Raw genomic sequence first — 144179 nt, forward strand, 5'->3', positions numbered from 1 at the left:
GGTAGGAGCTGAAACAGATCTTCATTTCACAGCTGAAGTATGCTGGAGAGATACTAAAGGCATTTGACATGCCTGAGTGCAAGATAGTTGGTACCCCTATGGAGGTTGATGTGAAGCTCTCAAACAAGGATTCATCACCAGTGGTGGACGAAGCAAAGTACAAAAGACTTGTAGGCAGCTTGATTTACTTATGCAACATGAGGCCGGACATCAGCTTTGCAACTAGTGTAGTAAGCAGGTTTTCCAATAAGCCCCGGGAGAACCATTGGAGGGTAGGAATGCGGGTGTTGAAATACATCAAAGGCACACTTGATTATGGCATCACCTATACCAAGGGCAACATCATCTTGATCAGATTCTGTGACTCGGATTGGGCAAGAGACGTGGACAGCAGGAGGTCAGTGACAGGTTACTATTTCTCACTTGGATCTGGAGCTGTGCCATGGGTCAGCAAGAAGCAACCCACAGTTGCTCTTTCTTCTACCGAGGCCGAGTACAAATCAGCATGCTTTGCTTCTTGCGAGGCAGTGTGGTTGAGGAGGACTTTAGGGGACATGGGTACAGTAGTGCAGAACAAGCCTACATAGTTATCATGTGACAATCAGACTTGCATGGCAATTGCAAAGAACCCTGTGTTCCATGCTTGCACAAAACACACTGAGATTCAATATCACTTTGGATGGAGAGGTCAACTTGGTGTACTGTCTGACTACAGAGAATGCTACGGACATCTTCACGAAGGCTCTTGGAAGAGACTTGCTAGAGAGGCATCTTCATCGACTTGGCATTGGACCGAAAAAGTAAGTTCACTTGTGGGTGGACATTGAGGGGGGGTGTTAGATATCAATGCCGCACTCTCGTGTAACTATGCGAGAACCACCTAACTCTACTTGTAAGCCCCCCATATGAGGAGAAGGCATTTGAGTAGCTCGGTTATCTAGTAGGTCCTGGTTTACACCAAATGGGGGCCATGTGTGGCCTGATGGCTAGACAGCTTCAGATAGAGTTGGCACACCGCCAACTAGGCTACATGCAAGTGCAGGAAGGCATCCCTTGACTGACCACACTGAGGGTAGATGGAGCATTTCCTAGGGCAACCCACTCTCGGGTTGCGGGGCCTATTTGGGGTCCCAGATGGTCCCAGTTGCTCTATTTTGTGCACCGGTTCTATCGTGTGGTCGGTGGCCTATTTCGAGACCGACCCCCAGTCGACCGTTTTGGGCAGACTGGGTCGGTCAATTGGGTCCAATCGACTATGACTGGTGGCAATATAAGAGCAAGCCCGTGAAGCCCATTTTATCACTGGCTACAGCAACCCTAATTCCTTAGCATCTAGCCTCCATCTTCTACTGTTTCCAGCTTGCCATTGAAGCTTCTTTCACAGGAGCGCACGGTTGGGAGGCAGCGCCATCTATTGTATCAGTTCTATAGTAATCAAATTTTTGATTCTCCATACTATTTGGTTTTCTCTCTTGTGTACGAGATCCTGTTATCTGTTGAGCATAGACGTATTATTTTCTTACAGAAGAGACCCTGAACTACCCAATAGAGATCCTCAACCTTCCCCCACTCCCCCTTTCTTCCCTAGAATGAGTCTATGTGTGAGAAGTATATTGTTGTTTTAACTATCGAGCTACGTTAGGACAGTCACAATAACTCTAAGCTAGTTGATTGAAAGTAGCCCAGTGGGAAATTAGGAAATAAAATTATAAGAATTATAAGAACATTGTTTAAACTATATTAGGAAATCAACTTTTGGGCATACTAAGGCCATTAATTGAACTATAACAACACACAATACTTGTAAAACATATTGATGTTCCACCCACCAAGCTAGTTTGATACAGTCACATGAACTTCAAAAAGCCAGTCGAGTGGTTTACTAAAATTACAAAAGTAAACTTTTGGGAACACTAAGAATATTAATTAAACTATAAAAATCAAACTATATGCAAAATATATTATTGCTTTAACCACTGGGATTAGTTAGGATATTGACAACCTTAAGCTAGCTCAACCTAGCGGTTGACTTGAACCATCCTACAATAGCACTATAATAAAATGCCATACATGTACAATATATTATTATTCTAACCACCTAATTGGTTTGTCCTTACAAGCCTAAACCAACTTGGATTGGTCGTTGACTTGAACTAGCTTGCAATAACATTAATTAACACTGTAGTAAAACTTAGTACATACAAATATATTGATATTCCGACTATCGAGATGGTTTATGACAATTACAAGTCTAAACCAACCCATAGATTGGTGGTTGACTGTAATTAAAAAAGCCTATGAGATAGTTTAGGACCATCACAAGATGAAACCAATCCATCTTCTTGGTTGAAATAAACCAACTTTTGCTTCAATAGGCAAAAGGTACGATCAACTCATTGAAGGACATTAAGGATCGCAGCTTGGTAAAGAGATGGATCGAGAACGTCATGCAAAATGGTCAATCAATCCAAGGAGAGAGCTACCAAAATTATAAAGGATTTGAGAGCGGAAAGTTTACTAGAAAAAAAAATCAGTATGGCTTTATTCACAAAGTTCGATGCAATAATGGGTTCCCTTTAGTCTCAGTTCGACGCAATAATGGGTTCCCTTCAATCTTAATACTTGATCTTCTCAAGCTTCCCCTTACAACTAGATGCACTCTCAGCTATTCAAAATGTCTTGACTATTTGATTTATCTCATGTGGATTTGTCTCAAATGGTCGATTGTGTGGAATTGGTTAAAATTTTAAAGTTTGATGATGTGTATTGGATGCATCTCTCCCACTAATCCAAGGTAGTTCTATGAATGTAATCCCATGGACCTGTTGCTTGTAGTCAGTCGTGGTTGAATTTTGAGGTATTATAGTGAATATAAGACTTGTGAATGTAAAATCATAAACATTTTGTAAACATTTTGAATATAAAATTATATAGTTGAAGAGTTTAAAATAGTACATGCAAAATCTATTGCTCTTCCAACTCCACCGGGGGCTTGTTTAGGACAATCACAAGCCTAAACCAACCCAACTCGATGTTGACTTGAACTAGCCTATAATAACACTAATTAACACTATAATAAAGCATAGTACATGCAAAATATATTGATGTTCTAACGACTAGGCTAGTTTAGGATCCTGGATAATCACAAGCCTAAACCAGCCTAGTCTGGTGCTTGACCTCAACTAGCTTGTAATAACACTAATAAACACTAAAATAAAACATACTATATGTGAAATATATTACTAATTTACTATTAACACTGTATTAGTAATTTTGGAAAAATCCCAATGTTTGGAAAACTGAAACGGGGAGAGAGAAACCTTGTAATCTCCCATTTTAGGATCCCTTTCTCATGTTCTTCTCATCTTTCTGGCCCATCTATCTTCACTCAACCATAAGGAATCTCTTGTTTCATTAATAGTGGATCTTTGTCTTTAATATTCTAGAGAATGTGTCCATTGTTTCATTAATTTTGGGAATCTCTTGTTTCATTAACAGTGGCTCCAAAACTAAGAGTTTGAAATTAAATTACTTTAAATTTGGTTTTTTTGTTGTAGAGAATGTATCCAATGTTTCATTAATTTTAGGAATTATGCATACATAAATTTTATTTTATTCAGAAAATATGTGAGTTGTTTCAATAATTTTGGGAATGAACTATTTGTTGTGTAAACTCTAAAATCTAAATTTGTTCCATTGCAACACTATGCAAGCCATCTATAGTATACCTTTATAAAACATATTGCATCTAAGTATGGTGATTAGAGATTTTGTTGAATTCTCAACGTATTATAGATGGTATAAAAATACACTATTTATTTGGAACAGTACCCTTAGTCTAAGCTTGTCATTCATCAAAATAGTGTTGGACTCAAGTGTTATACATTCAACCACATTACTCCATTGCAAATCATGTAAGATGACAATCTTGCACACGTTACCTACTTTGAATCTGCTTAATAGCCAAATATTAAAGACAACAACTGTTATAATTTAATGAACATTGAACTTTAGCTCAATCTAGACTCTTATCGATTAGTTCATTGACCCCTACTATAGGCTTGCTTCTACTTTCTGACATATAGTAGGCGGAATTTTGGTCTTCTTAGGTGTCTTCTCTCCTTTCGATGTCCAACTCCATACTATTGAGTCTGCTTGCTCCCAATGACTAGGATCCTTGTCGTTGCACATCCAAAACTTCTCCCAACGATTTGTATACACTTCTTCCTCGATTGCATTTTTCTTATGTGAACATTTTGCTTTTCACATTTTGCTGGTATCTTAGTTGCACCCAATTTGAACTTTATCGCACTATAAAGGCTACACTTTGAAAATGTGCTTGTACGAGAACTAAGACATGCCTAAAATTCATGTTTCAAATTCTATCATTTGGCACCTCCTTGTGTTTTCATGGTCAGATTGATCTCATGCAATATGTCCACTTATTTGTACATATTTGGAATGATGAGTTGGGTTTCTCTTTTCCCATCCATTATTGTTTGAGATTTATCAAGCATCCTTTCATCATTGTTATTCACAAAGTCATGTAATATAGCTCTTGCCATCTCCACATGATCCCATCCTTTTCTAATGATTCCTTTGTTTCCATGCATGGCCTTTGTGCATCCAGCATTATGTTGTTCCTTATACCTATAGTATGAAGTTTTAGAAATTTCGTGCAACTCATACCATGCCCTACAACACATTTCCCTCGCATCAAAGCTAAACAAGTGTCACACAACATCATTTGAATCAATCCGTACAGCATTAGTGAAGGTATTGAAGATATGGATTATTCAATTCTCCAAGTTCATGTTCCAAAGCTCCAATGTCATTTACAAAACCAAACCTTGATATACAATCTGGCAATACTTCAACTTGTAACCATCTATAAGTGCCACTTGTTGAAACATCTTCGTATGTGCACTTCTTCTTCAAAGTGCATTCAATTTCCTCCCTAGCTTGCGATTGACCATATGATATTTTCTTTTTGTGTAAAATAGTTCAACATTCAACCAACTTACCAATACTCCCATCTTGTGCTTTGGAATTACTAACAATCCATCCATGCATTCTTCATAGACCAAGGATTGTAACATTGAGCCATCCTTAAATGTGATCTAATCTATAGGCCATTCCTCTAGAGTTAGAATAGAAATTTTAACCATGTTATTGTTCAAATTCTCCAAGTGAGGTATATTATCTTTGACTATCACTCCTATATCATTTTCACCTAACTCTTGAAAGTTTACAACCTCATAAGGTTGTTCTAGAAACAATACCCTTGTTTTAGGTGTTTGTATCTTATCTTTTGCCCATAGCAAAACTTTTCTCTCTCTCCATCCCTCCCGTATGTATGTCCATCTAATCTACTAAATTGTATACTAATATTTACAATGCTACCTATATCATAAACCTTTAAATCTTTCATTTCCCACCTAATAGTGCACTGCATCACCAAGTTTGTATGTATTTATTGTCAAAAATGGAAGTTCAATGTCTGCATTAAAATAAACATCAACTGACACGGATGCACATGAAGACGCAATTTGCACACCCTGACATAGATTGCCTGTGTCATGGTTGAATATCGTACCACATGCAATAACATTGTCATCAATACTAAGTTCTACCATGTTATCATTGTTGAGCATATAGCCTATAAAATATTCATGTTTTCAAAATCATTCTCTTATATAATTCAACACTCTCTCTCTCTCTCTCTCTCTCTCTCTCTCTCTCTCTCTCTCTCTCTCTCTCTCAAGTGAGCTATTTGTCATGGATTTCCACCTTCTTGGAGTACAACCACTATTGTACCAACACACAAAGCCAGGGACCCTATGGAGGTGGGGAACTATCAAACCCTTATGATTGGCCACACTCTAGATAAGATATATGGATCGGCGGCTCTAGAGAGGGACCTCAGCAGTCATACAGAGGCTCGGGGGAAGCAGCGGGTACTAGGACAGGCAAGATTCCAGAGACAACACTCTACCCTAGATCACATCTTCACTTTGAGGGCTATCATTAAGGAGGCGAGGTCTACACACTAGAAAGTATACACATGTTTTGTAGACTTTTGACACTATCCCATGATCCCGCATGATCAGGAGGTTATAGGAGTTATAGATTCCAGAGACACTGATATGGCGGGTGATGAGCCCACATGAGTTAGTTAGAGGCCGAGTTCATGCCCCAGGTGGCCCTTTTCATCATCCACCAAGCTTAGTTTTAAAACCTAGCTTGACTCGAGCTTGGAAGACAAGCTCGGTGGTTTTAAAACCGAGCTTCATGGATGAAGAAAAGACAAGCTCGATTTTAAAATCAAGCTTATCTTCTGAAGTTCCGTTCTAAAACCGAGCTTGGCTTCTTATGAAAAAAGTTGAGCTTATCTTCTGAAGTTCCGTTCTAAAACCAAGCTTGGCTTCTTATGAAAAAGTTGAGCTTGTCTTCTCATCCTCCACGAAGCTCCATTCTAAAATTGATCTTGGCTGCTCATGAAAAAGTTGAGCTTGTCTTTTCCTCATTCATGAAGCTCAATTTTAAAATCAAGCTCCGTGGAGGATGCAAAGACATGAGCTTGTCTTCATATGCTCAGTTTTTTCATGTGAAGCCAAGCTTGATTTTAAAATTGATCTTTGTTGGGGTAAAGGGCAGTGTGCCCACCCACTTGTATAGTGCCCATGTATACTCATATATATATGAAAGAGGAATAAGCTGGAGTAGCTTTTGCTCCACCACTTTTGGTGTCTCCTATCCCTTTGTGTGTGCTCTCCTCTCCCACAACTGGTATCAGAGCCCATGGCGTTCGATCTACGAGGAGCTCGGTGAGAGGAGAACGGGCACTGCTTCGAGAGATCTACCGGGAGCTTTGGAGAGCTTGATTCTCTCATTCATGGAGAGATTTTGGGTAGACATCATCCAAATCTGTTTGCTCTACAATGCAGCTGCAAGAATCACTTTGGGTTATCTTCCAGCGCTCCAGTGCTCTAGCAACCTAGCGTTGGAAGGAGACCGCTGTCCGTTGGTCTTGACGTTGTCTCGTGGGAGCCTATCGTTGGCTGTTGATGCATCCTTTGCAGCAAGTGGCTGGCCGTTGTGTGCTTGTTGGAGGCATTGGTTATCATGGGCAGCTAGTAGATAGGCGTCAAGAGCAATTGTTGCTGCTATTCTGTGAGCCAAGAGTCGGTTGGTGAGCAACTTCTTTGGCGTAAGAGACCGTGAAGGAGCCCTGGAGAGCTGCATATGCAACTTGTGGTGGAGTTCGCACAGTCCTCCAATTGCGATTCCGTCGACACCAGTCTTCCTAAAAATTTGCAATTGTGCTACCTATAACCTCACATTGAGGTTTCCTCCCTGCAAATTTGGGTCTTATTTTGGCGCCATAGCCATTCTTGGCACTTGCAGGTTCCAGTCTTGGCATAGTTCTTTGCCATTGTCTCTAGCTCATCTGGGAGCTGTTGGGGATTGCATGTTTGATGCAGTTGTATGCCTGGGAGATAGCCGGTGTTGCATTTGAGGTCTTGGAGCTGAGCATTGGCTGATTTTGGTCTCTTTGCGGGACATTTTGCAGAAGTACGCCTTGTGGACATTGTGTGGGATATGTGCTTGTGCACTATGCAGCTTCTTTTGGTTGCAGTTGAGCTTTGTTAGCTCGTGTTTTCCCGTGCATTTGGGTCCTTGTACGGACATTCTCTGGTGCATCTTAGTCCTTGTGAACATTCCGTTACATTTAGTCAGTGGGTTGCATATCTTTTTTGCAGATACATCACTTTGGCAGTGGCAGTGACACATGCTTTGACAGTGGTACATGCCTGGTTGAGATGCCTTGACAGTTTGTTGGATGCATGGTTATTTGCCTATGTTGGATACATACGGTGGTATGGTGATGTATAGAGATCCTATCAAATGAGCATTGTTTCGAGCTGTTTTCAGGGCTGATTTGATACCGTATTCGGGACTGATTATATGGCATTGTGTTTGCCATTGGTCAGGACATTACAATTGCTGCTGTTGCTGTTTTTATGACAAAACAGTCATTTTCAGGACTGAATATCTCTTTTCTGGTGCGGAATTGCACTTTGTGCCGAACTGGAAAGTTGTAGCTCGCAGAACATACTACAACTTTGCTTTTGGAAGCAAATTGATCCGGTATAAGCTGCAGGAGTTACAGCCTCTGCAAAACCACAAAAAGTTGCAGTCTACTGTCTATTTGTGACCAATGTGCAGGAAGCTATTTTTCAGGTGAGAATATCTGAGAATCCACAAGGATTTGGCTCCTGAGATCAACTGACAAGTTGTAGATCTTTCTACCAGCTACAACTTTGCTGTTTACAGCTTTGGCATCCGGTCTTTCAATGAAAAGATATCGCTGTTCAAAAACAGGGACAGCATGTTATTTTGCCCAAAGTGGCTGTGAGGTATTGTTGTAGGAATTTCTCTTGCACAACAGTGAATTGGGAACTCACAGTAAAATACAGAAAGTGATTGGGATCTCACTTCAGTCCAAGGGCATTATTGGCATTTAGGCAAGTCACTTTGGCACATTTGGCAAGTGGTGAATGCTTGATTTTGTTGCCAAAGGATTGCACACTCGAGGTGATGCATCAGTAAATGCCATTTCGATGCATTATGGATTTGCATTGGTGGATGCCGCACTAATGTTTATGGATAGTTGAGCTGGGCTTCTATTGCCATTGGTTGAGCAGGCATTGCTCATTTGGTTCAGTGCATTTCTGACTTCAATTGCCAAGCATTGGCAGGTTACTGGGCTACATATATTCTTGTTTATGCCTCTTTATGGCTGAGTGCTTTTGAGCATTGGATCAGCCAGTTTATTTGGAGACCTGATTGGTCTGGACAACACTATATTTTTGGTCATTTGGGTTGCCTATTGCACTATACTGCTCTTTGGTTGTGAGCTATTGTGCCATAGATATGGCATCTACAGCTGGTAGTGCCCTCTTTGATATTGAGAGGTTGGATGGATCAAACTTTCAGTATTGGAAAGAGCAGATTTTTGATGTGTTAGTGCAGAAGAGGCAACATAAGCCCATTCAATGCAAAGGTGTCAAGCCTAATAGCATTAAACAGAGTGATTGGGATGACATGGATGAGCAAGCATGCTCTATCATTCAGGCATCACTCTCGAAGTCAGTCTACTTGCAGATACAGGATGGTGTACAGGGTGTAGACTACCATGCATATGAGTTTTATACTCGTATATGCCGGATGTATGACCATGATAGTGTTATGTTACAGCATGATGGGCTGAAATGTCCTGATGGGCTGAAATACAGCCTTGATATGCACTCCAAAGGTCAATCAATTGGTAGAAACAAATCATGTTCAAGGGGGAATTCCAAGAGCAAGTCTAGCTCTCGGACTTGTGTTAAATGTTTCTATTGTGGAAAGTATGGCCACATGAAAAAGTATTGCTGGAAATGGCTGAGAAAATACAAGAAGAAGAGCAAGGTTAAGAATGACAGGAAGAAGGAGAAGAAGCATGTTGAGCTTCAAGGCGTGAATGCCAGGGTTTCCACTGATAGTAGCAGTGATAAAGGCATTCTTTTGTCTATGTCTGACACCTCCTTCTTGGCCACTGATGTACCCATTCTCAGTGATTGGATGTTAGATCCATGTGCTTCATGTCATATGACCCCTCATAGGTCATGGTTCAGTGCATATCAGGAATGCATTGTGGAGAGTGGTTTGATGGGCATTGATCATTCTATGGATGTCTATGGTTATGGGGATATCCACCTTGTTATGCCCAGTGGCTCTATCCTTGTTCTACAAAGGGTTAGACATATACCAGGACTTGCTACGAGCAAGATCAGTACTGGACAGTTGGTTGAGGCAGGTTATCATGTCTCTTTGGGTGATCATGCATGGAAGATTGCTAAAGGCAATCTGGTTATGGCTAGGGGATCACGGGTTGGATTCTCTTATGCATTGCATGTATCAAGTGTCCAAGATAAGATGCTTATGATTAGTAAGCAGCCATCAGCTAGTTTATGGTATGCCAGACTTGGACATATGTCTACTGCAGGTATGGAAGCCCTTACAACATTGAGATACATTCCTGTCATGGATGTCTCTCAAATTTTATGTCATGATTGTGATGATGGTCAGCAGTCAGGATCCTCCTTTGTGAGGAAGACAGTCAGTGAGAGGTATGTTGAGCCATTACAGTTGGTTCATGTTGGTTCATAGTGCAGTTTGTGGGCCTATGCCTACCATTTCACTGGGTGGCGCCTCTTACTTTGTGACATTTATTGATGCTGCTACAAAGTACATATGGGTATATCCGATTCGGCAGAAGCATGATGTATATGATACATTTCAGCGCTTCTTGGGTAATGCTGAAAATCAGTCAGGAAAGAAGCTATTGAGCTTGATGGTTGATGGTGATGCAGAGTTTACCTCTTCTAGATTTCAGCATCTATGTGATACACTTGGTATCAGGAGGGTGTTGACCACTCCTCATCTTTCTACTCACGATGCCTTAGCAGAAGGCATAAATCGGATTCTATTGGACAGGATTGGTAGCATGCTACGGTATGCAGGTCTTACCGAATGCTATTGGGCTAAGGCATGTAAGACAGCTGCATACTTGCTTAACAGGTCACCCAGGAGATCTCTGAATGGTAGAGTGCCATTTGACTTCTTGACAGGCAGGGCACCATGTTATGAGCATTTACGTGTGTTTCTCTGTGAGGCTTATGCTCATGGTTCCCGATCGAGGAGGTGTATCTTCCTTGAATACAGTGAGTCCAGTAGGGACTACAACTTATGGGATTCTTCAACTAGAGAGTTGATACACAGCCATAATGTCTATTTCAGAGAGGATGCTATGTTTAGACAGCCCAGGACTGTGGATAGCAGGAAAGTGGTGTTCCAGGAGGGTGTAAGTGCACTGATACCTCCGAATTCTTTGCACGGGCAGCCCATATCCCTTGGAGTGGGAGGCTTTTCCCATGGTGAGCAGATTATAAAGTTGGGACAGCCACGATTACTTCCTGATTTTGGTCAGAGTCTCGAGTATTCCACAGGTTTATACTCCTATGGAGATTGTTGATGCATCTTCTATGGACAGTTACAATTTACTCCTAGGATGCGGAGTGCCTCTTGCAGATGAGGATGAGGCTATGCATGGTGAGGAGGATACCTTGGCTAATGATGCCCGGTATGATCCATTGGCTAGTTATGCCAGGACAGATGTGATTTATGCAGTTATTGACTCGGGTCATATTGCACACGGGCAAGAATCATTGATATGTTTGCTTCGTAAGTGCCTTCATGGCCAAAAGCAATCCCCTCCAGCTTGGCTTCATAGGTTTGATACCGTTATGAGAGCTCAGGATGTGATGCGCAGTGAGACAGGTTATGGTCTCAGTATTCAGGAGATTGCTATCCTTCTGAGGTTACTTGCCATATGGTTCCTTATGGACAGGGATGCTTTCCAGTGGGAGCTACATGATCTTGATGATGTTTGTCAGATACTTGGTTATTTCAGTATGGACAGGGGGAAGTTACTGAGTACTCCATTGCCTGTATTGGCTCCATACTTGAAACACAGCAGGTTTGATGATCATAGATCAGTTGAGCAGCAAGTTATGGTTGATATGGTAGCCATAGTACTTCATGCATCCATGACTGTGTTGAGACTTGGTTCTCACATGTTTGCCATTGGGGCTACACTTCCGGTTCTTGCTTCCGTTGCAGTGGGAGTTAGTAGCATGATTATGGTAGATTTTGGCAGTAGGGAAGCGGTTGTGGACATCAGGTCCTTATGCTTCCAGGAGCAACATGCAGGTGATGCAGGTTGGGTAGACCAGCAGAGGTCTATTGTAGGGCATGTGCTTATATGGTCACAGGTGGTACAGAGACATTTTCTTTACACAGTGACAGTTCAGGTGCTATGGACTTAGCACAGGAGCACGTGGTGGTGAGAGTTAGTGAGATCTGGCATGAGATCTTGGTTGACAGGCATCTATAGCTCGTCATTTTCTATCCTGCAAACCTGACGTCTGCTAGCAGCTTATCCTCTATGCACTTTCCACATTGTAAAGTACCGATGGGCATAGGAGAGAGAGTGGTGCAAAGGGAGATTGAGAGGGACACGAGGAGTAAGCAAGGAGGGCTAGCTCTAATATGCATCATTGTGAGAGGAAAGATAAAGGAGGAAATGAGAACTAAACAAGAGAGGAAAAGTGATTGCGACCGCATGAGGGAGGGAAGGGAAGAGGGGAGAGGAGGGGAGAGAAGGGAAGGGAGGGGAGAAGAAGAGAAGGGGGGATGGAAATGCCGGAGGTAATAGAAAAGGGGGGGAAGAGGAGAGGGACAATAGAGGAAAGGGAAGGGAGGGGAGGGGAATGGAAGGAGGGAGAGAAGGAAAGTGAGGGAAGGGGAGGGAAGAGGAGAGGGGAGGAAAGGGGAGGGGAGTGGAGGAAAGGAAAAGTAAAGGGGTAAGGGAAGGCAGAAGTAATTCTCTTTTTCTTCTCCTAAATCTCCATCACTCGTCCTATTTTCTCTCTTCTCGCGGTTTTAGATAGGTTTCAACCAATAAACCTATATATTCACTCACCCCTCCCATAACTCAATCATTCCATCACTATTTCGATACACTACAAAAGAAATAAGCTCAACAAGAGAGGGGTGTGAAGAAATATTGAGAGGATCGCAAAGAGGATAAGGATTCGCGGTTGCACGATTCTCTTTATTAAAAAAAACAAATCTACGCGACTACACCTGCAAGAAGTAAGGAAAGGGAGGAAAGGAGGGTTTTCTTTTGTTTTTAAAAGAAATATAAATGGGCTTCCATTATAAGCCACGTTTTTTATTTAGTAAATAAATAAAATATAAATTAAATTAAATTTAAAAATCGTGTGACCAGTGGCACAAATTATGTATAAAAATTTGCAAGTTTCCTTCATAGCCTAGTTTTCCCTTATTAATTAAAATCGTAGTGTCTCAAAATTACGCTTTCATTTGAGAAGGATTTTGAAGTTCTGCCTAAAAACAAAGAAAAGTCTAAAAGTAATGAAATAGGTGTTGTCTATAACATCTCATTGAGGATCAGTCTCCAAAGCATTATCTTAAGATTACAGAATCAACAAATATGTCGATAGTCGTCTCTGCCCCACCCCCCCCCCCACCAAAAAAAAAAGCTAGGGGTAGCCTCCATCCTTAGTGTGTGCTATTTCCACCAAAAATACTATTGATACAATCAATATATTTACATAGATTTAATGAAGCCAATAAAATGTTGGAATTGTAAACAAGCTTGAGTACAAGATGCCAAGAGGTGGGTGGGGCTAGAGGTGAGTTGGGCTATGCCATCTAAACGCTTCTACCACATTAGTGGCTGCTTCATTCCCTTGGGGGGCAATCTTCAAGTATCATCAAGCCTCTCCACCTCTACCACCACCTCTACCACTTTCCACATCACCAACTGGTCCATTCTCTTGGGGGTCAGCACTTGGATGTCGACGAGGAAAACAAGGGAACCCAACCAGCTTGAAATTGGTCCCAATTTGAAGATAGTTGTATGGTGCCATACCTTCAGTACATGCAGTGATATTAACAAGATAATCTGCTTTTTGAATTAAAAATGCAATCTACATGGAATAATCTGATCCTCATTTGCAAATAAAACGCAAATCAATTGCCAATAAAATGTGGATCAGAATAAAAGATAGGTAGCCATGCTTTGGAAAAGATGGATAACATTCAACTCACTGGTGTCAAGAAATAGTGAGGGGAAAAATTGATGATAGCACAAAACTGCCATTGTTAGACCTGCAAATGACATCTACAAAAGTCAGCCCTATCAAGAATGTGGCCCATTCATGGTAACCATAAAACTGCCATTTGTGAAACCTGCACTTGGCATGTAGTACAGTTTATCCATCAAGATTCTAGCTGTAACTTGTGTCTACATTTGTAACCTAAAAATCTTCATCAAACAGGCACATAGTCCACATTCTAATGAGATGAAATCACAAGTTACAACTATATTTATAAACGGACAAACCGAATATATAAAAGCAAGCTACAAAATGAGAGGACAGTGCCTCAGGTGAAGTACAGCCACTATGGCAAGCAAATAAATCTTAGTACAGAAAAAAGTAAGTGTTAATAAACAACAGTAAGTATCATAAGCTCAATTCCCCATGGACTAAAAAATAGCAGATGCTGTTGCATGAAAACTAAATAATGAACTGCAGGGAGGAAAATTCATTCATTTCTTGATGGATAATGTACCACTAGTATCTCCTCAAACATGACACCCAGTAAATGTTAGAATCTTGGCCCCTGGTGCTTGAGCTCATATATCCATGCAGCATCCCTATGCGGTACAGCGTGCAACTATCCCTACATGAAAGAACAAATGCCCTCAGACATCACACAATGATGGTGGCTACTTAGAATTCAGACCTGTCATCCAAAACTACAGTGCCAGCTTTGAGATACACCCGTTGCATATCAGTCATACCAGAACAGCTGTAAAATATTCTCAAATGCCATGTTGCCTCATCCTCTAGTAATCTTCATCATTTGATAAAATAACCGATACAGATCAATCTATGCATTACTGATTGTGTCCATCCCAGGAAAAGCTATGTGTCCCATACCACGCAGCCCCATCTGCACACAGACGTCGTTAGGGAGACACAAGCCTGAACAACCTCTCAACCTAGCTGGGTTTTCTCGAGAGCCCCCACTCAGGAGAATGACCCAGTGAGCAATTGCTCTCACTTATATAGATATAGGGTGTCCAGGTGTCTGAAGCCTAAGAGTCCTTTATTGTACCAAAGGTACCACATGTCCTAACTATCCCATGGTTAGGACACATGACCATAGGCTAACCTGGCCTCCATAACACTAGCCACGTTATGCCCATGCGTGGACATATGATTACCACCCTTTCAATATAGCATTGAGGCCCCTTCTGTTCTGCTCACTTACCATGAGGTTAACCAGATTATCCAAGAGGAGCTCAACTTCTACAGGGATCCCTGCTTATGGTTATCAGAGGAGGGCTTCATCAACCCGCCACGCTATACATAGATCCACTCCCCCATTCTTTAATCATATCAATCGGATAGTTTTGTGTCTCATCACACTGACTATACATTGAAAGTGGGCAGATTGAGGGCATACCTAGGTCACATCTGCACTCTTTGTGATCCGCAGGAGATTGAATTGGGGGATCACTTTGCTTTCAGATGCCCTGTGTACTACAAGATTCGAGGCCGTTACCATTGTCTCTTCAAGGATGGGTTCAGACCCCTCTCCGGTCTTCTATCTTACCCGGACTAGAGATGCTTAGCAACTTTAATTCATGAGGCCGTCTGACACAGAGACCATATGTGCAAGGCACATAGACGAGATCAAGGTGCACAGCTAGATTCCACTCAGAGCATGATCACTGAGTTTTTCCAGCCAGATAGCATGGACGAGCATGCCTCTGGCAGACGGTGGAGCCGGAGCGAGAGAGACGATAGACTAGCCAATGGGCCGATGCACAAATCAGGCTCAGGAATCTTCCCTCCATGTTCACCAAACCAGAGACACAGCTGACGTGTGTGACAGTGGCACTTGTCCAACGTAGGCAACAGCTAGGAGTCCACAATGGACCACACACAGATCGTCACTAGCACTCTATCATAGAGGACCATCATAGTGATGCCACATCGGAGCTTCCATCCTCTCCATGGGATGAGACAATTTACTAGTGCTTCTATGTTTATGTTGCAAACATTTTACTCTAAACCAGAGAGGCTGCTAGCTCATGGGACAAGCAGCCCGCATAGACTGCATCGAGGGCATGGTCAAAGTATATGTGAACATGAATGCGAGGAGGAGGATTGGGGCCTATGTCTGGTGTAGCCGCCGAGATGACAAATGCTAGGTAGAAATGGTCAACACACCAGTGGGGAGGGGAGGGACTGCAAAATCATGTATTACTGCACTTTGCTTGCAAGTGCTCTCGCTTCACACAGGTCTTTTCTAATGAGTAGATCATTCTGTTGCACGTGCTTCAATTCTAAGCTATGGCTCAATAATAGCTTCAATCTGCCAGCAAGTTTTTGTTGCAGGTATTCTCTACAATTGGTTGCAGAGGATTCTCTCGTTCACTGAGGCAGACAAAGTTTCCTCTCAAGGGGTTTCAATACCTATGCTCAGCAGTGTCTTCTCTTCTGCTAGAAGACTGCCCAAAGGTGGGATTCACAGGCCTAGCAGGATGGCTCTGATACCATGAAAGAAAACAAGAAACGGAAGGCCTGTGAGTCTGTAGTCCCCTCCACACACAGGTAGGAATAGATGCACACATAAATTGCTGCAAACTGAAATGCTAACACTACCTAGAATGAAAGTTTACAACTAAAAATGCAGCAACTAAACTGCAAATGCGCAATGATCCCAAGAAGGTGTGAAGAGGGTGAAGCTTCCCACTGGCTTCTCACAGAAGCCAGACCTTCATCCCCATCCTATGTGGCACACTGACAAAATGTACCCAATCAAAATGCACCAAACACATGCACTAAAAGCAATACTTGCATCTGATTGGCTGCCCTAGAGTGAGTGAGATGGTGAGTGCATTTAGCATGGAGTTTGAGGAAGGAAACACCCATCAGGCTGAGGTAATCAGGTAGAGGTAAGCACAGAGGTAATCAGGCCCCCTACAGCATAGTTTGCCGGTGAGATTTGTGTGGCACGTGGCAAGGCCACACTAGACATACCAATAGAATGGTGCCGTGTGCCAACCATCCCCTTCATCCACAATGGATGCATGTGGGGCCTGGTCACATCATGTGCCCCTTAAAAATCTCTAACCCCTGTCCATGACCTAACATCATGGATGTTCTATTCTAGGCTACCACTCTTTTTTACCTTTTATTAATCCTAACCTAAAATTACACCAAGGGTACTTTAGCAACTAAGTCCACAGCTCGTCACTTTTTCCAACACCTGAGAGATAAAACCTATGATGGAGCGTTGCTAGTAGCCAACTTGAGTTGCCCACCTCGTGGCAGCTCACCGCTAGACAAGTGCCACTATCGCCCTTGTTTGTTCCCCATGCAAGTGAACATCTCCAAGCGGATTTGTTGTGTTGGAGCTTGATATAGCTGCTCCAAGTAGAGGTCTCCTCATAGCAAGTGGAGATAGCTCCAGAGGACCTTTGGTTGCAAGTCCCTACGGTGGTTTCTTGAAAGAGAATGGATGATTGGAGGCAAGATTCACCAATGCAAATATACATGAGGCCTTATAGATCTTGACAGGACAAAGAATCCCTAGAGAGGATGGACTCCCCCTTACTTCAAGAAATTCAAGGATCTAGTCTCCACCTCTCCTATCCTGCACCATTTGCAACTGTAATGGTACCTTATGGTCGGAACCAGGGAATTTCTTGAAATCTTATACAGGTCGTGACATAGTCTTCTAAACAGAGACACATCAAAGTCCAGAACATCCTCTACCAGTAGTCAACAGTTCTATACTTGGGAGGCGGCTTACAAAGATGAGATGAGGGACACTGGAGGAATAGAAGGGTCCGGTGGAGTAGCAGTTCTCTATAGGTCTTCTCTTTGGGGGCCATCTCAATAGAGAAGAGAGACTCAGACTCACACTATAGATTTCTCAGGATCTGGATTCAACACACGGATTTGTTCATAGCAGTATGCTACTTTCCCCACGAGACCTCAGACTTTGCCTGAGATGTCCAAGAGGAGACTGAGACATCACCATATACAGCTCTTTATTAGGACATCGTTGATTTCTCGAGTCGTGGGGAAGTTCTCTTGGTTGGGGACTTTAACGCGAGGATAGGGGCATGTTTGGTATCACTCCTCGTTTGAGATGATTCTATTATGTTACCAGATATTGCCCTAGAGGATGTGGGTTTGTTGCGCATCTTAGCTGATAGGCAAGCCCATATCACATCTTATGGGCAGGCATTGTTAGATCTTGACAGGATGCATGATCTCATTTATTTATAAGGGTCTTAACAGATGGTCATCCTTGGGTGATTTTACTTGCTTCCCTCATGAAGGGGGCTTCGGCGTCGTCGATTACATCATGGGATCCCCTGCCTTTGCCTCCCGTATCACTGACTTTTCTGTCGCACCACTACCTCCTAAGGTTGACCACACTTATCTCTTCTTCCGTATCTCCATATCTCGCCTCACAGTACCCTTCACTCCCCTGATCATCATAGCACTTATCAATACATTTCGACCGTAGTCTCTCACCTAGGTACTCAGCACACCTTTATACGCTCCTCATATATTGACTTCATACCCCTACTAGAGGATCGTGCTGCCCTGATCACCCGCTCACTCCATGAGGTTGCACTTCATGGCTTTCCTCACACTACACGCTCTACTCACCCACCACCACTTGGGACCGTCCCTTGCAACAATTGGTACGATGATGAGTTTAAGGCTTTGCGCCGCCAACTCACTCCCGACCAAACCTGACACGATATACAAGTATCATCGATTGGTTCGCAAGAAGAATTTATCCACTGAAACGAGGAGGAGTTGTTGAACACTTTGTTTAATAACAAGTCCAAAGACTTTTAGCAGAGATTTCTAGAGAGATGGTCCCCTTCACCTCTCATATACTAAGGTTTTGTATTATTATGCATGCACATTATATGACATCCCAAATCAGCCCACTCCTGACCTTTCACACATACCTCGTCCTACTTCCTGTACACTCTTCACTAAGGGGGGTGTTAATGGACAATGTGATGAAGCTTCAGAACAGCCGAACGAAAGATCATGAGGGTCTATGCACTGAATTAATTGCATATGGGATTAACATCCTTGCCTTGATCTTAGCAAAGCTCTTTAATGAAGCTGTTTGCCTTGGCTTCCCACACACTTGGACTCTTAATACTATCTCACCTATCCACAAGGCAGGGGATCCCATGAACCCGAGGAACTACGGGACCATTATGATTGGGCATGTCATGTCCAAGATTTATGCATCAGTGCTTGATTCTAAGGTCAATCGATTTGCGGACATGCACGGGCTAAGAGCATATGGACAAGCCGGGTTCCGACATGATCATGGGACCATGGATCACATTCTCACGCTCAGATGTATTATTGAGGAGGTGAGGGCACGAAGATAGAGGGTTTATTGCCTTGCAGGGCAATTCTCTCAGAGCTGAAAGCATGCATTTGTTCAAAGTCTTTGCCCTCCCCTTGGCTTTGCAAGAGCCTCGTCGATCTTTTTTTCGGAGTTTGAAGGGCATTCATTCGGTTGCTGATGTTATTTAGGATGATGGATCTCCTCTCTCTTTTTCTTTAGCTGCTGCAAAATTTGGACTTGGGATGCATCATCGTCCTCTATGGCATACTATTACTTCTATGCTTTAGCCTCTTCATCCGATTCCTCCGTTGTGTTTACAGGATCGTCTTAAGGACTGGATAATTTCTTCGGCACAGTCTTCATGCCGTCCTCTGAAGTTCTCGCACATTACTGTCTCTTCGCTTTATAAAAGATTGCTTCCTCCACCATATGTCTCTCACCGGGCCAATCATCTTTGGCATCTTGATCGTTTTGCACAGTGGTGGCGGAAGAGACTAAGACAGATTTGACATTCCAAAATTCCTCTCCGACAACAGATTTTCTTGTGGAGAACTTTAATGGGTGTTCTTCCTCATGGATATTTATTCCTAGAGCCCGCCTCATCAGGCATTTGCAGGACTTGGGTTATGGTCAGGAGATTAGCTGGCCTGCTATGGCATTTACGGGAGTCTTAGGCAGAGTTCGGACACGAGATGGATGGTGAGAATCTGAGTCAAACAAGGATGTCCTTTGTCACCCACCTTGTTTGGCCTCTACATCGATAAGCTTGAGGTAGTCATATAGACACTATAAGGAGCTGGATGCTCTCTCACTAGCACTCTGATTCAGATATTGCTTTATGCATATGATGTGGTACTCCTATCATCCTCAAAAGAGGGGCTCCAGAGGCACTTAGATCCACTACAGTCTTTCTGTGCGTCGCATGATCTGAAGATCAACCTTGGTAAAACCAAGGTCATGTTCTTCAATACATCTCAGGTCACAATGCATCGAGAGCGGCTTACTTTTGATGGGTCACTGGTCGAGATTGTTTCATCATATACCTACCTGGGTGTATCTTTTGCGGACCTATTTTCACCATGAGACCGGCGATGCAGGCTCGGTTGAGCAAAGGATATGCCTCAATGGCCAGATTGGAGAGGCAATGCTTCCATTCACATTTTCAAGACCCTCGGACCAAATGTCTACTCTTTGACTCCTTCGTTTGACCAGCAAGGATGTATGGCAGCCTTTGTTGGGGGCTGAACCTGTCAGATACTAAATGGGCTCGTATGGAGCGACTACACGTTCTTATGCTATCACAGATGATTCGCAGTAGGCCATCAGTTCCTTACCAGATCATTCAGACTGAGTTTGGATCTTCGCCATTGCAACTCGATGCAACATTTCAAGTCATTACCTACTTATATCAAGTTAGGGCATACGAAGATCACATCTCTAGACGCGGCAGATTACCGTGGCTAGCATTGTCCTCCTCCATGGCGCTATAAGAGGTAGGTGACCAAAGATGCTGGTTTGCGCACACAGTGAGATGGTTTGAGCGATTGGGGTTACATAAGGTCATACGTGAGGATCTTCTACAGCTACACACATCTGGACTGAATGAGCTTCCAGTGAAGCTCAGCTTCTACAGAGATCATTGCCTACATATCTCGGATAGGGGTTTATTAACCAACCAGGGTATACACGGATTCATTTACCCCATTCATTGAGATCTCCATTGGGCAGTTTCGGGTCTCCTCACATAGACTCCACATTGAGAGTGGTCTGGCAAAGGGTCTGCCCAGGGAGAGAGGCATATGCACTTTGTGCGGCCTACAAAAGGTTAAGATGGAGGAACATTTCATCTTTAGATGCCCAGTTTACTATGAGATCAAAGGACGATTTTATTGTCTATTCAGAGATAGCTCCAGGTTGTTATCTCGATTTCTCTCTTTCCCAGATCTAAGGAGCTTGGCCGCGTTCATTCATGAGGCAGTTAGGCATCGTGAGCGCCTACTTGAATCTCGGGGACAAGAGGAATGTACCCTGGTGGACTCTTTTCAGAGCATGATCACGGAGTTCTTCCAGCCGAACCACATAGACTCACCCCCTATAGGTCCTAGGCATGATCGGAACTCAGAGCCAGTGACACGGCAGCACACGGAAAGGGTTGAGAATCACATATTACACTTGAGGACATTCCCTCCATGTTCAGAGTGGGAGCGTGACCAATAGGGGTGATTGTCGCCCTTGTTAGACGTAGAGCCGTGACTAGGAGACAGTGTAGGATTGCATCCATAGGGAGCCAGCAGCACTCTATATCTAATTTCATGCTATCGCTCCCTCACTCTTGACGAGGGAGGGACGAGCACATTTCACTTTGTATTATGATGACAATCGCTATGATGATGATGTTGATGCTGTAGATGACTACTATTTTGATATGACTATGTAGGATATAGTTTTTTGCTTTTGTATGGGTGTCGATGCTTGATTAGTAGCTCCACCATTCTAGCTGGCTTGTATCATGTTTCTCATAGTCTCATAGACTCATCGGTCTTCCGAAGACTTTAATAAACTTTCTTTCTCTGCACAAGGCTTTTCAGGAGGTTTTTTATTCCAGTCTGTGCCTCATCTTTTTTGGCATTGCTCCCACACCCGTGATTTCTTGGGTCTCCTGACATGATGTCACAGCCTCTCATTATCCCCTTCTTGGATTTCAGGGAGTATGATAGAGTGGACTGGGCGTTCTTGGAGAGCACTAGCAGACTTGTCTTCTCAGCATGTTATCTGAGGCATCATGCAGGCATCTCGAGCCAACTCTCAGATCACATTGTGACAGAGGAGTAGAGTTTCTCACCTAGGGAAAGGCCCTTGATTTTAGGTGGATTCCCTGGGGCCAGAAAGCAGGTGGGGATTGATATTTCAATTTCAGCCAAGCAACAACTGGCGCCAGACCTGGAGAGTGTCTAGTATAAGCTTTTTTATTGAAGCTCAACCAAGCTCTTGCATGCAAGTAGAGCTTTGACACTAATCCAAGTCTTGTTGGCAACCATCCAGTAAGTTGTATCTTACTATATTTTCACTAGTATGTAACTGCTTATAGGAAGCCATGGCACGGACTTGAGTAGCTTAGTAAATTCTCATCTTTCCCCATGCTGAGGGGGACCAAGCATCATTAATTTACAATGTAGCACATAGCCGCACTGGAAAGTTTATTATTCGGGGCCTCATTTTAGGCTTTAAGCTCTAGAAACTTCTGCTACAATATGAACTCCTTGGGAAGACTTGGCAAACCTCCCATCCATGGGTCTTTCCTTACTGAGGAGAGTTTGCCAATGAACCAAGGACTTGATGAGGAGCTAGATACACCTTCAAACAAATCAGTCCCAGTCCGGCCCACAATGCAGAGGAAAAATAGTAGCAGCTGTTGATTTGGCATACCAGGGTCCAGGAATTGGAGGGAGATAAGTTGGCTGCCAGCAAATACATTCAGCTACGTCCTCCATGTCCTGGCACATGACCCCATAGTTGCCTGCTTTTGAGCAGGGGACACTCAGCCTCAGCAAAACAGGCTGTCACATCAGTTATGGGACATATCAGCAGCTTCTGTAGCACTCCACATCAGCATATAGGTGGCAAGGACACTATATATATACAGCTGGAGCTGCCTCAAGAGTCAAGACCACATTGCAGCTTGCTAATTCTCTCAAAATACCAGCAATTATGCCATAGCCACCCCACCAGAATTAGCCCCACCATTTATGGCATTGAACCATGACATACACAGGTTCTCAAAGCAAGGAGCTATTCTGCTACTGGGTGACATTAATGCCAGGATGATGGGCATAAAAGCAGAGATACTCGTCTTTCAGGAGGGTTCCATCATGCTACCGCAAATAGACATTGGGATCACAGAGTTTAGTGTCACATTCAGTCGACAAAAACGGGCGGCAACCAGATGCCCACGAGCTTGCCATAGACAGAGGGTCACAAACTCCCAGCAAGAAATCACAGACATCCGCCAACGACAGAGAGGTGCCACTCAGTCTGGCCACTCTATATTCCATGACCTTGATTTACATAGGGAGATGCATCCACAGGCCAATCATATATATACATGTCTCATGAGGGAAAAAGCTCAGCCCACACAAGTTACACTACGCCACACATCAGCATTACACAATGTTGTTTTTCCTGTAGTGAGCTGGAGAAACACTTCGGCTCTCCCTCTGGTATTTCATGCATCACACTTGATTTTGTCTCACAGGCCATTTTGGTCTTCTAAATACATTAATAGGTATACTTTTCTTCTTTGTTGCTCTCCTCTTCTATTGCCTTACTCTCTTCTCCAAATCTGCCCATTCACTCTTGTTCACATATCACTTCTAAAGGTATGTGGAGCTTCATAAAAACATGGAGACATGCACACATGCACACATGGATATACAAATGAATAGTAAGGCAAACAGTAAGAATGCAAATGGCAAGATGATGAGCTTATCACCCAGTCCCAAATTTCCAAGGAGACCTATTGCAATCAAACCCATAGATATCTTGGGAAAATAACCCTCACAAATGATGCCTTTTTAGGGTTGTTGTGAAGCTACATATTATGCTGTTTGTGATATCTAACTGTAAGGCACCCCCCTTGTAAAATCTGAATCAGCCTGTTCTTTCGCACTGGAAGTGAGGCATGCAGTAATATCACAGTGGAGGGTTTCATTGATCCACCAGGGTACACTCAAATCTTTTTACCCCGCTCACTGAGAATCTCTCTTGGGCAATTTCGCGTCTCCTCACATAGACTTCGTATCGAGAGCGGCAGAATAGAGCGACTATCCAAGGAGAGGTCCATATGCACTTTGTGTGACATGCAGGAGGTTGAGACAGAGGAGCAATTCATCTTCAGATGTCCTCTTTACTATGAGATCCATGGGCGTTTCTACGGCCTCTTCAGAGATAGCTATGGGGTTTTGGCTCGACTCATCTCCTACATATACCAGCAATGTTTGGCAGGTTTTGTTCATGAGGCACTCAGACTCCGCAAGAGGATACTCCGAGCACAGCGACGGGAGGAGACTTCTTCCTTGGCTGATCCCTCTCAGAGTTCTATCACGGAGTTTTTCCAGCCAGATCACATGGACACCCACGGGACGAGGCCTCAACATGATCGTGACCTGGAGCCTGTGACCCAACAGCTCAGACAGAGGGTTGATACACAGATCACACTTGGGGACATCCCCAACATGTTTAGAGTCGGGTCTCGCCCGATGGGGGTCATAGTAGCCCTGGTTAGACGTAGAGCTATGACCAGGAGACATGCCAGGGCTGCACCTTTAAGTGGACGACAACATTCTATTACCGATTTCATGCCCCCATTGCCACATCCACCCTCCTTGATGTCTTGATGGTGATGATGAGATAGTTGACTACCGACATGACATGACTATGTTGTATCTAGGATTTCGTACTGACATTCTGCATATTTTGCATTTGCATCAGTGTGGATGCTCGTTTAGTAGCTCCACAACCACAGCTCGTTTGTACCAGGTTTTTCACAGTCTCATAGACCCATCGGTCTTCCGAAGACTTTAATAAACTTTCTTTCTTTCTTTCTACAATGAAGCAACATTGAACTCTAGAAGAAATACAAAAATGATGTGAATACCAGTAGAATGGGATATCATATTATAACCTCAAGAGATCCGCACCTAACAAAGCACCTGCAAATACATCTTGCCAATGATGCCAGTAGTCATCAACTCGTGAAAGGCCTACTAATAAGGCCCCTAAAAGTGGAGTAAACATGATGACGAGCTTTGCAGTATGGCCTCGTCCGTCAAAAAGTTGCATTTTTCCTGCTAAATACAGGGATAAAAAGCCCAAACCAGCAAATGACCCTGCAATGAAACCACAGAATTAAATATCATCCACCACGAACCCAAAAGATGGTAATATAAGATCCATCCACTGCACAGATCCCAATGATGTGACATGTTGAGCGAAGCCTGACCTAAATGTCAACAAAATAATGAGGAAATTACATAGAACACAAGATACATGATGCGTCAAACATACAACCATTAGCAGCATGGGCTCAACCTGGAAATTTTTAAAAAGAGGCAGAAAAGACAATAGAAAGTACATGAAGTGTGCCCACTCGGGAAACTTTTGTGACCTTCTTTTATCACTTTTGAATCACCATGACAGATAACTTTGAAAGTTGTATTATTATACACCTGCAATGCAACTACAAAAGTCATAAACACATACAAGCAATTATATACCAACGTTTCAAAAATATACATGCATTCAACTTGATTTTGAAAATCCTCAAAATGAAAAACAGTAGTATTTTAAAAGTTGGGCATCCAATCAATGTAAATCAGTGTATGTATGAAGGAAAAATGTGCCTACTTACAGCAATGCCATCCGGAAAGCAGCGCCAGAAAAAGTCTGGTCTTGGACGACCAACTGCATCTTTAATAGCATCTGTAAGGACTGCTGTGCTTAAGACTGCAAAAAATAGTCCTGGAAAACAATATTTGGGCAACATGAATGATGCATACATGTGTACAAGACCCCTCTCCCCTCCCCCCCACCATCCCGCCCCCCAGGGCAAGAGAGGAAGGAAGGAAGGAAGGGGACATGTAATATCTATGTACATGCATGTGCATGAGTGCAAGTGTGTGTTACACACGCACATGTGGTGAGATACTTTTACCCCCTTTTATCAAAGATGATCTATACATGCGTGTCTGTGTGTGGATGTGCGCATACTTGTGTGATGCATGGGTGTGCATGGTGAGAAATTTTTACCAAGGATTGCATGGTGTAGATCTGTGATGTCCTTTTTATAGAGAAAATACCCAACTATAAATACAAGTGGGATGATTAGGGCAATGACCTGCAAACGGTAGTAAACACAAAGAGATTATAGAACAGTAATACACTCTCTTATAATCAGCAGGCTAAGAGCATGAAATTAAGTCCTTGATACATGCTAAGGCTTATTTCTGTAGCAACTCAGAAGCAGCTACAGAGTGAAACAAAGTTACCACAGGAGTCAAAAGAAGTGGGATGAAATGGCATAAGAAGAAGAGACTATAACAGCATCCTTCCCAGATGAAGGGAAAAGCTTTTAGGCATGTTGATGCTGATAAAGGCAGTGACTCACACAGACATACCATACTAATGAAAGGATGCCTCATCAACTTTCTTAAAAGAAAAATCGGACGGCCCCCTTTAAAAAGGAGATTCGACTTAGATTAACACATAGTGGTACCATGAAGCTGCTACTTTGGTGACTCCTGTCTTCATAAAGAATTATAATCGCAAGGATTACTCTACAATGCAATTATACTTTTGATATATTGCATGGCAAGGTTTTCTTGAGTCTATTGATTCTTTTCTACTTAAAATTTGACCATGTATGACACCTAAAATAAAACAGCATCTCCATTAAGACACGTGATCCGGAACAGGCACACTGACCAAACAGCAATTTATTCAGAACATTCACATGAATTTCCATCCTTTTACCCCTGCATATCAAATTTGTGGGAAAGATTGCCTGCGAGTTAGATTTGGAAGTACTGAGCTTCCTCATGCCTTGAAAAACTAGTCCTCAGACTAAGCCAAACAAGCAGAAAATCATTATAAGAAGGCAATACATTGCAAGGATGCCTCTGCATATCAGGAGAAGCAGCGATTAATTGTTGATATGTGAAGGTTTTTGCCAATAATACATTTGTGCCTTTGTGTGCCTAGCTCTATGTTAGTTTGGTATCTGTGGTAATCTCCGAAATTGGTCCCCCTGGAAGGTGAGAAAGGCACATTTCACATCGCCTTAAGAAATATGGCTGCAGCTTCCATTTGGAATCATGTTATGTCTTTTGTGCCTCTTAGCAGATAGATGATTCACTTGCAATGAGGTAACCTTGGCCTTTGCACAAGCCATAACTGCCCTCTTATAGTATAAGTTGGCATACTTGAAGACACTCCTTTGGGTTATTGCTGGTTCATAACAAACGTCCAAAACAAGCCCCATCTTCTTCAAAACAGGCTCCTACTTTGAAATGGATACTTTCATCTATTAGTCCTCTCCTGCTGCAAACTTGCAACTGTGTTGTTTGGATTAATTATCTGTTTTTTATATTGACAAAATTAGAAGCATGCATCTCTAGAATCAATACCCGCCCTTGTCTCATAAGATGCCCTGTCCCACCTAGCTCAAATAAATGGCTGTAATATTTCACTGCTTGTTTCATTTTTGCTAGAGCTAACAGCTGCTTTCGGCATGTCAGAACTAGAACATGAATTGCTAACAGCAGAACACCAGAATTGTTTGTCCCTTAAAAGTTCCTCAACATCGCTCCACCCTGTCAGCTGCTCTTTTTGCTCATTGTACACTTGGCACTATGCAGCTCACCACTTTCTTGCAGCTGTAGGTCAGTCAGTTCATTTTGTGTGAACGTCTCACAGTAAGATGCTATTTCAGTCTTCAGGTAATGAGCCCTTTTGATTAATGTTGTCCTTACGATGGAATTTATAGAAGGGGAAGGTGCCAACAAATATGTTTAGCCTATAGGAAGTTATCCTGATTACCTGTCTTAATTGTTTCAAGCATTTCTGCCCATACCAGATGTGTTTTCACATGTTTCGACAGGTTGAATCCTCTTCTTGCTGTCCATAAGCATGACTCTTTGTTCGAGTGCACCAAAACTTAAACCAAACTCTTCTATAGTGAAGCTGAGGCTATACATGTCCAAGATGCCGATCATAGTGGTTATATAGACATCTACACCAACACGATGTCCATCCCAAGATGAAACATATCTGTGACTACTATAGAAAGTTTTCTTTGTGTGGACAATAAAGAATAATATGAAAAATTTCAACAATTGTGTGTAGGATCTTTCCAAGGGACAAAGTAGAATGTCACTGGAAGTCACTGCTGGTATCTACTCCGATGTGTCAGTGCCACAGGGAGGTTTGACCATGACCCTTTTGAGAGGTCAAAGTAGAAAGTCACTGGAAGTCACTGCTGGTATCTACTCCGATGTGTCAGTGCCACAGGGAGGTTTGACCATGACCCTTTTGAGAGGTCAAAGGTGGCTTCTCTCCTCAGCTTGCGCTATGTATGTGGATTCATTGTTGTACAGTTAAAGAAAGCTATAAGCAAAGGATATGATTCGAGGTATTGGCTAAGCTTCACAATGGGACTCTTTTCTATCACTGATCTAGTAGACAGAAAGAGAGATGAACTCATTGTTACTGAAGAACCTTCATCTAATGTTAGTGAAGAAGAACCTGAGTCCAATAATTTGCCTAAATGGTTGTATGAAAATTGGACAAATCATGGATGAACCCTCCACTAGCAAGGATGGACTAGAAGTATAAAGCGGCAAAAAATAATCCAAGAAACCATGAAAGAGGAGTATGACATATACTTACGTAGACTTACCACTTGCAAGATTTCCATTGGCAATAAATAGGTTTACCAAATTGAAGCCAAGAGTGATGGTAGTACTAAAAAACACAAAACTAGATTTGTAGCAAAGGATTATGCCTAGAAAGAAGGCAAGGACTATGACATGACCTTTGCACCTATAGCCAAACATAGTACAATCAGATGATTGGGGCTCTCGCTATTCATTATGGCTCACCTCTTTTATTAGATAAATGTTATGACCGCATTTTTGAACAGTGAACTGAAAGAGGAAAGTTTATATGGTCTTGCCATGTGGATTTGAGATGAAAGGTAAAGGGAAGGAAGTCTGTGAGTTACAGAAGGCTTTCTATGGATTAAACTAAACACGATCATGCTTGCTGCTCAAAGATAGATGAACACTTCCACCCAAAAAAAGAAGATAAAAGTCCATCTAATATTTTTTTTTCGGGCAGAAAGGTGAAGTTCTATAAGTATAGCCAAAATACATAGAATCATGATAACATCCTGTGAAAACCTCATACAAAGTCATGCAGAAAAGAAATGAGGTTGTCACAACCAATCTGGAGAATCAAAGTGCCATGAAGGCCTTGTGGATGTATATGTGTTGGAAAGGTCACCTCCCCATTTATAAGCCCCCATGAGGAGAAAGAAAGAAAGAAAGAAAGTTTATTAAAGTCTTTGGAAGACCGATGGGTCTATGAGACTGTGAAAAACCTGATACAACCCAGCTGCAAGGCTGGAGCTACTAATTGAGCATCCACACCGGGGAGGAGGACCTGGGAGTGTTGGTTGGCATGTGGCCACTGATTGAGTATGCCACATGGTCCAAACCGACAGAGAAATCAGGCTGCCACATGGGCAGCACATTGGCTGTTATTTGGGCAACCAACACACAAAGAAAGTACAGTAAAGGGGCTTCCACATGAGCAGCACATGGGCTGCCATGTGGGCAGCAAATCTAGGAGATTACCTTGCAAGGTGGATCCTCCCAGGTGGACTTAACCTGTATGGAACTGCCACGTATCATCAGAGATCTGTACAGCACAATGTGGAGCAGGTGGGACAGCCTGGATCAAGCCGTCTGGATCACAGAACCCTGCAGAAAGTGTACGGAACAGAGGCACCCTTTGTACGAACTGTTTACAGGTGTTGTACGGGACTAGGACAGAGGTTGGAAAACGTCCAGGAAGAGGCGGAATGCCAGGAGCAGCATGGTGACTGGTTTGGCAGAGGTTTTGGCTAGGTTTGGGCCAGGAAAACATCCTGACTGGAGCTAAGAAGGGCCTGGGCCAGTGGCTGGTCAAAGCCAGCCAACCTCAGTCGGTTGAAGCAGACCAGGGTCTGCCCACTGGACTGAGGGGTAGACTGTTTGGGTTGGCTATGGGCCCTGGGGGCCTATAAAGGGAGCCACTTCAAGGCTCATTACTTATCCAGTTTTTGCAGCAGAAAGAAAGAAAGTCTATTAAAAGTCTTTGGAAGACCAAAAAGGGTCTTAAGACTAAAAGAAGCTGATACAATGAGCTAATGGGTGGAGCCACTAAACTGGCATCAACACTTGAGACAAATACAAAATCTACAATTCATAATCCTGCCCATAACGGCGTCAGTACACAAAAGAGAAAAAAACTCTCTAAGTAGAAGCCAGTGAGAGCATCAAGACCCCTTGGTGTGTGGGGTTGCGATGGTGGTAGAAACTCTATGATAGGGCGCTGATGACTGTCGACATCATGTACAGCCCACTGAAGTCACCTAGCTGTAGCCCTGTGGTGAACATGTGCCACCGTCACTCCTATGGGTCATGCATCTGGTCTAGTGAGCATGGAAGTGATGTTCCCTAGCGAGATCTGTGCCTCAGTGCGCTGCCGAGTTTGGCATGTCTCTGACTCTAGCTCAGGTCCCCGCAGCTGCCATCTCTGTGAGCCTGCTCCTCAGTACTGTCTAGCTGGAAAAACTCAGCAATCATGCTCTAAGTGGAGTTTTGGATGTCAGTCGAAATCTCCCCTGTGTGCGCTAAGCAACTGCCCCGTGTCGTACGGCCTCATGAATGAAGGTTGCCAAGCATCCCTGCTCTGGGAAGGATAGGAGACTGGGTAGAGAGTTGAAGCCACCTCTGAAATGGCGGTGGTATCGGCCCCTAATCTCGTAGTATACCGGGCACCTGAAAGCGAAATGCTCCTCTGACTCGATCTCCCAGGTGTCGCACAAGGTACATATGCGGCCCTCTCTGGGCATTCCCTCCGATCAACCACTCTCTATACAGAGGCGGTGTGATTGTAGAATCGCTTAGGCGAGAGAGTCCACGTAGCAAAAGAGTCGATGATAAACGCCTTAGCCATCACGTCAAAGTTGGATAATCAAAAACAAAGGAGTACAAGGTACAAGTACCTAGACCTAGGACTAAGTGTCCTAGGTGTCACATAGGACTAAGTGTCCTATGTGGCCTAAAAGACACTAACACTATAAGTGTCTTTATTTATGCCTACAAGGCTCATACCATGGCCTATAGGGCATCACTAGAACCACCAGAGGATGGCCTACAGTGATGAGACCCGGAACTACCCAATCAAAATCCTCATGGAGTGGGGGAGGTAGATCGGGTCGATAAAGCCCTCCTCTGAAATCCCTAAGCAATGGTCTCTATAGAGGTTGAGCTTCACAGGGAGCTCCGGGGTGCCAACCAAGTCCCGCATGTGTGTAACTGTAGGAGATCCTCTCGGATGGCCTAGTTCACCTCGTGGTATATGAGCGGGATAGAGGGGGCCTCAACGTTGTACTGGAAGGGGGGTAGCCTGTCTATATTGAGCCCAAGGCTCTCAAACCATCTGCAAGTATGTGCATACCAACACCTCTGGTCCCCCTCTACTAACAGTGTCATGGAGGAGCATAAAGCCAACCAAGGAAGCCTATGTCGCACTGCGGTGCAAGATCCATACTGTCAAATGCAGGAAGAGATACGTGATGACTTGGAATGCTGCATGGAGCTGTAGTGGGGATAGCCTGAACCCAGCCAGAAGTATCTGACGTGGAACAAAAGGCTTACTGCGGATCATCCATGAAAGCTCAAGGGTCTTTACCAATTGGCTGCCCTTACAGCAGCAAGAAAGATAGGATCAAAGGGGTAGCTTGTGCCTCACCATTGGCTGCATTTCGGAGCAGCAAGGACGTCAAAGTTCGCAAATAGTGCCTTACATGTGGCTGAGTGTCTTCCGGGGTCCATATCTAGCCAACACGGTAGAGGGTGGCACACTGAATATATCTCTTTTGTGTTGTGTCCACATTGGACGGAAATATATATTTGCTGGTTCTACATCTCTATTGTGCATTGTCCATTTACTCGCTGCACACATATCTAAGTACACATTAACGAAAGAAGTTTGAGATTAAAAGACGAGTTCCTGGGTCTCTGACTCTATCAAGCGTTAGTCTTCCACAACGTACACCTTCTGTTGCCTTTTCTAACAATATGTGAAGAAAAAAACTTGATCTCACTCTCTCCTGGCCACTATGACACATCAAGGGCTATGAATCCTGCCTTGAATGGCCATGAGGGTGTTTAAACTATCCTACCCAATCAATGAAGTAACTGAATTGCAAGTAACTGAATTGCAAAGGTGTGAGTCCCATCTGAGGCCTTTGTACTTTTGGATCTCCTAATCTACCATGCAGTAAGTAGCAATGATCTCCCAAGCTTGAGTTCATAGGAGACTGAGATCCATGCGAAGAAATAAGTATTGTGTATAGGGTGAAGAGTTGAGGGACTCCTCTAAAGAATGAGAATGGCCCTCTCCCAAGCCACAGATCCCCAAAGTGATGTAATAGGTACCTCTCCTTATCCTGCCAAGCAAGCGTGCAATGCCCTAACAGACCTCTTCTCACCTCCAAATGCAACCTAAGTCTAAAAAGGGATGGGTGCCACATGCTGTCATATCATTTGCTCTCACTCATGTGCTTTGTTATGTGTCACATAAGCATGCACTCACCACTACGCATTCTAGGGCGGTCAACAAGATTTGAAACTTGCATCCAGGAGTGCATGTTAATGCAATCTAATTAGACACACTGTGACAATGGCGCATGGGAGGTTTGGCCTAACCCTTCTCAAGTTCAAAGGGCATCTTCTCTCTCAGACCTCCTCGAGTAGCATGTGCTTTACATGTATGAGTCTTATTTCATCTGGAAAGCTAGTTAAAAGGCTGGTTATGCCTCTAACTTATGGAAAGGCAATCAAAGCCTTGGTGATGACAAACTGATGCCCTTGTTGTTGCTCTAGGATCGATAGGCAAAGAGAGAGTGCAGATTGCAAAAGGAGTCAATAGAGTCTACCGCCACATCAACTAGGATAATGAAAAAAAGGAGTACAAGCTACAAGTACCTAGACCTAGGACTAAGTATCCTAGGTGTCACATAGGACTAAGTGTCCTATGTGGCCTAAAAGGCACTAACACTACAAGTGCCTATATTTATGCCTACAAGGCACATACCATGGCCTATAGGGCATCACCAGACCACTAGGAGATGGCCTACAAAACCCCCTCCATGGGATGGGCTGAAGTATTCTGGAAACGTCTCAGAATACCTATTATTTTCTGGTCATGGTGGCACATGTTCATCCAAAAGGATATAGCCACCTATGAATCTACAAGGGATGTCAGATCGTGTAACAAAGGGAACCAAGTGTAAACCCTGTCGGAAGACTTCGAACTTGGGACGAGGAAGTGCCTTTGTAAACATATATGCTATGTTGTCCTCTGTGGGAAGATAGGACAACTCTATGCCTCTTGCTGACAAACGCTCCCGAACATAATGATAGTGAACTTCAATATGCTTGGTACGTGCATGAAACACTGGGTTACGTGCAATGGCCAAAGCACTCTAGTTGTCAGTGTAGACAATACTGGAGGATGTCTGGCGAATACCAAGATCTGTACGTACCTGTCGAAGCCAAACACACTCTACTATAGCGGTGAAAACTACCCTGTACTCAGCCTCACAGCTAGATGTGGCAATTATTGGTTGCTTCTTGTTGAGCCGAGAGATACATGAATTGCCAAGCAAAAAACAATTGCCAGTATGTGACACTCTGGTGTCGGAACATCCTGCCCAGTCACTATCCGTGTAAGCATGCATGGTAAGTGAACCCTGATCTCCATAGAAGAGGGCTAAATCCTGAGTGCCTCTGAGATATTTGAAGACTCTCTTCACTGCCTGCCAATGTTGTCAACTGGGCATGGGCATGAATCTACTGAGCTGAGATACTGCATACTATAAGTTACGTCTGGTGTGACATAAATAAATAAGGCATCCAACAGCCTGCTGATAAAGAGTGATATCACATGGTGGGCTCCCATCATGAGCTGAGAATTTAAAGCCAGGGTCCACTGGAGTAGAGATTGGCTTGCAATCCTCAAACTGAAAACGATCAAGGAGCTGTCCAATATACTTGGACTGAAACATCATGATACCCCCCTTAACATGAGCAAACTGAATGCCCAAATAATAATGGAGCTGTCCCATGTTTGACATGCCAAAAATCTGCTGCAAATAAGCCTTGAAAGCTGCAATTTGTGGAGTATCTGGGCCCGTGATCAGCATATCATCCACATATAAAATCAGCACTAAAAAATCAGATCCTCTCCCATGGACATAAAGAGTGGGTTCTGTGGGACTATTCTGAAAACCAAGGACAGTAAGTGTGCATGAATTTTGGCATACCATGCCCTAGGTGCCTGCTTCAAACCATAAAGGGCTTTTCTAAGCTGGCATACCTTATTTTCAGAATTAACAACCTCAAAGCCAGGAGGTTGTGTGACATATACTTCTTCCTGCAGATCCCCATGAAGAAAAGCAGTCTTGATGTCAAGTTGGTGCACTTGCCAATGATGATGGGCTGCAATGGCAATGACACATCTAATGGTAGTAATCCTAGATGTGGAAGCAAATGTCTCCTCAAAGTCAATGCCTTGTTGTTGGGCATACCCTTTTGCAACAAGACGGGCTTTGTATCGATGCATGCTACCATCAGATTTCCTTTTTAATTTGTAGACCCACCGGGTACCAATGGCATGCTTGCCGGGAGGGAGATCTACTAATTCCCATGTGTCATTTTTAGCAATGGAATGTAACTCAGCTCTCATTGCATCCATCCACTCTTTGCTATCAAAAGCATCTTTATGGCACAGAGGCTCTTCATTGCAAGCTGTAGCAAGGAGTGCAAATTCAAGAAAGTGACCGATCTTGTCCGGGCAGCAAAAGGCTGATCTTGTTTGCTATCCCTCAATGTATCAAGAAGCCATCTGGGAACTTGCCTTTGCTGTCTCTTGACAGCTCTTTCTTCAATGACTGCATCATGAATAGTGGGATCATTTTGTGCTGGAAGAGAAACCTGCAAATCAGCATGAGGTAGTGGCTGATTATTGCTTGGTGGAGAGCCTGCATGAGGCTTATTGCTGGTCAAAGTCCACTTCTGAGCATGGCAGAGGTAACCAAGATTCAAAGGCATCAAACATGTCAACATCTGGCTTAGCTTTGCAGTCCACAAGAGGAGAAGCTGAATGTTCAGCAAAGATTACATCTCTACTGACAATAATCTTCCCAATATTTGGATGGTATAACCCATACCCTCTGCTCTCCTGGCTGTAACCAATAAATATGCATTTGATTGCCTTGTCATCAAGCTTATGTCTCAGCTGAGATGGTTCATGAACATATGCAAGAGACCCAAAATCTCTCATGTGTGAACGTGAAGGCTTCCTGCCTTTCCATGCTTCCATAAGGTGTAACAGTCTACAATGCCCGTGTAGGTGATCTATTCAGCGCATAGTTGGCACATATCACTACATCAAGCCAAAATTTATTGGGCAAAGACTTGGCCTTAAGCATGCATCTGGCCATCTCCATTGTGGGCCTGTTTTTCCTTTCAGAAACAGCATTCTGCTGAGGAGTGTAAGGAGTAGTACATGAGTGAATAATGACGCGTGAACACAGAAATGCATCAAACTCCTTTGATATATACTCTCCCCCCCTATCTGTGTTGAGGGTGATAAGCTTGCATCCTGATTCATTCTCAACCACATTCAGCCATCTATGAAAGCATAAGAAAACTTCAGATTTGGCTTTTAAAGGATATATCCAGCAATATCTTGTGAAATCATCAATGAGAGTCATAAAATACTTGTACCCCCCAATGGCATTTGTCCTCATTGGGCCATAGACATCATTGTGCACTAGCTGCAATTTCCTTTGTGAGAGTTTTGGACAATTCTTTTGAAAAGGAAATCGATGCATCTTACCCAAAAGACAACCCTCACACACATGTTTGGAAACTATGTAAGTTTGAGGTACATCATTTGCCATGTGCTGTGCATGTAGCTTTGCAAGGGCTCTATAGACCAAATCCCAAAAGACAGCCTCAAGGCTTGCAACTGCAAAATTAGGACTTGCTGTTCACAAATTGACCGCAAAGTGCAATTGTCCCGAAGTATAGACTTCAAGGGGTAGGCTTTCCAAACTGTTGAAATGGCTTGAGAAGATTTCAAATAGTAAAAGGAAGGTAGGGACAGCAAAAGCCCTCAAAAGCCCCAAATTTTGAGAATGTTCTGAATATTACTTCGCACATGCAAAACCTGTACGGAGATCCCGAAACAAGTACAACTATATGGATGCAAGTACAATGTACGGATGTACAGAGCAGATCCAATGTACTATGTACGTACACTCGTATGAAGCAAGTACGAAAGTGGTACAATGAACAGATGCAGGGTGTACGACTGTACGGAAGCAGGTACTAAGTTGTACGGTGTACAGAGCAGGTACTAAGAGCAGTATGGAGCGCAGTACGGAACGGGTACGGAGCCTTTCGTATTGTTGTATGACAGCGCAAGTACGAAGGCTCAGGTACGAAACGCTGCGGCGACTGTATAGAACGCATGCAGGATGTACGACGTAGGTACGTATGGACGTCCGTACAGTCATATGGATTGTACGGAAAGAAGGGGCAGAAAGCAATGAAGGTCTAGGGTCACGGAGCAAGTCCTAGCTCTGATACCACTGCAGGATCGATAGGCAAAGAGAGAGTGCAGATTGCAAAAGGAGTTAATAGAGTCTGCCGTCACGTCAACTAGAATAATGAAAAAAAGGAGTACAAGGTACAAGTACCTAGACCTAGGACTAAGTGTCCTAGGTGTCACATAGAACTAAGTGTCCTATGTGAACTAAAAGGCTCTAACACTACAAGCGCCTATATTTATGCCTACAAGGCACATACCATGGCCTATAGGGATCACTAGAGCCACGAGGAGATGGCCTACAGTTGCATTTTAGCAAGTGTTGGCATTCTATTGGAAAAATTCATTGTACTTGCATTTTAGATTCTACTTGTACATATTTGAATAGCGGGCACTGGAATCTAGCAAACCTCCCAGTTTTCTTTCACTACAACCTCCACTCAAGCTAGGCCCCTCTCCTATAAAGAAGATAAACTATTGTCAAATCAAGTCTATCACGTCTACCCTTTTGAGTGACATGTCTATGGGCTTTGACTTTTGGGTAACACATTGGGTGTTCCAAATGATTTTTGGCAATCGAGTAATGGTTGATCTTGAATCAAGCAAGCCTTTAATCAGCCTCCAAATCTAAGATTTTCTCCAAATTCTTTTTCTACCTCAAGGAACTCGAAGGTAGGATCAATAGTGGTATAGCATTAGCATAAATCAATTTAACATTGTTAGGCATAATGATGGGGTGGACAGAATGTACACCTCTTTTTCTTTGCACGATCAAGATGTTCTTTTAACCTTGGAGTCATGTTTACTACCTCATCTATTTGCACACTTGAGCCACCAAATGGTTCCACTTGCATAGCATGTCAATTAATCATCTACCTCTGTATCAATACTCACTGGACGTCCCCTTGTTGTGTCTAACCACAACAAGAGGTCCACCAAGTTATGGTTATCCAAGACGACCAAAGGCAGGTTTACATTAATAGGACTTGGGTCTTTTCCCACCCGCTGTCACATGTGACCAAAATGGCCTTCTATAGGGACTATTTCCTCCACCTAAGTGAGGATAGCCTCATCCAAGCATGGGGGACCTACAGATCCACCTCTCCCACATGGTATGGATCGCTCAAGACTCCGTTCCATAGGTTTGAAATCGAGGCAACACAAGATCACAACCACCTACACCTTAGGGACATGAGACTCTACTCTCTTTGTGACGCACAAGAGGTAATGACAAAGACACATGTTATTTAGCAATGCCCAAAATACTATGAGATCCAAGGAGATTTAATGTCTCTTTACTGACGCTTGCACAAAGATGAGTAGGACCATTGACTATATGACTCATACCCAAATTCATAAAGCACACTCCAAGAGATCATTGACTTCTATACAAGGAAGAAGGATTGTGACCCTCAATTCCAGACCAATAGAAGAATGGATATAGGAACTACGAGCACTTGCCCATTAGTGACATCATCATTGTTGGAGATATCATAGCCAAAGAGTGTGGTGATGTGATGTGTTGGTGTGTAGTACTAGGAGTTCTAGTACTAGTTTATGTGTGTGAGTCATGTGTGAGTGCCCCGTGTCACATGGTACTTATCCCATATGCACTTGGTGCAAGTGTGTGGTGTGTAGCCTATAAGGCTTGTACTTCTCATGATTATGAATAAGATAGCCTTTCATTATGTCTTCATTTATGTATCATTTCCTCACACCCTAACATTCTCTCTCCCTCTCTCTCCACCATGTTTCTAACATGGTATCAGAGCAGGTTCACCCTACCATAGTTGCCACGTCATCTCAGACCTAACCCTAACCCAAAATCCTAATTCTGCTCAAGCCCTTATTCCTGCAGCCACCTCTCCTTACTCATTTCCGCCTCAAATTCTGCCCCATTTTCGTCTCCTTTCAGCTCCTTTCTACCCTTTTAGAGTTTTTGCACAGCCACCGTCCTTGTTGTCCTCATTTCATCTATGTTTTGTAGCCTTGGTTATGCTCCTTTTTGCCCACTTGGCCTCCCCATAACCTCGCCACATAGCCGCCTCTATTCAAAGCTCATGGAGCAGCATCTAGGCCTCTTGGAGCTGAAGTCGGTGCAATGTATCCTTCTCTATCGACTAGCTAGCACGTTTCCAAGACTGCTCTAGCAGAGTGTGAAGCAGACACATGGTATGCACAATCCATCCACTTCCACGACCATGTCTGCATTGACCCATATCTACTTGAGATACGCAGACACAGGGAGACCCTACTACGACAGATTAGAGAGCAACAAGAGGCGATCAGACCACATGATAGAGAGGCTGATAGAGCACAATGACACATCACAAATTTCTATGCATTTGAGTTAGCTCCATGACACAATGGATGGAGGTGGAGGAGATAGCTGACATGCGGGCAGCTTGGATTACTGAGAGAGGGACACAAAGACCACCTGCAAGACGGAGAGTGACCCAAGCACACTCTATTGAGGCCCGGTCCTATCACAACTTTCCTCAAGGGAGACCGCCCGAGTCACGATAAAACTGGGTCTTGGTGGGGAGCTCCTGGTCCTCCCCCCAAGTCCGAGATGGTTGATCTCATCTCGTGGAATCAATTGAAGAGGTGCATCCATGCTGTACTGAAAGGGGGAAAGCCTATCCATCTGGATACCGTGCCTAGCAAGCCATGTGGATATGCATGCATACCATGTGCTTGCCCACTCTCTGCGAGTTGTCTGGATGACTCTAGGGCCAAACTTGGAAGTCTCCAGTGGGATAAGTCCCACACTCTGTGGGATGATAGTCACTGTCTAAAAGATGGCATCAACCTGGAGAGGTATCATGGCGAACTCTGCCTGTACTATCTCATGTGGATCTGAGGGCTTACATCGGATCATCTTGGATCCCATTGTCACATGTAGCCGCACCAATGGTGCTCTCAACCCAGTCCGATAGATTGCCTGGAGCACGGACCCTACCTCTGAATGACTCATATAAGCTCATCACACCCCAAATCAGCATCTCTGGGATCTGCATCTCCTGTAGTCTCATGATCATGCGGGATCATGGAACAGTGTCGAAGGCCTTTTAAAAGTCTACGAAGCATGTGTAGACTCTCTGACGCCTAAACCTCGCCTTCTCAATAATAGCCCTCAGAGTGAAAATGTGGTCTAGAGTAGAGTGCTGCCTCCTGAATCTTGCTTGCCCTAGTGCTCACTACCCCGTGCCTCTGTATGACTACTGATCTCTCTCTAGTACTGATCCATAGATCTTGGCCAAAGTGTGGCCAATCACGAGGGTGCGATAGTTCCTGATGTCCATGAGGTCTCCTGCTTTGTGTACCGGTATGATAGTGATGGTGCTCCATGCTGGTGGGAAGCCATGACAAACTGAAAGGTTAAACATATGTGCAAGGATCGGTGCTAGCACCTCCTGCCCATGTGCGAAGTGCTCTATCCGAAGGCCCTCATGATCCTGTGCTTTTCGGTTGTGGAGCCGGCGAAGTGTAACCCGCACATTCTGCGTAGTGAATAGATGACAAATAGTGGGCCTGGGCATAAAGGGCATGTCTAGCGATATATGCCTCGGGACATTATATAGGGACCATCCATAAGTGTGCCACACGCCCGGATCAGGGGGATGGGTGGCTTCCCCTCCGAAAGGAATCCGCATCCAACGGTCGGGTCTCCCCTGCGAAATGATCCGATGATCTCATCCATCCTGTGTCTAAGGAAGGCTCGTCTCTTGCGGCGCATCAACCGTTGAAAGATCCTATGTGCCTCATGTGATGTCAATTGACCCAAGGCTTGCTCTCGTGTGAGGTGGGCTCGCATCTCTCTGCATTCATCATCAAGCCAGGGGTTTTGAGGCATCTTCCCATCTTGTACCCGTGAAGATCGGGTCGTAGGAAAGGATCTGGTGGCAACATCCTGTATCACTGTGACAAGGGTGGCTAAGGCGTGGGCGAGGTCTCCAATAAGGCTGGAAGCTCTCTGGCTAAGTGACACACATACACTCGATCAAGGGCACGGTCAAAGTGGATCTGGGTATGGGTAGTGGTAGGAACTCTCCCTGTGACTGGTGTAGTAGCAAGAACATCGAAGGCCAGATATGAGTGGTCGACTCCAAGTGGGGAGGGGGGGTATAGTGAGGTCATGTATCTGTGAGACAAAAGCCAATGGACCCAATAGGTAGTCCACTGTGCTAGTCACGCCTCCATCTGGGAAGCATGTAAATCCCTCAGATGATGGCCATCTCTGAAGGCCATTATAGATGATGAGGTCGTGGACAACTCCCAACTCAAGCAGGTGTCGCATGTATGCTGTCACATGTGAAGTATCTGCAAAAAGTCTCCAAATCCCAAGTTTTGTTGCATCTAACTCTCACATCATGTGGGAGTCTCTCTCATATGTGAAGTCAAGTAAGCCCACTTGCCTATCCCTCGTCCTTGCATTGAAATCCCCTACGAGGGTGTCTCCCTGTCTGGAGAACTCTATGATATCATCATGTATCGTCTCATAAGGACTGTGCCCCTCTGTAGTGACATCATGGGCATATGATGACGTTTGTGGAGGAAAATATCATACTGCAATGAAGTTCGGTCGGCGGGCATCTAGTAGATGTACTTGTAACCACATGTTCCTCTCCAGCTCTGATGCCATTTTTTAGACAGTGACTTTCCTCCACAGAGTTTGGGACCTACCTCGCGAGAGACTTCCGAGGCTAGCACTAGAATCCTCCATACGACTAGCAGAGAGTGGGGTAGGTACAGCATGGTTGCACGCATCACCGCATGGTTTGCTAGTCACGGCATTTAGATGGATCGGCTTCCCCGTTTCAGTATAGCATGGATGCACCACCCGAGTTGATCCCACGGGATGAGATTAACTGCATCATACGGTTAGATCTCCTCCAGTTCCACACATCTCGCACTTGGGGGGGGAGAGGAGTTCCCCACCAAGACCCAACTCTACTATGATCACTTTCTGAGAGTATCGGAGGATGGGCTCATCATCAGACCTAAGTATCTTGAGAATAGAGGAGTCTCACACGCACTGAGGATTGCCATTGGAAGGTCTCGTCCCATTAGCTAAGGATGGAGACAGAGAGACCTGCACGCATACCCAGAGAGCAGCAGACTTGTAGGTTGTGCACGATGGGGGCGGTCGAGACAAAGGAGCACTTTCTATGTGTCTACCTAGCCTACCATGAGATCCGAGGGTGCCACCACTGCCTTTTTCAGGAGGGATACGGCTTTGTCCCACTCTCACGACTGATCCACTTCCAAAACCAGGTTTGTATTGGGCTCTACCTGATGGAGATGCGACGACATAGAGAGACACTACTACGACATATCAGAGAGCAACAGGATGGGACCACCGCACCACGGGGTATTGAGGTAGACTGAGCGCAAAGACAGGCCACGGATTTCTATGCATTTGACTCAGCCCCAGGGCACTCTAGGATAGAGGAGGAGAAGCTAGCTGATATGAGAAATATATGGATCGGTGGAGAGAGCCGACACAGCACTGCTAGACGAGGGACACAGAGACCGTACACAGCACGACGGGCGACCAGAGCACACAATCGAGGTTCGACCTATTTCAGCTCTCCTTAGGGGAGATCGACCGAGGTGAGGCATCACCCTTGACATAGCCCATCAGATCCAAAGATCGAGGAGACCATGCCCTCCACCACCACGGGAGACATCTCGACAGATGAAGATATGTGAGCTCTTTGCATCTCATCAGAGAGCCACCATGGAGCCTGGATACGTGGAGCCGGTTCATGCACTTGGGACTCTAGCTTTGAGCACTTGATATTTTCATGCCACCCTCATGCTATTTTGCTACTTTTTTGCTATTTTGTACTAGTAAAGCATTTTAGTACTCAACAAGGGCCTTAGTGAGCCCTTTGCCCTGGCCCACAATGGTCTGTATGAGTTACTTGATTCCGTACTTTGTCCCATAGGCCCACGAGGCCTCCTGCGGACGTTAATATATCTTTCTTTCTTCAGTTTGCCATCCCTGTAGGCCAGCCCGTTTCCCTGCTTCCCTTGCTGCCATGACCTGTGTCATGCCTCTCCCCTTCTATGTTCCTGCTGTAGAAGGGTGAGGTCATCATCCAAGTAGATCTTGGTCCCCTTCAAGGATGCTCGCATGCTCATAAGGTTGGACCTATCAGTTGCAGTCCGGAGTTTCAGCACTAACGGTCTTGTTTGTATCTCCGTCTTCCCGACCCTCCAAGCTGCCTCACATGTGAGGTTGACTCCCATCTTAGCAAATAGGGCTTGAGCATCTGCCATTGGGGTGTCTCCCACTGTGAAACCTCTAACTAGAACATCCATTGCTTTACTGGCCCGTCTCTTCTCTTCCTCAAGTGTCTCACAAATAAGTTCTTTTTTGGGAGCTGCTGATCCCTTTTTAACAACTTCAGTCCATTCAAGCATCACTTCTTTCCCCTTAATGAGCTGTTGTGCAACCTCAGCATGCTTACCATTCATGGTAGTCTGCATGGCCTCCATCTCTTTCTTGAGAGCTGCATTTTCTGCTTTGAGCTCATCCATAACTTTGTAGCCACCATCTGATGTTATTTGTTTGCCCTTCATTTGTTGTAACTCAGTCCCCAATGTGTGTACTTGGTCTTCTCATTTTCCCATTCTGCTCTCTCCTTCTCCCATTCTTCTTTCTTGGCCTTCTCCTTCCTCCACTCCTCTTGTACCTTCCCACCTTGTTTCCGAATCTCAGCCAGTGACACGAGGCAGATTTTGTTGAGGCATGTGAGTACCTCTGTAGTGCCTTTGTGAGCTGTCCCTGTAGAGAGGGCTGCCATGGCTGTCTCCAAAGCTAGTTTGCCCCATGTGTCTTCTACTCGCACTCTTGTAGGCATAGTGCTTCAGCCAATTAGAAAATAGTGCTAATCTGTGTGTGGTTGATCTCCAAGCATGTTGGTAGTAGTCTTCTGCCCTTCACAAAACTCAGATATATTCTTCCACAATTGTGGGCTGACAAAAGCTCAGAGATGAGCTAAGAAGACAGCAAGGCTGCTGTCAACAAAAGCTGAGTGTCCTCCTCCCCTAGCACGCTAGCCGGTGCAAGGCTTGTCAGTGCAGGTGATGAGGAATGAGGGGGGAGTGGGGGAACTTTTTATAGGAGAGCCTGGAGCCCTCAAACTGGCCGACTAAGGAGTCGGCTCCCTGTCAAGAAAACCGACCAGGTCAGGGGCCCTTTTGGGGCTGAATATGGCCAACCAGACCAGGCTGGTCTGGCCTATAAATAGGCCCCCTCTGTGGGCCTTTTGGGCTGCTGATGCCAGGCCCCAAGTGTACTCCATATGCTGCTCCAGCCCCTCCCGTGCCTGCTGGCACAATCCCACGCAGGGTGCTGCCTCCATAAAGCCAGGTACTCTCAGCCCAATCCCCTATAGTCTCCTGCCCCCTTGTCCCCTCAAATCGGGGGCTCACAGGTGGGGCAGTGACATTTCTAACACCTCCTTCCATTCATCATCAAACCCTTGCGACAGCAAAGCCAGCCCAGAAGAGGGCAGTCTGCCACCTGGCCACAAAATAGGCCACTTGCATGAAGGGCTGACAGCCCTGTACAGACAAGGAGCAGAAGCATGCAGCAGTCCAAAAGGCCTTCATGAGTATGATATATGGTAGTGTGGTGAGCCATCATGCCAGCCACATAAGCAAAGCATGTTTTAGCAGTTGTATGAACTTGGTTCAAACCCAAGTCAATAAATTCAGGATTCAAAGCAATCACGATATGTACTCTATGGAGCAGGGTGGATGCAACCCAATCATGTGTTCTCCTATTCATGTTGATGCAATCTCTTTCAGTTATGCTACCATATGTGCTTCTTCCACTGCCACTAAAAGTAGATAAGACCTGGGCATTTGCCAGCCACATTGTCAATAAGCCTAATTCAGTTACATGTCAGCCACCAAGCCTGTAATCGTTTGATATTACAAATAAATTTTTCTTTTAGATGAAATTACGAAACACCATAGTGATAAAAAGAGACTGTTTCCTGGAGAGATGGCCAAACAGACTCAAGGAGGAAAGGGAGTACCGGTACAGCCTGAAAAGGAATCGTATTATTTTTGAACGGGTACATGTAATCCCCTATCATGGACTTCCCAACGAACTGATAAAAAGGCTGAATAAAGTTTAGGACTGCATCAAGGATGGCAAGGCCAAATAAAGCAACCCAGTCATGGACATGAAATGTCAGCAGCTTCCATACTGCTCCTCGTAAAGTGTTGATGACTTCAGTGCCGACAGCAGTTTCTGGCATCGCTACAGGGAAGGCACTGTCTGAACCACGCGTACCTGCAAATCAAAACCAGAAAATGTCATTTATATGAAAAAATGGACATAAATTGTGTTCATATATTCCATGAATTTGTTAAGGACAACTAGAGTAGGTCAGCCTTACGAGACCAGCCAGCGATCTCCATGGATGAGGACCTCACTCCACTACGAGTTGAGCAGAGGCGCTTCCTGTTGTAGCAGCGGGATCAGGCCCGCAAGGAGGGAAAGTGGGTGGGCAGTAGTACGAGATGGACGACTCCTTACAAGCCCCCATTGGACACCCACCTCCCCTCCCACATAGGGAGGCGGGGTCTATGAGACTCAGATATCCGAGACCCTATCCTGCGCCATCTGGAACTGTAATGGTACCTTATGGTTAGAACCAGGGAACTTTTTGGAATCCTATACAGGTCACGACATAGTCTTTTATACAAAGACACATCAGATTCCAGAGCACCCACTACCAGTAGTCAACGGGTATACATGGGAGTCTACCTACAGAGATGAGACGAGGGATACAGGAGGGATTCGAGGGTCAAGAGGAGATGCAGTTCTTTACAGATCACACTTTTGGGAGCCATCTCAGTGGAGCAAAGAGATGCACATTCTAGGCTTTTCTTTGGATCCACATTCGACACATGGACAGCTGGATCTGTTTATTGCAGTTTGCTACTTCCCCCCTGAGACCTCTCACTTTGCCAAAGATATTTTGTAGGGCATCTCCTGGTGGTTCTAGTGATGCCCTATAGGCCATGGTATGTGCCTTGTAGGCATAAATATAGGCACTTGTAGTGTTAGTGCCTTTTAGGCCACATAGGACACTTAGTCCTATGTGACACCTAGGACACTTAGTCCTAGGTCTAGGTACAAGTACCTTGTACTCTCTATTTTCATTATCTTGGTTGACGTGATGGCAGACTCTATCAACTCTTTTGCGATCTGCACTCTCTCCTTGCCAATCAATCCTACAGTGGTATCAGAGCCCGAATCTGCTTCCTGTCCCTGTACAGTCCGTACCAACTGCCCGTACATCTGTTGTACTTGCAATCCGTACACTCGCCGTACATTGCTGTACATGCAATGTCGTACAACGTACATGTGTCGTACGTCCGTACCTGCATACAGTACTGTGTTATACTGTGCTCCATTGCGCTGCACTTTCTGTACGGAAGTACGCTACGTTTCGTACATGTCGCCGCACAATGTACATGTTCCGTACAAGTATCTGCAAAGTATATGTCACGTACGTTGTACCCATGACGTACCTTGTACCTGATCCATACTCCATACTTGTGTCGTACATGTTTCGTACTTTCTTCACCGTACAACCCGTACCTGCATCCCCGTACATCGTACATTGGATACCATACTGTCGTGAAACCGTACACCGTATAATCCAACTGTACTTTGGATATGTTCCGTCCATCCGTACAATGTACATGCTTCCGTATAGCTGTACTTGTTTCGAGATTTCCGAACAGGTTTGGCATGTGTGAAATTTGCAGGACACTCTCAAAATTTGGGGCTTTTGAGGGCTTTTGCTATCATTATCTCCCTTCTACTGTTTGAAATTTTCTCAAGCCATTTCAACAGTCTGGAAAGCCTATCTATACTTTGGGACAAGTGCATTTTTGCAGTCAATTTATGGACAGCAAGTCCTAATTTTTGGAAGTTGCAAAACTTGAGGCTATTTTTCGGGATTTGGTCTACAATTTCTATTTTGATTGCACTACATTGAGTCACTTTTGCAGGACATTGAGTCAGATTCTCATACATTGGGTCACATTTGCAAAGATCTCAGCAAAATTTGGGGCTTTTCTGCATTTGACCTCTTTTTGGCCTATTTGCCCTCATTAAATTTGCGGCTTTAGCCAGATTTGCTGTTTTTGCAGTGAACATTGCCTGCCACAGTCACATTTGGGTCAGATCTGCATTTGCCCTTTGATTTGGGTCAGAAATTTGCAGATATTTGCTCTCATTTTTTGGACAGCCAGCTTTTGTAGTGATAGCATTGAGGCTTTTTTGTTTTCAGGTCTCTTTCAAGGTATCAGATTTGCTATGGCTGGAAACAATCAGGATCTATTTGGTGTTCTTCGTGAAGATGATAAGTTGGATGGCACCAACTATCCGATGTGGTCTTATCTCACGAAACATATTCTTGTTGCAAAGCATTTGTGGAATATTGTTTCTGGGGTTGATCTGAGGCCAGCCAATGCTACAGTGGTTGCCTCTACTGCTGGTCCCTCTGCAGGGGGTACTCCTCCTGATGCCTCATCCTCTAGCACTCCTGTTGCTACTCTTCCAACTCAGGAACAGTCAAGATGGGATGCAAGAGATGCAAATGCACATTCATGTATTGCTTTATAATGCAAGAGAATCATTATTCCACACATCCGGTCTTGCAGGACAGCAAAGGATGCTTGGGATAAATTGGGTTCTCTCTATCAGATTCGCAATGAGGAACGTGTTGCATATTTGAGAAGGGAATTACAGGAAGTCAGTATGAATGAAGGTGACTCTATGGATGCATACCTGACAAAGGTCAAGGACCTCATGGAACAACCTGCCAACATTGATGAGGTGGTGCCACATTCACAGCTTGTCAGTACCACATTGAATGGACTGCCAAATACATATCAAGGGTTTGCTACAACCCTTCGATTAGTGGCCATGGGTATACCTAGATGAATCCAGGAACATTCCCAAACTCATCCTCTAAAAACACAACATAGTGCAGTTTCAATCTCATGATAGTCACTCACAAGGTTGAAAACCATAAACTCCATCATGCATAGTAAGGAATAGCTACTATGACATCCCCACTGACGTCATCAGCACCCAACAGTGGGTGTAGACCATAGTATAAAAATATGCTCTCACACATACAAATCCACACACCCACACATACTTGAGCATCCATTTATACAAAGTCTTCGTACTGAGTTTCTATCGGCACTCCGGAGGTGAAGGGTACACTCAGCCATGATGAACGCTAGCACTAAAGGAGAAGGCTAATCAAAAGGTAGTCCAAAATCTCTTCATTCAAGCTACAACTGCTTGTGAAGTCAAAACATTTTCATTTTAGTCTCTCCCCAACGAGCATCTAAATCTAAATCTAGTTGATAGGGCAACGCACCATTTACGATAGAAAGAATTATCACAATACCAACAGGCCGCAACTTGGATGAAAACTTCACAAGGTGAAATTTGCATGTCCGCTAATACGGCAGAAGCATATACCTAGATGAATCCAGAAACATTCCCAAACTCATCCTCTAAAAACACAACATAGTGCAGTTTCAATCTCATGATAGTCACTCACAAGGTTGAAAACCATAAACTCCATCATGCATAGTAGGGACTAGCTACTATGACATCCCCACTGACGTCATCAACGCCCAACAGTGGGTGTAGACCATAGTATAAAAATATGCTCTCACACATACAAATCCACACACCCACACATACTTGAGCATCCATTTATACAAAGTCTTCGTACTGAGTTTCTGTCGGCACTCCGGAGGTAAAGGCCATGGGTAATCTAGACCACTATTCTTTTGATCAGCTAGTTACTTTGCTTTTGCAAAAAGAGCAAAGCAGAGCTAATAGACAAGCCATTATTCCTGATCATGCATTTGCTTACAACAGACAGGAAGAGGCAAGGCTTCCAAGCCTATGGGCAAGCCAAAATCTGCGCATAGCAGCTGCAATTCCTCCCATGCATCCAAAAATACAGCAGATAAGTCAAAGAAGAAAAGATGCAACTATTGTCGCAAGCCAAGACATGACATTTTAGAATGCAGGAAGTGCATTGCTTCAGAGAAAAAGAAAGCAGGATTAACAGTTAATGCCTCTCATGCTATTGAATCCAATGAGCCAGAAGATGCTTCACATGCACATGCTCTTTAGGATGATTGGGCATGGGCTGTCCATTGCTCATTTGATCATTTGGAGATGTGCAGCTCACATCCATTTCAAGCCATCCTGTCACTCTGACAAATGTTCTTTTTGTGCCTGGAATTAATGTCAACTTGATTTCAATTTCAGCCATTGCCACTTCAAGTTTCAAAGTTATTTTTGATGGCTACAGATGCCTAGTTTATGATCTTCATGATGACAATGCCATAGTTCTCACTGGCACTTTGCAAAAAGGGCCTTATCACCTTGATCATCACTCAGCTGGACTTTCTATTGAAGCACTGGCTATTTCAGATTCACACCTTGCTGAAACTCATCTTTGGCATGACAGAATGGACCATCTCAATTATAGAGCTCTTGCAAAGCTACATTCACAGCAGATGGCAAATGATGTACCTCAAACTCACACAGTTTCCAAACATTTCTCTCTTCACGCGGCATTATTCACTCATGTACTACTCCTTACACTCCTCAGCAGAACCCTGTTTCTGAAAGGAAAAACAGGTCCACAATGGAGATGGCCAGATGCATGCTTAAGGCCAAGTCTTTGCCCAATAAATTTTGGCTTGATGCAGTGATGTGTGCCAACTATGTGCTGAAAAGATCACCTACACGGGCATTGAAGACTATTACACCTTATGAAGCATGGAAAGGCAGGAAGCCTTCACTTTCACACATGAGAGTTTTTGGGTCTCTTGCATATGTTCATGTACCATCTCAGTTGACACGTAAGCTTGATGACAAGGCAATCAAATGCATATTTATTGGTTATAGCCAGGAGAGGAGAGGGTATCGGTTATATCAACCAAATAGTGGGACGATTATTGTCAGTAGAGATGTAATCTTTGCTGAACATTCAGCTTCTCCTCTTGTGGACTGCAAAGCTAAGCCAGATTTTGACATGTTGCATGCCTTTGAATCTTGGTTACCTCTGCCATCCTCAGAAGAGGACTTTGACCAGCAACATGAGCCTCTTGCAGGCCCTCCACCAAGCAATAATCAGCCACTACCTCATGCTGATTTGCAGGTTTCTCTTCTGGCACAAAATGATCCCACTATTCATGATGCAGTCATTGAAGAAAGAGCTGTCAATAGACAGCAAAGGCAAGTTCCCAGATGGCTTCTTGATACATTGAGGGACAGCAAACAAGATCAGCCTTTTGCTGCCCGGACAAGATCAGGGAATAGACAGCATGGTCACTTTCTTGAGTTTGCACTCCTTGCTACAGCTTGCAATGAAGAGCCTCTGTGCCATAAAGATGCTTTTGACAGCAAAGAGTGGATGGATGCAATGAGGGCTGAGTTACATTCCATTGCTAAAAATGACACATGGGAATTAGTAGATCTCCCTCCCGGCAAGCATGCCATTGGAACCCGCTGGGTCTACAAATTAAAAAGGAAATCTGATGGCAGCATAGATCGATACAAAGCCCGTCTTGTTGCAAAAGGGTATGCCCAACAACAAGGCATTGACTTTGAGGAGACATTTGCTCCCACATCCAGGATTACTACCATTAGATGTGTCATAGCCATTGCCGCCCATCATCATTGGCAAGTGCACCAACTTGACATCAAGACTGCTTTTCTTCGTGGGGATCTGCAAGAAGTATATGTCACACAACCTCCTGGCTTTGAGGTTGTTAATTCTGAAAATAAGGTATGCCGGCTTATAAAAGCCCTTTATGGTTTGAAGCACGCACCCAAGGCATGGTATGCCAAAATTCATGCACACTTACTATCCCTTGGTTTTCAGAATAGCCCCACAAAACCCACTCTTTATGTCCGCAGGAGTGGACCTGATTTTTTAGTGCTGATTTTATATGTGGATGATATGCTCATCACGGGCCCAGATACTCAACAAATTGCAACTTTCAAGGCTGATTTGCAGCAGATTTTTGACATGTCACACATGGGACAGCTCCATTTTTATTTGGGCATGCAGTTTGCTCATGTTGAGGGGGGTATCATGATGTCTCAGTCCAAGTATATTGGACAGCTCCTTGATCGTTTTCAGTTTGAGGATTGCAAGCCAATCTTTACACCAATGGACCCTCCCTTCAAATTCTCAGCTCATGATGGGAGCCCACCATGTGATATCACTCTTTATCAGCAGGCTGTTGGATGCCTTATTTATTTATGTCACACCAAACATGACTTACAATATGCAGCATCTCAGCTCAGCACATTCATGCACATGCCCAATTCACAGCATTGGCAGGCAGTGAAGAGAGTCTTCAGATATCTCAAAGGCACTCAGGATTTAGCCCTCTTCTATGGTGATCACGGTTCACTTACCATGCATGCTTACACGAATAGTGACTGGGCAGGATGTTCCGACACCAGAGTGTCACATACTGGCAATTGTTTTTTGCTTGGCAATTCATGTATCTCTTGGCTCAGCAAGAAGCAACCAACAGTTGCCACATCTAGCTGTGAGGCTGAGTACAGGGCAGCTTTCACCGCTACAATAGAGTGTATTTGGCTTCGACGGTTACTTACAGATCTTGGTATTTGCCAGACATCCTCCACTATTGTCTACACTGACAGCCAGAGTGCTTTGGCCATTGCGCGTAACCTAGTGTTTCATGCGCGTACCAAGCATATTGAAGTTCACTATCATTATGTTCGGGAGCGGTTGTCAGCAGGAGACATAGAGTTGTCCTATGTTCCCACAGAGGACAACATAGCAGATATGCTTACAAAGGCACTTCCTCGTCCCAAGTTCAAAGTCTTCCGACAGGCTTTACACTTGGTTCCCTTTGTTACATGCTCTGACATCCCTTGTACATTCATAGGTGGCTATATCCTTTTGGATGAACATGTGCCGCCATGACCAGAAAATACCAGGTATTTTGAGACGTTTCTAGAGTACTTCAGCCCATCCCATGGAGAGGGGTTTGTAGGCCATCTCCTCGTGGGTCTAGTGATGCCCTATAGGCCATGGTATGTGCCTTGTAGGCATAAATATAGGCACTTGTAGTGTTAGTGCCTTTTAGGCCACATAGGATACTTAGTCCTATGTGACACCTAGGACACTTAGTCCAAGTACCTTGTACTCTCTATTTTCATTATCTTAGTTGACGTGACGGCAGACTCTATCGACTCTTTTGCAATCTGCACTCTCTCTTTTTGCCTATCGATCCTACATATTCGAGATGAGGATGAGACATCTCCATTTGCTACTCTTTATCAGTCCATTGTTGACTTCTCTAGCCGCAAAGAAGTCCTCCTAGTTAGGGACTTCAACGCGAGGACAAGTGCTCATCAGGCACCACTCCTCGACTTTAGGGATGATTCCACTCTACTGCGGAAAGAAACTAGACTTTGTCCACTGGAACGAGGAGGAGCTACTGAACATTCTAATCAGTAACAACTCTAAGGTCTTTTGGCGGAGATTTCTAGAGGGACGGTCCCCCTCACCACTCACTGAGACTCAAGCGTGGTTTGATTATGCACGCACTCTATGATATCCCAAATCAGCCAATCCCTAACCTCTCACATATGCCACGCCCCACATCTTGCACCCTCTTCACTAGGGGGGAGTAAAGGATGCCGTAATGAAACTTCATAATGGCCGAGCGAAGAATCACGAGGGACTATGCACTGAGTTCATTGCATATGAGATTAACCTCCTAGCCCCGATCTTAGTAAAGCTATTTAATGAAGTTGTTTGTTTGGGGTTTCCATGCACCTGGACAATTAACACTATCTCACCCATTCACAAGGCAGGGGATCCCATGAGCCTAGAGAACTACACGACCATTATGATTGGACATGTCATGTACAAGATTTATGCATCAGTACTTGATTCCTAGGTCAGTAGATTTGCGGAGTGTCGAGGACTTAGAGCAACAGGACCGGCCAGATTCCGGCGTGATTATGGGACCATGGACCACATTCTCATGCTCAGATGTATCATCGAGGAGGCAAGGACACGGAAGCAGAGGATTTACTGTTGCTTTGTGGATTTTCGCAAGGGATTTGACACGGTTCTAAGAGCCCGCCTCATACGGCGCCTACAGGATTTGGGTTACGACCAAGAGATCATTTGGGCTGTCATGGCACTTTATGAGAGAGTTTCAGATAGAATCAGGGCAAGATCTAGGTGGACAGACGAGATCATGAGCACTATGGGGGTCAAACAAGGGTGTCCATTATCACCTACCTTGTTTGGCCTCTACATTGACGAACTTGAGACAGTGATGCAGACATACAGGGGGAAGGTTGCTCTCTTGCGGGCACGCTGATCCGGATATTGCTTTATGCAGATGACGTGGCTCTCTTGTCTTCCTCAACAAAGGGGCTCCAGATACACCTTGACGCACTATAATCCTTTTGTGAATCTCATGATTTGAAGGTCAACCTGGGTAAAACCAAGGTTGTGATCTTCAATACATCTCGAGCCGTCATGCGCCAAGAGCAATTCGCATTTGATGGGTCACCTATTGAGGTAGTTTCATCATACACTTATCTTGGGGTCGTCTTTTCCGGACCCATCTTCACTATGAGATCCGCGATGCAAGCACGCTTGAGCAGAGGATATGCTTCATTGGCTAGACTAGAGAGACAGTGCTTCTGCTCTCACTTTCAAGATCCACGGACCAAAGGGTTGCTTTTAGACTCCTTGGTTCGTCCAGCGGGGATGTATGGCAGTCCATGCTGGGGGCCAGAGTTGTCGGATACAAAGTGGGCCAAGGTGGAGCGGCTACCAGTTCTCATGTTATCACGGATGATCTGAGGTAAGCCATCTGTTCCTCACCACATCATTCAAGCGGAGTTTGGGTCACCCCCATTACAGCTAGATGTTGCATTTCAGGTCATCACGTATCTGTACCGAGTCAGGGAGTATGGGGATTACAACTCTGGGCGTAGCAGGCTACCATGGCTAGCACTGTCCTCTTCTATGGCACTTGCAGTAGCACGACACCAGAGGCGTTGGTATGCATGCACAGAGAGATCCACATGGACAGACTACCTCCATTTCAGTATAGCATGGATGCTCCGTTTTCTCCCCTCCTATCGCACGAGGTCAACCAGGTTATCCGTGAGGATCTATTACAGCTACTCACATTCCGGACCTAGTTGGGCCCGAGTGATCTTCTAGTGAAGCTGGGCTTCTACAGAGATCACTTCTCATATATCACAGTGGAGGGTTTCATTGATCCACCAAGGTACACTCAGATTTACTTCCCCTCTCATTGAGGATCTCTCTTGGGCAGTTCCGGGTCTTTTCACATAGACTTCGTATCGAGAGCGGCAGAGCAGAGCGACTACGCAGGGAGAGGCGCATATGCACTTTGTGTGACATGCAGAAGGTTGAGACAAAGGAACACTTCATCTTCACTTGTCCTGTTTACTATGAGATCCAAGGACATTTCGACTACCTCTTCAGAGATAGCTATGGGGTTTTGGCCCGATTCATCTCCTACTCAAACCAGCGATGTTTGGCAGGTTTCGTTCATGAGGCACTCAGACTCCGCGAGAGGATACTCCGAGCATGGCGACTGGAGCAGACTTCTTCTTTGGCTGATCCCTCTCAAAGTTCTATCACGGAGTTTTTCCATCCAGATCACATGGTCACCCACGGGACGAGGCCTCGACATGATCGTGACCCGGAGCCTGTGACCCGATAGCTCAGACAGAGGGTTGATACACAGATCACACTTGGGGACATCCCCTCCATGTTTAGAGTCGGGTCTCGCCCGACGGGGGTCACAGTAGCCCTGGTTAGATGCAGAGCTATAACCAGGAGACATGCCAGGGCTGCACCTCTGAGTAGCCGACACCACTCTATCGCCAATTTCATGCCCCCATTGCCTCATCCACCTTGATGTCTTGATGGTGATGATGATGATGATGATGAGATAGTCGACTACCGACATGACATGACTATGTTGTACTTAGGATTTAGTACTGACATTTTGCATTTTTTGCATTTGCATTGGTGTGGATGCTTGTTTAGTAGCTCCACCACCATAGTTCATTTGTACCAGGCTTTTCACAATCTCATAGACCCATCGATCTTCCAAAAACTTTAATAATCTCTCTCTCTCTCTCTCTCTCCAACCCGCCGTACAGTCCCGTAGCCCGTCATACATTCTCCATACAATCTCGTACAGTGTCACGTAGCTTCTCCGTACAGTCCCGCAACCTCCCTGTACAGCCCGTCGTTCAGCTCTTACAGTCCATTGTACCCTTTCTGTACATCCCATACCAGTCTGTCGTACCAGCCCCGTACTTTCTCCGTACATCTTTCGTACTCCCCGTACTTTCTCATAGCAAGCTCCTACGGTCTCTAGCCCCGAGTTGGGCTAAACCCCCAGCCCAACTTTTGGGAGTTAGGTTCAGCTGGGGAGTTCTAAAGAAATAGCAATTATGGAATGGCCTACCCTCTCCTCCAAATCCCCCTCAACTCCATCAACCTCAACTATCAGGACTCGGTACTCTACAGTTGCAGCAATGACACCCTCTCCGTATGCACGCAATGACCAGCAAGAAGGGTCCAAACTGTTAGAAAATGACCCAACAGAGGTATGCACAGCAGAAGACCGATAGAATTGCCCAAGAACTCACACAGTGTGGTGTGGGTTGTGGAATCGCAAACTTCTTAACTTATTGTACATAGAATAGATGTGCAAACTCATTAATAGACAGTGAACCAACCAGATAGAGAAACCACCAAAATAATATATTTCCATCCAAAGCTATGGACACAATACAAAAGAGATAGATCCAGAGTCCCACCAATGGTGTGGTCCTCTGATCTTACCACAAGGTCCTTCTCCTATCTACCGGCTATCTCTAGACTCGAGCTTGCATGCCCCACCTCGAGCGTAAGTAGACTTTCCGCATCCAAAGATTTTCTCCACCTTGCTGTCTGGAAACCAGACTAGGTGGGCTGCCAATCAAGCTCAGTCTGCAGCTCCTTCGGGGTCACCTTCACCTCCTGTTGACAGGCCCAAGGTTAGCCTTCTTGCTGCTCCTGTCTGCTGTCAGAGGGCTGCTCCAGATGATGATTAATGAGGGCCCTCCTTTTATAGGCCCCCTAGGGGCTGTCATAAAACCGACCAGCCAGCCTCATCCTGGCCGACCAGTCTGCTTGCTGGCGAACTTGGTTGGCTGGTCCAACCAGCCCTATATAAGGGCCTTTTCCAGGCCCTTTTGGGCTGCTGGCTTTGTCCCTGTCTGCGCCTATTGCAGGCCCATGTGCTTATGCTCCAGGTCTCCCATGCAGGTGCCTATTGGCCCTGCTCATGTGTCACCTGTATGCCTCTGCCAGCCCCATGCGCTGCTCTTTGGAGGCGTCTTTTGCTGCGCTACATGCGGCCTCTGTCCCACCAACTGTGCGCAGTGCTTCTTGGGCTGAATACCTGAAGGCAAACAAGTTGTGTGGACCAAGGCAACACTGAAAGCACCCAAAAACACCACCCAGAACTAGGCTAAGGGCCAGACTCTTACTGGGAATGTGCACTGCCTAGCCTTCGAAAAATGAGCTCTGCAACCGGGCCTAGGAGAAAACCCCCGAAAAGCAGCCACTAGGGACACGCAACAAATCGCAGCAGATACTCCAAGCAATTCGTACATATGAGCTCCAGAGAGGCGAAAAGAGGGAAAGCTGTGTTGCTTCACCTTCAACACCCAGAAACTCCAGAAACGAATGAACAATGGGGGGCTGACCAGTCGCAAAATGTGCCAACCCACAGCCAAGAATAAGGTCCGCCAACAAAAGGGGGGTTACGAGATGCCAGCAGCCCAATGTAAGCTCCTGGTTGTTCGAAACCAGCAAGAAGCTTGCATGAGCAGCGAATAAAGGACCTCGAATGCCCCTGCCTTCTAAACAATGATCAACTGGCAATCGTGCCAATGGGAGCTGCCAAAATGCCACTCCAAAACCCGAGCTGCAAAGCAACCTGGAGCGACATTCCAGAGAGAATCACTAGTTTCAGGGACCATGTACTCAGGAACAAATCCTATGTGGAATACAACATCAAATGGAGGGGCCTTTAGGAAGATGAATCCTCTTTGCAACATTCATTAGTGAAGCAGTATCCATATCTACTCAAGTAATGCAAGATTTTTTTTTCCAAGAAAATTACTTCATTAAATATGACTGAAAACTGCGAGAGCAAGCTCAAATGCGGGAGTACCTCATGAAATGCATGAGGAAAAAACAGCTCAAAATGAGCTTATAAAAAACCAAGGCGGAGGCTGATAATGCCATCTCAACCTTGAGGGAGACTCAGAGAAGAAAGGAGATCCTCTCCAAACTCTGAAAAAAGTAACTCTCTTAGCAGTGGCTGCTCTGGAGAATCCCTACATGCTTGCCCATATGGCCATCAGAGTGTGTACTGTGTCGGTCCAAATACTGGCCATAGCCTGGGAAGGGTGAACCTGGATACCCTCCATCGCCTCTGTACACCTGGCTCTCCAAATATGCCAAGCTACAATGCTAGCCAGAATCTCCCAAGACCTATCTACTAAGGCATGAGCAGCTCTGAAAGGAGTGAAGGGAACATCCTGAAGGGAACAAGACTCCATTGAGTGTCGCCGTACAATGAGAGTTGAATCTGGATCATGTCCCTCGAAAAACACCTGAGGGCCAATAAGAGATAACCAAGCCATTGAACCCCAGGTCATATAGAAAGGTGTTGTATGAAAGATACTGAAAATCCTAGCAACACCTTTCCAGATCGTCCTCGCCTGTCTGCACTCCCAAAGGCAATGCTGTATTGACTCAACTACAATGTGGCATCGATGACAAGTAAGGTCAGCCCTAAACTTGGATCTCCACAGGTTCACTGTAATCCCTCCATGAATAGAAAGCCAAAAGAAAAGAGTGATCTTTCTATTCCGGAGGGATGTCCAGAGCCTACGCCAAAAGTTTTTCCACACAATTGCGAAAATTTGAAAACTATCCCAATGAGGGACTCTCAAGGGCCTCCAACCTCTACTGATGAGCTAAAATCTCCGAGCATTTCTAGCTGTATAACGAAAGAAGGGGATGCTCTTCTCTCGATGCCCCTCATCAATCAATTCCCACTCCCTTGGGTCCCACTGCAAGAACCTAATAGGGGAACCACCATATAGTCAGAGTCTCCAAGACCCCAGCGCAAGGAGAAGAAAATCAAGGTCAAGATACCACTGTGAGTCCGTGCCCCACTCCATGAAACCTGTAATCCTGCCAGGCTGAAAGGCAACTTCCAAAAGAATATCATCAAAAGATCCGGTAAGTCTGCCTCCCGACTGAACATCAAAGACTAGGGTATCCTCATGTGCATCCTGCACGGCAATAATCTGTAAAGGAATGCCCATCCCTGAGAACGCTCCCCACCAAGTGGACTCTGTGATCGGCATGTCATCTGTGTCTATCCACTCTGCCGGAATGGCTGCCTCTATTTGTTGTATCCTGCCTGCACTCCCTCTAAGGTGGCCAACTGCTAAAAGTCTCTGATCCTCTGAAAGTCTCCTAAAGGCCTGCCAAGCGCTTGCTGTAGAAGAAGGTCCCCTCTCCCATCTAGACCACTACATTTAGTGTGACATCCAAGTGGCTTGCCATGGTCATCCAATATCGAGTCATTCAACATGACTAGCTACCTGTGAATTTCTTCACCAGAGGTGGGTGGAGCTCTGCGAATAGTGTTTCTGAAGCTACCCCAAGCTTTCAAAATAGCAGCCATGAGAGGGGAAGAGGAAATTAATGCAGGATTTGGAGAGCCTTTGAGCAGCAATATTGCTACATGGATATGATCCCATACTGTTGTAGACCTTGTGGAGAATGGAGTAGAAGAGGCCAAAATGGGGATGAAGTCGGAGAGTGCCATGTGGCAAAAAAGGAAGTTATCCCACATATGATGGGTTGTGGAGACATCTTGTGGAACTAGCCATACTTGTATTTGAAGGAGACTTGTGTTTTGGAAAAAGGGGAGAGATTCATTTGAGCCTTATCTTGTTTCATTAGTTGGTATACTTTTCTTTTAGTCATTCATGATTATAGGTTGCCTTACCCTAGGGCATAGGACAGTCTGGCAATCCTGTTGGGGAGGGGTAGTTGGAAAGTAGAGGATACAATCTCACACCTCTTGTTGGAAAGTCCTCCTCCCCCAGTTTTCTCTCATTCACTATCCCTAACTTTGGAGAGTCTGGGAAACTGGACTGGCTAATTCATTGTCTATTGATGAGTCTGCACATCTATTTTATGCACTTAAGTTAAGAAGTTTGTGATTCCACACCCCACACACACATTGTGGGAGCTCCTGGGCATTACTATAAGTCTTCCGCTGTGCGTACCCTCTATTGGGTCATTTCTAACACCTCTCACTCCGATCGCAGCTCATACAACACTCAGTAGATTATGTACATGATCACACTCATACACAAAACCTTCCTCAAAAGAGATAGAGAGAGATAAGAGAGATATATTCTTCCACAAGATGTGGGCTGACAAAAGCTCAGAGATGAGCAGAGAAAACAGCAAGTGTTGCTGCTACCAAAAGGCTGAGCATTCTCCTCTCCTAGCACGCTTGCCTGGAGCAAGGCTTGTCAGTGTAGGTGATGGAGAATGAAGTGGGGGAAGGGGGATTATATAGGTGGGCAGCAAGCCCACAGACTGGCCAACTTGGCCAGTCGGTTTCTTCATGCTGCACCAACCCCTGAAGAGGCCAAAATGGCCGACCCCTGGTCAGTTTTCTGGGCCAGCCTCTTGGCCTATATAAGGCCCCATATGCTGGGCCTTTGGGCTGCTGCTGGCTGGTACAAGTGATGCTGTATATGCCCCCGCATGGGCCCATGGTGCTGGCGCAATATTCCACACAGGGTGCTGCCTCAAATGTAGCACAGATCTGCCTCAAAACAGCCAGATACAACAGCCTCCATCCCCCTACTGTCTTCTGCCCCCTTGCCCCCTCAAATCGGGGGCTCACAGGTGGGGATAGTGACGTTCTAACAAGGGTTGTGTTCTTACTCCCCCTCCCCAGTTCTCTTTCCTCTTCATGTCCCCTTGCCAGATGTTGTAGACCTCCTTGTGCATCTCTATCTTATCATGTGCTTTTCCGATTGCTCCACCTTATCCTTCTCTCGTTCTTCACTAGAGCTCCCGCTTGGTTCTTATACTTCTTTCTCTGCTCTCCCTTTCTCTCTCTTCCGCATGCCCCTTACTCCTCCTTGAAACCTAGCTCTGTTCGCTAGCGTATTTGGTGATGCTGCAATGTAGTTCTTGGGAGATCTTGCGACGGCCCCCTCACCTGCTGACAAGATTTTATGCCCCACTCCTCGTCACATTCATGGTTGGGAGGCTCTTGTTGGTTCATCTTCACAGTGCAACAGCCACGGAGAAGGCCATCTATCATTACCTTCAACAGCATAGAGGGGAGCAAAAACCTCTCTCTCTCTCTCTCTCTCTCTCTCTCTCTCTCTCTCTATAATGCATTGAAGATTAGAGTGGGGGGGCTCCCTAAAGGATGGTTCAAAGATGATGACTCTTTCAGTGAGACTTTAGCACATGTCAAAGCAGCCATGCCTAATATTGAATGGAAGGTTGATGATGATGATGATAATGATGATGATGATGATGATGGAGCAACTAATATCCGGCACTCCAAAGGATGTGCTATCCCTACACTTAAGTCGTGAGATTTACATATCAAACTCCTTCGACAATCTTACAAGTTGAAAGGGACCAAGGTATGGATAGCTGAGGAACTTACACGAGCTCAATTGAAGAATAAGACAACGGAATTAGCTAAAGACAGGGTTGTTAGGAAGGATGGAAAATGGGCAGTTTACCGTGAAGGCATAGCACTAATCAAAGAGTTTTAATCCAAACCAAAAGACTCTCAGTCTTAAACTGATGTATGGTTGATTACTCTTTCAGACTATTATGTAGGTACTCTAAATAATTGGGGTCGCTTTTGCACTCCCTGGGAGCTGCCATGTGCCCTCCCTAAAGCAAGATGTACTAGATGGTTTTTTTGATGTCCCATAGACCTATTGGCGTGGACATAAATAGACTCTCTCTCTCTCTCTCTCTCTCTCTCTCTCTCTCTCTCTCTCTCTCTCCAAGGCTCTTCTTTGGCTCAGGTGGACAAGGGCTCTTCTTTGGCTCAAGTGGAGTGATTACACATCCTCTTGCTCTCGCGGATGATCCGAAGCAAGCCATCCGTGCCACAACACATCATTCGGGCCGAGTTTGGCGCATCCCCACTGCAGCTAGATGCGGCATTCCAAACCATTACCTATCTACACTGCATCAGATAGTATGGGTCCAATACAACGAAGCTACGCAGATTGCCATGGCTAGCTCTATCTTCATCCATGGGCCTCGTAGATGGGGGGGATGAGAGAGGTTGGTATGCCCAGACACATAGGTGGTTTGAGAGATTGGGGCTTCACATAGACAAGCTGCCTCCCGTTCAATACAGCTTAGATGCTCCATCTGTCCCATTGGGATACCACCAGGTCAGCCAGGTCATTCGAGAAGATCTACTACAGTTACACACATTCAGGACCTGGTTGGAGTCAAGGGAGCTTCCAGTGAAGCTCGGTTTCTACAAAGACCACTGTCTACACATCTCTAAGGAGGGTTTCATTGTTCCACCAAAGTACACTCGGATCCACCTGCCACACTCATTGAGGATCTCTATCAGGCAATTTCGAGTTTCATCACACCGACTCCGTATTGAGAGCGAGCGAGCGAGCTGAGGGGATACCAAGGGAGAGACGCATATGCACGTTATGTGATCGACAGGAGGTGGAGCCAGAGGAGCACTTCACGTTCAAATGCCCCGTGTACTACAAGATCCGCGGTCGATACCATTGCCTTTTTAGGGATGGTCTTGGGCCATTATCCAAACTTCTCTCATACCCAGACCAGGGATGCCTTGCCGCCTTCAACCATGAGGCGGACCGCTATAGGGAGCACTTACTCAGGACGTCGAGACAGTCCTCAAACACAACACCCATTCCCTCTCAGAGTAGGATCACAGAGTTCTTCCAGTCAGACTGCACGCGCCCTACATTCATTGATAGCAGACGCAACAGAGACCTAGAGCCTGAGGCGCGCCGCACTCGACAGCGAACGGACATGCAAATCACACTGAGCGAACTTCCATCTGTTATAATTATTGATAAATTCTAGGCAGTGACCAATGTAAATTCAATAAGTGGGTTAGGGGCACTTTTCTCTCATTTAGACGTTTTTTCTCCTAACCACAGTTAGTTCACTAACTACGGTTAGTGAAGGATAAGGTTTGTCACTTAGACAAAACCTTATGCCCCTTTGTATTCTTCTTACTCTATTCTATTGCACATTCGACGTTCCTCTCACTCTCTCAGGCTTCCTGCTCTCCCTCTCTCATTTTCTATCATTTGGTATCAGAGCAGCTTTCCTTCCTGGACCTACTCCATGCTCCTTGCTCCTTGCTCACAGCTCCCACGCCATTCGTCCGTACAACTTCATCGTCAAGCTAGCAGCAAATCGTCCGTGCAACATACGGACTGTCAGTCCGTACTCTTACGCCACACGTGCAAACTACAGTAGCACCAACCATACATCTCTCTGCTCATCATCCGTACAAGTGTGCCAATTTTGCATGCACACAATCTAACGGTTGCATTAGCCATTGACCTACAGATTTGTACCTGTCAGTTTGCATCAGTCGTACTACTCCGTACAACTGCGCAGTACTGCTCCGCACACCTGCGATGTATTCTCTACACTTGTAGTCAAAAATTCCGTAAAGCTCCTACACTGCATTCCGTACAGTAGGTCTGCAGCGCCTGCTGTCAGCCTCGTACATCTATACAAGTGTACGGATTTTGTCCGTATACTTCTATCTGTACAGTCGTACGACTGTTTCTGTCCAGCGCTTGTCAGTCCGTACAGATCAGTGCATTGTAGGCATTCTTGCAGGTTTTTTCTTTGGCCGGCATCAAGTAGCCATTGTTTGGCTTGTATTCTGGGGGCACAATTTGGGCATTTTATTCTCTTGCAGACTTTGAAGTTGGTTTGCAGATGTTCAAAAAATTTGGGGCTTTTGCAATTGGATTGCAATTTTGCAATGGAAGAGCAATTTGGGAGCTTTGCAAACTTTTTGGACTCAGTTTGAGTCACATTTGAGCATTTGGGAATTTTTTGCAGCTATTTTACTCTGGTGCATTTTGAGCCATTGTTTGGTTGAGGATTCAAGCAGCTGCATTTTGAGATTGTGGGTGTGCTCATTTGGACACATTGGCAGTAGAATTTAGTTCTTTTGCATATAAATTGCAAATTGGGGCTTTCAGTCAATTTGCCCCTTTTTGAGTTGCAATTTCTTGCAAAAATGTGAGGCTTTTTACTTTACACTGCAATTTCTTGCATTTTTGGGGCTTCCAGGCAATTCGCCCTCTTTTGGATGCAATTTCCCTGAAGAAATTAGGGCTTTTAGCATCCTGATGCAATTTGGCAGTGTACAAGCATTTTGGGCCTGTTGTCGACAATTTTGAGAGCATTTGCAGGATAATTGAAGTGCATTCTGAGCCTTTGATAGGCTGTGACAGTATTTGTCACTGTGGACAGATTTTTCTTTGCAGATTTTACTTGTGCATTTTACATCCCAAGAAGGGATTTTACTTGGTCAGTTTGCTGTATTTTTTGAGATTATCTGGTGAAAATGGCTCAGAACAACCCCAAGGAGGTGTAGTTCTCACACGGGAGGAAGTTGGATGGCACTAGCTACTCCTTGTGGAGTTTAATGGTTCGCAATATCTTGGTTGGCAGACATCTTTGGGATTATGTCAGTGGAGATGAAGCAAGACCAGATACAGCGACTACACTTGTCACTCCTACAACTGGAGGCAGGGGTAGAGGTGCAAATGCAACACAAGTAGTTGGAGCAGCCGCTCCAAGAGCTCCCATAACAGAGCAGAAAAGATGGGACTCTAGAGATGCACAAGCTCTTTCAGTAATTTCTCTTTCTGTTAAGAGGTTCATTATACCTCATATTCGGTCATGCAAGACATCTATGGCAGCTTGGGAGATACTAGAGAGTATGTTTGCAGCAAGAAATGATGCCAGGGTTTCCTTTCTGAAGCGAGAACATTCACATACGCATATGGAGGAGGGAGATTACATGAATTCTCACCTCACAAAGCTTCAAGACTTGAGGGAACAATTGCTGAATATTGATGGAGTCATTCTAGATGCAGAGATAGTCACCACCACTCTAAAAACTCTTCCTGAGTCCTATCTCAGTTTCCACACCTCGTTGAATTTGTCATTGAGGGGAGGCAGCAATCCTCTCTCTTTTCACGAGTTGGTAGGACTTCTGTTGCAGGAGGATCAAGACTCGCAAAAATATGGCAACCGGGCTGGCGAGCATGCTATGCTCTCCAAGTTCAAGCCCAAGGGTAAAGGGCAGCAAAAGCCACAAGCCAATCAGCCCACACATCAGCATAAAGCTGATTCTAGACAGCCTTCTTATAAGGCAAAGGGTGATACAAAAAAACAGAAAAAGAAGGGCATCTATCATTATTGCAAGAAGCTAGGTCATTATATTGGAGAGTGTAAGAAGCGCATAGCCAAAGAGAAGAAAAGGGATTCCGGTATGGCTATGTCAGATGCATCAATTCCACATTCTCATGATGGGGTAGATGTTGCAGCCAACTTTGTGGAATAGCACTATGCCTTTCTATCTTGCACTTCAGATTTTTCAGTGGGTAGTTCAGATGCTACAACAACTAATGATGACCCATATGCTTTCTTGACTTGCAGTTATGATCCTTTAAAGGATGCATGCTCTCTTAGTGTCGATGAGACACTTCATACTTGGTATTTTGACAGTGGTGCTTCAAAGAACATCACTTCCAAGAAGAGTCTGTTTGTATCTCTGCATCCTCCACCCACCAAAAAGAAGGTGACTTGTGCCAATAATTCTTCTTATTCAATGTGCGGAGTGAGAGACATTATTCTCCCATCCACTGATGGCACAGATTTCAGAATTTCACATGTTCTCTATGTGCCAGGGATAAAGAAGAATTTGCTTTCAGTGTCCTCACTTAATAGAGAAGGATTTCAGGTTGCTTTTTATGATGACAAGTGTGCAGTCAGAGACAAAGAGAATCACTATGCTTTGATGTTGTCTAGCACTTTGTATCGGGGTCTTTTTCGGCTTGATCTATATGAAAAAAGATCCGATCTTGCATTATCAGTTAGCACTCCCACTGTTGCGATGCAAAATGCGGAGTTATGGCATGCCAAGTATGGGCACATGAGCTATGGCAGCTTAATGACACTTCAAAGGCATGATATGGTTGATGCATTGTCTCCTTTGGAGTCGCCTCCTCCTCATCCATGTGAAGGTTGCATCCTTGGCAAGATGTATAGACTTCCCTTCAAGAAGGACGGTGCAATGAAAACTACACGGAAATTACAGCTTATTCACAGTGATGTCTACGGTCCCATGAAGACACCTGCTTTTGGGGGTTGTCTGTATTTTCTTACATTCATAGATGACTTTACCAACTACACTTGGGTCTATGGTCTCAAGGCAAAATCAGAATTGTTTATGCATTTCAAACACTTTGTGGCTATGGTTGAGAATGAGATAGGACTCAAGGTGCAAACACTTCGCACAGATCGAGGGAGGGAGTATATGTCTCATGAATTTAAGACATTTTTAAAAGAGAAAGGCATTACGCATCAGCTTACAGGGAGGCTTACACCTCAACAAAATGACAAAGCTGAGCGGAAGAATCGCACTGCCATGGAGATGGATAGATGCATGCTCACAAGTAAGAAGTTGCCTCACAGGTTTTGGCTTGAAGGCCTCATGTGTGCCAACTATATTTTGAATCGGGCTCCTACAAAGGCTTTGAAGACAATCACTCCCTATAAGGCATGGCATGGGAGAAAGCCTTCAGTGGACCATTTCAGAGTTTTTGGTTGTGTTGCATATGCCCACGTGCCTGTGGAGTTTAGACACAAGTTGGCAAATAAGGCACTCAAATGCATGTTTGTGGGATATAGTTCACAAAGCAAAGGCTATCATCTCTAGAACCCTACTACACGCAAGATTTTTGTTAGTAGAGATGTTATATTCTCTGAAAATTCAGCACATACACATGTTGAATTTCAGATTCTAGCTTCTTCACATGATGTGTTTGAGGGGATGCTTCGTATCGCATTTGGTTCCCCCACTGAAAGTCAGAATTTACAGCAACCTCCTCCAGGTCCACATGCCCCGATCCAGCCACCGTCACCACCTCAGGGTGTAGATTAAGTTATCAAGCAAGAAATTCAAGAGATACACACAGCCAAAACAGTCCCGAATTGGTTGCTTCAAACTCTCAGGGAGAGTAGGCTTGAGGCTCCATTGCCTGGTAGGACTCGTAGTGCAATAAGGCACACAGGGGAGGCTCTTTCAGTTGAGACAGCTTATGCAGGGACTCTTCTTGATGAAGAGGAGCCTGACTCTTTTGAAGAAGCACAGGATAATGTGCATTGGATGCAGGCCATGCACAATGAGTTGTAGTCCATAGAGAAAAAGCAGACTTGGGCTGTTGTGGATTTGCCACCAAGTAAGCATGCCATCAGTACAAAATGGGTTTCCAAGGTCAAACGAAACCCCGATGGGTCCATTGACAGGTACAAAGCAAGGCTGGTTGCCAAAGGATATGCTCAGAAAAAGGGCATTGATTATGAGGAGACATTTGCTCCTACATCCAGAATGACAACCATCAGAACTGTTATTGGCATGGCTGCACACTTGGATTGGAAAGTCCATCGGTTGGACATAAAAACAGCATTTTTAAATGGAGACTTGTTGGAAGAGGTGTACGTGAAACCACCTCCAGGCTTTGCGGTATCAAATGATGCACGTAAGGTATGCAAGCTGAATAAAGCTTTATATGGGCTGAAACAGGCTCCCCGTGCTTGGGATGCAAAGATAGATGCCTTTCTATCCAGCAAGGGTTTCAGCAATAGTCCAACTGAAAGCACCCTCTACATCAAGAAGGATGGGGGGGAAATCTTGGTCATCATTCTTTATGTAGATGATCTACTGCTCACAGGGCCGAATGGTGATAAAATTGCAGATTTCAAGGCTGAATTGAGAGCCACTTTTGACGTGTCACTTTTGACGTGTCAAATTTGGGCAGGTTACATTATTATTTGGGGATCCAATTCATTCAAGAGAGAAGTGGTATCATTATGTCTCAATCCAAGTATGTTCAAAAACTCTTGGATAGATTCAGGATGCAAGATTCCAAGCCTATAGCTACTCCCATGGAGCTAGGGCTGAGGCTTACAATGTATGATGCAGGAGAATCTGTAGATGCCACACTCTACAGGCAGGCGGTTGGATGCCTCATATATCTATGCAATACACGACCCGATATAAGCAGGTATATGCACAGCCCAAAGACAACACATTGGCAAGCTGTAAAACGCATCTTCTGTTACTTGCAAGGCACAAAGTCTTATGGCTTGATGTTTCCCAAGGGGGGTGACTTGCAGATGCGTATTACAGTGATTTTGATTGCGTTGGAGACTATGACACTAGGCAGTTCACAAGTGGTAATTGTTTCTTTTTGGGCAAAGCTTGCATTTCTTGGCTGAGCAAGAAGCAATCTACTGTGGCTACTTCCTCATGTGAAGCTCAGTACAAGGCAGCTTTCACAGCGACAATTGAATGTGTTGGCTGCATCGTTTGCTTGCTGATCTTCATCTTTCATTGGAGGGTCCTTCTCCGATTCTCACTGATAGTCAGAGTGCTATAGCAATGGCAAAGAATCCTGTGTTTCATGCTCGCACGAAGCACATTAAGATTCACTATCACTATGTCAGAGAGAAGTTGCATGCAGGAGAGATTAGTATGATCTATGTGTCAACACATGACAATGTTGTAGACATCTTCACCAAAGCACTTCCACATGAGAAGTTTGAGGCATTTCGCAGTGCCCTAAACTTCTCTCCTTTTGGTGATCAATCATTTCCTTATACATGACATTGGCACTGCAGGGGGGTGTTAGAATTATTGATAAATTCTAGGCAGTGACCAATGTAAAGTCAATAAGTGGGTTAGGGGCACTTTTTTCTCATTTAGAGGTTTTTTCCCCTAACCACAGTTAGTTCACTAACTACGGTTAGTGAAGGATAAGGTTTGTGAGGGATATCCCCCTTTGTATTCTTCTAACTCTATTCTATTGCACATTCGACGTTCCTCTCACTCTCTCAGGTTTCCTGCTCTCCCTCTCCCATTTTCTATCACCATCCCTGTTCAAGCCTGGGGCTCGGCCCAGGACCAGAGTCATTGCTAGGAGACCGAGACGGGCAGCACCCACAGATAGTCACCGCTCCATCGATGGCTACATATTAGTATCCCCCTAACACACATATACTTCTGTGGGGCGGCTTGCATGGACCAGTGCCAACTAGCCCTGATGGTGGCTGACTCGAGTAAGAGGATGATGATGATGCTGATGACGATGATGATGATGTCACTACTAATGATATGACTATGTTAGCACTTAGCATTTAGCATGGGTGTTGATGCTTGTTTAGTAGCTCCACCCTTTCTGCTTGATTTGTATCAGCTTTCTATCAATTTCATAGACCCATCGGTCTTCCGAAGACTTTAATAAACTCTCTCTCTCTCTCTCTCTCACTCTCTCTCTCTCTCTCTCTCTCTCTCTCTCTCTCTCTCCCCCCCCCGCCCAGCCCTACGGGCTGTCTCTCCCCCTCCGCCTACCTTCTCCTAGCCCCGCAGGCTCTCCAAGATCTCGTGCAGGCTGTGTGCTATCCCACCGGGCCTTCAATACCTTCGACTATTGCGGGATCAATCACAGCTCCCGTGTGGGCTCCCTGCTGCTGCATGACTAATTCCAGGCCACAGGGCCACCTGTTTCGCCACCCCCGCCATCTGCTATGCCTCATCGCACCACCCCCGACCTCTGTTAGATACAGCTATGCAGGCCACAAGGGCCTGCGCAAACCGCACGGGCTACTAGGCCCCCCATACCCAATGCTTAAGCTCAAGCCGCTCCAGGCCCACCAACGCCAAGGGGGGCTGCCACCAAAACAGGGTTCACAGGCCCCCTTACAGCCATCAAAACAGGGTCCATGCCTCGACTCCAGCCCTATACCTCTGCTCCAACAAGCTCCTGACCTGCAAAAAATCAAGAATCAAATCAAGAAAGACTGTTATGGCCAGCCCTTAGGTGGTGGGCAATCCAAAGAGCAGGAAAAAAGCAGGAAAAATCAGTAAAAAATCAAAGAAAGGGGAGAGGCCATGGAAAGCTCACCCGATCAGAAAACTAGAGGGGATAAGGGCAGAAAATACAGCGTAATTTGGACCAAAGGGTAGAAAGTAGAAGATGGGAATGTCAAAGTATGCCTACAAAAGAAACTGGAAGAATACAAGAAGGATGAGCTTTCAAACATACGTGCTCAGATGAATGATGCCATGAAGGGATGGCAAGAAGAAATGCATGCAAAATGGGCAAAAGAAATTGGGAAAATGCAGATGGATATGAAGCGGGAAATGGATGTGAAGAACAGTTTTCTTACATCCAAGATAGAGAGCTTGGAAGCTCAAGTGACTAGTCTTCAAGACAAGAATGCAAAATAGAAAGCAAACACACACGGAGATGAAGGGGAGCTTCAACCATCCCTACACGAGGAGCTGAATATCATTAAGGAACAAATGAAGCAGATCAAAGGGGCAAAGGGGACGTCAGAAGAAGGATGCAGGATCGTAAATGAACTGAAATCTGAGAATGAAAAACTCAGAAAAGACTGGCATTCTTGCAAGACACTATGAAGGGTAAACGTGCTGAATTCACCCAGAAAATCAAGAAAGGAGAGGCTGCAATTTTAGAATGGAGCGACGTGGTCAAGAAAGGCACTGCTGTCCCGAAGAAAGAGTTCATTTCAAATGCTCTAGAGGAGGATAAAAGGAGAAACAGTAAAGCTCTAAATGTCTTAGTCTGAGGCCTCACAATAGGAGATACCCCTATGGCAGATGCAAATGCTTTGTTCACCAAAATGGGTGTGAACCTGACATGTGAGACAACTTGGAGAGTTGGTAAGCCCGATGCACCCACAAGGCCACTTGTGATGAAGCTACGAACAGCCATGGATAGGAAGACCCTCATGAGCACAAGGGTGACCTTGAAAGGAACCGACCCAAAAAATCAAGAAAGTAGAGGCTGCAATTTTAGAATGGAGCAACGTGGTCAAGAAAGGCACTGCTGTCCCGAAGAAAGAGTTCATTTCAGATGCTCTAGAGGAGGATAAAAGGAGAAACGGTAAAGCCCTAAATGTCTTAGTCCGAGGCCTCACAGTAGGAGATACCCCTATGGCAGATGCAAATGCTTTGTTCACCAAAATGGGTGTGAACCTGACATGTGAGACAGCTTGGAGAGTTGGTAAGCCCGATGCACCCACAAGGCCACTTGTGATGAAGCTACGAACAGCCATGGATAGGAAGACCCTCATGAGCACAAGGGTGACCTTGAAAGGAACCCGGATCTACCTAGACGATGACCTCACCCTCCTATAGCAGGAACACCGGAGGGAAGGTATGGTACACGTCATGGCAGCAAGAGAAGCAGAGAAATGGGCTGTGCATACAGAGATGGTAGAGTAATCATCTGAGAGAGAGGAGATCAGGACCGGGGGGAGAAGGAAGAGAAGGAAGAGAAAGAGGAGGGTGAATTATGACGGTGCCGGACCAGAGGGACACAAAGTGGACTGAGAATTGCAGTGTGGAATTGCAATGGCAGACTCTGGTTTGATCCGGGTGGTTTCTCGAAGACATACACTGACAAAGAAATGGTCTTCTACACTCAGACACATGAGAGCCGAGAGATGATTGCCCACCGTGACACGATGTACATGGGAGTCATCTCATAGGAAGGAGACGAGGAGAGACACTAGTGTGCGGGGTTCAGGGGGAGTGGCTATCCTCTTTAGATCACATATGAGACCTCTCATATCAGTGGCACGGAGAGAGAAGCATGCACGACACATGTGGATACGAGTCTAGCTACCAAACACACGACCGATTCTTATAGCAGTGTGCTATTTCCCCCAGATATCTCATCCTATGCACGTGAGGTCACCACAAAAGGGCACAATCCATATGAGTCGATTCAGGATAATATCACCAAATTCTCTAGGGAGGGGAACATCCTTCTTCTTGGTGACTGTTAAATTACACGGCGTAGCGGAACAGAAACTGAACAAAGAATAGAGAGTACACAGCAAACTAGAGACGAACAAAATTTTTCTTCAATACTGATGTAGTACAGATGATGGCTCCGTCCACCTGTGCGCTCCCACAATGGAGCTTAGATGGCGATCTAGACAGATACTAGGTAAAGAGCTACTAGCTGAAAGATCTCTGCTAGAAGATCTGATCTGATACAATAGACTGGGAAGGTCGCCTCTTTATAGCTATGAGGGCGATAGTCGGATCAACGTAGTCGGTGGAGCCGACCAGTCAACCTAGTCAGTGGAGCCGACTAGTCGTCCATGGAATATTCGAAGAATATTCCCTATACCTTCACTAGCGAGAGCAAGGGACTCCCACACAATCAAAACAATGTGCCTCGTTGTGCTACCAACTTACCTACCCTGCCTAGCCCATAGGCTAGACTCACATAGATCACCTTTCTACCATCAACGGTCTCATTGATAGACCTCATCTGACATGCAAGTCAGCATCCATCCAGTGTCTCGAGCTTACACATGGCTTCTCCTCATATGGGGACCTTACAACTTGAGCACCTTGGACTACTGGTGGTTACCAAGAGAGTGGGGCATTAAGCATATCTAACACCCCCCCTTAATGTCCACTCATAGGTGAACTACCTTCTCGGCCCAACGCCGAGTCTTTGAAGATGACCCTGAAGCTGATCCTTCTCAAGTGCCTTGGTGAAGATATCTGCTCCATTTTGTTCTGTTGGATAGTAGACCAATTCCACTATCTCGTCCTCGATCAAATCACGCACATAATGATATTGAATCTCTATATGTTTTGTGCGCGCATGAAACTGAATTTCTAGCAATAGCCATGCAACTTTGATTGTCGCACCTCAGCACAGTTGCCTCATCCTTTTACACTACCATGTGTCATACGATCCTCCTAAGCCACACTACTTCACATGCAACAAAACATGCTGCCTTGTACTCAACCTCGATAGAGGACAATGCCACTCTTGGTTGTTTCTTACCAATCCAAGAGAAGATACCTGAACCTAAAGAGAAACAATATCCAGAAACTGATTTCCTAGAATCAACATCTCCAGCCCAATCTGAGTCACAATGACCAGCCAAGGAAGTGTCCGTACCATAGATGATGCCATAATCAAGAGAGCCCTTCACATACCTGAGCACCCGCATCCCTGCATTCCAATGATTCTCCAGGGGCTTATTGGAGAACCTGCTCAAAACGCCAACAACAAAACTGATGTCCGCTCTAGTGTTGCCGATAGATGAGACTGCTAACCAACTTTCTGTACCTCCCAATGTCCTGCTGGTGATGAGGCATCCTCCATAGACAACCTCGCATTTACCTCCATAGGTGTAGCTATCTCCTTGCACTTGGACATACCAAATGCCTTCAAGATCTCCCTTGCATATTTCTGCTGCGAGATGAAGATCTTGCCTAGCTCTTACCAAACTTCAATCCCCAAACAGAAGTGCATCAAGCCTAAGTTTGTCATCTCAAACTCACTGCTCAATGCCTTTCTAGTCTGCTAGATCATGTCTTCACAGTCACCTGTAATAAGGAGATCATCCACATATAGAACAATAATAGCATATTTTTACCTTTCCTATACACATACAAGTTAGCATCTGAGATACATCTTTTGAAGTTTAATTTATGAAAGAATTTGTCTATCCGTTGATACTATGCTCTTGGGACCTGTTTCAACCCGTACAACGCCTTCTTCAGCTTGCATACCTTGTTCTCAGAATGGGGGGCCTCAAACCCTGGTGGCTGAGCCACGTACACCTCCTCCTTGAGGTCACCATTCAAGAATACTGATTTAACATCCATTTGATAAACTGGCCACTTTTTATGAGCAGCCACCAATAGTCCTGTGTGAATAGTGGCCATTCTCGCAGTCGAAGCAAAAGATTCCTGAAAATCAAACCTTCAACCTGCGAAAATCCTTGTGCAACCAATTTGGCATTGTACTTTTTCAAAGTCCCATCAGCCTTGTACTTTACCTTCCAAACCCACTTGGTGCCAATAACCCTTCTGTTAGGTAGTCGATCTACCAGCTCCCAAGTTTCATTCTTCATGATGCTGTCATATTCTACTTGCATAGCGTTTTTTCAATCTCGATCTACAAGTGCTTCCTCCAAACTCGCAAACTCCTTTACTTCTGCAAAAATCTCAGCCATCAAGGCCATATTGACTATGTATGCAGAAGTTCTCCTTTACTCCTCTATTCTCTGAGACCGCCTTGGTCCATCTGCATGCTGCTCAACAAACATAGGCATCTGGTTATCATGGTCGTAGAGCTACCTTACCCATCACGGCAATGGCTTTTCCACTGGTGTAACAGGTTGGTGACTTATACCTTCATCATCTGATATTTCCTCCTCCTTTATAGCTGCTAGGACAAGTCCATAGTGAATTACCTCTTCGCTTGATGATAAAGTAAAAGAGCTCTTCTCTGTCTCCACTGCATGTGGCTGCCTCTCAACACCACATCGCGGCTTGCTATTATCTTCTTTGCCTCTCGATCACGCAACTTATAGGCTTTCTTCTCATCACAATAACCTAAGAAGATACATTTGGTGCTTTTTGGTTGTAGCTTGTTTCTCTCTTTGTCCGGTACATGCGCATAGCATTCATACCCAAATGTTTGAAAGTAGGAGACAGATGGCTTCTTACCGCTGTAAGCCTCATGTGGTGTTTTACCTTTGAGTGCCTTTGTATAGCTGCAATAAAGGATGTAAACCGCAGTATTGACACCCTCAACCCAAAAGTGGTTTGACAGTCCAACACCTTTCAACATACACCTCCCCATCTCCACGGCGGTCTGCATTCGGCGTTCAACAACAGAATTTTGCTAAGGGGTATGTGATGTCGTCGTTTGTTGCTTGATCCCTTTGCTCTTGCAAAAATCTCCAAACTCTGTAGAAACAATCTTACCACCACCATCGGATCTGATTTTCTTCACTTTTCTCCATGTTTCATTTTCAACAAGCTGTAGCCATTCTTTCAATTTACCAAAAGCTTGAGCCTTTTCGCGAAGAAAGTATACCCACATCTTCCTACTATAGTCATCGATCATCAATAAAAAATAGGAAGATCCTCCCAAGGCCTGTGTAGGCATCTTACCGCACAATTCAACATGCAACAACTCTAGAGGAGCGTTTGCTCTATTCTTCTTGTGAGAATGCCTTGCTCTGTTGCTTGCCCATCATGCAAGCTTCACATGGTTCTTTGATATATGCTACTGCAAATAAGTGAGCAACCATACCTTGCTTCTGCATCTCCTTCAACACTGCAAATCCGATGTAGCCGAATCTTTCGTGCCAAAGTCTGCTTATGCCCACTCCAGCGGTAGCTGTAAGAGCACTTAGCTCATACAGATTGTTCCTCCTTACTCCTGCACCAACAAGATTTCCAGCACTATCCAAAATTTTTGCTCATGTCTTGTTGAACCTCACCTCATGGTCAAGGTCAGTTATGGAAGCGACTGATAGCAGATTTCTCTTGATTTATGAAACATAGAGCACATTAGATAGTTTCTTAACATCTCCATTTACGGAAACAAATGGAACCGTACATGTACCCTCAACATGGCATTTTGTGTTATTTCCAACCATCACGGTAATGGGTTCCTGTAGAGGCTGTGAAACATACAGCACATTAGATAGTTTCTTAACATCTCCATTTACAGAAACAAATGGAACCGTACATGTACCCTCAACAGGGCATTTTGTGTTATTTCCAACCATCATGATGATGGGTTCCTGTAGAGGCTGCAAGGAACAATATAGACCCTTCTTGCTTTTTTCACCATTAGTAGAGGACTCACCTTTGGTGGAGGAACCACCTTTGCCTTTCGCAATGGCAAAGAACGCAGCATCCCCATTGCCACCTCCATCTCGAGCTTTAAGCCTCAATTCCTCCATAACTAAAGCACAAAACTCCTCAAATGTCAATGGTTGGGGTCTCACCTAAGTGTTAAGCGTTGTTACTCCATCAAACCTTGGTGGACATATCCGGAGACACCACCGAGCTAGCTCTTTGCTAGTCTTTTATATCCTAGCACCAGCCATCTCGTCACGCAGATTTTTTATTCAGGTTATGAACACCTCCGCTGTCTCTCCTTCATTAAACTTCTCAGCTGCGAGCTGATTCTCTAGGTTCTAGATCCTTGTCTGATTCCGTGTCTCATACTGACTCTTCAGTATATTCCAGGCCACAAATGCCTTAGATGTATGCTGAATCAAGGTCAAAACTATCAGTAGTACTTGTAACCAAGACACACAGAGCATCTGCGTTCTTGCGTTTCTAAGCTTGTAGAAGGTCGGCATTAGGAAGTATCATTCTTCTCGGATTTGCTGGGTCGGGGGTTTCTTGTGGTTCTGGGTCAATCTCCAGTACTGCTCCAAAAGCTCATATGAATCCAGAATAGCAGTAATTTTAAACTTCCACAGAGTGTAGTTCGTACCATCTAGCTTGCCTTCAATGAAGGCTCGTGTGCGAATTCTCAACGCCTGGATTATTGGTGCAGCTGCTGAACTCGAGCCGCTTCCTAATGCCATCACTCCGTATGCTATTGAAGCCCTCGCTTATCTTCTACTCTTCGATCCTTAGAGCCGCCTGAGCTCTGATACCATGTTAAATTACTCTACTCTTCGATCCTTAGAGCCGCTTGGGCTCTGATACCATGTTAAATTACACAGCGCAGCGAAACAAAAACTGAACAAAGAATAGAGAGTACACAGCAAATTGGTGACGAACAAAATTTTCCTTCAATACTGATGTAGTACAGATGATGGCTCCGTCCACCCATGCGCTCCCACAATGGAGCTTAGATGGCGATCTAGACAGATACTAGGTGAAGAGCTACTAGCTGAAAGATCTCTATTGGAAGATCTCATCTGATATAATAGACTGGGAAGGTCGCCTCTTTATAGCTATGAGGACAGTAGTCGGATCAACGTAGTCGGTGGAGCCAACCAGTCAACCTAGTCGGTGGAACCGACTAGTCGTCCATGGAATATTCAAGAAATATTCCCTATACCTTCGCCAACGAGAGCAAGGGGGCTCCCACACAATCAAGACAATGTGTCTCATTGTGCTACCAGCTTACCTACCCTGCCTAGCCCACAGGCTAGACTCACATAGATCACCTTTCTACCATCAACGGTCTCATTGATAGACCTCATCTAACATGCAAGTCAGGATCCATCCAGTGTCTCGAGCTCACACATGGCTTCTCCTCATATGGGGGCCTTACAACTTGAGCACCTTGGACCACTGGTGGTTACCAGGAGGGTGGGCCATTCAGCATATCTAACAGTGACTTCAATGCGCGCACAGGGAATAGGCAGGTGGGCCTACTGGACTTTGCATCGGATTCCCTCATAGTACCAAAACTAGATGCAACTCAGCTCGGGATAGTGAGACATTCTCCAAATGCACCACAGGTGAAAGAGTATGGACGACATCTACTTGAGCTAGGGGCTGTTCACGATTTAATCATTTATAATGATCTACAAAGATGGCCATCATTCGATGGTCTCACTTGTTTCCCGCATGACGGAGGAACAAGCACAGTGGACTACCTCTTGGGTCCCTTGGCCTTTACCTTACAGATATACGACTTCATTGTGCCCCCTCCCCCACTCGGGGCTGATCACTCGTACCTAGCCTTTTGTATCTCTACCACTATGCCAACCACAGAGGGTCCACCCCGTGCCCACTCGTGTACAAGGTCACTTTGTCGCACCTTGGACCCCATCTATGTGAGCAACTTGGAGAAGGGACTTCCAGCCCTACTACTTGGAGATGTTGTAGACCTCGCCCACGCCTCAAACACCCTTTCCACACTAGTCATGGACACAACCATCAGGTCTTTCCCCATGACTCAATCTGCACGTGCCTCACTAGGGAAGATGCCACAGAATCCCTAGTATGATGATGAGTGACAGGAGGTCTTGGCTCCAGTACTAGCACAGATGTTCAACCATGCCTTATGTCACGGCTTCCCACCCTCATGGAGTACCACCACCATAGTACCAATACACAAGGCAAGCGACCCCATGGATACTGGGAACTATCGCACTCTCATGATTGGCCACACGCTGGCCAAGATCTATGGATCAACACTGGAGAGGGAGATCGGCAGCCATATAGAGGCACATGGGCCACGTGCTCTAGGGCAAGCAAGCTTTCGGAGACAACACTCCACCCTAGACCACATCTTCACCTTGAGGGCTATCATTGAGGAGGCGAGGTCGAGACGCCATAAAGTCTACGCTTGTTTTGTAGACTTTCCAAAGGCCTTCGACACATTTCCATGATCCCACATGATCAAGAGACTACAGGATATGCAGATTCCAAAGGTTCTAATTTAGGGAGTGGTGAGCCTATACGAGTTCGTTAAAGGAAGAGTTCGTGCCCCAGGAGGCCTATCAAACTAGATTGAGAGAACGATTGGAGTAAAGCAGGGGTGCCCTCTCTCACCGACTCTCTTCGGGCTCTACATTGATGAGATTACATCTTTCATAGACCGCCTAGCAGGCGAGGGAGCACCACTAGCGAAGTTGATGATACAGATTCTACTATATGCAAATGGCATAGTCCTCCTGTCATCTTCGGCAGAGGGACTACAGAGACATCTAGATGCCCTAGAGGTGTTCTGCAGAGAGAGAAACCTGATGGTTAACCTTGGGAAGACCGAGGTCATGATCTTCAACACCTCCTACACAGTGCTTCACTGACGTAGCTTTACATGCCAGAGTCAGCCATTGAAGATTGTGTAGTCCTACACATACTTGGGTGCAGTTTTCACAGAGCCAGTTTTCACGATGACCCACACAGTCAGAGCACGACTCACACGAGGGCATGGTGCCTTGGCCCAACTAGAGTGACAGTGCTTCCAGGCGCACTTCCAAGATCCATCGACAAAGTGTTGGCTTTTCGACACTCTAGTGAGGCCGACCACCATGTATGCGACACCGTTTTGGGGGGTGATATTTCAGCAGCAGAGTGGATCGAGTGGCTACAGGTGATTATGGGCTCCAGGATGATTCAAAGTAAGCCCTCGGTCCCCCATCAGATAGTACAGGCAACGTTTGCCATGACCCCTCTCCAAGTTGATGCCAACTTTCAAACAGTGACTTTCCTCCACAGAGTTTGGGACCTACCTCGTGAGAGACTTCTGAGACTGGCACTAGAGTCCTCCATACGACTATAAAGTGGGGCAGGTACAGCATGGTTTGCACACATCACTGCATGGTTCGCCAGTCACAAGATTCAGATGGGGATCGGCTTCCCCCGTTTCAGTATAGCATGGATGCACCGCCTGAGTCGGTCCCACGAGATGAGATTAACCACATCATACGGTTAGATCTCCTCCAACTCCACACATCTCGCACTTGGGGGGGAGAGGGGACCAGGAGTTCTCCACCAAGACCAAGCTCTACTATGACCACTTTCTGAGAGTATCGAAAGACGGGCTCATATTAGACCTCAGTATCTCAAGGACAAAGGAGTCTCACACGCACTGAGGATTGCCATCAGACAGATGCAGGTCTCATCCCCTCAGCTGAGGATCGAGACAGGGAGAGCTGCATGCATACCCAGAGAGCAGCGGTCTTGCAGGTTGTACGATGGGGGTGGTCAAGACAGAGGAGCACTTTTTGTGTGTCTACCTGTTGGAATGGTCACCTCCCCATCTGTAAGCCCCCATATGAGGAGAGCGTGGGGGAGGGAGACCTAGGGCAGGATGTGCCCCAAAAGAAGAGAGGCACCCTACCTGGCTGATCTGCAGGAGCATAAGGCGGAGCAGAGGACAGCAGTAGGGACGCAAGAGAAGAGACCACGGATGACGTCAGCAACAGTATGGAATAGTACAGAGCTGAGGCGCACACATGGCAGATCAAGAGAACAGGGTAAACAGGCGCTGACATGGCAGGTCAGAAGCGCAGGTGTACGGGGCTGCATGGGGCCTGGTAGAGCAGCAAATGGGGCTGCCAGTGGACAGTGGCATGCCTTATATAGGCTGGGCCCCTGCCTTGATTGGAGGGCCACAAGCCCTAAAAGTGTGGGCCATAAAGGCCTAGTTTTGTGAGCCCTTAAAGGGCTGGTTGGGCTGAGCCAACCAGGTCGGTTGGGCCAGCCAACCTGGTCTGTCCAGTCGGCCCAGATTGGAACAGACTGGTCGGGTTTTTGACAGGCCCCTAGGCCTATAAAAGGAGGGGCTTCATGCCCCATTATTCATCCAGCAACCAGCAGTTCCAGGAGGCAGAAAGGAGCAGCAGGAAGCCACCCTCTGGACCTATATTCAGGAGGTGAGAGGGTGCTTGAAGGGCTGCAGACTTGGCCAGGAAGGGCTGGACCTTGGCCGTCTTCTAGGGCAGCAAGGTGCTGAGATCATCTTCTGGAGCAGCCATTCACAAGCAGCAGTGGAACAGGGACCTGTGTGCTGCAGACAAAGCTTGGCAGGGGCTGCCCACCTAGGCTGATTCACAGGCAGTAAGGTGGAGAAGAACACACTGGACAAAAAGTCTACAGACGCTCGAGGTGGAGCACGCGGACTCGAGTCTAGAGATAACCAGCAGATAGGAGAAGGACCTTGTGGTAAGATCAGAGGACCACACCATTGGTGGGACTCTGGATCTATCTCTCTTGTATTGTGTCCATAGTTTTGGACGGAAATATATATTTTGGTGGTTTCTCTATCTGGCTGGTTCATTGTCTATTGATGAGTCTGCACACCTATTTTATGCCCATAAGTTAAGAAGTTTGTGATTCCACACCCCACACGCACACTGTGTGAGCTCCTGGGCATTACTATAAGTCTTCCGCTGCGTGTACCCTCTGTTGGGTATTTTCTAAAACTACCCAGCCTACAATGAGATCCGAGGGCGCTACCACTCCCTTTTTCAAAAGGGATACGGCTTTGGCCCACTCTCACAACTGATCCACTTCTAGGACCAGGTCTGCATTGGGCTCTACCTGATGGAGATGCGACGACACAGGGAGATACTACTACGACATATCAGAGAGCTGGAGGATGGGACTACCGCACCACAGGGTATCGAGGTAGACCGAGCGCAGAGACAAGTCACGGATTTCTATGCATTTGACTCGGCCCCAGGGCACTCTAGGATAAAAGCAGAGGAGCTAGTCGACATGAGAGATTTATGGATCAGTGAAGGTAGCCGACACGGCACTGCCGGACGAGGGGCACAAAGACCATGCATAGCGCGACAGGCGACCAGAGCACACACGATTGAGGTTCGACCTATTTCCACTCTCCTTAGGGGAGATTGACCAAGGCAAGGCATCACCCTTGACATAGCTCATCGGATCCCAAGATCGAGGAGACCACGTCCTCCACCACCACGGGAGACATCCCAACAGATGCAGATACGTGAGCTCTTTGCATCTCATCAGAGAGCCATCATGGAGCCTGGATACGTAGAGCCGGTCCACGCACTTGGGACTCTAGCTCTGAGCACTTGATATCTTCATGTCACTCTCATTTTGCATTGTGCTACTTTGCTATTTTGTACTAGTATAGCATTTTAGTACTCAGCAAGGGCCTTAGTGAGCCCTTTGCCCCAGCCCATAATGGTTTGTACGAGTTACTTGATTCCATACTTTGTCCCATAGTCCCGCGAGGCCTCCCATGGACGTTAATATATCTTTCTTTCTTTCTCTCTCTCGGGCTTGGAAGCGAGATCAGGAGCTCCCCACCAAGACCCAGTTCTACCGTGACCATTTCTTGAGAGTCTCAAAGGAGGAATTCATCATCAGACCCCAATATCTAGAGGATAGAGAAGTCTCACACACACTGAGGATCGCCATTGGGCACCTACATGCTATGCACGCTAGGAGAGATTGAGACATAGGAGCACTTTCTCTACGTCTACCCAACCTACTACGCGATCCGAGGGCGATACCACTGTCTCTATCAGGATGGGAGTGGGTTCGGCCCACTGTCGCAACTAATCCACTTCCATGACTAGATCTGCATTGGGCTTTATCTGCTTGAGATGCGCCGACACAAGAAGACCCTGCTACGACAAATCAGGGAGCATCAAGAGGGGACCAAACCACAGGATACAGAGACTGACCAGACACAACAGCATGTCACAGATTTCTATGCATTTGAGTCAACTCCAGGACACAGTGAGGTGGAGAAGGAGGAGCTAGCTGATATGCGAGCAGTATGGATTGCCAAGAGAGGATTGCAAAGGTGACCCATGACACAAAGAATGACCAAAGCACACTCGATTGAGGTCCCCTATCACAACTTTCCTCAGAGGAGACCACCTGAGACGAGGGGTCACTCTGAACATGGCTCTGCAGGTTTAAAAATCGAGGCCACGTCCCCCTCCGCCACCACAGCGTGAGACGGCCAGACAGATGCATATCCGAGGCATTTTCGCCGCCCACAGAGGAGACACCACAATGCCGGATTTTGAATTTTGAGTTCTAGTCCCAATTCCCTACTTTCAAACAGTACATGATATGACATGACATGATATGATATGATACAACATGTTTTATATTTGATTTTTCTTGAGCTATCGAGCTCTTTATTTCAGTATAGTACTCAACAAGGGCTTTAGCGTGCCCTTTGCTCCAGTCCCTTGTGGCTTGTTTTCTTTCCCTTTTGGTGTTTTTCGCACTTTGTCCCATAGGCCCGTAAGGCTTTTCCGCGGACCTCTCTCTCTCTCTCTCTCTCTCTCTCTCTCTATTTATCCATCTATCTATCTATCATTACCTCCAACAACATAGAGGAGATGCGCCAACATGGGAAACCCTGCTACAACAGATCGGAGAGCAGCAGGAGATGACCAGACTACAGGATACAAAGGCTGACCAAACACAGCGGCATGTCACAAATTTATGTGCATTTGAGTCAGCTCCAAGGCACAGGGTGGAGGAAAAGCAGCTAGCTGATATGCGGGCAGTATGAATTGCCGAGAGAGGATTATAGAGGGCACCCACAACACGGAGAGCGACCAGAGCACACTTCATTGAGGTTCGACCTATCACAGCTTTCCTCAGAGGAGACCGCCTGAGACGCGGGGTCACTCCGTGTAGGAACAAGAATGGAGATGATCGTGAACACAAGAGAACAAGATGTGAACACAAGTGAACTCCAACTAAAATGTTCAACCAAATGATGTACAAGTACTTGGTATATATAGTCCAAGTACTCGAACACACTAAAACTCCAAAATAGACTAAGTCCTAGTCTATCCTACACCATATCACTATATATATCTCTATAAATCCTTCCTCAATGATATGGATGAAGTACTCTAGAATGATCTCAGAACTACTTGAAGTACCTAAAGTACCATGGTTGCACAAATTCATCCACATGTGGATATAGCAACCTATGGGAGTACAAAAGAATACAACAAGAATGGAAATGGATTGTGAACACAAGAGAACAAGAAGTGAACACAATTGAACTTCAACTGAAATGTTCAACCAAATGAAGTACAAGTACTTTGTATGTATAGTCCAAATACTAGAACACGCTAAAACTCCAAAATAGACTAAGCCCTAGTCTATCCTACAGCACCATATCATTCTATATATCTCTACAAATTCCCCCTCAATGATCTGGCTGAAGTACTTTGGAATGATCTCAAAAGTACATGAAGTACCTTGGTTGCATAAATTCATCCACATGTGGATATAGCAACCTATGGGAGTACAAAAGAAAACAATGTCATTTTACAACCCCCCTTGACATTGTTTGAATGTCTCGTATTCCCAAGCCATGTCGATATCGTGTGAAGAGAGGCACTGACACGCTTTTAGTGAAGATATATGTCACATTGTCCTCACTGGAACGATATGTGAGATCAATGAAGCCATCTATGATACAATCCCGCACATAATGATAGTGGTTTTCAATGTGTTTCATGCGAGCATTAAATACATGATTATTCCCAATAGCAATGCAACTCTAGCTGTCACAAAAGATCGGAGTTGCGTTACCATCCTGAGCATGATGCAAGTTATGCAGAAGCTTCCTTAACCACATACATTTCATAGTGGCTGAATTTGCAGCTTTGTACTATGCTTCACTGGAGGAGAGAGACACGTGGTCTTGCTTTTTACTGAGCCATGAGATGCATGCTGAGCCCAATGAGAAGCAATAGCCGGAAGTGGACCTGTGATCATCGATGTCCCCTAACCAATCTAAGTCGGTAAAGCCACTCAGAAAAATGTCAGCATCTGGAGCATAATGCAGCCCATAGGAAAGTGTACACTGTACATATTTGAGAACAGTCTTCACTGCATTCCAATGCGTGACTGTGGGACAATGCATGAACTGGCTAAGAAGACCCCTCAACATGCAGCAACCCTGCTGAAACCTGAGACGTGGAAGGAACATCAATTGGAGAGCCCAAGTCAATTGAAGCACCCAAATCAGCACCATCCTCAAACTGAACAATATCCAGAGGTGTATCATCATATGGGGGCAAATCCTCATTGATGGGCTGCATGTTGTTATATTCAGCAAGCAAGACATCCCTGCTTATGATTACTTTCCTTGTGGATGGATCATAAAGCCTAAAGCCTCGACTTTCAGTGCCATACCCCACAAAGATGCATGGACCGATTCTGAGCTGGTACCAAAGCATATGCAATAGCCCCAAACACTCTGAAATGATTCACCTTGGGCTTGTACCCATAAAATGCCTCAAAAGGCGTCCTATCAACCAATGCTTTTGTAGGACATTGATTCTGAATATATGTGGCTGTAACTATTGCTTCACCCCAAAATGCTTTTGAAATTTTCTTAAATTTCAGCGTGCACCGTGTCATCTCCAAGAGAATCATGTTCTTCCTCTCTGCAATCGGATTATGCTGAGGGGTGTGTGGTTCAGTTTTGTGATGCCTTATGCCATGTTCCTTCAGGTATCCCTCAAAAGCATGTAAGTATACTCTCACCCATTGTCAAAATTAAGTGTTCCAATTCTAGAATTGGTTTGGTTTTCAGCCAATGCTTTGAACTCCTTAAACCAATTAAACACTTCAGATTTGCTTTCCGTGAGAAAGAGCCAAGTGAACCTGGAGTAATCATCAATGAATGTGACAAAATACCAATACCCTCTATGGGTTGTGACATTCATTGGTCCACAAACATCACCATGCACAATGTGCAAAACCCTTTGTGCTCTTATTGAACCTGGACCACCATCCTTTTGGAACGGTAGGCAATGCAACGTTCCAAGAGCACACCCTTCACACACCTCATGGGCTGGTTGCTGCAATTTTGGCAAACCTTCAACCATATTATGATCATACATGTATGCCAATGCTCTATGATGTGCATGACCAAACCTGGCATGCCATAAATCACTTGGGAGGAGCATAAGAGACAGCCATAGCATGCTGAATATAGGACTGAGCATCAAGCTTATAGAGCCCCTAGCTTGCCTCATCAGTGCATGTAGCCACAATTTCATACCCTTTTCGTGAATCCTTGATCCTGCATTGATCATCCTGAAATTCCACGAGCATGTGCTGATCATGGACAATGGACGGAACTAAATAAGATTCTTTTTCAAGTCAAGAGCATACCAAACTTCACGGATATATTTTTCTTTCCTGAATCCAGAAGGATGGGAATATGTCCCACTCCTGTGATGTCCTGGAATGCATCATTGGCACAAGTAATGTGTCTGCCGTAAACAGTTTTGATTTCTTCAAGCCACTCTTTCCTATGAGTTATGTGCTTTGATGCACCACTATCTAGATACCAAGTATCTATGGCAAGAAGCATGAGAGGCATCATATGCAACTGAATCCCCCCTAACACCTAAACTGTCCTGAACTGCAGTAAATACAAAATCTCTTCCCTCTTCTGCAAAATTTGCATGGAATGGTGGAGCATTTATACTCTCAGTTGGTGCAACATAATTACTGCTTGTGCCTAGCCTCTTTTTCTCATTGGTAATCTGTAATTACCAGGTTTCTTGCAATAGTTACATTTACCCTTCTTCACCTTTGCACCTTTGTCTGCATTCCCTACATTTGTGTTTGCATTCCCCTCCTTCCTGGGCTGATAAGCATAAGCATGGCTGGTCTTTTTCTGAAATTTACCCTTTCCATGAGTGGCAAGTGCTTGCTCACTCTGACTACAGGAACAGGCTGAATTAGAAGTCCTCATTTCTTCCTGTAAAAGCAAACCAACTAACTCCGCAAAAGTGAGTGGAGCAGCACTGAGCATAATGGTCAAGGAAGTAACAAACATATCATATGAGGGAGCCAGACTATTGAGGGTGATAGAGACCTATTTCTTGTCTTCCATATCCTCATCAATAGCTGCTAGCTCATCCCAATGATAGTAATCTTTGCAATATGCGTTGAAATGGCGCATAGACAGGTATGGTGGCTAGCAATGATGTCCATTCTTTATGGGTTGTGTAGTGGTTAGCTACGATGCCTTGGTGTAGGCAATTTGCCCATGAGTTATCCTAGCAGGCGAAATGATGGGCACATCGGCATTTCAGTATAACGACGCACTACAGCTATGATGGAGATCCGTAGTCTGCAACAAGCTATGGTATCACGGATGCGATATGGTGGCAGAGGCAGTTGTTGTGAGCTTGAGAGTTGGTTGGCTAGTCTAGGCATCATGATGGGCTTTTGCAAAACTATGGTAAGATACATGACGATAAGCTGAAGCATCCAGGTGGGCAAGCGTAGTATATGGTGATGAAGAGTTGATGAAGTATGGAAACATTGTGGATGAGTTAGCCACAGCGATGGCAAGAGTGTCCAGCAGCAAGAAGGCCTAGCGTATGGAAGGCTGAAAAGGCGTAGCATGAAGATGGAAAGGAAGAAGCACAACGACAGAAGCTTTGGCTTTTACGTTATTATTGGCCATTGGCGATGTTGTGTGCTGCCCACATGGCAGCCCATGTGGCAGCCCCATTCTCTGTCCAGTGGCAGACTGTCCATGCCTAGGTCTACCTCCCCCACGCTCTCCTCATTTGGGAGCTCACAGATGGGAAGGTGACCATTCCAAAAGGGGGGACTCTCTGAAGACTACTTTTTGAAGTTTTCAAGATGGCAGCCATAAAAGGGGAGGGAGGAACCCTAAGATGCGCTGAAGTAAAGATCCACCTAGTACTATCCAGCCAATCCCCTCCTGCGGAAGGAGAGCATGACTGTATGCAACGAATGAAAAAATCTTCCTAATCGTCCTATCCTGGAAAAAGCCCCTAACCACAACCTGCAAAGCAAGGCCCTGCACTGGAGGGAAAACCTGGTTGCTGCCTAATAGCCTGTTCACGCGGGAGGGCTGGTTTGCAAACCACCCTGTCCCTGACTGGTTTGCTGCTTGAGCCCCTCTTCTTAAGTAGGGGCCAGCATAAAAACCAGGTTTTCCCTCCAAATGAACCCAAATTCAAATTCTTGGTTTGCAACTCCCCCTTCCCGTGAACATGCTCTAAGCAACTGCTCTGGAGTAGGGGCCAGCAGAAAAACGTGGTTGCTGGTCAGCCTTGACAGGAACAGGGTGGTTTGCAAACCACCCCTCCCATGTAACGGGTTCTAAGTGGGACCAAAAAGGAAGAATCCACCTGCCACGTGCCAAGTCAGCGTCGCCGGGGAGTCCCTTTCATATAAATAGAGGCCCTTAGGTCGTTGCCTAACATTCCACAGAAGCCTGTTCTTTACATCTCTAGGTCCGAGACTCAGTGCTCTTGTGAGATAGTCTTGTGCACACGTGTCGCTGAAATTGAGATATGCGCTAGTGATTTGATGCTCAGCTATTAAAATTTGAACAGGGAATTCAGGTTCCGTCAGATCGATCAATTCAGCTTGAAAAGGATGTAACTAAGTAATGACAGCCTTGCCAATCGTGTGTACCGTGTATGGGCTGGGGGTTTGTGCGGTTTGAACTCAAATAGTAGTACGCCTATTCTCAAGTGGCATTGAGTCAAAACAGGCCACATTTCATAAGAGGCAGGCAACTTGGTGAATTAAGCAGCTTTTACAACACGTTAGGGAGATACTAAACTCTTTTCAACACGGCTATCGTCGTGCTATTGAAGAACATTACCAGCGTGCTATTGAAGAACATTACCAGCCACAGAGGAATGCAAGAATGGCACTCCCGCTTCGGAATCTTCGTGTACAGATTCAAGATGCGTCTTTCCGAACTGCCCCAAAGAAATGCATCGATTTCCTACATAAAGAATATGTAACTGTTAAAAGAAGAACGTAAGAATAAAACCAACGACAATCTTGCTAGTATCTAGCCCATTAAAAGTCAGCGAAGGCTGATGTACAAATGAGTGACAGAGAGCGGAAAGGGGCGTACATGAACGGGGAAGATCTAGCGGATTTCGTAACAACCACTGACTCTCCGGAAGCTTTACCATCGTTGCAGTAAAATAACACTCGACTGTATCGTCACCGAAAAATGCAATGCAAGGAGACTGGTAATATTTTAAGCGCATGAAATGGATACCAAAAATTACGAACAGTTGAAAATAAAGTAGATCGTATTTTCATACAAACGGAGACAAAGTCTACTGCTTGGCCGAGCAAGAGACAGCCTGCATTCTGTGCTGGTCAAACGGCAGAGTGCTAGGAGGCGGGCTAAGAAGATACAAAATTACAAGAGCTGAAGGCATCCTACGAGAAGGCATGGAGTGCGTACCAGGGGAAGAAGAGGTGGGATTGCGTGGCTGAAGTTGGGAAGGCAGAGACAAACTTGTCATGTCGGAAAAGAGTTACTTGCAGCGACGGAAAAAGCGAGAGCATTCATCATCAGTGAGCAGCACTCAACTACTTTTCCGTACAAGTTAATTTTTCGCTTTGATTGGAGCTTAGCTTATCCAATGAATTTCTTGTAGAGTGAGTGAGCAGTGTGGGAGTTGCAGCGGCGATTCACGAAGCAGATGCATGTTTGAAGAGAGTTGTAAACACGTTTCGGACGTCATGTAGTACCTTCCCTTAGTTAGTAAAATTGATTCCTTCCTTACGAGCATGACTAGACAAGGACCTTCATGAAGTTCCCTTTAATTTCAAGGAGTAAATTTTAGGTTTTATTTCAACTCTTACAAAGAAAAATCAAGCAAATGCATCATTTTTGAAACATTGCATTCTATGTTGGCTAAACAAAATGGCTGGGCATCTTGTGCTTGCCCTTTCCACTCAGATATTGATTTTGAAGAGAGCCCACTCATCCTTTCCCCACTCATCCATTCCTCACTAGCCCAAAATGAAGGTGTCATTGGTGATCTACTTGCCCGCATCCAAGAGAATAGATGTTAATTGTGAAGTGGTGCAAGCCATTAATGGTCTCTATTACATAGCTCAAGAAGGATGCTACCATCCCTATTTTCATCCCAATAAACCCCCCTGTCACAACTACCTGCCCCTCCTCCTTCTCTCCTCCTCCTCCTCCTCTTGCTCCTCTCTTCCACGAATGGTGGCCACCACCTTGCATAGCGATCAAGAGGCATGTTTCTCTCTTAATAGTTAAATGACCTAGTTCTTCAACGAAAAACATGGCACTTTCCTGAGTCCATGTGGAAAACTTCCGCCACCAAAACGGGCCCCAAAATGGCCTTGAATGCATCATATACTGCCCTCTCGCACTGCAAAGGGCGTCCCAATCTGAGACAGTGCACTCTTGCACTTTTCAGCCGTGCTACCTGCAAAGATTTGCTCCCAAACTCAAAAAAGGAAAGCAACACTAATCCTCTTACCAAGACACCGTGAACTTGGTTTGCTTCCTTGAGCTTCTTACCATGAACCGAGCTCTGATACCATGTGAAGAGAGTGTAAGAGAAGTAAGGAGTCTCACTTGTAGCTTTCTCACATACACAAAGGGGGAATACACTCAAAGGTGGAGGCTGAAAACAATTTTCCTCTTCTTAGTTGTGTAAGCCAAAAGAACTCTCTCTTAGTACAAAAGGAATAGGTGAACCCTATATGTGGGTCTCAAACCAAACTCAGCTAACCTAGGTGGCATGCTAACTGAGCCACTAACTAGAGTACATAAAGATAGTTGTCATCCAGCTATTATTCATGGGCGGTGTACCAACTGCATCTGCAGCTAACAAGTCGGTGACATAAATGCGCAACGGTCACCCTGGCATATCACGAGCGGAGCTCGATATCTCAACACTGTCAACCACTGTCTTTGTAAGTGTACGTACCTGCAAGAAAACCTATCCCCAGGCACAAGTCTACCACCCCTATAGCGGTGGGCTATGCCAATCCTTGTAGTAAAATGAATAAGAAAAACAAGTGTAGTATAGAGAAGCAAGGCACATGTATTTCTTTTTCAACTATAAGTGGCAACCAATCTCTTGAGAACCTTCAAGAGGTCTTCTTCCCTCAGCATCCAAGCTTTGATAGATAGTCTTCAACAGACTTGAGCAGATGCAACTTTCATAGCTTCGAATGGCAGATTTCTTCACATGAATTTTAAAACAACGATTTGGGGATGTAAATGATCGAATTCAGCCAAAAAACAGTAGACCCAAGTCCATCGGACCTGAAATTACTCAGAGCGGTGAAATTTTATAATATAGAGTATTCATTTGTAAAATTTCGATGTCGTGACCAAAAATTGCATGTAGAAGGGAGGACAAGCCAGAAATTCTTCAACACAGGCTTAGCACGTCTCTCTTATCCTAAAAAACGAGCAGGGTTCTTCCTCAACACACCACTCTACCATAGCAGCTCACCCATAAGCATTGAAGTGCTCTGATACAATGTCAAAGAAGATAGCATAGTGGAAGCAGGAACACCCAGGTATGAGGAAGAACACCAGGAGGGCAAGCAGCCTCCAACACACAATCTATTCCATACTAGAAGGAAAAAGACAGTACATCCACCAAGTGAACACACTAAAAAGAACTAAAACCACAAGATAAGACCTAATTGGACTCATAAGAACTAACCATGGGTATGAACCATGGTCTGACTACTACTAACTCCTAACACACCAATCATAGTGCCGATGGGCATATCCAACTATCCGTAACATATCTGTGGGATAGCATACCTGAGCTTGTCTTCCAACAGCAGCCACTGTTTTGCTGCCGCGGCTGGCCAATCACTCACACTTCATTGCTACACACCTTTTCTTATTTTTCTAAAACCTAAACCTTGTTATCATGGTGAATATAATGGAAGGCAACCACGAGGGAGCTTCTTCTAGAGCTCTTGAGGTCTTTCATTTTGTCAGTGAAGATGTGCCACATAACCCCTTCAGTAATGTTGGAAATCGACAGAAGTGTCGTCGAGATGCTAATGATGCCATTGCAAGTACCCCGACTACTTTCTTAGAAGCTATCAACCTACCTTCACATTGCTTGGATTTTCTTAGCAAGTCCATTGAACTAGACAGGGCTAAGAGGTTTTGCAAAAGGCTCGAAGAATAGAAGCAGGAAGGTGCAGTTCTCAACAGTCTGAAGTTGAAACCACCATGACTCTCAGTGCCAGACGATGCAACCTAGCAGACTGCGATGTAGCAGTCTTTGACAACGCTATGCAATGAGTATAGAATGAAATGCCATGATGCGCTTATTGAAGCCCAAAAACTCACAATCTCTAGTTTAGAGAAAAAGCTCATGGACTACCCTCAGACTTTTGAAGCTAGCCTTCATGAAATTTTGGCTTTGATGACTGATCTCAACCTACTTGACACACCACAAATCCTTTGGGAAAACGCTACCAAGGAATGGCACAATCAGTCGGTTTGAGATTTTAGAAATGCCATCAACAATTTTAGGATTACCAGCCTTCTCAACAGTAAGATCAAATAGAATGCCTTTGCCGAGTGTAGAGAGGCACAGGATCAAGCAATGGGAGAAGCTGAAAACTTGCCTAGACGGGAATCTATTGCCAAGTTGGTGAGGCAACAAGTTCAAAAGCAAGTGCAGGCATAAGTCAAACAAATGCAGAAATCTATAGTAGAGAGTACAGGCAAGGGAAACCAGAAAAAGAATCCCCAAGCCCATGGAAAACCAAAAAACCAAGGAAATGGACAAAACAGAAAGGGAAACGGTCAAAGAAACGGCCAGGGTAATCGTTCTCAAACCCAAAAGGGAAATCGGCAAGGGAACTAGTAGGGAAACCGGCAGGGAAACTCGCAACCAAGGAAACCGACAAGGAAACTTGTTGAGATATCGACCTCCACTTGTGATATGCCAGGGTGACCGTTGTCCATTTATGTCACCGACTTGTTAGCTGCAGATGCGGTTGGTACACCGCCCATGAATAATAGTTGGATGACAGCTATCTTTATGTACTCTAGTTAGTGGCTCAGTTAGTATGCCACCTTGCGTGGCCCTTTTGCTCGAAGGCAGCTAGAACATAGGACTCCACAAGGGAGGAAAGGATCTCCTATCTACTCCTTTTGCCCGTATTGTGGGACAGCAGGAGGGACGGACTCCTATCGCAAGCAAACGCTACTCTCAACTCTTATGAAGCCCTAAGTGCCCCTTTTGCCCGAAGGCAGCTAGAACACAAAGACTCCACAAGGGAAGAGAGGATCTTCTATAAGATCATACACACACAAATAAAACACATAAACAAACACACAAGAGAGACAAAAATGCTTGTTTTATTACAAGAGAGGTGCTTGCTCCAAACTAGTTTTACTTGATCTCTCAAGCTCTTTAGTGGAGCACCTCTTAAAATGTGATACAAGAATGAGAGTCTCTCTCTTTATATAGAAGTGGGGAGGGCTGCACCATTGAAGGTGCCATCTGGTGCAAAATGATGCTGAGAACTAGTAAAATCTTTTTGCTAAAAAATCCGACGACGCCCGTCCGGACGTTCTAGACGCCTCATAAGGTGTGTGCTGCTCCCGATTAGCGATTTGACTAAAAATGGCCATAACTGACTCAAAATGAACCCGATGAAGAAGCCGTCTATTGCGAAAAGAAGCTGAGAACCAGAATTATCTCTTTACTAAAAAATATTTGATGGTAACTTGGATATCCCAAGCATCATGTGGGGCCCACATTGCTATTGAGTCGTGATTTGACCAAAGAAGATCACAAATTCCGTGGATTTCTCCAGCAAATGAGAGGACGAGGTAGATGCTTTAGCTCAGGATGATTTTGGCAAAGCCAATGAAGCTTAGGGTGTTGAGATGTCGAGCTCCAATCGTGATATGCCAGGGTGACCGTTGTGCGGTTATGTCACCGACTTGTTAGCTGCAGATGCGGTTGGTACACCGCCCATGAATAATAGCTGGATGACAGCTATCTTTATGTACTCTAATTAGTGGCTGAGTTAGTATGCCACCTTAGTTAGCTGAGTTTGGTTTGAGACCCACATGTAGGGTTCACCTATTCTTTTGTAGAGTTCTTTTGGCTTACACAACTAAGAAGAGGAAAACTATTTTTAGCCTCCACCTGTGTGTATATTTCCCCATTGTGTGTGAGAAAGCTGCAAGTGAGACTCCTTCCTTCTCACCCACTCTCTTCACATGGTATCGGATCGGTTTATGGTAAGGAGCTCAAGAAAACAAACCAACTTCGCGGTGTCCTCATAAGAGGATCAGTGTTGCTTTCCTTTTTTTCGAGTTTGGGAGCAAATCTATGCAGGTAGCACAGCCAGAAAGTGCAAGAGTGCACTATCTCAGATTGGTATGCCCTTCGCGGTGTGGTGAAAGGGAAATATATGCTACGGGAGTGGGCAAAGCCCTTGGTGAAATGATTTTTTTAATTTGAGGCCATTTTGAGGCCCGTTTTGGTGGCGGAAGTTTTCCACAAGCACTCAGGAAAGTGCCTTGTTTTTGCTGTGCGACCATTGTTCTGCAGGTCGGTGAAAAGTTATTATAGAAATTACATGGTATGCCTGTGCGTAGAGATATTAGGAGTGACAAAATCATTCTTATTGCCTGTTGATGCATAATTGTCGCTAGGAAGTGAATGTGTGGTCAAATACCACTCGTCAATTTTGTAGATTTGCCCTTGTGAGGCAAAAGTTGTGTTTTTTTGCAATGACAGAATATTTTGCAGTGTTCTGTAATGGCATCTGATGCTCTTTCACAGATTGTCACTGAAAAGCTTGACAAGAACAACTTCCAAGCATGGAAGTTTAGAATGATGAATTTCCTTAACAGAAAAGGCTATTGGGAGTTCATTACTAGAGCTGAACAAGAACCAATTATTCCTAATGTTCCCAATCAACAAGAGTTGCAGGCATTTAAAGGCTCGCATGAGAGAGCCAAAAAAGTTATGTACTAGCTGTCTATCAGTATTTTAGATTGTATGATTGTGCATATTCAGGATGCAAGCATGCCAAAGGAGGCATGGGATACTTTACAAAAATGTATAGCACAAATACGCAACCTAAGAAAATGCAGCTCAAGTAGGAGTTGCATAATGTGCAGAGAGAAAATATGAGCATCAATGACTACCACATGAAGGTGAAGAAGACTACAGATGCACCTACTTCTATTGGGTTGCCAGAAAAGTTTACTGGCTGTCTATCAGTATTTCAGATTCTATGATTGTGCATATTCAGGATGCAAGCACGCCGAAGGAGGCGTGGGATACTTTGACAAACATTTATAGCACAAATACGCAAGCTAGGAAAATGCAGATCAAGCAGGAGTTGCATAATGTGCAGAGAGGAAATATGAGCATCAATGACTACCACATGAAGGTGAAGAAGATTGCAGATGCACTTGCTTCTATTGGGTCACCAATGCAAGATGATGATTTAGTTTCTATGACCTTGAATGCTCTAGGAAAGGATTATGCACAGTTCCGAACATCCATAACCGTGCGTGAGAATTTTCCTGATTTTGAGGAGTTGATTGCTCTTCTAACTTCAGAAAAGCAGAGAAATGGTGGTGCATCTTCTTCAGAAGGAACGTCAAAAGAAGGTGTCTTCTACTCAAATGCTGGAAGAGGCAGAGACAGAGGTAGAGCAGGCCGATTTGGAGGCCGTGGTAGAAATCAACATATGCAGCAAATTCAAGAAAACCAGTCCTATGGAGGAGTACATGGTAACTTTAGAGGCAGGGGGAGCCAAAGAGGTTGTGGTGGATGGCAGAGAGGCCAAAATGCAAACAACAATGTTGAATGCTACTTTTGTGGTAAAATGGGTCATATGGTTAAAGACTACAATAAAAAGTAGCATGACATCATGACTGAAAAATTGCAGCAAGGCAATTATGCATCCTCTAGTAGACAGGGTGATGACAGTAATGAGCATCTGTTTATGGTGCAGCACATGACCAATTCTATGACAAGTGTAGAAGAAAGCAATGATGTGTGGTATGTTGACTCGGGTGCGTCAAACCACATGATAGGTCATGCAGAATGGATGCAAGGAAAATGGAAAGACTAGGATTTGTGGAGACCGGTGATGATACTGCACATCATATTGTGCAAAGTGGTAAAATTCCTTTGTCTATGCAGGATGGAAAAAAGAAATACCTGTCTGATGTATTTCATGTCTCGAATATCACCAAGAACCTGGTTTCTATTGGTCAAATGGTTGAGCAGGGTTTGCAGGTCAGATTTAATCCTCATGGATGCTTTGTTGAGGATATGAAAAATAAAGATCGCTTGATAGCAAAAGGGAAGAAGAAGGGCAGGATGTTTACGTTAGATGCGGATATGCGTGAATTGAGTGTGATAATGTTTGCACATGGGACTAGTGTAGTTGCAGATATTGATATCTGGCATAAACGCATTGGTCATGTTAATGTACAGCGACTTAAATTAATGCAAGCCCAAAATATTGTTGTAGGATTGCCTAAGTTTAAGGTTGCAGAAATACATAAGGTATGTGAAGCCTGTCAATTTGGAAAACAGGCAAGGAAACCATTTCCTAGACATGTTCAAGAGAGTAAGAGGCCATTGGAATTAATCCACTCTGATGTGTGGACTACTAAAGCTGCATCTATTGGAGGCTGTCATTATTTTGTCACTTTTATTGATGACTACAGTTGAAAAGTTTGGGTATATTTTATGAAAAGAAAAGTGAAGTGTTTGGGCATTTCAAAGCTTTTAAAGATATGGTTGAAAAAGAAACAGGCTTGCAAATAAAATGCCTAAGGTCAAATGGAGGGGGAGAGTACCTCTCAAATGAGTTTGCAAGTTCCTACAGGAGCATGGCATAAAGCAACAATATTCACGCAGTCATACCCCACAGCAAAATGGAATTGCAGAGGAAAAACAGGCATATTGGAGAGGTATCTCGTGCCATGCTCAACAAAAAAGACCTGCCAGATTGTTATTGGGCTAAAGCAGTTGCTACAGTAGTCTACAAAAGCTCTAAGGTTGCTTTTAGGGGATCAACTTTGCATGCCTAAAATGCATGGAGGGCTGAATATTCTCAACACTCACACTCATATAAAGGAAAAAGGATGCTATAGTTCATGCAAGGTGATTAGCCTTGGATTTTTAGGTTGTGACATTTGATCTCATTCTTGTCTACTCAAACTTTTGGTCATTGGAAACCCACTCATTAGGACTTGTTACTAGGTCACATTGATGGTATTTAAAGGTTTCCCCTATGTTTTGTGTATGCTTTCTGATTGGAAGCATATTCTTGCGCACCTTAAATATGGAAGCGAAGGGACATTTGTGCTAAGAGTCTATATTGGGCAAAGGCTTTCATGCCTGTTATGGGAATTGGAATTATCCCATTAATTTAATCCTTCAGTATTTAGTTGAGCGAGATCTAATGTCTTTGTCATGCGTCTAATACAATGTGTCCTCATTGTTTGTATGAGTGTGTAGCATCGTGTGCACCACCTATGCGATGAGTGTGCACCACCTATGCACTTATGCGATGACAATATGTGTACCATCTGTACGATTTATGCATGCGTGGCATGAGGTGCACCATGTGATGGCATGTGTTGCATGTGTGCACCATTCATATGTGATTTGTTGATTTTGCATCGCTTAAATACTGAAAGATTGAATAATTGTAGTGATGAATTTCAAGGTTATTTATGCTTGAAATTATTATGAATTCAAGGGAAGAGTAATTGATTGGGCAATGGCAATTGGCGAGCATGATTAGCCATTTTTTTGGCGAGTAGGCACGATCAATGATGCGGGGATGAACTAGGCTAAGCATAATTTTTTATATTACAAATGCTCATGTACATAGTTCAATTTCTAAACATTAGAGGCTTAGCCTAAGAATATTAACTATAGTAGGAAAAGACAACTATTTTAGATGTGACTTGTAGGGCTATTTCCCAATTCGAGATGTACATGAAGCTTCTATATATATATATATATATATATATGATTTCAGAGAGAGAGAGAGAGAGGTTTTGTATTATATAATGGTCTCCCGTGACCTTAACCAATTTGTGCAAGACTTGAGGGTTCCCAAAGTGACTATAAGGCACCACAAATCATGAAGGAAGTATTGAAACATAGGCCTATCAATCACAAGGACTAGGGGACATCAATCCTATACTGGATGGCAGAGCACTCGACAATTTAGGAAATCATAATCATCTCTTCTTCAAGGAAACATAAAATCATAAGCTCAAGTGCACCCATGTCCAAAGTATAAGAACACATCTCCCAAGGATTATATATATATATATATGTGTGTGTGTGTTTATTTATTTGTTTATTTATATATAAAGTTGTGATTTGAGAGAGAGAGAGAGAGAGAGAGAGAGTTTTTATATTATATAATGGTCTCCCCATGAGTTTAACCAATTGGTGCAACACTTGAGGATTCTTAAAGTCACTGCAAATTGCAAAGGAAGTATTCAAACATAGGCCTATCATAAGCTCAACTGCAAAGTATAGGAAACACATCTCCTAACGTGTTCCCATAGCACCCAAAGGGGATGAGCAAATATCAACAAAAAATGTGTAATGAGGTGCCCATTCTTGGGATTAAAAATATTTGAGATTCACTATTTGCAAGATGTCGAGTAGCCTTATGGCCACATTATATGCAAGGGAATACTCTTGAGTAATTTGATGTGTTTGTGTACATATGTAAGTACTTTACATGAAAATACCACATGAAACACACATGCATATAACACACACACACACACACACACACGTATGTGTGCATGTGTGTAAGTATAAACTTTTAGAAATAGAAACAAGTGTTTATCCACTTCTTCAATAATCATTGTTGCTTAAGGAAATTACTCTATTGATGATTATGATTCTTGATCATAATTTGAGGTATATCAATGAGAGTGCTCCTTTGTGTGGGACAATGGTACATTGAGGTGTACAAAAGGACGTGCATTTATGGGTGGGGAGACCTCTCACCCATGGTCTAGACCCATGGTCCTCACTCCTAGTCATTGATTTAGTCTTCAATCCAAGGGTCACATTCAAATTTATGGTAGATCACTCCCAGCCACTAGATCAAGGGGTAGATCCAAGGGAGGGGATGAGAGGAAAGTGTTTTTCAATCTAGTCCATAGATCAAGGGGTGGATCCAAGGGAGGGGATGAGAGAAAAAAGTGCTTCAATCTAAGCCATAGATCAAGGGATGGATTCAAGGGAGGGGATGGATGCAAAAGACGCTTCAATATGGGCCATAGATCAAGCATGGATCCAAGGAAGGAGGTGAGAGAAAATGGCACTTCAATCCGAGCCATCCAATATGGTGCTTCAATCCGGCCCATTCATCTTCATCTAGTGATCTCCACCCTCCATGAAGCACCTCAACACTAGCCTTTCATGAAGCGCCTCCATCTCCACCATAGATCTTGAATAGATCTAGTGGCCTATAATGAAGCACCTTATCCCTCTTTATTAGGCCTTCCCCTTGTCAGAGTCCTACCCGGTCTTATGTTTTAGAGGCCGATGCGAGTGATTTTGCGATTGGGGCAGTTTTATTCCAAGAGGCACTAAAGTCAACCTTGGCCCCATCCAAGGCATCCTAGCCTTTGATCCATCCTCCATCCAAGGGCCAAGATGACCCATGCCAGCTTTGTAAATGCCAAGGGTCCCTTATACCATTGGGTTACCATAGTAGGTCAATTTTTCTTTAACTTAATCTCTTCCTTAATATATCCCTTATGAGGCCCTTTTGAGACCTCAAACCTCCCCTCATGCTTGCCTTTCCTTGTATTCCATATCTTTGCAGGTTCTCAACATCACCACTACCGCCACCCACTATACACAAGAACTTGGGTTTCCATTGCTCTCTACATCACCGTAGTTTTGCAATGGAATATGCCGCTTATAGCAAGAAGGAGCTGCCTCAGCATCTTCAAAACCTACATGCACAATTTTATGACCTCTTCAAAGTGGGTGATGGCTGTCACCCCACTAAATACCTCGATGCTACTTGCACTGGACAAATCGATAATATTTTGAAGATGAAGGGAAGACAAAATGGCATATTTTGCTAAATTCAATTCTAGTAATGGAGAATTGGCTCAGAGAAAAGCCAACAAGACCATTGGCAACCCCCCCCCCTCGAGAGCATAGGCTTAGCAGGTTAAGTCGGTAGCCCAAGAACAGGGCCTTCAAGCCAATGAGACCAAGCTGGCTGACTTGGACAAATAGCTCGACACACCACAAATTAAAGCCACCTAAGCTGAAGGGATTGGATATGACAAATGATGTATGTAGCCTATGCTATCGCATGGGCATAAATGATTTGGCTAGTGTTGTTTGTCGAATGGCCACCCATTCAATGTAAGCCAACAAGCTTTGTTTTGATATATGAATGCTCTCTCTCTCTCTCTCTCTCTCTCTCTACACACACACACACACACACACACACATGAATACTTTCCCAAATATGAATTATTTTTTTATGTATCCCATGAAATCTTCCCTTTACACTTTATTTTTAACCACCCCACATACCAAGCTCGTTAATCGTCCCATACCTCCTCTAATCCCTTCTCATGCACTCATTCGCTCCTTACTCCACTTCACTTGTGGCTAAATTGTTTTTTTTCAATTACCTAAGAATCCATATGGTTGTCTATATTCCTAGGTAAAGTGATAACAAGCCAGGGAAAATAGGCATTACCTATCTACCCAAATGTAACTATGATGTTCTAACACCTAGTTTGTTTGGATGGTGCTAGGTAAGTGGACCTTGAGAGGATTTGACATCTTTTTTCAATATTATGTTTGTCAAACACACACACACACACACACACACGCACGCACACACACACACACACACGCATGCACATACATACACGCACGCACACACGCATGCGCGCACACACACACACACACAACACACACACACACACACACACACACACACACACGTGCCATTCCCATGTGAGATTTGTGCAAAATGGCACCAGTGCTGATCTACATGTGAGATTGGGACTTTTCTAATTTCAAACTAATTTTAAGATGTGAGCCTGGGACTTTTCTAATTCAAAAGTCAAACTAAGATTTGAAGTTTGGAAATATTTTCAAACTCACATGGAGATTGGCACTAGTTAGTTAATAAGCCAAAAATATTTCCATGTGAGTTTGATTCATCGAAAGTCAGTGAGTGGAAATATTTTCAAACTCATCAACCAAAAATATTTTCAAACTCGTGTCATGCATGGTCAAGATCTCATTTTCCTTTGTTTTTCACCATGCACGACACATGAGGGTCAATGAGGGTATCTAGGGTTTAGGGTTTAATTTAAAAAGTAACATTTTACTTGCAAGGTCCAAAGAAATTAGTAGTAGCAAGGCTAGATGGGTGGAAAAGAGTGAAGGATCGAAGGGAAAAGGGCCAAGGAACAAAGGACAAATGCCATAGTAGAGACACATGTACAAAGGAAACCAAGGACAACTTGGAAAGTGAAACAAAAGGAGCAAGCCAATGGAGGGGTGTCATTATAAAATACACAATTACTTTGATAGATAGCAAGCCTTAGTGGAGACGCATGACTACATTCCAATCAAATGGTGTATATTTACACCACTTACATGTTGAATTCAACAAGTTGTTTATTACAAAATTATATGCAATACTTGTTATATTGTTATTATTCAAATACTAAACAAAGATTGGGATGTGAATTACACAGTGTTGTAGTTGAACTCAATTTTGGAGTATCCTAGATTCTTATTGAGTGGAGTAAACCACTCAATAATTTTTCTTTTGTAAGAGTAATAGGCAATATTTATATGGAGGAGACCTATTTATCATGCAAATGCACCCCATTTTGGAGGTTGCTGCTTTGGTAGAGGAGACATGCATGTACTTGGATACATAGATTCAGACTATGCAGGGCATGTGGATAGTAGGAGATCTACTTCTAGTTATGTGTTCACCTTTGCAGGTGGTGCAGTGTTGTGGATGTGTCGCGCACAGAAGTGCATTGCTTTGTCTACCATAGAGGCTGAATATGTTGTAGCCACAGAGGGTTGCAAGGAGGCTATATGGCTTGATCGGCTAGTGGGAGATTTGGGGATTCATACAGGTGTACCGACATTGCATAGTGATTCCATGAGTGCTATTTAGCTAGCACAGAATCCGGTCTTTCATGCAAAGACAAAACACATTGAGGTCAGGTACCATTTCATCAGGGAGGTACTTGAGGACAAGCGCATAGAGCTTGTTAAGGTTCATACAGATGATAACCCTGCAAATATGCTGACGAAGAGTCTACCTAGTCAGCGGTTTGAGTATTGTCATGTATTGATGGGCATTGGATAGTATGCTCACTAGTTGTTCTCCCTTAAAGGCACATTGTCCTTTAAGTGGGAGGTTGTGGGGGTTAAAGGTCACCGTGCCTTTACCCCAGTTATGTACAATACTCAAACACATATATAAATGAATGAAAAAGAAGATTAGGGTGGTTCTGCACCCACAAAACTTGTGTGGCTCTCTGTCTCTCTCTCTCCCTCTTTCGTTCTTGCTTATGTTGAGAGCACTCTCATTGCATACCACTATTTGCATTGCTTTGAGAAGATCCTCCTGATCTCAATCTGCCTGTCCATGGTGAAGTATGTGAACCACTGCTAGAGGACACTACAGGTCCACTAATATTTTGTGATTGTTGTTGTGAATTCTATAATGCATAGCCTTTCACCCCCTCGAATGCACATCCTTCCTCGTCGTCATGAGAAAACAAAAAATGCCCAGAAATTTGGTTCGGGAAGACAACAAAAATGACTAGGTGCACCAAGCAACTCTGCTCCACCAAGTTGAGAAAGAGGGCAAAAGACCCACCACTAAGGCGGCTCTTTTGGCTCCCTCTCCTAAATCCAAAACATTATGCTCTTCTCCTTTTCTGAGATTGAAGATGCCCCTTCTAAATCTATTATCAAGCTCCATCCTTGCCATATCCATGGGAAAAAAGTCATGCGTATCTCTTTCCCCTCTTCTTCCCGTGTTTGAATCGCTGGAGCCCTTGAAGACGTACAAGATTTGACATCTGAGAAAGCTGCCTCTCCTCAGATTTTATCACCTAAGAAAGGTGAAGCTATTCATGACCTGATGTCCTCTATGAATGCTACTTACTTCCAAGATGATGCAACTCATCAATAGAAGCGTACCATAGCGATCAATCTCCCAGCCCATCACCATCCAAATTATGACAATATTACTTCTCCTGAATGACTTCATCCAATGAACATGGTCCACCCTATCATTTGGCCTCGAGCTAAAGGTCTATTGCTTTGAGGAGATCCTCCTAATCTCAATCTGCATTGCTTTGAGGAGATCCTCCTGATCTCAATCTGCCTGTCCATGGCAAAGTATGTGAACCACTGCTAGAGGACACTACAGGTCCACAAATATTTTGTGATTACTGCTGTGAATTTTGTCCAGCATTACCATTTTGTGCATCTACATCATTAATCACATTTACTGGTTTATACTAGCTACTCATCTCATAAAAAAAAACATCTCTACTCATTGTAAACTTACGAGTAGAAGGGTTATAGCATCTATACGCTTTCTACTACAGAGAATAACCAATAAAGATGCACTTCTCAGCTCTTGGATCTCAACTCATCTAGAACATGAACATAGCCAATGCAACCAAAAACTTTCAAATGAGAAATATGTGGTTTCCTACTAGTATACCTCTCCTCTGGCGTCATGCCATGTATTGCTGCAGTGGGAGTCCTATTCATTATGAACTGCTTTAGCCCAATAATAATCTGGCAGGTCTTTTCCGTTGAGCATGGCATGAGATACCTCTCCAATATGCATGTTTTTCCTTTCTGCAAGTCCATTTTGCTGTGGGGTATAGCTGGAAGAGGCAGTAGAAACGCCCTCAAATCTCATAGTAAACAAGACAGCTGAAGATGAAGTGCTTCTCTTTCTCAACCTCCTGCCTAAGTTGCATTAATTCGCTCGAATTTTTTTTTCGATTCAAAAAATCATGATTTTCCCGATTTAAAATGAATCTAATGAATTTTTCCTAATTTATTTGTACGAATAGGTTATTCGTACGAATAGATGATGTTATTCATATGAATAACCATAGTATAAACTTGCAACCATTGCCATTTTTGGTATTCGTATGAATACATCCACCTGTATTACTTGCCACCTGAGCCACCTGCTTGCCTACTTGCCACCTAGGAGCTTGCCTACCTGCTACCTCCTGCTTACTTCCATACCTACTAGCTCTCGTCATAGGTATCTTACTACACCCTTACTTGTGTTATAGTCTTTCATTTATTAGTAATCAATGTTTCTTTTGTTTTGTTTTGTTTAGGACTGGCACTCATCTCTCTTAGGAGAGTTGTGTGTTGTAGTCTTTTTAAATTGTTTAATATTTATTTTGTATTGTATTTAAGTGTGTATATAGGCTGGCACTCATCTCTCTTGTGAGAGTTGTGTGTTGCAGTCTGTTTTTATTGTGTGTTGCAATTTTAATTATAATATAAATAATTATCTTTTACTTGAGGCTGCTGGCACTCATCTCTCTTAAGAGAGTTGTGTGTTGTAGTCTCAATTTGTATAAAAATGTTTGTTTGTAGGAACTCTTGGGATGGCACTCATCTCTCTTAAGAGAGTTGTGTGTTGTAGTCCACCAAGCTTAGTGATGTTTTCATAGATGCTTATTCTGAAACTCATCTCTCCCTTGAGAGTTGTGTGTTATGGTCTAAGTTTAGAGACGCTTTCAAGCACTTAGTCTGGCACTCAACGTCCCTTGATAGTTGTGTATTGCAGTCTAAGTTAGAATCATGTGACGTTGTCTTACACACTTAGTCTGGCACTTAACTATCCCTAGATAGTTGTGTATTGCAGCCTAAGTTAGATATCATGTGCTAGTTTGGCACTCAACTGTCCCTTGATAGTTGTGTGTTGTAGTTGAAGCCTAGTGTTAGATGGTGAAGTCCACGATTAGGTTATACCTAGATCATTTTTTGTGTTTTGATTTTCTATAGTTTGTTACATGATTTGGGCTTGAGTTGAGAGGTTATACCTAGGTAATTTCTTAGACTGCTTGCATTGTTAGTTGTTATGACTTAATGAGTTTCTTATTGCACCTGGCACTAAATTCTTTTTTTAATTCTGTGTTGTAGCTTATTGCATATGAGGTGGCTCACACAGGTGAGAAGAGGAAGTGTCAGCAACCTGATCTCACTAAGTTTCAGAGGAAGGTGCTGAAAAACGAGAATGTACACTTCTTAATGAACGTCGATCAGGACATCATTGAGACAGCTTTCCAAAATGGAGAAAGCGGTGTACAAAATTTGGTGAGGACAATAGCAAAGCGTGGAGGGAGGACCTTGCATGATCGATTTCCAAATGTTTTCACAGTAGAGTCTATAGACTAGTATTTGTACCACTTAGCGATGGAGGGTCGACGATGCCTCGATCAAATAGGTCAAGACATAAACTCATGTGACAAAAAGTGGGAGGGTCCTGCTATAGATGCCAGTGTCACATATATCAAGAATGCGTGGCGAGGTTACAAAGGCAAAGGAGCTACCTTGACCTCCCTTCCATCAATGCACCCACACCCCCAAGCACAGCCACAACCACAAGCATCAATGCACCCACGTCCCCAGTCAGATGCTACATTACATCCACCACAACCACAAGCACTAATGCACCCACGTCCCCAGTCATATGTCGCATTCCACCCAATGCAGCCGCAAGCACCACTGCAGCCACGCCACACATATGCACCAGTGCATCAACCACAACATGTCTTTCCCCGTATCCCTTTTTTCCAAGATCTTTCATACCCAGAAGAAGTTCCTCCTCCTTTTTCAGATCTCCCACCCCATGCACGATCACATTTCACCACATCTTTTGTGCCTCCTACCGCACGTATAGACCAGTTTCCATCTCCCGCATTTTCGCCTGCACCACAAATGCACAATCTATTTGCACAAGTAGATGCATTCCCATCTCCTTCATTCTCACCTGCACAAGCACGACACACATCACATGGCTTGCGTGATCATGTAGCAATGCCAAGACCCATGCGGCCCATACTGCTTCAGCGTGATGATGAGACATGCGATTCACGCCTAGTGCAGCTATGGGCATAGGCACAAAAGGAACAATCAACATGTGCAATATTCTTGTCGCTCCCTTTGATCCGCACAAGATTTATGCGTGTAAGGTGCTGAGGGTTTCTGTGCCCATTGATGCATTGAAGGCCAGAGCATTGGAAGAAGCCACATGCTTGGGCGATGTCATACATCTGGGCATCAACCGAGCAATAGGTCTAGTCCATGAAATGATAACCCAATGATACTATTTCTATTTTGGAATGGAAATCATTTGGAAAGATGTCTAACCTACCTCGGACATGATGAAAAGAGACCATCTCCGGTGTTTCACAGAGATGATGCAGAAATGCCTGCTAGAGCTCCACAAGTTCGTCAGCATGTATTTGATATTTTAAGTGCACTAGTTCACACTATTCACTTACGTGCACCAACACAATGTCCTCCATAATGATTTGCATGCGCAAAACATTCTGCTACACTTCTTGGAGTCATCCGAGGAGGTGTATCTGGGCATTTGTGATTGGGGAATGATGACCCCATGCAGCACTAGAAAGCACTATCCCGCATTACTCAGTGAGACAGCCCCAACACTATGTGGAGCTCCATTGCTAGGTTTTTTCACATTGCTCTAGAGTGCCTTTGCACCAATCCCCCACCTTTTGATGTTGCACGAGATGTGTATGCCATGTCTCATCACATCCTAAAAATCTTGGACATTTGTGCACCATCGCCAAGTATGGGACCCGCAGAAGCTCTAATCGGGCATCTACGACGATTTGCGGTTTAGGGAAAGTCAGCCAAACCGAATAGACATCCAAGTACTGCAGATTTTTGTGGGGTTTTTGACATTGCTCCAAGATGTGGTATGCAGCTCAGTCCAAACCAAGGACTTAGACCAGCCAATGACTGAGCCTTTCTTGGACAGGATGTAACATGAGTGACTGATCATGGAACTTGTAACATTTTTAGTTTTATATGTCATCCAAGTTTGGATCCACTCCATTGTTCAAGTTTGTATATTTATAGTGATAAATGATGCGATAAGTAATATTTAAATATTGTTTGTATAAGTAAATGATGCGATAAAAATGATGATCCAATTGTCAAATATGATAAATGATGCAATAATTAATGTTTAAATATTATTTGTATAAGTGAATGTTGCAATAAAAATGATGGTCCAATTTTAAAATATGATAAATCATGCGACAATAAATATTGTTTGTATAGGTTTAATATTGTTTAATTGTTTAATATTGTTTAAATATTTAATATTATTTGTGGTTACAAATTCTATCTTGTCTTGTCATTTTTTAGGCTAAGTATGAGCATGGAGGGAGAGAACTTAGAGAACATTGTCCCACAGGATTCTTCCCAACTAGAGAAACCTCCAGTCCAAGAGGGCCCACAAGGTGCTTTTGTGCCTCAAGAGGCTGATTTAGCAAACTAGCTAAATCATGTTGAAGCTCAGGCTATCTTACAAGCGCAAAGAGAGATGCTGGGTAGAAAGGGGGTAGGTATTTTCGCTATTGGTCTAGTGGATGACGATACCATGCAAGGCGACTCGGTCTCTCTTCGACAAGTACAAAGACTATGTCCATCAGAGTTCATAAGAAACACCTTGTTTCTTTGTTCAGGAAGTGTTAGGAATAAATATGCATAGACCAAGTTGTCATACTTGCGGCACAAAACCCTAGCCCACATCCTTCTCCAATGATTCATAGAGGTGGAAGGAAGCATCCCCAACCACCAGCAAATACCCATTTATTTCATTCAACAGGTGTATGTCTACAATGTCTTGCATCGACATGTGGATTGGAATGACAAGCATCACTTGTCAGGAATAGGAAAGGGACGTTCTGTGGAGCACAAGGAAGCAAGGACAGAGAACAGAAAGCCCGCGTCTCAGAGACCTCGTGTGCTAACTCCCCAGGCACACAGTGATCTTGTTAACTTGGCCACATTTGCCATACCTCTCCGTTAACAAGGTGTTACTGCTGAGGAGTTACAAGATCGCATTGCATCACAAGCCAAAGAGATCGAGGACCTGCAAGCATGAATGCATACAGATGTTGGAGTCTAAGCTTGCATGCTATAGACAATCCTTTGGAGATTTGGATGCAGCTGCGGATACTGATATTTTTTATTTTGAGGACCTCACTAATATAGATGCGTAGGGTGCAGGACCAAGCACTTAGGGAATGGTAGATGTGGATCCTATTGCATAATTATGTACATTGTAAACTTCATATATAACTTTATAATACTCTTCTTCTGCAATGATGGTTCGAATGATATAAGTGAGTTAAGTGATTCAAGTGGACTAAGTAATATAAGTAACTTAAGTGATTTAAGTGGACTAAGTGATTTAAGTGGACTAGGTGATTTAAGTGGACTAAGTAATATAAGTAACTTAAGTGACTTAAGTGATTTAAGTGGACTAAGTGATTTAAGTGATCTAAGTGAATTAAGTAGTATAAGTGATTTAAGTGGACTAAGTGATTTAAGTGATCTAAGTGAATTAAGTGGTATAAGTGATTTAAGTAGACTAAGTGATTTAAGTGGTATAAGTGATCTAAGTGGACTAGGTGATTTAAGTAACTTAAGTGATTTAAGTGGACTAAGTGATTTAAGTGATCTAAGTGAATTAAGTGGTATAAGTGAGTTAAGTGGACTAAGTGATTTAAGTGGTATAAGTGATCTAAGTGGATTAGGTGATTTAAGTGACTTGAGTGATTTAAGTGGACTAAGTGATTAAAGTGATCTAAGTGAACTAAGTGGTATAAGTGATTTAAGTGGTTTTCTATGGATCAGGTGGAGTTGTAAAGTTAATGTAGAAATATTAAAATATATTGATGTGAATTAGTGCACATAATAGCTAGATCAAACCTTGAGACTTGAAAATATAAACTTCGATTACGCATATTTAATTATTCTTTCCAACTTTTTGATGTTGCCTTTGATGTTGCCTTGAAAGTATTTGCAAGTCACAAGGTTGTCTCTAACTATTATGTATACCAAAATCATCCACAATCTCAATAATTACAACACATCGCTTGTAGCCCACAAGGTTCTAGCTTTCAAGCACAAAGGGGAGATGAGATGGATACGAGCATATGTGCTCTTCCATCCATCCCCTCGCATACAACATTATATCCAATATAATTAGAGCTTCATCCATCGCTTCTATCACCCATCATATTCTTCTATCACTGTATATTGCATTCAACATAGGTACAATATTGTCTATCTCTTCGACTTTGCTATTGTCCACTGCGTAGCTCAAGCTCATCTTCCTCTTTGCTAAATGCACCCTCAGCAACTAATTCTATAGTCAATCGTTGTCGAGCAATTCTCATTACAGTGGCTTCACTTGCTGCCCTAGCCATGTCGCAACATTAAATCCGTTCAACAATCGTAGATTTCCAAAGCAAAATACCAAATCTGTAGCTCTTGATGGCTTTAAGCGATTGCATCTCTTAGAATGAATAAAATCATATGCACTCCAATTTCACTCACATGCACCCGATGATGCAGCAATAGAGAGCACACGAGTTGCAACATGCTGCAACTCCAATGTCTCTCCACCATATTCCTTCCACCAAGTAGGTGCAATAGTCATCTTAATAGCATCAAGATTCCAAGGATCTCCAAAAGAGCCTTCGCAATTCGTATACCTCACTCGTTGCTAGTAGGCCAGTTTTCATTGATCTCCAGGAAGTAAGTTTTTACAAACCTCCCGGAAGTAAGTTTTTACAAACCTCTCGAAAGTTACTTATGACTTTAGGATTCTATGATTGAGCATGCATTTGATATTGTGGATGTACTACAAATGTAGCTCCATGCAAAGCAGTGTGCATTTGCTTCCATCTCTTATCAGCCAAATATAATACTTGTTGCTTCTCCCTAGGGGCAAAGCGCACAAATTCTTTAACTTGTCGTATTGCTTCTGACATCTTCCAATATACTTTACCCATAACAAAGGCATCGGCATCAACCATCCTCAGTACTATTACAAATGGCTCTACACGTTCTTTTATTCTTTCCACATTTTCCCAAAATAGAGATGATTGTACAAGATGCACACATTTAGAGCCTCGTATTGTGTACTACGTCTTTTTCTCTAGTCAATTTGCCCATCGTCTATCAGCAACAGCCTTGACTAAAGCTTGATGCACTTCCAACAATCTAGCAAGAACTAGAAAAGAAGTGGCAAATCTAGTTTGACAAAATTGCCTGAGTTGCTTCACAGAGTGCTCTTTGAATATTGCATGCAAGTATTTATGACTCTTTATAAAACTCATTACGGCATTAGCATCTTGCAGTACTGATTGCACAAATGGCAATTGTCCAATATCCTTCAATAATAAGTTGAGAGTATGAGCGCCACATGGCACCCATGTCAGAGTGGGATACTTTGCCATGACCATCTCACCTGCGGTCTTGTAATTCGATGCATTATCTATTACTAATGCAGTAAGATTCTCACTACCACCAACTTTGCGAATGGCTCTTTCGTATATTTTTACAATATATGCCAAAGTTTTTTCTTTAGAGATGTATCGATACTCTCCAAAAACATAGTTCCCTTGGGAGTAATGCACATTACATTTATCAAGGGTCTGGCCTGCTTGCTAGTCCATCGATCAAACGCAAGAGTGCACCCATATGTAGGAATAAAGTCCAATATCTTTTTTTTCAAGCAATCCACCACAGTTTGTTTGACTCTATCAAGATGATCCGTACGCATTTTACTATAATATGCAAGTCGGACTCTATTCCAAGTTATATCTTTGAGGGTGGTGGTTTGCTAGAGTCTATGGAGTGTCCTCCTATGCATGAGAATGATATGATGTCCATTTATCTTGCTTCATCATCTGGATAATCATTCTCCACTGTGGCATAGACACGTAGCCAAGAGCAAGATTATTGGTGTCTACTCACTAGAATGAAAAGGAAAAGGTCTCCTATGAACCCTAAAGAAGAGGACGTTGATGAGATATTCACTATCCCTCTACATGAGACCTTGGCATGAAACAACCATGCTACAAGAGCACCTACTGACTACATTGAGCTCGACAATCTAGCACATGTGGCTGCCTCTTGGAGCCAGTGGAGCGAAAAGGTATGCAAGCCAGCTTTGAAGAGCTAGGCAACATTATAAATATGGCTGATCCCATATCCTTCACTAGCAGGTATGCTTGGGCTCAAATGTCATTGCACTTACATCAACGTATCATGAATGAAACCTTTGCCCAATTAGGGGCTATTGTCTTTAATGCAACATGTCATACACAAATGCTCCTATGCCAAAAGCAACACCTGAAACTAGAAAAGGAAAAAGAAGCACGAGCTCAGGAGCGAGCTCAGGAGCGAGCTCAGGAGCAATAGTACATCGACAGTTCCAGGACAAGGAGAGAGCCTATAACACGGACATGGACATGCTGAAAGCGCAACATGAATTGGAATTGTATTAGAGGGACTCTCAACTCCAGGAAGTTTTATGCACACATATCACAGAGCAAGGTAAGCTGGCGCAAGACCTAAATGTGTTTCAAGCCCATGATTGTCTAGCCACTTCACATTCTGCAGTAGAGCAGTGAATAGCTGAGTTGGAGTCTCAACTTGAGACTCAAGAGCAGGACCATAAGGAGATCCAGGAGCGGCACTCTGCATTACAAGGTACACATGCCACCCTAAATGCAAAACTATGTACAAAACATATGATTATAATATAATCAACTTTTTCTTTGCCCAAAAAAATATAAATTAAAAAAATGCAGAACTACTATCCCTACAGGTAGAGCATACTACTTTACAGTCAGAGCATGACTTGTACAAATCGAAATATCACAAATACAAAGGGAAATATGAGAATCTCTAGAATGTGATGGACACCATTCAGGAAGAAAATGGAGTCTTTGTAGCGCCATCTTAGGGCAGGGATGAAGAGTGACATACGTTTTAGCAGGAGGATTTTGTATATAGTTAGCTTGATTGCCCCCTCATTGTGGCATCTCTTGTTAGCATGTTGGCTTCTTAACTGGTTTTGGTATTGGTTTGGTTTGGTTCCATTTTCAGCTCAGGCAATTTGTATATAGTCGGCCTGTTTGATTCTCTAGGTCATTTTCTAGGATTTCAACAAACTTTTGTAATCTCAGGAGACCTTTTTGTATCCCAATGGCTTCTGTAGAACAATTTTTGTTAAATGCTCAAAAGGTTTTGGCAGCTAGTTGGTTTAATAAATTTTTCGACGGGGTTTTCTCTCAAGTTGACTCTTGTAAAACTCAATGGATCTAGATTGGTGATACATATATGAGTTGGGTGACTCTATTTTGATAAGACTTTTTGTTTCACCTATGACAATTCCTATATTGAGCATCTTCCTACACATCTCTCAACATCACCTATTCACTGAAACAGTGAATGGTAGTGGCGGGGGAACTGTTATACAAGGATCATACAAGACCAACTATGTCTTGTCACTTTGTCAACGATGACATGGTCACAAGGATGACTCAAGTCATGGAGCTGACAGGGTGACAAGAGGGCACAAGTCGAGGACATGGTCACCGAGATGGCATAGTCACATGGGGACATGGTCATCAGGAGGACATATCACCCAAGCACTGGCCATGAGTCAAGGATCTTCATGTCACGTAGTCGCGCTCTGCCAACCTTTGCAAACCTGACTCATAGGTGGCACAAATGTTTCATCCAACAGAGATATAAGGTGGTTGCAGGCGGTGCACACGCAGTAGTTACAATGCACCAAATCGACACAATCTGGGCATTGCAAAAGACATGAAGAGACTCAGCGATGGGATAGCTAGGGATGAGGGGACAACCAATAGGAGAGAGGGAGGGGATTTCCCACCCGGAAGGTGAGGGTGAAGAGGGGAGATGAGGGGGATGGGGATTCATTGAGCATTGTACGAGGATTGAGAGGGAGAAGAAGAGAGGCTAGAGCTATGAGCTCACCTGTTGCATTGTTATGGTGTATTGCTCTCATGGATGAGTGATCTCTGATCTTTGCTTCAAAGAGATTGGTGTATGAGGATCCCTTCATTCTATTTTACGCATTGCTCGTGCTATGCTCTTGTCTATTGCTTTCTCCGTTCTTTGTCATTAGTGTTATTCCTTCTTATCGCCTTTCTGGGTTTGTTCTTCCTGTTCTGATTTCAGCACCTAGTACTCCGTAGCACCTTCGACTATTGTTGTGTCATAGGTTCATGCATCACATAGTATAGTGCAATCGATGTATAGTTTTGTCATAGGTCTACGCATCACCCACTTCACGCTTCTCACATCAGTGGCCTTCGGCCTCCAGAAGTGAGTGGACCTCCCCCTCAGATAGCTTCTTCATCTATAACTTATAGTAGCTAGTCATGAGCCTCTTAGACTTGTTGTGGGGTTTCTAGTCTTTTTGGATATGTCTTTGAATGCGGAATTATTCTTTATCTAGATATGAGTACTACTAAAGTGACAACTTAGTCTTTAGAGATTTTTGGAAGTTTCATACTGTTCTCGATCTGTTATAGCAACTTTCCTTTGGCTATATGTGTTTGTAATACTGCAAAAAAGGCTGGTCAATATGAGCAACAAGTCCTTAAGTTTTAAGTGGTCTTGAATGAACTTTCATAATATAGTGATGGTTTTTTGTGTCTTTCATTGTTAGGTATTTTCAGGTCTTCATATTGAAAGTATGATTTGGTATGCATCAACTTATGTGGTATCTTCATCTTCAAAGTGAGGAAGTACTCTTGTCATTTCAATCTTTGAATTCCTACAATTGGTATTGGAGCATATTTGTTCATGTGAGCTTGTGGAGAATTTTTGTGAAGGTCTACCGACAGCTTTTTAAAAATGAGAATGATCAACTTCAAGATGTGAGTCTATGAGGTATGAGAAATCTTTGAGCGGTGGTCTTCCTGTTGAGAGTTCACGCTCAACATCATGTGATCATGTGTGCATAGCACCATCATGTGATCATATGTGCATAGCACTAACCTTATAGAGTGCTATAAAGGAAAGGGTTAGATCCCCTAACCCTAACCCTAAAAGGGTTTGTATATATTCTATTTTTTCAACTAATTCTAGTGTACAGTTAGTCATTTGTGGTGTGCTCTCTAGCTGTGCCCTCTCTCCTCATCTCCACTCTTCTCCTCTCCCCTCTTCATATTTTGTCATGGTATCAGAGCTTCCTTGTCTTCCGCTGAGACATTGAGTTTCTTGAGAGTGTGAGAGAGATTGTGAGATTGAGAGTTCTCTTGAGTGTTCTCCGTGCGAGTCCACTTCCGGTGAGAGATCTTCTTCCGTCCATTTGAGAGAATTTCTGTCATTCCTTAAGGGAATTCCGTTCATTCTTGAGAGATTTTAGTTCCTTCTCTTGAGTGTTTGTGAGAAAGAGTGAGCATTGAGATTGTGAGAGAACTAGTTCTGTGAGAGAGGTGTTTTCTTCTTTAGAGAAGTTCTTTGTAAGGTTTGCTTTGAGGTTCATTTCGAGTGAATGAGAGAGATCCATTCTCTTTGATTAACAGAAAGAGAGAGAGAGAGAGTTTTTTTGAGAGACTCTACACACCCGCCTTCATCCTTCATTCTTCAAAGCTCTCTCCAGCTTCAACATTTCACCGACCACACTGCTCCGATGGCCAAGTGCAATGACCTCCAACAAATCAACGACTCTCAATTGCGGGTTGCACACAACGCCTTCCTTTGGGCTCGTTACTTGCAGCTGCAAATGATAGCAAAGGCATCTTGGCCAGATCCTTGCTCACAACGTAGCTCCAAAGCTACGGGCCTTGCCTACAACTCCTACAAGTGACACCCAGCAGCATCGACTCGCTCACGGGCTACATACCAGCCTCCAACGGTTCCAACGACCTCTGGTTGCCAGCGACGATAGCACCAGTCGTATTTTCTCGTTCCCATACTGGAACCTGTGCCACCTCCAAGGGAGTGACACACCTGAAATCCTTGAAGGCAATCGTAGTTCTCAGCCTCCTTGCGGACTACGTCAAGAACAGATGAGCTCAGCGCCTTCCGTGTAGTGCCCTTTGGCCCAATTGTTACCCCGGTCTGGCCGAAAATGAAGTTGTCAGGTCTGAAAATCTGACCATAGGGACCAGATCGGACACTATCCATAGTTCCTGGTTCTAGATCCATAAGAACTGCTCGAGGCACATATCTTCCACCGCTCGCTTCGTTGTACTAAACATTGACGCATTCCAGTTGCGTATCCGAGTCACCTTGGCGTTGTAGAAAGCGAGAGCAAAGGAGTTGGCGAGCGTCGGAGACGAGGACGAACAGCAAGCTTGGCTGTGAAAAATGAGCTCCGAAACTATCCCTCCTTGCGACACGTGGCAGATCACATTTACCTACGGTTAGATTAAAGTAACCTTGCTAGGTTGGTATAGTAAAGTTTACTTGGATTGGGTTTGGTTGGCCAAATTTGTGCCACGTGGCAACCTTATCCTACCCACGTGCCACGTCACCACATTATCTTGACACGTGGCAATCCTTATCTGACACGTCAGCAGTCCCGTGAGACTACCACATCATCTGCCACATCAGCACTGCCACGTCATCTACCACCTCAGCACAGAGCTTCACTGGCACACCTCTTGCTAAGCACAGTGCCACATCATCACTGCATGTGACTCACAGTGACACATCATCATTGAGCACCATTTGCACTCCTTTTGCCCCTCCACCTAGATCAAGTCATATCTCTTGATCCAGGAAGAATTTGAGGGTGCTCCAAAAAGGAAAGTCGCTCGATTTTTCGTGCTCTACGCGCTCGTTACATCACGCGCACATTTCGGCGCAAGTTACACTCACATTTGAGCCTTGCCGACAAAACCACTTCCTTCACGCACATTTGCCTCTACATCGACGCATCTGACCCAGCACTTAAAAAGAACAAAAGAAAAGGAATTATTTGCTGCTCTTTCATCGATCGACGGTTGGTTTGGATCTAGATCAGAGTAGACTAGATCGCCATAGAGGGGACGCTTTGAATTCCCCAAGTTGCCAATCTAAGCCATGCCCGAAATTCCCGACTAGTACCTACTCGGAGTCAGTCCATACGCTCACATCTGATTTCACATCATTACATTACCTGAAACCGTACGTTCATCAGTTCAGTGAGTAGACTTCAGAGTTCAGAGGCATTGCAGATTGATTCAGTGGGCAGATAGCACTTGATTTCACACACACATGCCACCATTGTAAAGCCTATTTGGCTATCTCACGGCATCGTGCACATCATTTTTCAGCCTTGTAAAGCCTCTTGGCTATTCCCGGCATCATTGCCACAAGCCTTGTAACACAGGTCAGATCTTATTTACTGCAGTTCTATCTTCACCGACGGTACAGAGATTTCACTTGGCATCTTCAGTGTATTTGCAGTTGATTCATACAGAGTTTTTCAGGACACTTTTTGAGTACATTGTTTGCATCATGTCGACTAGCAACCTCAATCTGGAGGCATCTGCTAAGTTAGACAACTCCAATTACGGTACATGGAAATACCGAATGGAGACCATTCTTGTGCTTCAGGACAAATGGGAGTATGTCGATGGATCCATACCTAGACCATTGGCCGATCCAGCCACCAGTAGCTCTACTCCATCTATTGTCACAGCACCAGCAACGGGATCTACATCGGGATCTACATCTACACAAACAGTTTCCACACCAGTAGCAGATCCTGCCATTGCCCGAGCTCAAGCAGAATGGGATAAGAAAGACAAGTATGCCTATCACTTGATCAAGCAGAATGTGCAAGATGTCATGCTAGGACAGCTCAACACAGTTAAGACATCAAAAGAAGCATGGGATATGTTCGCAGCTCTCTACGAGTCCAAGAACACATCCAGGATTCTCACCCTGAGAAACCAGATCAACCAGAGTTTCCACAATAGCAGTGAAACTGGTCATGCTTATGTACTCCGCATCAAAGACTACAACAATCAACTTGCAGCAGCAGGAGAGACTATGAATCCCGCAGAAATGGTTCAAGTAATCCTGAATGGACTAGGAGAAGGATATGAGAATCTAGTCCAGAGTATTGCCATCCAACGGCAAATTCCAACACTGGAAGAACTTCAGTCAGTTCTACTTGGTGAAGAACTCAGGACTCAGGCCATTCAAGCACGTAAAGGTCATTCTAATGATCAGGCATTCACAGCTTCAGACAGAAGCAGAGGCAAAGGTAGAAACAGAGGTAGATCATATCAGAAAAGTGGTCATCATCAACAAGATCAAAGTCAGCATCAGCATCAGCATCCTCAGCAACATCAAAATCAGCAAAGAGGAAATCATTCCAACCGAGGAAGATTCCAAGGACGAGGGAATGCATCCACCAATGTGTCAAACATTCAATGCAACTATTGTCACAAGTTTGGACACTATGAAAGAGATTGCCGCAAGAAGCAGTATGACCAAGGCGGTCAATCCAGAGGGAATTCCCGAGGAAGAGGAAATCATCGTGGTGGACATTCTAGTCACAGTCATTTTGCAAATGAACATGGCAATATGTTTCTTGCAAGTGAGGAATTGCATCAGACTGATACAATGCACCTAGACACACTGATTTCAATCCCAAAGAGGATTTCAGTTATCAAGTCGACCAAGTGGAACAGGATCCTTGGTACATCGACAGCGGTGCATCATCTCATATGACAAATCATCAGGAATGGTTCACAGAAATGAAGCCATTAGAAGGTCAAAAGAATGTCATCTACACAGCAGACAATACACCGAATCCGGTTCAAGGGACAGGTGTTATGCCTATGAACAATTTCACTGGTACAAAAGGATTAGTCAAAGATGTGCTCTATGTTCCGAAGCTCAGCAAGAACCTTTTGTCAGTAGGTCAAATGACGGAACACAACTACAAAGTCATCTTCGACGGTGATGAATGCACTATCAGAGACAAATCCAAAAGAGGTCAGCTAGTAGCAAAAGGTGTCAAGGAAGGTGTCAAGGAAGGACGCTTATACAGGATGCTAGCTACAGTACCAGATAAGCATGCCATGTCAGCTCAAATGCAACAGATGCCACTATCCGCAAAATGGCACAAGAGATATGGTCATGTCAACTTCAAGTACTTGTTAGATCTCCGGAATCAAAATATGGCAATTGGGATTCCGAAGCTACAGTTTCTTGGAAAGGTTTGTGAAGCATGCTGCTTCGGCAAACAAAAGCGAACCAACTTTGTCAGAAGTACCTCTCGTGCACAAGGTATTCTTGATTTGATTCATACAAATGTATGGGGTTATGCCCAGACCCGCAGCATCAATGGTTCACTTTATTACTTGACCTTCATCGACGACTACAATAGATATTGTTGGGTCTACTTTCTAAAAGAGAAATCTGAAGTGTTTGCCAGATTTCCAGAATTCAAAGCCATGGTAGAAAACCAAACAGGCAGAAAGATCAAGGTCATGAGATCAGACAGAGGAGGTGAATACATGTCTTCAGCATTCATGAACTTTTGCAAAACTCATGGCATTCGAAGACAATTCACATGTGCAGATACTCCTCAGCAGAATGCACGAGCTGAAAGGAAGAATGGGACTTTAGCAGACAGTGCTAGAGCAATGCTTAGTGAAAAGCATCTTCCAAATCAGTATTGGGCAGAAGCAATAGCTACAGCTAACTACTTGCTTAATCGGCTTCCTACCGAACCGATACAAGGTATGACTCCTTATGAAGCATTCACTGGACACAAGCCACGCATTGGGCATCTCCGCATATTTGGTTGCATAGCATATGCCCACATACATGATGATCATCGCAGGAAATTGGATGCGAAGTCACGCAAATGCATCATGGTTGGCTACAGTGAAGAAAGCAAAGCATACAAATTGTATGATCCCATCAACCGCAAAGTCATTATCTCCAGAGATGTAATCTTCGATGAGGAATCAGAATGGAAAACCTCACCTACACAGGAGATAGAAGCATCGACTTCACAGTCATCTACAGAACAGGTTGATGAAGAAGAGCAAGAATTGCCAGCAACACCCCAAGCAGTGCCACAGCAGCTCAGACGGTCTACTAGGGAAAGCAGACCACCAGCCAGATTGACATATGCTCAGAAAGGCAAAGCAATTCAGGTGGAAACCACCAACTATGCTCTTATGACTACCATCATGGCTACAGAAGAGCCAGTGTACTTCGAAGACGTAGTCGACAAGCCAGAATGGCAAACTGCTATGAATGAAGAAATGGATGCTTTGTATAAAAATAACACTTGGGAATTATGCGACCTTCCACCAAGAAAGAAGGCCATAGCCAACAAATGGGTATACAAAGTGAAGTACAATCCAGATGGCAGTATTCAGAGATACAAAGCCAGATTAGTTGCAAAAGGATTTGCACAACAATATGGCCAAGATTATGATGAGACTTATGCTCCAGTAGCAAAGATGGATTCCATACGGTTCTTGATATCACTAGCGACACTCAGTAAATGGAATGTGTATCAGCTCGATGTCAAGAATGCATTTCTCAATGGTTATCTAGACGAGGAAGTCTACATGCAACAACCAGCCGGTTATGTTGAACCAGGAAAGGAGAACAAGGTTTGCCATCTCAAGAAAAGTCTCTATGGCTTAAAGCAAGCACCCAGAAGTTGGTACAGCCGAATTGACAAGTATTTTGCTGATCTGGGATACATGAAGTCCAATGCAGATCATACTCTCTACTACAAAGTTCAAGGGGAAGATATTACTATTGCACTTTTGTACGTAGATGATCTCATTATGACAGGAAGCAAGGATAGCTTCATCAGAAAGCTAAAACAAGACTTATCTGCAGAGTTCAACATGAAAGATCTTGGACTTATGCACTATTGTCTTGGAATTGAGTTCTGGAGAGATTCAGATAGCACATTCATGAGTCAGCTCAAGTATGTTGACAGTCTCGTGAAGAAGTTTCATATGGCAGATTGCAAGATTGCAGCCACTCCCATGGAACAGAGTTTGAAACTTACTAAAGATTCAGAAAAGCCTACAGTCAATGACAGATACTACAGGCAACTCATTGGATCTCTTATATATCTGACAATCACACGGCCAGATATTTGTTATGCAGTAAGCTCACTAGCACAGTTTATGGCAAATCCAAAACAGTCTCACTGGAATGCAGCCAAAAGAGTCTTGAGATACATCAGAGGTACAAGACAATTTGGGATAGAATACAGAGGAAGTCATCCACGGTTGCATGGATACTGTGATAGTGACTATGCTGGAGATCATGAGACCAGGAGATCGACACAGGGATATGCATTTTTCCTTGGTCAAGGTGCTATATCATGGTTGTCAAACAAACAGCCAACTGTTTCTTTGTCTTCGATTGAAGCAGAATATAGAGCACTCACTACAGGTGCATGTGAAGCTATATGGCTCAGAAGACTATTGTCAGAAACAGATTACTTTGATGAGTCAAAGCCAACAACAATATACTGTGATAATCAATCGGCTCAAGCATTGGCCAAAAATCCAGTATATCACTCCAGGACAAAGCACATTGATGTCAGAGAGCACTTCATCAGAGAAAGAGTGTTACTTGGTGACATCACACTGCAGCATTGTCATAGCAAAGAAAATGTTGCAGACATCTTTACCAAACCACTCGGTAAAGAGCTATTCGAGAAACACCGACTAGCTCTTGGTTTGATGCAGAAGAAGGACATTCCCATTAAAGGGGTGTGATGGAATGTAATGCTCAGTCCTTCTTCGATTCCCCGGAATCATCATCTTGAGGGAAGGCCTACTTCATGATGTTGATCTTGAGGGAAGGTGTTGAGAGTTCACGCTCAACATCATGTGATCATGTGTGCATAGCACCATCATGTGATCATATGTGCATAGCACTAACCTTATAGAGTGCTATAAAGGAAAGGGTTAGATCCCCTAACCCTAACCCTAAAAGGGTTTGTATATATTCTATTTTTTCAACTAATTCTAGTGTACAGTTAGTCATTTGTGGTGTGCTCTCTAGCTGTGCCCTCTCTCCTCATCTCCACTCTTCTCCTCTCCTCTCTTCATATTTTGTCACTTCCTTGTAACAACATCACAACTGACCTATGATGGAGCCCTATGTGAAAAACTCTATAAAAAGAAGTTTTAGCTCTTGCATTTGAAACTACCTTTGTTGGTCGAGAAGAAAGAATAGGTGACAGAGTTTGATTCCAATGTTTCCAAGGTTCATTTGATGGTTTTTTGGATTATAAGATACTATTATATTGAAGATTATGACAGTTGAAGTCAATTCTTTTGAGTGTTACAATTGATCCTTTGTGGGTGGGAGGGGGTTTCATTTAGCATTTGGCTTTCGTTTTTGTTTAAATTTTTTTCTTTAAATTAGGGTAAGAACTACGTCATAGGCCAACGTTGACCTTGAAAATTTATAATGGTTTGAGTTGTGCATTATTTTTTACTATAGATTGTTTTTTTAGCATTGCCCTCGCTAGGGCAGGCTATAGCAGCGACAATCTAAAGCTCACTTGTTAACTTTGATTTTAACTCATTTCCAAAACGACACCATTGGCCTCTTGTTCTATTTCCTTTATTACTTGTTTTCTTTGGGTGTGTGAAATTTTGTGAAATTGTGTCGGGTATTGATAGAGATCTTGTTATATGCAGATGATACAGTACATGTCTCATATTCACTGGAGAGATTACAGCAACATCTAGATGCATTACAAGCTTTTTGTACGGACTGAGACCTCATGGTGAACCTTGGGAAAACCAAGGTTATGGTGCTCAACACCTCGGCAGCATGGATCAACAGACTTGATTGTAGTTTCACCCTTAGAGGAGAGGCGGATGAACTGGTTTGGGATTATGCTTATCTTGGGGTTACCTTCATAAGGCCATAGTTCTCACTGAGAGGGGCATTGGAGCCGAGGCTAACATGAGCATATACATTTTTGGGGGCACTGGAGAGACAATGCCTGCATATTCAGTTTCAAGAGAGACGCACCAAATTATGGATCTTTGATACTATGGTGACACCTGGAGCGAGTATGGAGCAACAGTTTGGGGAGCAAGTCTTTACCATACCATAGAACATGATCTCGAGGGACAGGCTAGACCAAAGAGAAGGTACTATGATGGATGGGATCATATGCAGAGACCTCTGGTCATGCTGATATCATGCATGATTCGAAGCAAAGGATCGGTCCCACATGAGATTGTCAGAGCGGAGTTGGGAGCAGCACCAATGGTAGCAAAGCACTTTTTCAAGTAGTGACATTCTTACAACTCCCCTAGCGATGGTACCCTCGTTTGGCACTTACGCCGTCCGGAGAGTTGGGAGATAACCGGGATGATGAGTGTTAGTTCTCCCACGAGCATATGGTTGAGCATGCATAGCATGCAAATTGATAGACTCCCGGGTTTTCAGAGCTGAACTGGGTGACGAGAATGGACAGAGAGGGCATGGCTAACTGGGACGAAGATGTTGCAATATCAGAGTCATTTCTTACACCTCTCAGTGGATGGGTTCATCATTACGGCCGAGCTACATGGATACCCCCCTTCCACATCTCTGGCTGGGGTTTGAGGACTAGAGATGTCTAGGTCTATTCCTGCTGAAGATTTAGGGTCGCCGATCGGGGAGCAGACCTCTGTCAGACCCGCTCCACCCAGCCAGAGATCTGTCACACTGATTTCTTCACAATAGTCCCTCCCCCGATATCTACGCCTCAACACCAACACCCCCCCGTTGCTAGCACACCATTCTCTTCATGCAGGATCACTTTAGATAGAGCACTTGCACTCAGTCGGGCACGGCGTCCGCGACTAACCAAACCACGCCCCAGGTGCCCTTTCCATGGACAGATTGCGCGGCATCGGAGGCGTCTACCGAGGCGTGCTGATCTCTGTGGCGTACATATGCATCATGATGGATATACTCGGATGCCATCTCTACCCCTAGTTAGAATAGAGTTGTACTCTCTTTTTCTCTTTCAGTGATCAGACTTCATCAGTTGCAGGTTTTGCTTCTAGACGCTCCTCTCTCTCTCCCTCTCTCTCACACAGGTGTTCACCGCTCAGAAATTCCAGCAAGCGTTTGTATGTTTCAAATCATCCAGTTCAAGAGGAGGCCTCAGAGAATCACAGGGTCGCGCGCAGTTTCAGGTTGGCCCTTTCGTAGGCGGGGATTTTACGCTAGACAGGTTGGATTTCGTTAGTGCTGAAGGGTACATGGATTTAGACTGCTGAGCCGGCCGATTAAGGAGAGGACGGACGGGAGCTTTGCAAGTTAGATGTTGTCGAAGATGGTAACAAACTGAGGCAAGCGATGCAAACGTGAAAAAGTCCGCTGGCCATTCGAGAAAACTTTCGTTTGCAAGACATTCGAATAAACTTTCGTTTGTATCATCAGCAAAACGCAAGGAGGAATTCGTTAATGGATTTGGTGAATCATCTGTCGATGGCTGAAAAGCTTGTGTACGTAAGAACCATTGTTTCGACCGTCTTTTCCAACGCAAGGATGCGTATGCCCAGGCGTTTGCACCTCGAAAATGTGGGTTTTCATCTCATCGAGTTTTGTGAAGACTATGTCTCGCAAAGATGGTGTCGCGCATATTAGAGCAGTTGGCGATTCGATGGAAAATTATGCGTCAGGGAAGGACAAGGGATCTCCACCATCGGCAAGGCTTTCTCGACCTCCACCGGTTCCTTCAAAACCCACGTCAAAAGCACCTGAAAGTTCTCTTGTGACTCATTATTGCAGCGGGTTTTAGAAAACTTATTGTGGGCAGGCCGCAGCATACCCTTGACCAGTGAGGCTGTTGCTTGTCGTCGGTCGGTCTGATGAAGCGATTAAATTTGTTTAAGGACAGCCAATCAAGTCAATTGGTTAAGTTTGATTTATATATTCTATAGTTCAACGGTTTTAGTGGTTATAGTGGCAACTCAGGTAGTCCACGGTTTTAGTGATTTTAATACCAACCGATATGTATAAAGGTAGTCTAGACTCTAGTGAAATATCCTCGAAGATGCAATTTGCTTTATAAGTTCTATAATGATATGAAAGAGTAATACAAATATGAAGAAGGATTTTTTTGGGGAAAAAGATTTCTCACATTTGAAAATAGACAAAGCATGATCCTACATATATTGACAATAACTCGTGTTGAGCATCTTTGTTATTAGTGCATATCTCTATTATTAGTTCGTATGTTTGTTATGCCTTTTGCTTTGATTATATTTTTACATGTTTGTAGAAAGTGAAAGAGATCTAGGTGACTCGTGTGTTCAAGGATATTGATTTCTTGAGTTGCAATACGAGTACAGCTATTAACATTCAAGTAATATAGTAGTCTCTTATCCATTCACGAGATTTATTCACGGTGTTCTTGATACTAATATTCTCAATGCCATCAATCTTGATACCCAAGTAAGGTCTCGTTCCCTCGGATTATAATTCTTTGGGGAAGGAAGCAGAGCACCTTGCACTCCCACTATGTGTGGTTATAATAATTATATTATATGTTATTATAAAAAGTTTCTTAATTTCTTTCTTTACTTGGTTCAATCTAAATTCTTACAATGTTCCTTTCTTTTGATACATGTTCTTGATGCGAGGGAAGATTTGGAATCAGCATAGCAGAGATAGACGATTTAGATGCAAGATTGAACTTATGACTCATATGGTTGTAACAATATTATATACGCTGCAACCAAGGATAAATTATCTTCTCTTGTAAGCATAGACTTATTCATTTATTTGTTTCTTCAATTCCCAAAAGGCACAAATTTTTGCACTCGACCAAGTCAATAATAAAACATCATCCACTTGTCCATCATGAGCATAATCTGATTACCAAAAATAGCATCAAACACCTCCAAGGACCACTTCTCCAGCCCTGTGGAGGCAAACGGAAATCTCCAAACGGGGTGTGTCTGAGATCCCACTGCACTGATCAAACCCCCTTTTGGGGGTTGAAGGACCATGAGCCTGACCTCCAATGGTAGAGGGTATGAGTTCGGGATCTCCAAATAGTTCTAGGGTCCTAACCTCCAGAATTCCCATGGTAAGGTATGCCCAGGCTGGAAGTTGGGAGCTGCTAGTCGGGAAGACAAGCCTCGTCCCTCAGGATCCCTCTCTTAGCGGACCTGTTGCTATGATGAGGAAGCAGAAGGGGGTGTCATCGTTCCCTTGCCTGATGGGAGGGGTGTTGAAGCAGAAGAAGCTACTACTAAAGCGGAGAGGACGACGGCGGGAGAGTGAGAGGTAGGGACACGGGGGACGGAGGGCGGGGGGCAGGTGGTGAGAGTGACCATAGAAGGGGGGACTGAGGGGGGGGGGAGGGGGCGGGGGCAATCTTAGGGAGGGAGGGGAAAGTGAAGAGGAGGAGGGGGAGGGGTTTGGGGGGGGGAGGAGGGGGAGGAGGAGGAGGGAAAAGGGTGACCACATGACCCCCTGCTGATCAAGCTCGTTGGGGCTCTAGATCGCGGCTCCTCCACGGCCCTCATTGGGCTAGCATCTGCGGCTTCCGCCATCGTCGCATTTGGAGCTCCTGGGGCTCTCTATTGTTGCAAGGGTGGGTGTGGATTCTCAACTTCCGAAGCTGAAGGATCAGCTGGATGGACATTAGCCTCTGCTGCTGGAAGAGGTGGCTCCTACTGTTCCTCTTTCGAGGTCTCTCAGTCAACCCTATCCCTCTCCCTGCGGTTGGCCCTCTGTCTGCAGCGTTTGCAGGCTTGCTTGCTTGATTTATTTTTCTTTTAAACCTGTGTGTAGTTCCCTTCCGAGGGGTAGCCCATGGGGTTTGAGACTCCTACTGCTCCTGCCTGAGAGGGTGCTGGAACTCAGGCCTGCTGACTCTGGCTACTCTGTGGAGGAGGGGGGGGGGGTGCACAAGGAAGGCCATGGGGGCAATCTCTGGCGAGGTAACCTATTTGTCTGCATCGAAGACACTGGCCTGATAACCCGGAAATCTCCACCCTTTGGTGAAGTGTGCCCCCTTCCAGGGTCATGAGAAGGATCAGCTCTGGAAGGGACTTCGGGCTCTCCACCACCAGTCTAATCCTAGGGACTCCATCATCTACTAGAACAGAGGCGGTCATCCCTGGTGGGGACTCCAGCATTGTGCCAAATGCCCAACCAATGGAAGGGAGGATGGCTCGATACTCCTTGGGGAACCCTAGGAAGCGGAGTGTAACCGAAAACCGTGGAACATGGTGTGTCGTATCCATGTCCTCCACTGTGAACCCATGACACCAAGGAAAGAGGTAGACAAGGTGCGGGCCAAGGAGTATGGGGCTTTGCTCCAGAAGCGTCGAGGCAGTGTTAGGGGAGCTCAGTTGGATGAGAAAAACGCCTCGTCCATAGATGGTGACATCCTGGATGTGGTCGCCCTCTAATGTCAAGCTCACCTGAATCCACTCTCGCACTTGTCTCTGTGTAGGTGTGAGGCCCACAATTCTGCCCACAAGTGCCTTGTCCTAGAGGGACTGAAGTGCTTGATGTACCTGTTGCTTGTCAGCTGGGGAAAGAAGAACCTTAACGGCTATGGGAGTTGAGGGTGCTTCCATAGAGCTCCTCTGGCCATACCAAAGGTCACCACCAACATTTTCTTTCACTGTAACAAACATGAATGCTCCCGCTGTAGGGAGGCAAATGAACAAGGACGAAGCAGAGAGGCGGAGGAGAGAGAAGGAGAGGGCAAGGGGGGAAGGAGGGAGCAAGGGGAGGAGGAGGAAGGAATGAAGAAATGGAAGGAGGCGAGAGAGGCGGGAGAAGAGGAGAAGAAGACGGTGGGGGGACGTGGAATGGCAAGGCTAGCGGGAGGGCAAAAGGGCGAGAAGAGGTGTGAGGCGGCAAGGAGGGGAGGCAAGGAGGCAGAAGGAGGGGGGGAAGTGAGGACGGGGGAGCAACAAGGGGAGGCAGAGCGGGGAAGGCAGTGAGTGGGGGCGGAGGCAACAAGGGGAGGCAGGGGAGAAGGTAGAGCAGGGGGTAGAGGTGGAGCGGGGAAGGAAGGTGCAGAGCGGAGAGGGGGGAGGGGCGAGGCAGAGTGAGGGTGAGGCAAGGAGGTAGGGCGAGCAGCGGGCGGAGCAAACAGGCCGCCGCAGGTAGAGGGGGGGAGCTCACTGAGCAGCTCCACCACCGCTTCGCTTTTTGATATAGATTGGATTAGTTATTGACACTTAGGTCACCTAGTACTTTTAGTGTCTTATGACACCTAGTACTAATGGTACCACTAGGACACTAGGAGGTCCTAGGGTTCTCTTTTATAGTACTTTGTACTTTCATTTTCATTATACTAGTTGATGTGACGGCTTCCACTTCTTGCTCCACTCTTGTGCATCCTTTTGCTTCTGTGAGCCTACAGTGGTATCAGAGCACTTCCTTCCCAAACCTGCTCGCTACTCCTAGCTTCCTGCTTCCATCTCTAGCTCTCGCACTTTAGCTCCATCGTGAAGCTCAGCTACCGGATGTCTTGCACAGCTCCGACGAGACCCCGCGACCTGTTGTCCATACAATTTCATAAAATTGTATGGATTTTCATACGATGTGCCAACTGTTTCAAAAAAAATCCCATTCTGTACAGCGCGTCAGACCATGTTCGTACAATTGTATGGATTTCTGTATAGTTTTCGATTTCCGTATAGTTTTTGATTTTTGCAGATTTTCATACTTCGGCATCCATACAGTTCTGTACCGGCCGTACCATTCCGTACCGTTCGGAGCAGACATTGCAACAGATCTGCAATTTTTTGGCGACACTTGGGGCTTTTGCATTTGGGCCACGATTTTGCAAGTAGATTGCAGATTTGTAGACAATTTGGGGCTTTTCTTGAATTTGCCCCATTTTTGGCTCAGTTTTGTTGTACAAATGGGGGCTTTTGGGTCTATTGCAGGCAGATTGCACAATACTTTTAGATTTGCATTGAGTTTGGCAACAAATTTCAGGCCATTTGATCACATTTGCAAATTACACCTTATTTTGGGGCTTTTTCATTCGGGCTACGATTTTGCAAGTAGATTGCAGATTTGTAGACCATTTGGGGCTTTTCTTGAATTTGCCCCATTTTGCGCTCAGTTTTGCTCTACAAATTGGGGCTTTTGGGTCTATTGCAAGCAGATAACACAATACTTTCAGATTTGCAGTGAATTTGGCAACAAATTGCACGCCATTTGATCACATTTGCAAATTACAGCTTATTTTGGGGCTTTTTCAGATTTGGACAACAAGTCCTATTTTTTGCAGTTGCAAGCCTTGAGGCTATCTTTTGGGTCACTTTGTCAATGCTTTTTGACTTGTCCCATTTGCAATGGCTGGCAACAATCATGATTTATTTGGCATTCTTCATGAAGATGATAAGTTGGATGGCACCAAATATCCGATGTGGTCTTATCTCATGAAACATATTCTTGTTGCAAGGCATTTTTGGAACATTGTTTCTGGGGTTGATCTGAGGCCAGCCAATGCTACAATGGCTTGCCAGTCCCCCTGTAGAGGCTACTCCTCTTGATGCTTTATCCTCTAGCACCCCTGTTGCTGCTCTTCCAACTTAGGAGCAAACAAGATGGGATGCAAGAGATCCAAATGCACATTCCTGTATTGCTTTATCATGCAAGAGAATCATTATTCCACACATCCGGTCATGCAGGATAGCAAAGGATGTTTGGGACAAATTGGCTTCTCTTTATCAGATTTGCAATGAGGCACGTGCTGCATATTTAAGAAGGCAATTGCAGGAAGTCAACATGAATGAAGGTGACTCTATGGATGCATAGTTAACAAAGGTCAAGGACCTCATGGAACAACTTGCCAATATTGATGAAGTGGTGCCCAATTCTCAGCTTCTCAGTACCACATTGAATGGTTTGCCAGATAGAAATCAAGGGTTCGCTACAACCCTTTGACTAGTGGCCATGGGTAATCCAAACCACAACTGCTTTGATCAGTTAGTCACTTTGCTTTTGCAGGAAGAGCAAAGTCATGCTAATAGACAAGCTACTATTCCTGATCATGCATTTGCTTCTTAGCAGACAGGAAAAGGCAAGGCTTCCAAGCCTATGGGCAAGCCTAAATATGCACCTAACGCTGGCAATTCCTCCAATGCATCTCAAAATACAGCTGACAAGTCAAAGAAGAAAAGATGCAACTATTGTCGCAAGCAAGGGCATGAAAGTTCAGAATGCAGGAAGCGCATTGCTTCGAAGAAAAAGAAAGTAGGATTGACAGTCAATGCCTCACATGCAATTGAATCCCACGAGCCAGCAGAAGCCTCACATGCACATGCTCTCTAGGATGATTGGGCATGGACTGTCCATTGCTCCTTTGATCCCTCCAAAGTTGATGCATTCTTTACTGTTAATGTTCTTTTTGTGCCTGGAATTGAAGTCAACTTGATTTCAATTTCAATAATTGCCACTTCAAGTTTTAGAGTGATATTTGATGGATACAGATGCTTAGTATGTGATCTTCATGATGACAATGCCATAGTTCTCACTGGCACTTTGCAAAAGCGGCTTTATCACCTTGATCATCACTAAGTTGTACTTTCTATTGAAGCATTTGCGATTTTAGATTCACAGCTTGCTGAAACTCATCTTTGGCATGAGAGAATGGGTCATCTCAATTATAGAGCTCTTGCCAAGTTACATTCATAGGGCATGGCAAATGATGTACCTCAAACTCACACAATTTCCAAACATGTGTGTGAGGGTTGTATTTTGGGTAAGATGCATCGGTTTCCTTTTCAAAAGAATTGTCCAAAATTCTCACAAAGGAAATTGCAGCTAGTGCACAGTGATGTCTGTGGCCTAATGAGGACAAATGCCATTAGGGGGTACAAATATTTCATGACTCTAATTGATGACTTCACAAGGTATTGCTGGGTATACGCTTTAAAAGCCAAATCTAAAGTGTTCTCATGCTTTCAGAGCTGGCTGAATATGGTTGAGAATGAATCAAGATGGAAGCAACACAGATAGGGGGGAGAGTATATGTCAAAGGAGTTTGATGCATTTTTGTCTTCACGAGGCATTGTTCACTCATGCACTACTCCTTACACTCCTTAGCATAATCATGTTCCTGAAAGAAAGAACAGGTGCACTATGGAGATGGCTAGATGCATGCTTAAGGCCAAGTCCTTGCCCAATAAATTTTGGCTTGATGCAGTGATGTGTGCCAACTATGTGCTGAATAGATCACCTACAAGGGCATTGAGGTCTGTTACACCTTATGAAGCATGGAAACGTAGGAAGCCTTCACTTTCACACATGAGAGTTTTTGGATTTCTTGCATATGTTCATGTACCATCTCAGCTGAGACATAAGCTTGATAATAAGGCAATCAAATGCATACTTATTGGTTACAGCCAGGCGACAGAGGGTATCGGTTATACCAACCAAGTACTTGGAAGATTATTGTCAGTAGAGATGTAATCTTTACTGAAGATTCAGCTTCTCATCTTATGGACTGCAAAGCTAGGCCACAAGTTGACATGTTTGATGCCTTTGACTCTTGGTTACCTCTGCTTCCCTCAGAGGGAGACTTCGACCAGCAACATGAGCTTCCCCTCCAACAAGCAATGATCAGCCAGCACCCCATGCTGATTTGTAGGTTCCTCTTTTAGCACAAAATGATCCCAATATTCATGATGCAGTGATTGAAGAAAGAGCTTCTTATAGGCTTGGTTTTTTGGTTTTCCACGGGCTTGGGGATTCTCTTTCTAGTTTCCCTTTCCTGTACTCTCTGCTATAGATTTTTGCATTTGTTTGACTTGTGCTTACACTTGCTTTTGAACTTGCCTCACCAATTTGGCAATAGATTCGTGTTTGGGTAAGTTTTTAGCTTCTCCCATTGCTTGATCCTGTGCCTCTCTACGCTTAGCGAAGGCATTCTATTTGATCTTACTATTGAGAAGGCTGGTAATCCTAAAATTGTTGATGGCATTTTTAAAATCTCGAACCAACTAATTGTGCCATTCCTTGGTAGTGTTTTTCCAAAGGATTTGTGGTGTGTCAAGTAGGTTGAGATCAGTCATCATCAAAGCCAAAATTTCACGAAGGCTAGCCTCAAAAGTTTGAGGGTAGTCCATGAGCTTTTTCTCTAAATTAGAGACTGTGAGTTTTTGGGCTTCAATAAGCGCATCATGGCATTTCATCCTATACTCATTGCATAGGGCTGTCAAAGACTGCTGGATCGCGGTCTGTTTTTCGATCCTTTTGCAAAAGCTCTTAGCCCTGTCTAGTGCTTGGAAGGTCTTTTTGTACTCTTCAATGGACTTTCTAAGAAAATCCAAGCAATGTGAAGGTAGCTTGTTGATAGCTTCCAAGAAAGTAGTCGGGGTACTCGCAATGGCATCATCTGCATCTCGACGACGCTTCTGTCAATTTCCAACATTACTGAAGGGGTTATGTGGCACATCTTCACTGACAAAACGAAAGACCTCAAGAGCTCTAGAAGAAGCTCCCTCGTGGTCGCCTTCCGCTATATTCACCATGATAACAAGGTTTAGGTTTTAGAAAAATAAGAAAAGGTGTGTAGTAGTGAAGTGTGAGTGATTGGCTAGCTGCGGCAGCAAAAAATGAAAAAAATGGAATTTGCGAGGGTCGGTTATGTGGTTAAAACTGTGTCTAAAAAACTATGTGAAGAATGTGCTTGTGAAGTGTGCAAAGGTGCTTAAAGTGCTAAGAATACATGTGTAAGGTAGAATACTCAAGTATTAAACACAAAACTAAGTAACCAAAAGCTCATGGACAAAAAGATGGCCAGAAGCACACACTGTACATGAACAAATTGATGTTCAAGTACTAATAAACATCCAAGCAAGCATGAAACAGTACGTGAGCAACAAGTTGCACAAGTACTCACACACAAGAGCAATACATGATCAACAAAGTTGCACAAGTACCTCACATAAAGACACAAAGACACAAGAGACAAAAAGAGATAGAAAATCCTCTTTGTATTACAAGCGGTGCTTTGTTCTAGCTTTGTTTCGCTTGATATTCTCAAGCTCATCAATGGAATACTTGAAAACTGAGAACACGAATGAGAGAAGCTCCCCCTTTATAGTGGGGGGAGGCCACTTTTTGTCCTCTTTTCTTATGGGATTACTATTGGGGCATCGCCACGTGTCAATAGCCCACAAAATCAAAAATTTGATTTCTAGGGACTGGTTATGTTAGCCCAAAAATAACCCTGAAATGCTCAAAAAATGGTCCAAAAAGAGTGTGAAAAGTCCCAAAATGACAACCCGAGCCTGAGAGGTCTCATATGCCATAAAGGCGGATGCTCTAGGGGGTGTCTTACAAGGTAGGACGTGCACGGCCTAACTAGACCTAGGCATCTTAAGACGTGATTTGACCAAAAAAGAGCGAAGGTTTCATGGATTCCTCTAGCAAATGATTGGTCGAGGTAGATGCTGTAGCTCAAGATGTTGTTGGCAAAGTCGATGAAGTTTAGGATTTAGGGTTCTAGAAAAATAAGAAAAGGTGTGTAGCAGCGAAGTGTGAGTGGTTGGCCAGCTACGGTACCAAAACAGTTGCTATGGCAACAAAAAATTAAAAAAATGGAATTTTCGAGGGCCAGTTATGCAGTTATGTGCTTAAAATTGTGTCTAAAAAACTGTGTGAAGAATGTGCTTGTGAAGTGTGCAAAGATGCTTAAAGTGCTAAACATGAGTAAGGTAGAATACTCAAGTAGTAAACATAAAACTAAGCAACCAAAAGCTCATGGACAAAAAGATGGCCAAGAGCATACACTGTACATGAACAAATTGATGTTCAAGTACTAATAGACATTTAAGCAAGCACGAAACAGTACATGAGCATCAAGTTGCACAAGCACTCACACATAAGAGCAATACATGAGCAACAAGGTTGCACAAGTACCTCACACAAAGACACAAAGACACAAGAGAGACAAAAAGAGATAGAAAATCCTCTTTGTATTACAAACGGGTGCTTTGTTCCAAACTAGTTTTGCTGGATATTCCCAAGCTCATCAATGGAACACCCAAAATGTGAGCATACAAATGAGAGAAGCTCCCCCTTTATAGTGGGGGGAGGCCACTGTTTGTCCTCTTTGCTTATGAGATTACTCTTGGGGCATTGCCACGTGTCAATAGCCCATAAAAGCAAAAATTTGATTTTCGGGGACCGGTTATGTTAGCCCAAAAATAACCCTAAAATGCTAAAAAATGGTCCAAAAAGAGTGCAAAAAGTCCCAAAATGATGACCTGAGCCTAAGGGGTCTCATATGCCATAAAGGTGGTTGCTCCAGGGGGTGTCTTACAAGGTGGGACCCACACGGCCTAACTAGACCAAGGCATCTTAAGACGTGGTTTGACCAAAAAAGAGCAAAGGTTTCGTGGATTCCTCCAGCAAATGATTGGTCGAGGTAGATGCTGTAGCTCAGGATGTTGGCAAAGCCGGTGAAGTTTAGGGTTTAGGGCGATTCCCAAGTTTAAAGCTTTCGTGTACTTTGACTAGTCAAGCTTAAGAACAAGGGGGGTCCTTTCACCCACCGAGGCTTGCCTTTTGGAAGATCCTTTAAGTAGAGTCGATCTCATCCTGTAGGTGATTTTGTTGAAGCAATTCCGTAGAGTCTTATCTGGGTAACCACGAGATCTAAGGCATTGGTAAAACAAGATTCTAAGCCTCTTGTAGCCTTCAAACGTGCTTTCCCTGATGACATAGCGACGAAGTTCTCCGATGATGAAAGACTCTTTTTGGTGCTTCAGATGCCAAGAAGAGTAAGGAAGATATTGGTACCTATTCAACTCTTTTTGGTATTAACTAGAAGAGAGCTTTCCTGTGAAAGAAAAACATGGTCCCTTGAAAAGGTGAATGTCCAGAATATCAACAAAGGATGTAGAGTAGCATGGGGTAATTCTAATATGGTCCTGAAAATCTTTTCCATAATCTTCAAGGTATTTGTCCAGATCAGATGAGGATCCCACCCATAAGCCGAATGCATCATCAATGTAGCGCCTGTAATATAACAGCTCTGAAGGAGGCTGTTTAACTTCCTACATGTTCTCCATGTGACAAAGGAAAAGGCAAGCATAAACCACGGCAAAGTTGCTTCCCATAGCTATTCCTATTATCTGATGCTAAAATCTGCCTTCGAATTCTAAATAGCAATTTTTTAAAACCAAAGTGGCAAGAGACATGATGAGGTTCAGTTCCATTATCTTGAAGTCATTCCTGATCATCTGCCGCAAGGCTGTAAGACCTTGATCCGTGGGAATACTAGGATATAGAGATTCCACATCAAAGGTAAAGAGAATGACATCTTTTGGTAAATGCAACTCAGAGATTTCTTTCAGTAGAGTGATAGAGTCCTTGAAATGTTGTTTGTGTCGAAGGGAATCGGAAAAAGTTCGTGGTGCAACCAAATAGAAGCATGCTCAAATAGAAAACCATTGTAAGAGTAGATTGGTTTGCCTACCAAAGCGGGTTTGTGGATCTTCAGGAGGAAGTACAGGGCACAAACTCGAAAACCTGAACTAGGCTTCTGGAGGATGTATCTGACCTCTTCTGACGAAGGGATCTTTGACTCTAAGCAAACCTGTTGCAACTGAAAGAATAGCTCCTCTAAGGGAACCTCCTGAATTGGTTCATATACTGCTGCATCTGTCAATTGCCTTTCTCCCTCTTTGACATACTAAGACTTATCCAAGATGGCTAGACCAAGATTTTTTTCAGCTAGTTTGATCACAATATCTTGGTTATTTTGCAATCTTTTGAGAGCCATTATCAAGGAAAGAGGAAGGTGGCATTTGGAGAGATTGGAGCAACGGGAGATAGATTCATGGAGAAGTTGTCTGCTGATAATGATAATATCTTCGAGAGGTTGGAAAGTTTCTCAAGGGTTCCAATTAGGATTGGGTACTCTGAAGAGTGAAGCAGGCCTATCCGGATTGGAGCGATAAAACCATCGAAGGTGCATTTATCTCACAAAACATCAAAGTCTACGAAAAGCTGAGTTGGTTCTGGAGGAGCGGACAGAGGGATGTAGCCCAAACCTAAACCCAAGAGTTTCTTCTCATGAAAGGAGAGACATATCTGAGAGAGGTTATGGATCATAGTGTTGGAGATACAGCAATCAAACTCAGAAGGAGTTTCCTAGAGAAAAAGAGAAGAGCATAATGTTCTGGATTTAGGAGAGGGAGCCAAAAGAGCCGCCTTAGCCACGGGTGTTTTGGCCTCTTTCTCGACTTGGTGGAGCAGAGTTGTTGCTTCGTGCACGTGGTCGTTTCTATTGTCTTCCTGAACCAGATTTCTGGCATTCTGGTTTTTGCATGACGAGGAAGGTTGTGCATGTGAGGGGGTGAAAGGCTTCTATCGAGCTTTGTTCCCCTACTATTGTCGGTTTCCCTGCTAGTTTCCCTGTCAGTTTCCTTGCAAGTTTCCCTGTCAGTTTCCTTGTGAGTTTCCTTGCCGGTTTCCGTGCTAGTTCCCTTGCCGGTTTCCCTTTTGGATTTGAGAACGATTGCCCTAACTGTTTCTCTATCTGTTTCCCTTCCTGTTTTGTCTATTTCCTTGGTTTTTGGTTTTCCACGGGCTTGGGGATTCTTTTTCTGGTTTCCCTTGCCTGTACTCTCTGGTATAGATTTTTGCATTTGTTTGACTTGTGCTTGCACTTGCTTTTGAACTTGTTGCCTCACCAGCTTGGCAATAGATTCCTGTCTGGGCAAGTTTTCAGCTTCTCCCATTGCTTGATCCTGTGCCTCTCTACGCTTGGGGAAGGCATTCTGTCTGATCTTACTGTTGAGAAGGATGGTAGTCCTGAAACTGTTGATGGCAATTCTAAAATCTCAAACCAACCGATTGTGCCATTCCTTGGTAGTGTTTTCCCAAAGGATTTGTGGTGTGTCAAGTAGGTTGAGATTAGTCATCAAAGCCAAAATTTCACGAAGGCTAGCCTCAAAAGTTTGAGGATAGTCCATGAGCTTTTTCTCTAAATTAGAGACTGTGAGTTTTTGGGCTTCAATAAGTGCATCATGGCATTTCATCCTATACTCATTGCATAGGGCTATCAAAGACTGCTGCATCGTGGTGTGGGCTACATCATCTAGCACTAAGAGTTGTGGTGGTTTCAACTTCAGACTATTGGGAATTGCACCTTCTTGCTTCTATTCTTCGAGCCTTTTACAAAAGCTCTTAGCCCTGTCTAGTGCTTGGAAGATCTTTTTGTACTCTTCAATGGACTTTCTAAGAAAATTGTCTTGACGACAATCGATTTCCAACATTACCAAAGGGGTTGTGTGGCACATCTTCACTGACAAAATGAAAGACCTCAAGAGAGCTAGAAGAAGCTCCCTCATGGTCACCTTCCATTATATTCACCATGATAACAAGGTTCGGCTAGGTGCGACTGCAAAACAATAGCTGCGGAAGAAAAAAATGGAAAAAATGAAAATTTCGGGGGCCGGTTACGTGCTTAAAACTATGTCTAAAAAACTGTGAAGAATGTGCTTGTGAAGTGTGCAAAGCTACTTAAAATGCTAAGAATACATGAGTAAGGTATAATACTCAAGTACTAAACACAAAACTAGGAAACCAAAAGCTCATGGACAAAAAGATGGCCAAGAGCACACGCTATACATGAACAAATTGATGTTCAAGTACTAAACATACAAGCAAGCATGAAACAGTACGAGCAATAGGTTGCACAAGTACTCACACACATGAGCTATAGTTTTTTGGATCGTCTCTGCAACAAAATCCCCTGCAGGATGAGATCAACTCTACTCGAAGCATCTTCCAAAAGGCAGGGCTCCGGCGGGTAAAAGGACCCCCCTTGTTCTTAAGCTTGACTACTCAAAGTACACGAAAGCTTTAAACTTGGGGGTCACCCTAAACCCTAAACTTCACTGCCTTTGCTAACAACATCCTGAGCTACAACATCTACCTCGACCAATCATTTGCTGGAGGAATCCATGAAATCTTTGCTTTTTTTTGGTCAAATCATAGCTTAAGACACCTAGGTCTAGTTAGGCCGTGCAGATCCCACCTTGTAAGACACCCCTTGGAGCATCCACCTTTATGGCATATGAGACCTCTCAGGCTTGGGTCATCATTTTGGGACTTTTTACATTGTTTTTGGACTATTTTTGAGAGTTTTAAGGTTATTTTTAGGCTAACATAACCGGTCTCCAGAAATCAAAATTTTGATTTTATGGGCTATTGACACATGGCGATACCCCAAGAGTAATCCCATAAGCAAAGAGGACAAAAAGTGGCCTCCCCCAACTATAAAGGGGGAGCTTCTCTCATTTGTATGCTCACATTTTGGGTGTTCCACTGATGAACTTGAGAATATCAAGCGAAACTAGTTTGGAACAAAGCACCCGTTTGTAATACAGAGAGGATTTTCTATCTCTTTTTGTGTCTCTTGTGTCTTTTTGTCTTTGTGTGAGGTACTTGTGCAACTTTATGGCTCATGTATTGCTCTTGTGTGTGAGTACTTGTGCAATTTTTGCTCATGTACTGTTTAGTAGCACATTCTTCACATAGTTTCTTAGACACAGTTTTAAGCACGTAACCGGCCCTCGAAATTTCCATTTTTTTATTTTTTGTTGCTGCGGCTACTGTTTTGCTGCCGCAACTGGCCAATCACTCACACTTCACTGCTACATACACACCTTTTCTTATTTTTCTAAAACCCTAAACCCTGCCTGCAAATTGGTTTAGGGTTAGGGTTAGGGTCATGGTCAAGGTTTAGGGTAGACAGAAGAAGAGATGCCAATCTTTTAAGTTTCTTGCAAGAGATTTTGTTTAGTGCATTGGTGTCTGATTAGCAAATGTGAAGTTTGCTACGGTCTTGTGGACTTCTTGAGGCACATTGTCAATATTAACAATTTTTGTTTGTGCCTTGAGGAGAGCCATGACAGCATCGCCAAGTTGATGAGGTAAACTATAGAGATAATGGCGTTTGGCAGAAGTGTCAGAAAAAAGACCAGCTCTATAAATTAGCTACTATACATAAGCGTTATAGGCCTCTAGCTAGAAAAGATCACAAAGTTATAGAGCAGAATACAATTGGATGCCTATGTATGATCATCAGTGAATGTCGGCAGAAATTGATTAGAGATTGCCGCAATCAAGGCATCAAGAGCATTGGGTTGGTGATTACCATCAACATTGGAAAAGATTTACTCTTTTGATTCGTCAAAAAGGAATTCCCACCAATTGCCGAGTACACCAGTGAAGCCTTTGGTAGTCTCGACTGCAGCATCACGTGGATTCCATCTGTGCACTATGACTAGAGACATCATGTGACCATAAAATATTTTTAGAAGATCCTTCATTGCCTGAGGAGAGGTAGCATCAATATTAAGGATATAACCCAAAAAGGATTTGTGCTGCAAGCATCGCTGCAAATCACGTTGCTCGTCGAGATCACCGTGCATGAAATGAGTTTGGAATTCGGCGCGCATGAACTGGGAGTCAGGGGTATCATGAAAAGCCATACGACGTCCACGCCATGGTTGCTGCTATTGATGTTGTTGTTGCTATGGAGCCGAATCTTCATCCATTGGCTCAACCTTCGCTCCTTGATTCATGTAAAGTGTCGAGAGATCAATGGAGGATGAAGTATCAGATCTGGGAGAAGCAGGTGGTGATTGTGGAGGGAGCTGAGGAGGTGGCAAGGGCATGGGATCAACAGGTTGCGAAGGACCAGGGACTGCTTTGAAAGGATCACGTGAGTCAATATTGGCAAAATGGGTAGGATTAGTCCATTCGCATCGGTGGCCCTAGTGCCAAGTATTATCATACAAGTGGGAGGATTGATGGCAATAGTTTGTATGATGATGTGTCGGGATATTGACGGCAATAGTGTGCTTGTACTATGATGAGTAGCATCGGTAGGTAGGCGAGTAGCACTTTTGGAGGACATCCAGTCATGAATGGCGTCAGCCTTTTCAGGCGACAGACTTTGAGCAGAGGTAGTTGCTTCAAATGTTGAGTCAGGGACGTCATCAGGAGCACATGGTATGGAAACATGGGAGGAAGATGGAAAAGAAAGACGCATCACTCTTTTCCCATGGTCACGATGAGGGCGAAGCTTGATGATAGACTTGGAGGGAGCATCCTCAATCTGGAATGTAGGAAGTTGAGAAAAAGCTTCCTCAAGAACAATCTGGTAATCCATTTCCCATTCAACAGGCATGGGAAGAGCATCAAACTTGAAGCGAGTAACATCTGCATTAGTTTTTCCATAAAGAATGCACTCATCTTTTGTGTTGACATGACGGGAAATATGATTGATAGTGGATACTAAATAGTTGATAGACTTGACATGAATTGCACAATACCTAGGATGGGGTTTCATAGAGAGACCCTTGACCTGGACATAAAGACGAAGTATAGTAGAAAGATGCAGATTTGCTAAGGACATCTTAAAGTTCGGATATACAATTGTATGGATAGGTTCACGGTTAAGGTTACCATGAATAAGACCAATTCTAGCATCTTTGAGATGAAGATGACGGGTAACTACAAGACTAGCCATACATGTGGCATTTACACCCATACGGAATAATGGTTCTATAGCTAAGACGAAACAACCATAGTGTATGTACTGGTATCCTAAGTCCTGAAAAGCATCAATCTCATGGGGAGTAAACAGAGGAAGATATACACCAGTGGATCCTTCGTCATAGCAATATTAACAACCACTTTAGCAATTTTAATATGCTTGAGAGCACGAAAGTGGAAAGCAGAGAACTTATAGATATTTTCAGGGTTGATAATCAGCATGTTCCAATCAGTCTTGGGATCAATAATTTTAGAGGAAGAAGAAGCAGCATGGGTAGAGGTGAAGCGGGAAGAGAAAGATCACATTGCAATAGCCATTGGATATATGAAGGCTTGGAGACTTTACTACTTTCCTCATGCAGTTTGGCTCAACCTCAACATGCCTCTCTTTGGGCTTCAACAAGGAACACCTTGGCAACTTTCGGAACAAGTAAAGAATGAACAAGGCTCTCATTTCAAGAAGAAGCAGGATCTAGAAACAAGTGTGGAAATGAGTAGCAGAAGAGTAACAGGGAAGTGGAAACACAGATGAAAGTTAGATGGAGTAAGGACAAGAACCCACAAGGATACCAAGAGGAAGGGAGAACACAAAGTTGGGAGAAGATGCATGGATTAGGTAGACATAAACGGGATAAGCAGTATGAGGAGATGTGTGGATAAGAGAAAAGGAAGAGTCAAAAGCGAAGAAAAACTCATACATGATGGTGAAGAAATGGTAGAGGGCATGCATGGAAAACTAAGAATAGGAAGAGGAGACAAAGGAACAAAAACTGAAGGGAGTAGAGGATTGGAGGCAAGGAGTCGGGAGCAAGGTTGTAAGGAAGCTGAAATTATATTGCAAAAATTGGAAACGCATACAAGCTCTGCCTTCTAGTAAGCCAAGGGTGCTCTTATATAGAAGCGAGGTTGGTGGCCAGCTGTATTCCTCTTTGGTGGCCAACTGTATTCTAGTTCATGAGTGCGGGATTCATTTGTACATAGCCGAAAGATGAAAAGGACATAAAGGTGAAGGTCTTACCTAGGATAGTAGGCAGTGTCTAATCACCAAAAAAATCTTATGTACATTATGTCACGAGGTGAAGATCTTACCTGGGACATCAGACAGTGTCTAATCACCTTGACAAGACAAAATGCTTATCCAAGATCATTCCTAGTGGGTAGGAGGAGCCCACCATTCTGTTCTTGCTAGTAGGGTGCACCTTCACGTGATAACATGTCAGGAAGTACATTGGTGACACCTTTTTTCCATTCGAAAGTGAAGTCATACATGGTAAAGAACTCTTGCTAACAAGTGAGGCGTCTGCGATCAATTTGTTTATCAATCTTGCGAGTGCAAAAGGTTTTAAAGTTTTGATTGTCGGTGCGGACAATGAAGGTTTTGTTGACTATGAAGAGTTCCATTTTCTGGATAGCATGCTTGACTACCAAAATTTCTTTTTCAATGGAATGGTAGTTTTGCTCAGTACCTTGGAAAGTACTAGATTTGTAGGAACAAATGACCTCTTGTGTGGGAGTGCGCTCCAAGAGCACAACACCCTAGAAATTGTTAGATGCATCCGTCTCTATTATTAATAAAACATGTTCAAAGGGGATGCTTAAAGCAGGAAGGTGTTGGACTCAATCCTTGATTCATTGACCAGCTTGAGTCCTCCTTAAGTCTAGGGTTGACCCCATGGTTGGCCATCTTTTCTGAGGCAAAGTTGGAGGGCATATCGATCTCATGCCAATTGCTCATAGAAAGAGGAGATATGGTTGAGGCAACCAAGAAAGTGCGATCTTTGATTTCATCAGGGAAGGCAAGGAGGGCTTTCAAGACATGGTCCTACATTTGGTGGCAACCTTTATAGATGTGGACACTAAGAAATTCAATTGTCTCTTGCCCAATGGTGATTTTCTTGGCGGATAGAGCCCCAAGCCTTTAGCCTTGATTAATTCATACACAATAATTAGGTGCTTAAGGTGCGAAGAGGCATCCTTACTACATACAAAAATATCATCCATATGCACTAAGCAGAAATCATGATATGCTCCAAAGATTGAATCCATAAATTTTTGAAACTCAATTGGAGCAGTCTTCAAACCAAACAGAAGAACATTCCATTGGTAAAACCCCTGAGGAACCATGAAGCCAGTTTTATGGCGATCTTTAGGGACGAGACCAACTTGCTAGAAGCCACCTTTGAGATCAAATTTAGAAAAGATGGTGGATTGTGTAATCTTATTGGGGATATAATTTATTACCAACTTCTTTTTACCACGCTTCTGCTCCAAGAGTTTGTTGACATAAAAGGTAGTTACAGCTCATTCGGAGTGAGTGGGAGATGAGGCCCATATCTAGGAGTTCCTATATGTCTTGATTGCAAAGAATTTGATCATCCTAGGTAAACCCATAAGGGCTTTCTTTAAAGGGCTTCGAATTCTCCAGTAGGGAAAGTGAAACCTAGTGCTCCCTTACCTCAGGAGGAGACTCTTGATCCTATTTAGACAGACGCCTTCCAGACTCCAGAGGTGGATGTTGCTGCAACCCTAGACACTACAGTTCCACATCAGGAGGGGCCTTTAGATCCACCAGCCCCAGTCACTTTGGTCTCTGACCCCTTGGTTTCTGACCATGAGGGGACTACAGGTACTTCTTCCCTGCAGACTGCTCCTGCCATAGTCAAGACAACGAGAAAGTGTAGGTGTAGATGAGGGCTCCTGATTCCTCTTCACCCCATCCACAGGCCTCCTCAACCCCCAGCTCCGGTTCTGCTGATAGAGAACTGGCAGGTCCTTCTCCTCCATCTTCCACGAGTGTAGGTCTTCTTTGCACTCCTTGGCCAGACTTGCTTATCAAGAATTCTTTTTTGGCATTGGCAGATTCGGCGACTTTCATGGATGATGAGGAGTTTGTGCCCTCCACCTTAGGGGTCCCGATCATTGGGATTCCTTCTAACAGGGCCTCCCTTTCAGCAGGTGTGGGGATCCTTTCACCTGTTGAGTTTCCTGCCCTCAGCAGGAGTGTTTTGGCCCAGGGGAAGTTGGTCTCCTCTACTAGGTCAGGTAAGCCTTTCCATCCAGCATCCTCTTGTCGATGAGGATAGTCAGCTGGAACATACAGGGCCTAGGCGGAGTTCCACACCGTCACTGTAGGTAGCTGATCCGGAACTAGCTTCATCCAAGCATCACTGGAGGTGCTATTGATATCCTTTTTATCCAGGAACACAAGATGGATGCCAGTGATTGCTCTAAGTCTGGCAGACTGCTTTCAAGACATACCTTCTGGTTGCCTGCTATGGGCACAAGGGGAGGTACTTGCATTTTGATCTCTCTTTCTATTCTCCCCTTGGTTGTTGGTCATGGTATTATCTCCCCTTCTAGAGCTCAATGGATCATTATTTTGATTGGAGGGCGTAAGATTGGTCTTCTCAATCTTTATGCTCCCAACAACAGAGGGGAACAGATCTCCTTTTGGAAGGAGTTACTCTCTTGGGTCCCCATTGCAGATTCTTGGATCATTGGTGGCGACTTCAACATGGTTGAGTTGCCTTCAGACAAAAAGGGAGGTAGACAGGGTGGAATTCATTCTTTGGAGAGGGCAGCCTGGGATGCCTTTCTCTTTTAGTTCAGTGGCAGAGACACTTGGTTGGATGATGCCTTTCATATTATGCCACAGTCACTCCTGTACTCTTGGTTGAACATGAAAATACACATGCCCAGCACGGATTAACAGATTTTATGTAGACAATTGGGCACTTGACAGAGGAGGATCTATATGCATTTCTACTCGGGTTTCCACCTCAGATCATTTTCCAATGGTGTTGCAGATTATTGAGCCTCATTGGAGAGGATGCTCTGCTAGTGTCAGGATTCCGGATGCTTTTTATGCAGAGGAGAGCCTCACGAAGGATATTTTATAGATTTGGGTTTCTCACATATAGGGTGGAGCTATCCATCCATCTCAGGTAGCTGCAGCCTTATCCGGAATTAGTGACTATTATCATACAGTCAATGATTCTAGGAGACGTGAGATTCTCAAATGTGAGATTGGTATACGCCAGCAGTTAGGATCCCTTCAGAGGGAAGAGCAGAAGAGGCCCATAGATGCTTGGATTTAGGAGCGCCTTGTTGCAGCAAGGGCTCATTTGCAGACATTGTTGGATCAGAGAGCAGAGTATGCCTTTCATGCACGGGAATCCTTTTGGATTCAAATGGGTGGCAGGGTCAACAAACACTTTTTCTCTACTCATGGGCCCAGATATAATAGAGATAGTGTTTCATAGCTTGTTGACTCAGACGGGGTGTTACAGTCACATCCTGATGCTGTCATGCATGTAGCTTCAGATTTTTTTGCATCCCTTCTTACTGCATATCTAGGCACACAAGCCATTGACGATGCTAGAGAGGTTATTTGGCAGTGTATCCATGTATTGGTTAAGGATGAGATGTATGTTTCTTTGGATGCACCTTTCACCAATGCACAATTCAAGATTGCATTACTTGCCCTTCACAAGGGCAAGTGCCCAGGTTCAGATGGACTTACTGCCTCCTTTTTTATTACTTTTTGGGAGCAGATTGGTGATCACATTACATCAGCCCTATACGGCATGTGGGACTCTGGTGAGATGCCGGGATCACTTACAGATGGTCTCGTTCATCTCATCCCAAAGGGGGGTAATAGGAATCTTGTGTCTCAATGGAGACCCATCACTCTTTTGGGAACTTTTTACAAGATTCTGGCGAAAGCCATCAGTCTGTGGCTATATATTTTTCTTCTAGATTTGATTTATGACATGCAAACAAGGTTTGTGCATGGCAGAAGTATTTTTGATAATATTTTCTCATTTTGGGAGGCCTCAGAATGGGCCATGCAGAGCCGCCAGAGATTGGCCATTCTACTCTTGGACTTTGAGACAGCTTATGATAGAGTAGACTAGGATTTTTTAGAGGGTACTCTATCTCGCTTTGGTTTTTCAGATGCATGGATTAGAGGAGTATCCTCTCTCTACAAATCAGCCCATAGCCAGTTGCTCATTTGGGGGGTAAGAGGGGACAGGTTTCAGATTTCCAGATCCGTCCGCCAGGGATGTCCTCTTGCCCCGTTTCTTTTTCTATTTGTGGCGGAAGCTATGAGTATCTACATTAGATCTCAAGCTGATATTTATGGGCTGAGGCTTCCTATCCACTGGGAAGAAGAGCTCCTGGATAGTGAGTTGGCAGAGGACATGGCTGTTTTTTTGGATGCCTCCCCCAGGACACTCACTTCCTTCCGGACAACCTTGGATTTGTTTTGCATGGCTACAAGTGCACACATTAATTGGCATAAATCCAGTGGTTTTTGGATTTGCGAGGATGACACCCCGGATTGGGGTAATGATATTGGCTTCACTTAGGTATAGAGGGGCTTCTCTATTAGATATTTGGGCTGCCAGGTTGGGGTGGGCATCTCTCCCTCACAACAGTTTGCTCCGGTGTTGGAAAGCATTAGAAGAAAGCTCCTTTTCTGGAGCTCAGCCAAACTTGACTTGGCCTCTAGGGTGGTGGTGGTTAACCAGGTCCTTCTAGCCACAGCATGGTTTATATGCTCTTGTTGGTGCCACTCTAGCGATTGTATCACTCAGCTTAAGAGGCCTGTACGAAACCTTTTATGGAGTGGTCTAGATGGCACAACTGATGTTATAGTCAAAGGGCTTGGAGACCTTGATTCTTCCTACAAGAGAAGGGGGTTTGAATATCATCGACCCAGATCTACAGTTCAGAGCTTTACTCTGCAAGTTTGTTGTGAGAGGGCTTACAAGAGCCTTGGAAGGATTTTTTTATTAGATGCATACAGTCTCGCACGCCCACTTCAGGAGAGGATTGGACAACAGTACTAGATGGGTTTTCACCACAGCCCACCTCAGGTCTCCCTCTTCCCCTCTTATGGTTGCTATCCTGAAAGCATGGGCCAGCTTCAGGAGTACTCTTCGCAAGATTCCCCCATCCACCCATGAAGAGATTGAAAGGCAGCCTATCATGTGGAATGATAGGTTTTTGGATGAGCTTGGCAGACCACTTGGAGCTTCTCCTTACATGCAATGGCCAAGATGGGAGAGGGGCCCTGCATTTACAGTGGGAGCATGGAAAGCCTTCAAGAAGCTTCCTGCAGACCAACAGGCCCAGATGGTTCTTAATCTCAGAGGGAGTGTAGGGAGAGTCCAACAGATTGATGCAGCCTTGCCCTTGGATTGGGTGGACACAGATGACATGCCTATTACTTGCTCCACCTGG

At 44.2% G+C, this 144179-nt stretch overlaps 1 protein-coding gene across 5 annotated transcripts; it reads right to left on the reverse strand.

The window, feature by feature from the left end:
• Positions 1-13061: 13061 nt before the first annotated feature.
• On the reverse strand, positions 13062-87947 carry LOC147905223 (lipid phosphate phosphatase 2-like). 5 transcript variants are annotated; one of them, XM_087379127.1, is made up of 10 exons: positions 87659-87947; positions 87317-87400; positions 87080-87181; positions 44610-44869; positions 25915-26002; positions 25517-25626; positions 25241-25334; positions 24807-24995; positions 13744-13803; positions 13062-13564 (listed from the first exon to the last, which is right to left on the reverse strand). In XM_087379127.1, the coding sequence occupies exons 4-10, from the start codon at positions 44832-44834 to the stop codon at positions 13407-13409; spliced, it is 924 nt and encodes a 307-aa protein (XP_087235253.1). In that variant the 5' UTR covers positions 44835-44869; positions 87080-87181; positions 87317-87400; positions 87659-87947; the 3' UTR covers positions 13062-13406. The 5 variants fall into 5 exon arrangements, with proteins under 5 accessions (XP_087235253.1, XP_087235228.1, XP_087235221.1 ...); XM_087379102.1 differs by lacking the exon at positions 87317-87400 and having other exon boundaries at positions 24819-24995; XM_087379095.1 differs by lacking the exon at positions 87317-87400.
• Positions 87948-144179: the final 56232 nt, after the last annotated feature.

The sequence above is a fragment of the Dipteris shenzhenensis genome, chromosome 1 (assembly GCF_047967505.1).
Source record: "Dipteris shenzhenensis isolate YYH24624 ecotype China chromosome 1, Dip_SZ_1.0, whole genome shotgun sequence".
In the NCBI taxonomy this organism is placed as follows: domain Eukaryota; kingdom Viridiplantae; phylum Streptophyta; class Polypodiopsida; order Gleicheniales; family Dipteridaceae; genus Dipteris; species Dipteris shenzhenensis.

Bases quoted from the DNA above. Each gene is read 5' to 3' on its own strand.
- LOC147905223 (XM_087379095.1), bottom strand. From the start codon at position 87,719: ATGACAAGTTTGTCTCTGCCTTCCCAACTTCAGCCACGCAATCCCACC. The intron at 87,182-87,658 runs GTACGCACTCCA...TTCTTTATGTAG, and splicing joins TCCCACCTCTTCTTCCCCTG to GAAATCGATGCATTTCTTTG. The intron at 26,003-44,609 runs GTACTCCCTTTC...TACCGTTTGCAG, and splicing joins TTCCTTTTCAGGCTGTACCG to GTCATTGCCCTAATCATCCC.